General features: G+C 47.4%; 9 protein-coding genes across 9 annotated transcripts in view; 4 read left to right on the top strand and 5 right to left on the bottom strand.

Moving 5' to 3' along the window:
- Positions 1 to 3,894, top strand: part of LOC130387269 (chromodomain-helicase-DNA-binding protein 7-like) — a 13,819-nt gene extending 9,925 nt beyond the window's left edge. Inside the window, exons 13-21 of the mRNA XM_056596288.1 lie at positions 1 to 91; positions 638 to 850; positions 1,219 to 1,359; positions 1,542 to 1,613; positions 1,812 to 1,992; positions 2,742 to 2,820; positions 2,853 to 3,129; positions 3,217 to 3,643; positions 3,887 to 3,894. The exon at positions 1 to 91 is cut by the window's left edge and continues 83 nt beyond it. Coding sequence (XP_056452263.1) covers positions 1 to 91; positions 638 to 850; positions 1,219 to 1,359; positions 1,542 to 1,613; positions 1,812 to 1,992; positions 2,742 to 2,820; positions 2,853 to 3,129; positions 3,217 to 3,643; positions 3,887 to 3,894 — 1,489 coding nt within the window. The remainder of the gene's footprint in view (positions 92 to 637; positions 851 to 1,218; positions 1,360 to 1,541; positions 1,614 to 1,811; positions 1,993 to 2,741; positions 2,821 to 2,852; positions 3,130 to 3,216; positions 3,644 to 3,886) is intronic.
- Positions 3,895 to 18,281: 14,387 nt separating this feature from the next.
- On the bottom strand, positions 18,282 to 35,755 carry LOC130387268 (fibrous sheath CABYR-binding protein-like). The gene is made up of 11 exons (XM_056596287.1): positions 34,939 to 35,755; positions 31,467 to 31,630; positions 30,780 to 30,912; positions 30,461 to 30,529; positions 24,873 to 24,968; positions 23,134 to 23,214; positions 22,948 to 23,045; positions 22,297 to 22,635; positions 21,499 to 22,188; positions 21,344 to 21,379; positions 18,282 to 20,848 (listed from the first exon to the last, which is right to left on the bottom strand). The coding sequence occupies exons 1-9, from the start codon at positions 35,075 to 35,077 to the stop codon at positions 21,736 to 21,738; spliced, it is 1,572 nt and encodes a 523-aa protein (XP_056452262.1). The 5' UTR covers positions 35,078 to 35,755; the 3' UTR covers positions 18,282 to 20,848; positions 21,344 to 21,379; positions 21,499 to 21,735.
- A 5,462-nt stretch (positions 35,756 to 41,217) lies between these two features.
- LOC130387358 (alpha-tocopherol transfer protein-like) lies at positions 41,218 to 55,963 on the bottom strand. Its single transcript, XM_056596389.1, has 5 exons — positions 55,697 to 55,963; positions 54,193 to 54,346; positions 45,918 to 46,111; positions 42,795 to 42,905; positions 41,218 to 42,538 (listed from the first exon to the last, which is right to left on the bottom strand). The coding sequence occupies exons 1-5, from the start codon at positions 55,877 to 55,879 to the stop codon at positions 42,257 to 42,259; spliced, it is 924 nt and encodes a 307-aa protein (XP_056452364.1). The 5' UTR covers positions 55,880 to 55,963; the 3' UTR covers positions 41,218 to 42,256.
- A 2,168-nt stretch (positions 55,964 to 58,131) lies between these two features.
- Positions 58,132 to 77,660, bottom strand: LOC130387609 (xenotropic and polytropic retrovirus receptor 1 homolog). The gene is made up of 16 exons (XM_056596786.1): positions 77,270 to 77,660; positions 71,226 to 71,277; positions 69,385 to 69,486; positions 68,480 to 68,703; positions 67,801 to 67,950; positions 66,874 to 66,957; positions 66,644 to 66,725; positions 65,400 to 65,489; positions 65,104 to 65,201; positions 64,673 to 64,852; positions 64,403 to 64,565; positions 63,147 to 63,350; positions 62,106 to 62,272; positions 61,830 to 61,969; positions 60,700 to 60,921; positions 58,132 to 60,363 (listed from the first exon to the last, which is right to left on the bottom strand). Exons 1-16 carry the CDS (start codon positions 77,336 to 77,338, stop codon positions 60,309 to 60,311), a joined length of 2,082 nt encoding a protein of 693 aa, XP_056452761.1. The 5' UTR covers positions 77,339 to 77,660; the 3' UTR covers positions 58,132 to 60,308.
- Positions 77,661 to 83,340: 5,680 nt separating this feature from the next.
- On the top strand, positions 83,341 to 101,278 carry cdc14aa (cell division cycle 14Aa). Its single transcript, XM_056596286.1, has 14 exons — positions 83,341 to 83,386; positions 83,749 to 83,839; positions 84,805 to 84,880; positions 85,161 to 85,253; positions 85,413 to 85,489; positions 90,636 to 90,702; positions 91,397 to 91,459; positions 92,462 to 92,549; positions 93,282 to 93,512; positions 93,912 to 94,050; positions 94,754 to 94,964; positions 95,249 to 95,319; positions 95,408 to 95,433; positions 101,256 to 101,278. Exons 1-14 carry the CDS (start codon positions 83,341 to 83,343, stop codon positions 101,276 to 101,278), a joined length of 1,302 nt encoding a protein of 433 aa, XP_056452261.1.
- Positions 101,279 to 103,641: 2,363 nt separating this feature from the next.
- Positions 103,642 to 109,408, top strand: LOC130387266 (uncharacterized). The gene is given in 4 exon segments (XM_056596285.1): positions 103,642 to 104,540; positions 104,542 to 104,736; positions 105,085 to 105,163; positions 108,155 to 109,408. Coding segments are annotated over 4 exon segments (2,427 nt in total).
- A 6,982-nt stretch (positions 109,409 to 116,390) lies between these two features.
- LOC130387165 (tripartite motif-containing protein 16-like) lies at positions 116,391 to 119,855 on the top strand. Its single transcript, XM_056596161.1, has one exon. The coding sequence runs from the start codon at positions 116,573 to 116,575 to the stop codon at positions 118,109 to 118,111; it is 1,539 nt and encodes a 512-aa protein (XP_056452136.1). The 5' UTR covers positions 116,391 to 116,572; the 3' UTR covers positions 118,112 to 119,855.
- A 7,151-nt stretch (positions 119,856 to 127,006) lies between these two features.
- On the bottom strand, positions 127,007 to 139,737 carry LOC130387551 (solute carrier organic anion transporter family member 5A1-like). Its single transcript, XM_056596705.1, has 10 exons — positions 139,475 to 139,737; positions 137,823 to 139,058; positions 134,452 to 134,584; positions 133,856 to 134,058; positions 133,459 to 133,623; positions 132,827 to 133,025; positions 131,828 to 131,987; positions 131,305 to 131,549; positions 131,023 to 131,087; positions 127,007 to 130,873 (listed from the first exon to the last, which is right to left on the bottom strand). Exons 2-10 carry the CDS (start codon positions 138,718 to 138,720, stop codon positions 130,401 to 130,403), a joined length of 2,541 nt encoding a protein of 846 aa, XP_056452680.1. The 5' UTR covers positions 138,721 to 139,058; positions 139,475 to 139,737; the 3' UTR covers positions 127,007 to 130,400.
- Positions 139,738 to 139,835: 98 nt separating this feature from the next.
- LOC130387261 (nuclear receptor coactivator 2-like) overlaps positions 139,836 to 143,020 on the bottom strand; it is a 20,722-nt gene continuing 17,537 nt past the window's right edge. The window contains exons 22-24 of the mRNA XM_056596280.1: positions 142,923 to 143,020; positions 142,753 to 142,830; positions 139,836 to 142,491 (exon numbers count right to left, since the gene is read on the bottom strand). The exon at positions 142,923 to 143,020 is cut by the window's right edge and continues 50 nt beyond it. Of these exons, the coding sequence (XP_056452255.1) occupies positions 142,753 to 142,830; positions 142,923 to 143,020 (176 nt within the window). The 3' untranslated portion in view covers positions 139,836 to 142,491. The remainder of the gene's footprint in view (positions 142,492 to 142,752; positions 142,831 to 142,922) is intronic.

Genomic DNA, 143,020 nt, shown 5'->3' with positions numbered 1-143,020 from the left:
GCAGCAGATCCCGCCCTCCGGCCACAGGGCCAACGGCTCATTGGACGCCGACCTGCCCATAATGCGAAGGAGGCGTGGCCGCAGGAAAAATGTAGAGGGACTGGAAATGCTGTTCATGGGCAACAAGAAAGGAGGAGCAGCAGCGGGAGGAGCAGCAGCAGAAGGAGGAGCAGAAGGGGTGAGGCGGCGGGCTGAAATAAATGGATCTAAACAATATGATGTAGTAAAATGTACATCACGCGACATTACAATATACTCAAAGCCATAAATGTAAAAACTACAATGTTAAAAGAACAAATGGAGCAGTGAAAGACGGAGAACACAAACAATTACAATTACAATTAGGGCATTTGGCAGACGCTTTTATCCAAAGCGACTTACATCAGTTAATACACACATTGACACACCGACGGAAGAGTCAACCATGCAAGGCGACAGCCAGCTCGTCAGGAGCAGTTAGGGTTAAGTGTCTTGCTCAGGGACACATCAACACTCGGCTAGGAGGAGCTGGCGATCGAACTAGCAACCTTTCAGTTACAAAACAACTGCTCTACCTCCTGAGCTAAGAGACTCCCAACCACCCAACATGGCTGACGTCCTGCTCTGGGGCTGACTTCCTGTTGTGTGCTTGTTGCAGGACGAATCGGAGGGGACCAAGGCTTCGGCGGGTGAGGGGGTCCGCGAGGCATCCCGGGGCGGGCGAGGGGCGGGGGGTTCCGGGCGGAGTCCGGGCCGACGCCCCCCCGCCGCGCCGGAGGACGGAGAGACGGCCACCGCGTCCAATCAGGAGCTCAGAGACTGGCTGCAGCAACACCCCTCCTACACCATGGACATGACCAGCTTCACACCAGTAAGACCAGTAACATGACCAGCTTCACACCAGTAAGACCAGTAACATGACCAGCTTCACACCAGTAAGACCAGTAACATGACAAGCTTCACACCAGTAAGACCAGTAACATGACCAACTTCACACCACTCAGACCAGTAACATGACCAACTTCACACCAGTAAGACCATTAACATGAATGAAGACCATGACAAGCTTCACACCAGTAAGACCGGTAACATGAATGAAGACCATGACAAGCTTCACACCAGCAAGGCCAGTAACATGACCAACTTCACACCACTAAGACCAGTAACATGACCAACTTCAGACCAGTAAGACGTGTCAGCATGTGATGTCATAATGACACCCTCCCCCCCCCCCCCCAGAAGAGCGAGGACCTGATGATGTCCCAGCTGTCCAAGCCCAAGCAGAAGCGCCACCGCTGCAGGAACCCCAACAAGATCGACATCAACACGCTGACCGGGGAGGAGAGGGTCCCCGTGGTGAACCGCCGCAACGGACGCAAGGTAGCGCCCCGCAGCACGCACAACAGCCTGTCACATGGTCTATCACACAGTCTAGCACACGCACACAGTCTAACACATTCACAATCGGAAAATTAATAGTAGGACTGTATGAATAAAGTGGAGTTGAGATTGACATGTTGTTCTTCTCAAGATGGGCGGGGCCATGGCTCCACCAATGAAAGAGCTCCCGGTGGCTGCTGGAAAACCCAGAGTTTGCCATCGCTCCCGATTGGACAGACATCGTCAAGCAGTCGGTGAGTGACAGCTGATGCCGGCCAATCAGATGGAGCCTAGTTTTCACTGTATTCATTATCACTGCCTTGTGAGGACACTGTTGTTCAGCTCCATGTGAGGACACTGTTGTTCAGATCCATGTGAGGACACTGTTGTTCAGCTCCTTGTGAGGACTGTTTCTCAGCTCCTTCCTAACCACTGCTCCTTCCTCCCTGCAGGGTTTCCTCCCAGAAGCCATGTTCGACCGCCTGCTGACCGGCCCGGTCGTCCGCGAGGAGGGGGTCCGTCGTCGTGGGCGAAGACCAAAGTCTGAGATAGCGAAGGCTGCGGCGGCCGCCCAGGCAGCGGCTGCAGCCCAGGCCGCCCAGGCTACACTGGCCTCCGCTGCCTCCTCCAGCGGTACGTTAGCTCGCTAGCATTATTAACGCTCTGTGCTTCACCAATGGAACTAGGAATGGTTGTACAATGATCAGTAACGTAGTAGGCCTCTGTGTCACAAGAAAACACATTGTTCGATTTCCTATCTTTGTGGGGACTTCGGAGGTCAAAGGTGGGAGGTCTCTTAACAAGATGGGAGGTCTCTTAACAAGATGGGAGGTCTCTTAACAAGATGGGAGGTCTCTTAACAAGATGGGAGGTCTCTTAACAAGATGGGAGGTCTCTTAACAAGATGGGAGGTCTCTTAACAAGATGGGAGGATCCTTTACAAGGTGGGAGGACCCTTTACAAGGTCAAGGTGGGAGGACCCTTTACAAGGTGGGAGGACCCTTTACAAGGTGGGAGGACCCTTTACAAGGTGGGAGGACCCTTTACAACGTGGGAGGACCCTTTACAAGGTGGGAGGACCCTTTACAAGGTGGGAGGACCCTTTACAAGGTGGGAGGACCCTTTACAAGGTGGGAGGACCCTTTACAAGGTGGGAGGACCCTTTACAAGGTGGGAGCTCTCTTTACAAGATGGGAGCTCTCTTAACAAGATGGGAGCTCTCTTAACAAGATGGGAGCTCTCTTAACAAGGTGGGAGCTCTCTTAACAAGGTGGGAGCTCTCTTAACAAGGTGGGAGCTCTCTTAACAAGATGGGAGCTCTCTTAACAAGGTGGGAGGTCCCTTAGCAAAGTGGGAGGCTGTAATCTGTGTTGTCTATGCAGGAGGTCTGAACCCGCTGCTGCTCAGCAGTCTCCTGGGGGGGATGGACCTGTCGTCGCTGCAGAGCCTCCAGTCTCTCCAGCGGGGGGGATGGACCTGTCGTCCCTCCAGAGCCTGCAGTCCCTGCAGCTGGCTGCCGGCCTCATGGCTTTCCCGCCCTCCTCGGACCCCAAGCAGGCGGCCGCCAACGCGGCAGCGGCCTCCATGCTGCCCCTCATGCTGCCCGGCATGGGGGGGCTTGGGGGCATGGGGGGGCTGTCCAACATGTTCAGCCTGGGCGGTCTGGGCGGTCTGTTCGGAGGGAACTTAGCCGCCGCCTCGTCACAGTCGCCATTCGGCGCCATGGTAACGGGGACGGCCGGCAACGGAACCCTGGAGGAGGAAGAGGAGGTGGAGGAAGAGGAGGCAGAGGAGGAAGGGAGCAGCAAGAGGAGGAGAGACGAGGAGGAGGGGAGAGAGGGAAGAGCTGCGGAGGAGGGAGAAGCAGAAGGGAAGAAGGCGAAGAGAAGGAAGAGGAAGGCGGAGCGCGAGGAGAAGGCCAGCGGCAGCGTGGCCGCGCCCCTGGCGGCGGACCCGCCCTCGGAGGCGGCGGTGCTGAACGGAGACGCGGCGGCGCTGCTGGCCGGCCTGTCGGCCAACTCTCTGGGCTTCAACCCCTTCCTGCTGTCCAGCATGGCCCCGGGGCTCTTTTACCCCTCGGTGTTCCTGCCCCCCGGCCTGGCCGCCCTCGGCCTGCAGGGCTTCCCCTCGGCCTCCGCCAGCACGCTGGCTCAGCTGCAGAGCGCAATGGCCACCGCCTCCGCCGTTGCCACGGCCACCAGCAGCCCCACCCCCAGGAAGGAGGGAGGAGCGGCAGGAGAGGAGCAGGGCGGCGCGGCGGCCCAGGAGGGCGGAGGAGCGGACAGTGACTTGGGCGGAGAGAGAAAGAGGAGGAGGAGGAGGAGACGGGAGAGAGGGGGATGACTCACCGATTGAGGAGGAGGAGAGGGAAGGGGAGGGCGAGCAGGAGGGCTCCTCAGAGAAGGACAAGAGTGACTGAAGGTAAAAAAGGAAAAGAGGACACGACAGGAAACACAAACTTGACCGACCTCGGGGTATAACGAAGGCCCGGTCTCTCCGTCTGTCTCTCTCCCCCCTCCCCCCTCAGATATCTAAGCGGGATGAGTTCTCATCTTTCTGTTGTGTGTCCTGGTTCTGCCAGCTATATCTACTGTGTGTGGGAGCGCGGTCTCTCTCGGTAGTCTAGTCAGGATCCTCTACTGGGAGGGGGCGGGGCCCCTCCTCCACCTAGTTTGACCTTCAACCTGTCGGCACTGTGCAGTGCTTCAGAAGTGATAAAGTATAAAGAGCAAGCGGTCTGCTGGCCGCCTCAGGAGTCGGTGTTTCCAGAACTTTCTCTGGACTCTTGATATTGACTGAAGTTACACTTTGATTTTCTTTTTTTCTTCCTTAACATTCTAAAAACGGCATTATGAGGTCGCCCGCCTGTCTGACGACGCTGCTGCAAAGGAATTGTGGGTAATGGAGTTTATCTGCTGCATCGTCTCAGAGCAGATTTTGTTTTGTAATTTTATTACTTTTTTTTGTAGTTCTCACATATCAGACCAGGTCGACTTTAAAGCGTTTCTACATGTCTGTCACACACTGCAATACCCACGCGCACACGCAGAGGACCAGCCCACATCCAGGTCCAACTCTGACCCAGGTCAAACTTACATCCAGGTCAAACTCGCATTCGGGTGGTCTAGCTCACATCCGGGCGGTCTAGCTCACATCCAGGTCTAGCTCGCGCTGGGTCCTGTGTGTGGTGTGTTGGAACGGCCCGGTGACTGAACCCCCTCTCAAGGGTCTTACTACTGTCTTCATCTCTCTCTGGGATCGTCTGCTCTGCCTGGCATGGGCGGGCGGGGGTTGGGGACCTCTGATTGGCTGGTGTCTCTCAGGCAGGAGCGGTCTCTCCCAGGGGAGGGAGCCGGGGGAACGTGGTCTCTCCCGGTCCGGGTTGGAACTCCGCCCACCCGACCTGTTGTCCGTTGTTGTCCTGCTCCGTAGCCATGGCAGCGGCTGATCTAGTCTCACACTGTGGAACGCCGTGGAACACTGAACACGCGGCGCTCACTAAAAAATAGGTTCTATATCATATATCTATGAATTATGGGCTGGTGTATTGTCGTGGAAACACAGGTTGACATCGCTGCCTTTTAAACGCTGTGGGCGTCTCGAACGCATCCCCCCCCCCTGCTGACACAGCAATAATCAAGGCAGCTTTTGAATGTTCAGACATAACATACACACACAGACACGCACACACACAAACACACAAACACAAACAGTACATGACTAACCAGATGTGTGGTATGAAATAAAAATGAACCTAAACTGTAAATGATGAATAATACTGCAATCATGTCTCACTCTGTTCCTGTTGATGCACTGGTGTTGAGAGTTCAATATAATCAGGTACCTTTATTACTTAGCTACTTTCTTGAAATGGACTTTTAGTTACTTTTAGCCAGCAAGCTGAAGAGCATTACCTCAAAATTATCTAGCCTTGAAGTTTACAGACTTACCGTGTACATGTTCTTTATTTTGGTGTGTCTTTTTGTTTTATTTTGTTTTTTGAGACATCATTATGATGAATTGTAGCTATGATGCTTTTAATAAAAGTGAATCACAATATTCGCCTAGGAAACCACATCCTCTCCGTCTCCATTATTTTGTGGGTGGGTGGGTGGGTGGGTGACTGGGTGTTGGTGAGTGTAGTCAAGCATCAGCAATGGCCTGCCTCCGTCTGCAGCCGCTGACGAAACCCGAACTGACAGCCAGACGTGTGTGTGTAGTGGGTGAATGTCTGACCGTCGCGCTAACAAAGGAATGCAGCCAGACCTTTGGTCGGCTCTCTGGCGTAGACTTAGCCCGGTCCGAAAAGCTAACAGTCTTCAGACCAAAGCTTGAGCTCTGAACCCCAATGTGTAATCTTGTAAATATGAAGACTGGACTGACGCAGATAATAAATAATAACATGCTGCAAGATACACATTCAGTTCAAATGGATAGCTTTCATGCTAAGAAGGTAGGGCTAAAACTAAAGAATAAAGGCCTAAAATATGGTTATTTGGTTGTACTTTGGGTTAGGGTGTGGTTGGCTACAGCGAGGGTGGGTTGGCTACAGCAAGGGTTATTCAACCCTTGTTATTGTAGTTGATGAATTAATATCAACTACAATAGAGATCCATGTTTATCATGCTACCTCACCAACTCTGTCTCTCGAAACGTCCCCACAAATATGAGAGTGGGTGTATGTGTTTGAGAGACGTCTGGCCTAATCGTCTTGCTGGAGGAAGTGGGACGTGAAATCCACCAGCCCTCCTGGGTACACACACCAACCCAGCATGCACTCTGTCTCTCAGACATCGTCTTTCTCTCTCTCTAACCCAACCCTAACCTAACCATTAAACCATGACCTAACCATAAAGCCCTAACATGTTGGGTTTAATGGTTTGGTTAGTGCCAAACCTAACCATTAAACTTAGCCCTAACCATTAAGCCCTAACCTAACCATTAAGCCCTGACCTAACAATTAGACCTATCCATCAAACCCAGCCCTAACCATTAAACCCTAACCTTACCATTAAACCCTAACCCAACCATTAAACCCAGCCCTAACCATTAAACCCTAACCCAACCATTAAACCCAGCCCTTACCATTCTTTTTCCTTTTTTCTTTGAATGTTAAGCCCACCAACATGTTATGTTGGTGCGTTTCAAGCAGCCAGTGATTGATCGGCAGGTGTTATTCAACGCTGGGCCTAGCTTCTTGTCATGGGAGGATCTCTCCCAAACAAGACACGCATACTCTGCAGAGGTGTAGAACAGGGCCAAACCAGTAGAACTTATGCCGCGTTTCCACTGCAGGGTGCGGAACGGATCGGTTCGCAAAGGTGCGGTACGGGTTACGTTTCCACCCCCAAAAGTGGGCGTGACCCGGACTTAGCTGTACCCGTTTTGGCCTCGTTTTCAGTACTCCTCCGTTGGGGTACTGAAAACGAGACAAGACGCCTGAAAGGGTCCCGGGAAATTCTAGCTACACACCCCCTCCGTTGATTGGTCGAAAGAATCATCACTTCCGGGCGACGTGGGGATAAAAACAAACAAACAGTAGCCTCGAGGTATTATTCTTTACAATTAACATGTCGCGTAAAACGCTTGCTTGGGCGAACAAGGAGGTGGAGACGTTCGTCTGCATTTTTGGGGAGGAAGACGTTGTTTACGATGTTTACGTAGCTGCCGCGGCGATCAACATCCGGCCTACCTAAAAGGGTACTGTCGGCGGTGGAAACGCAACCTCGGATCTGAGCTGGTCTATACCGCTCCCTATGCCTTTTTATAAGGCTCTATGCCTTTTTTAATTTTTTTGCCATATTAGTTGTCTCCAGTAGAGTTTGCCATTTCCACTGGCGGCATTCTGACAGGGAGGTCATGAGTCTCTCACCTACTTCGATGATGCTTTCAGCAAAGGGGTCAGATTCGTAGAGCTGTTGCTATTGCTCATATAGTTCGCTACTTGCAGCGTCAAGGCCAGGGATGTATTGAGTGTGACAGCCTCTTGGGATGTTCTTCTGGGCTGCCTGATGAACTAGCTTGGTGAAGAAAATATTTTTGGGGTCCGCTTGATGGTGGGGGTCTTTAAGATATTCTTGGAAGCCAGGCCAGTTCGCTTTCTCAAAGTTGAATCTTCTCCGGAAAGGAACTGTGGCTGGGGTAACTGCAGCATTGACTGTAAGGCCAATTGGGCCGTGTCAGTCCCAGCTTCTTGCTCAATCCAGAGATGTTATGCCTGACAAACGTGATATCAGGGTTGTAGCCGGCTTTCCATCGCCCCCTATCAAAGGAATTTGGTAGTTTGGCATCATGGATCAGGTAGAGCTGGTTGGTTTCGGCTACTGCTTCCAATTCATCTTCATCGTCAGTTTCCGGCGTATCCCCATTGTGAACTGTGGCTGTTGAAGTCTCCAAACACACTATCCTTTGATGGTATTTCTGCCATCAGGAAAGTTGTAGAGGTGGCTTGTAGACGGAGCTGATGGTAATTTCTCTGAGCTCAGGGGTTTGCTGTTTTCATCGCTCTTTGATGTTTATGCGATGATTGTCCTGTTTTTTGCAAGCTTGACGCTTCCATGTTTTCCATGTGTTCTTTCAATGAGGGTGGTCATGCCTTCCACTCGAGGGCGGGGATGTTTGGGTCCGCAGTGAGTTTTTTGAAGGCAGAGAGTATCACACTGATGCTCTCTGCAGAGTTAGGAAGCAAGTTCTTCTCAGCTGCAGACAGTCCTTCAACATTTAGAGATATGATGGTCAAAGATGGCCTTGGTGGCAGGCGTTGGCCTCTCTTCCGCTCTACTTGGCAGGGATCGCGACGTGAACTCTTCTACCTTGATCCCCCTAACCATTAAACCCTGACCTAACCATTAAACCCTGACCTAACCATCAAACCCTAACCTAACCATTAAACCCTCACCTAACCAATAAACCTTAACCTAACCATTAAACCCTAACCTAACCATCAAACCCTGACCTAACCTAACCAATAAACCCTAACCTAACCATCAAACCCTAGCCTAACCATCAAACCCTAGCCTAACCATCAAACCCTAACCTAACCATCAAACCCTGACCTAACCTAACCAATAAACCCTAACCTAAACAGTTCTTCTTTAGTCAGGTTTTTGCATGTGACACACACTGCATGCATGCGTGCGCGCGTGTGTGTGTCTTTGGCTGGACGTGTCACTTCCTGCTCCCTGTGGTTGTCATGGCAATAAAGAGCCATCTGCTGTCGGCATGACGACCTGCGGCCTGCTGGCTGTCAGCCAACTGTGATTGATCGCCCCGAGAGAGAGAAGAGAGAGGGGGAGATAGGGGGGGGAGAGAGAGAGAGAGAGAGAGAGAGAGAGAGAGAGAGAGAGAGAGAGAGAGAGAGAGAGAGAGAGAGAGAGAGAGAGAGAGAGAGAGAGAGGAAACAGGAGAGGAGAGTAAATAATAGATGAGGCATAGAAGTGATGACAGAAGAACGAGTGGAGAAGTGGACATCCAGATGTAACATCTCTCTCTCTCCCTCTCTCTCTAGAGGGAGAGAGATAGTTATCTCTCCACTCATAAATCCATCTCTCAGCCAATCGATACAGGGTGTCAGGATGAGGTAATTGATGACCTCACAGTCAATAAGCGATATGATAGGCCGACACACAGCACAGGCCGCTGCTGCAAACACAGGGTCACATTTCACCGGCCGTCTTTATGTGTGTGAGTATATGTGTGTTTGTGTATCTGTTAGTATGTGTGTGTGTGTGTGTGTGTGTGTGTGTGTGTGTGTGTGTGTGTGTGTGTGTTTCAGTCAGATCCAGAAAGGTTTTCAATCGTGCATTCGACGGGAAAACTAAGCTTGGCTTACGGCGACCTCTGGTGGTTATTTTGTTGGTTTTTGTGAAATAATGATGACATCATAGTTTGTTATTTTATACGTGTAAATAAAAGTTATATTTGTTTACAATTCTGATGCACAGAACAGTTTCAAAATAATTACGCACTCAAATATACAGCAGTGTTCCCGGGAGAGGACGCGAGAGCGCTGCCTTCACCGGCAAGTGACTGAAAAGAAAACCCCAACAGTGTTACAGGGAGAGGGCGAGAGAGCGCTGCCTTCACCGGTAAGTGACTGACTGGAAAAACTTTTACCAAATAAATTTGGTAACCCAGAACACAGCCGAGCTGTTTCTATAAGGGAGCTCCACAACAGCAGGTGGCGGTGTTGAGTCAGTTTAAGGCCGCCAGGACGATCTTTTTTCTCCCCAAAATCTTTATTTGATGCCGGCCAAACGTGTCTGGATTCAACTCCATACTATGCGACTTGCCGCCCCAAAATGAGCGGCCAACAGGTGAGTCCAATGGAAGTGTCGCCACTCTGTTTTGGCATCAAATAAAGATTTTACTTGTAGAATTGTTTTGTGTACTTGAAGGATTTTTTTTTGTACTTTGTGTAAAACATACTGTATTTGTTTCTGAAGCAAAATGCTTTAGTTTGTGAATGATGTTTTGTATTTGCAAACCACACTGAGCGTGTGTGTGAATCATTTTGCGTGAGTAAAACACGTTTTGTGTGCGTGTGAATCGTTATGCGTGAGCAAAACACGTTTTGCGTGTGTGCGGGGTTTTGGCATGAATCTAACTCCATACATTTCCAATATCGTCCCACTGCAGACGCAAATGGGCGTTCTCGTGTGGTGGGGGTTCCCGTTTACGCAGACTGGAACGCCCCCTTCTTATTCTTCGTCGCCTTTCTCGCTGAACTGTATTAAAATGTCAAAGTGTACTACTCCGAAACCATGTAAATAGTGTTGTAAATAAACTTCCAAAGCTTTTCAAATCTTATTTGGAAAATAACTTCACATGGTGTGTCTTTTTACAATTTATTCGTTACCAGCATTCGTAGTGTTGATCAGCAGTGAAATAGTCCGCTATAAGACGTGGACGTCGCTTAGCAACCGAAGACGCTGGGGTTGACAAGATACCGGACTACTACCCATGCAAGTGAACGGAGCGTTCCACGGCATTGAGAAGACCCGTGTAATAAAGGCCTATAAAATGTCTGTTTATGGCATAGATTTCTCCTCAAATTAGGCCAATAAAGCAATGATAACAAAAACAAAAAGAACACAAACGATCGATCAAAGGCCCGACCCGACAATCAAAACCCTCATTGTTTAACATTAATTGGCTAAACAAATGACCACTGTAGCATATTTAAACACAATTCAAATTGTGCAGAGAATTATTTCCATTGGTCATTCTCAGTGGCGGCTGGCGATCAAACATGTTGGTGGGGCACAGTAATAGACAGGGGTCTGAGGTTCTCGCCCCCCCCCCCCATATTTTTTTGGAATTTAATAGATTTGATTTCCTGTATTCTGGTGCATTTTGGGGATGGCCACTACCTATTTACCTGCTTTTCATTCAGATTCATAGCCTACATCCTGACTTGCAGGGCCTGGACAAGCTTACACTGCATATACAGACCTACTTCAAAGCCATTCCACCAGCCATTGCTATTTGACCCATTGTTGTTATTCTGATATTGAGACAAATCATGATCACTGTCCTATAGCGTCCATTGTTTGTGAGTCTCAATGTCTACTTCAAATGCAGTTAGAAATATGGGACAGTTGCTTCATTTTGTTTATATGCTACAGGCCGAAAGTCAAGACTAAATTAATATGTAACTTACTTGCTCCTTTTAAGTATAACATTGCTTGGGGAGTCCAATTTCTCCACTGAAAAGGGTGGAAAGTGCTTACAACTCTCTGCTAGTTAGCGATCTATGAAACTGTTGTTTTTTATTGGTAGTCATGAAAAAAAACATAAGGGGTAACACTGTTTTATTTGATTGGTCGTCATGAAAAGAAACACCAGGGGCAACACTGTTGTTTTTTATTGGTCGTCTTGAAGAAAAACATAAGGGGTAACACTGTTGTCTTTGTCAAATAAAATATAAGGGGTAACACTGTCGTTTTTTATCAGTCGTCATGAAAAAAACATAAGGGGTAGCACTGTCGTTTTTTATTGGTCGTCATGAAAAAAAACATACGGGAAATAATAGAAATACACACATACATTTTAATGTCATGTAGATCCTCTTTATTGATGATTGATTATTGTGTATTGTCAACGCCTCAGTGGTGCAGTGGAGTGTACTCTGCCTAACCCACTGGCGACCGCGGCTCAATTTCTGTGGAAAACACAATATCTTTAATTTGAAACGTAATGCCATCATGTCTATTGCATATATATTGTCATATATAACCACAGACATATTTAAATTATAAATCTCGGTGGGAAGTGGAGAGAGCTGTGAGCTAACCCCCTGGAGACCGGGGTTCAAGTCTGGTTGATGAATTATAAATATATAAAGTCAAGTATAACCATTGTGTTGAGTTATTCGGTGTCTTGATGGTACATTGATAAGTTCGGAGGTTAATACTTTAAACAGCTCAGGTTCGGATCCACGCAAAAACGTAGACAGGGGTACCACTGTCTGTTTTTATTGGTCAAAATGGAAAAAACATGAGGGGTAACTGTCGTTTTTTATCGGCCGTCATGAAATAAACATAAGGGGTAACACTGTTGTTTTTTATTGGTCGTCATGAAAAAAAACATAAGGGGTAACACTGTTGTTTTTTATTGGTCTTCATGAAAAAAAACGTAAGGGGTAACACTGTCGTTTTTATCAAATGAAACATAAAGGGTAACACTGTCGTCTTTTATCTGTCGTCATGAAAAACCCATAAGGGGTAACACTGTCGAAATGTATCGAATAAAACATAGGGGGTAACACTGTCGTTTTTTATCAAATGAAACATGAGGGTTGACACTGTTGTTTTTTATTGGTCGTCAAGAAAAAAAACGTAAGGGGTAACTGTCGTTTTTTATCGGCCGTCATAAGATAAACATAAGGGGTAACACTGTTGTTTTTTATTAGTCGTCAGGAAAATAACACAAGGGGTAACACTGTTGTTTTTTATTGGTCGTCATGAAAGAAAACATAAGGGGTAACACTGTTGTTTTTTATTGGTCGTCATGAAAAAAAACATAAAGGGTAACACTGTTGTCTTTGTCAAATAAAATATAAGGGGTAACACTGTCGTATTTATTGGTCGTCATGAAAAAGAACCTGAGGGAAATAATAGAAACACACACATACATTCTAATGTCAAGTATATCCTCTTTATTGATGATTGATTATTGTGTTTTGTCATCACCTCAGTGGTGCAGTGGAGTGCACTCTGCCTAACCCCCTGGGGTCCAAGTCCGGTTGATGTCCTCTGTTGGAAGACACTTATTTCTATTTCATGCGAATTATAAAGTCAAGTATAACCATTGTGATGAATTTATTCGATGCATTGATAAGTTCGGAGGTTAACACTCTAAACAGCTCAGGTTCGGACCCCCGCACTTTTGCTTTTTATTGGTCGTCATGAAAAAAAAAGATATTTGAAAAAAAAAAAAATTGTCCTTGTCAAAAAAATATAAGGGGTAACACTGTTGTTTTTCATCAGTCATGTCAAAAAAACATAAGGGGTAACACTGTCGTTTTTATCAAATGAAACGTAAAGGGTAACACTGTCGTTTTTATCTGTCGTCATGAAAAACCCATAAGGGGTAACACTGTCGAAATGTATCGAATAAAACAGGGGGTAACACTGTCGTTTTCACCAAATGAAACATGAGGGGTGACACTGTTGTTTTTCTTTGGTCGTCATGAAAAAAAACATAAGGGGTAACACTGATGTTTTTTATTGGTCGTTATGAAAAAAAACCTAAGGGGTAACAGTGTCGTTTTTTTTGGTCGTCATGAAAAAAACATAAGGGGTAACACTGTAGTTTTTTATTGGTTGTCATGAAAAAAAACACAGGGGGTAACACTGTTGTTTTTTATTAGTCGTCAGGAAAAAAACACAAGGGGTAACACTGTTGTTTTTTATTGGTCGTTATGAAAAAAAACATAAGGGGTAACACTGTTGTTTTTGTCAAATAAAATATAAGGGGTAACAGTGTCGTATTTTATTGGTCATCATGAAAAAAAACTTGAGGGAAATAATAGAAACACACACATACATTCTAATGTCATGTATATCCTCTTTATTGATGATTGATTGGTGTGTATTGTCATCGCCTCAGTGGTGCAGTGGAGTGCACTCTGCCTAACCCCCTGGAGACCGGGGTTCAAGTCCGGTTGATGTCCTCTGTTGGAAGTCTATTCTATTTCATGCGAATTATAAAGTCAAGTATAACCATTGTGATGAATTTATTCGATGCATTGATAAGTTCGGAGGTTAACACTCTAAACAGCTCAGGTTCGGACCCCCGCACTGTTGCTTTTTATTGGTCGTCATGAAAAAAAAAGATATTTGAAAAAAAAAGAAAGATTGTCCATGAAAAACGGATAAGGGGTAACACTGTCGAAATGTATTGAATAAAACATAGGGGGTAACACTGTCGTTTTCCCCAAATGAAACATGAGTGGTGACACTCGTTTTTCTTTGGTCGTCATGAAAAAAAACATAAGGGGTAACACTGTTGTTTTTTATTGGTCGTCATGAAAAAAAAAGATGTTTGAAAAAAAAAAGAAATTGTCCTTGTCAAATAAAGTATAAGGGGTAACACTGTTGTTTTTCATCAGTCATCATGTCAAAAAAACATAAGGGGTAACACTGTCGTTTTATCAAATGAAACGTAAAGGGTAACACTGTCGTTTTTTATCTGTCGTCATGAAAAACCCATAAGGGGTAACACTGTCGAAATGTATCGAATAAAACAGGGGGTAACACTGTCGTTTTCACCAAATGAAACATGAGGGGTGACACTGTTGTTTTTCTTTGGTCGTCATGAAAAAACCATAAGGGGTAACACTGATGTTTTTTATTGGTCGTCATGAAAAAAAACCTAAGGGGTAACAGTGTCGTTTTTTATTGGTCGTCATGAAAAAAACATAAGGGGTAACACTGTTGTTTTATATTGGTCGTCATTAAAAAAAACACAGGGGGTAACACTGTTGTTTTTTTTTTGGTCGTCATGAAAAAAACATAAGGGGTAACACTGTTGTTTTTCATCAGTCATCATGGGAAAATAACATAAGGGGTAACACTGTCGTTTTTATCAAATGAAACATGAGGGGTGACACTGTTGTTTTTTATTGGTCTAAATTAAAAAAAACATAAGGGGTGACCCTATCGTTTTTTATTGGTCTTCATGAAAAAAAACATAAGGGGTAACACTGTCGAAATGTATTGAATAAAACAGGGGGTAACACTGTCGTTTTGACCAAATGAAACATGAGGGGTGACACTGTTGTTTTTCTTTGGTCGTCATGAAAAAAACCATAAGGGGTAACACTGATGTTTTTTATTGGTCGTCATGAAAAAAAACCTAAGGGGTAACAGTGTCGTTTTTTATTGGTCGTCAAAAAAACATAAGGGGTAACACTGTTGTTTTTTATTGGTCGTTATTAAAAAAAAAAGACGGGGGTTACACTGTTGTTGTTTTTGGTCGTCATGAAAAAAACATAAGGGGTAACACTGTTGTTTTTCATCAGTCATCATGGGAAAATAACATAAGGGGTAACACTGTCGTTTTCATCAAATGAAACACGAGGGGTGACACTGTTGTTTATTATTGGTCTAAAAGAAAAAAAACATAAGGGGTGACCCTGTCGTTTTTTATTGGTCTTCATGAAAAAAACATAAGGGGTAACACTGTTGTTTTTTATTGTTCGTCATGAAAAAAAACACAAGGGGTAACACTGTTGTTTTTTATTGGTCGTCATGAAAAAAACATAAGGGGTAACACTGTTGAAATAATAGAAATACACACACTTTAAAGTAATGTATATCCTCTTTATTGATGATTGATTATGCGTATTTTCATCGCCTCAGTGGTGCAGTGGTGTGCACTCTGCCTAACCCAAATTTCTGAGGAAAACGCAATATCTTTAATCTTAAACGTAATACTATCATGTCTATTGCACTATTGTCATTTATAACCTCAGGCATAATTAAATTAAAAATCTCAGTGGGAAGTGGAGATAGCTGTGAGCTAACCCCCTGGAGACCGGGGTTCAAGTCTGGTTGATGTACTCTGTTGGAAGTCTCATATTTCTATTTCATGCGAATTATAAAGTCAAGTATAACCATTGTGATGAATTTATTCGATGCATTGATAAGTTCGGAGGTTAACACTCTAAACAGCTCAGGTTCGGACCCCCGCACTGTTGCTTTTTATTGGTCGTCATGAAAAAAAAAGATATTTGAAAAAAAAAAAAAATTGTCCTTGTCAAATAAATATAAGGGGTAACACTGTTGTTTTGTATTGATTGCATTGATAAGTTCGGAGGTTAACACTCTAAACAGCTCAGGTTCAGACCCCCGCACTGTTGCTTTTTATTGGTCGTCATGAAAAAAAAACATTAAAAAAAAAAAAAAATGCCCTTGTCAATAAAGTATAAGGGGTAACATTGTGGTTTTTCATCAGTCATCATGGGAAAAAACATAAGGGCTAACACTGTCGTTTTTATCAAATGAAACCTAAAGGGTAACACTGTATAGAATAGAATAGAATAGAAACACACACGCACACACGATACGGCCAAATCTTGTGCCGCCTTCTGAAGGCGCCCCCCCCCCCCCTTTCAGAGGGCTTCTTTGTATTTAATGAATCAATATAGCATATATATATATCATACATATATCATATATATATATCATACACAATATGTTACATTCAGATCTTGCATTTACTATTAAACTTCCATAACAATTCACCCTGTTTTAGTAAGGTCCTAAATCCATATAAGGGGAGGGGGGATTATAGCACCACGATAAAGTGTAACACATAACACATGCAACGCGAAAAGGTGAGAGACAAACAACATACGACAGAGGAAAAAGATACAGGACGACATCAGAACTGACAAAATGTGACTTGGCAAACACACCGGGAAGGTATTAAAGATTGGGTGGAGTGATGTGATTCACATTAAGTGGTCACGGTTAGGGTGTAGAAACGGGTTGGTCATGTTATGCATGAGTTTGGAGGGTGTGTGCCTATGTGTAAAGTGGTAGTTGCAGGGACAAATGAAAAGGAAGAGAGGAAAAAAAAGGGAAGAATAAATAAATAAGCTTTGCATAACGGAAGAGGGAGGTATGCAGGTGGTAATACACGGCTTGTAATTATGTTTTTGTTGTATTTATAAACCTTTAAAATGAGGACCAGGGCCCCGTTTCCCGAAAGCGTCGTTAGCCTAAGTGGATCGTGAAGTGCGTCGAAAGGGCATCGTAGAGTTTTCACCGCGTTTCCCGAAAGCATCGTGGGGAACGAACGTCTTGAAAACGCTCGTAGCTAACGAGTACTCCAGGGGTGCTCGTAGGTACTCGTAGGACGCTAAGAGCATCGTCAGCTATAGCCTCAGTGGCGACACCATCGGACATTCCGTCTATTGGATGCGTTTTATTAAAACGCATTGCGCCTTTATGTTCTTAGTTTGGTAATTAATAAAGATTATTAATTAATTAAAAAAATTAATTAAAATAAATTAAATAAAATAAATTAAAAAAAATAAGAAAATAAAGAAATACAATTTTTTATAAAAACAAGCAAAGGAGCAGGCAAAAGGCTGGGATATGGTGGGGATTGGTCACGTTGACGGGAATGTTTAGTGACATGAGGGAGGGTGGAGGGGGTAAAAAAAAAGTCTCAATCACTATTCGACGCGCATGAAAACCAGCCGCGTAGCTATGAGGGAGGCCGTCCTCACACCGATCTTCCTCATCGTCATCGTCCTCAACGTCCTCCGGTTCAAGCAATGCCACCCCAGCCTTAGCTGCAATGTTGTGCAACATAGCCGTCACACATATCACGGCGCATGACTTGGCCGGAGAAAGCTGGAGCCCTCCGCCTGACTTGTGAAGGCATCTAAAGCGCCACTTCCACCTCCCGATCGTGCGCTCAACGATGCACCGGGCCAGACGGTGGGCTTCGTTGTATTCCTCATCATGGACGTCTCCCGGGTTATTCACAGGTGTGAAGAGGAATTATTTAAGGGGGGAAAATGCCGTGAAACGCAGTGCATTCAGGATTAGGACTGATATATGTCGGTTTAAGCCTAATCAATTGTGTTTTAATGTCTTTAGCATTCATATAATTGCAGTCTATTTTTTTCGTAGGATACTCTGCTGTTGTCCTTGATGGGGATATATTTTAACCCTTTTTAACACAATTTTCCTGCGACATTCCTGCGTCTCCCCCTCCTACGGAGCCCATTTCAGCACCGTGTCAGTAGACAGTTACAATCCTACGACGTCGTGAGTGCAGCGAATGCGCGTTCACGTTAAGAGGAGTTTCGGGAAACGCTCCAAAGAAATTGACGATGGATCGCAAGATCCATCGTGAGAATGATCGTACGAGCGTGGATCCATCGTTATCGGGAAACGGGGCCCAGGTGTCTTCAAAGGTTGATATTTGCTTGTGTGCATTGTATTTTTTCCAGTGAGATGTATTCTGAGATTAGATTTGTCCAGTTATTGATGTGGCAAGATTTCTTTGATTTCCAGTTTTGAAGGACTACTTTTTTAGCGACAACTAGGGAGATAAGCAACGGATTCCTATGTTTTTGCGGGATGTGGATTTCAGAAATGTCACCAAGGAGACATAGTGTAGGGGATGAAGGGATTATGTTGCTCAAGATGGTGGATAGAGTCTCAGTGACTGTAATCCAGAAAGCGTGAACCGGTTTAAAGAGTCATATGGCGTGCAAATAGGCGCCTGTGCTACCTAAAGTGCATTGTGAACAGATACCTGTGTTGGCGAGGTCCATTTACACCATTTTACTTTGGGTGATGAGAGTTCTGTTAATGACGTTAAACTGTATAAATTGCAGGTTTGTGTTATCGGTCATGGTAAATGTATTTACCACGGCACAGCGGTACCTAGGGACACGATGGTAGACCAGATTATATTAGTGAAGTCCGTAATGGCTCATCGTTTGAGGGAGAAAGATGTGTTAAATTTGCGATTTAAGTGAGTCTGGGCTTTATTAAACTCTGGAGAATAAAGACAAAGAAAGGAGTCAGGCGCTATTTGTCCCAAACCGTTTTATTTTGTACTCCCAGAACAGAATTTTGACACAAGTCCTTCTTTACAACCTTCGATTGTATCATCAATTATTAATAATTTAATCCCCATCCTAGCATTCGTAGTGTTCTGTTTGTAGACCATAACTCCTCAGATCCTATTGGTCAGTATAATTAAAGGACACATCCTCGGTTCCTATTGGTCAGCATAATCACATGTCTTCAGTTGCAATTGGAACTTTCTTCATCGTTGGGTATCCTTAACGCATTTCAACCAGGTGAACCAGCGACATTTGGTCTCAACTAGGCCGGGCTCAACTAGCTCGGTCTCTTTTGTATTGCTTGTATCAAATGTAACCCTCCCAACCCCGAAAATAGTTTCATTCCATAATATCTGATTTGAAAAGTATGTACTGCCAGAAATTCAAAGAAATTGTATCCGTATATCTGTATTTACCGTTCTGTTCACTTTGAAAACCTAGAATATTTCATACTTTGAAAAAAAATTCTATTTCATTATTAAAAAACAACCAGAAAACTTCACATCGACTCACAAACAGGAAGTAGAAATGAGGACCTAAGTGGAAACACCCTGAAACAACCAACAACCAACAGGTGAAAAGCTGCAGGCTGTCAAAATAAAAGTTCTCTGGTATTTGGAGTCCAACAAGCATAGGTCTAGTGAAGAAAAACCCAGCAGGACTTTTACTATGAAGGTCTGGAGTTGTCCACAGCTGAGGGTCACTCAACACGCGATTACCAACTGATGGGTGTTAAGCCCTGCCTCCCTGCTCAGAACATGCCAGAAGTCGACACTCGGTTGAATCCACTCCGTCTAACCTGTGGCGGTCAGGTGACCTCTGCTTGATGTCACAGTGATGTCACGAGTAGCACATCTGTACAGTTACAAACAAAATTACAAAAAATCAATCTAAAAACACAAAGCTCACTTCCCCGGAAACCATACTGGAATCTTCATCATCATCGCAGGCGGAGCCACTGGGACTCGAAAAAGGGCCAATCACAGTCCAGTTTGGACAGAGCGTAGACATGTGACCCCAGGATGGTTCCAGGAAGTGAGCCCATATCCTACAACTTATTAAACTAACAAACATTATGAAAAAATTAAGAAAACAAAAAACTGAAAACCAAGTAGAGGGCTGACGTCATGAAATACACGCTTCAAACAAATGACAAAAAAAACAAAACAACATCCACCGTTTTGTCTTATGAGCAGAATGTGGCGGAGACCCGAACTAAGACAGAACATAATCACACCCAAGAAGAGTTTAACACACGTTGGCTTTGCTAGGCTGAGAGCTAGCTAGGCTAAGTAAGAAGGGCTAGGTGAGGTGAGCTAGGCTAGCTAACACGCAGGAGAGTTTCGCTGCATGATTAGTATATTGTGGTTCAAATCACAGCACAAGGTAAACTAAAAACGTGACATTTACATCTGAATCGTATAAAAAAAACACGTTCTACATTAAATTTTATCCAGAGTGTTAGTTATGTTGTCAAAATAGAAAACAGCATCTAGAGGCACACACACACACACACACACACACACACACACACACACACACACACACACACACACACACACACACACACACACACACACACACACACACACACACACACACACACACACACACCTCCCTGTAACCCCATGCATGTATGGCTCAACAGATACTGAGTGGTATATGAGACTGGGCGAGCTAGGAGGGACAGAGAGAGAGAGGTAAAGAGCACCGTAGCGTTGCATAGAGCCCTCCTCCTGCCCCCCACAGAGCCAGCTCCTCCGGGTGTGGCCTAGCAAGTTCTGTAGAGAGGTGCTAGGCTAGGAGCAGAGCTACGTAGGCTGGGCTGGGAAACTTCTGGAAGTCTCTAGCGCCCTCTGTGGGAGGAGCTAAGATGTCTGGATCTATAGAGCTGGAGTTCCAGAGCAGTCTCTAGTTCTGGCTCAAACAGTTCTGGAGACACTCCTAACTCCGCTTTCAATTTCCAGAACAGAAAGTGTGGTGGACCTAGAATAGAAAGAACTGGAATGATCTGATCTGGAAAAGATCGATCGGGAATGAACTGGTCTAGAATAGACCGACCAGTTGACAGGAAACAGAACATGTCCCGTTTTCCAGATCTGACTGTGGGAATTAAAAGATAAAGAGGGATCAAACAAAGGTGTCAAAGTAACTGACAAAGGACAGACATGAGAGAGAGCAAGAGAGCCAGAGAGACAGAGAGAGAGAGAAAGAGAGAAAGAGAGAACGAGAGCAAGAGAGAGGTTAGTGACGAACGTTGCCGCGGCCACGCTTCTCGTCTTCCAGAGGTGGAGAGAGCAGCGTCGTTTTGAGCACGCTCAGACAGAATGACGACGGAACTTCAGTGGGTCCCTTGCTCCGTTGCCGTGCCGACAGCCGACTCTTACGTTTCTAGGGAAACCACAAAACAAAAACCCATTCAGTCCATGAGTGAGGATGAGCAGCGTCGCCCCTGGTGACAGGGACCAGGAAGTACAACTGCAATAACAACAACATGTGGTTGACGCCGCTACCCCTCAAAGCATTACTTGGCCCATTCTGGGTACGTTCTAGAACAGGGAGAACCTGCTGTTCCTCTAGTGGCCGCTTGGGGGCACCCTGCCGTCACCACAGAGCGTCCTGAAGCCATAGTCCTCAAAGGCCCCTTACCACTCCCCTTATTCAGCTTATCTTTAACATTTCATTGATGCTCTCATGAGAAAATAAGAGCCTCTATAACCTCAAGAGACACTTCTATCCCCAAACCTCCTGATCTGCGGCGGCTCCTGAAGCCTCTTCATAAGTGAGGCTCTCACCATGCAGCGACCCTGCAGAGCCAGAGCGTCCACTAGCCCTGCTAAGCTACGTGCCCCCCCCCCCCCCCCCCCGAGGTGAGCGTAGATTTACCTGTGGGTGTTGCCTCGCTCTGTTCCGTTGTAAACTCTGTGGAGACAAAGAACAAGACGTGCCTCTGAAGCATCACTCTGGACAAAGAGCCCTCTGATTGGTTAAAGACCGCTGTGACGCCACACAGAGTTCATCAGTACCAAGAACCTTCTTACCTCTGGGCTCATCCCCTGCCACCTCCTCCTCCTCTAGGTCTTCTACCGTTTCCTCCGCCATCTGATCTTCTCCTTCCAGCTCCTCCTCAATCTGATCTTCTGCCACCTCCTCCTCAATCTGTTCTTCTGCCACCTCCTCCTCCATCTGTTCTTCTGCCACCTCCTCCTCAATCTGTTCTTCTGCCACCTCCTCCTCAATCTGTTCTTCTGCCACCTCCTCCTCAATCTGTTCTTCTGTCACCTCCTCCTCAATCTGTTCTTCTGCCACCTCCTCCTCAATCGTTCTTCCGTAGCAGCCACCTCCTCAACCGCCTCCTCAGCTTCTTCTGGCGTTTCTTCTTCTTCAGTGGTCTCCAGTTGCTCCTCAGCTGCTGGCTCCTGCTCCTCCTCTTCTGGCATCACCTCTTCTGCAGCTGCTACTTCTTCCTCCGCCTCCTCCTCCTCCTCCTCCTCCTCGGGCTGGTCGGCTACGGCTTCTTCTTCCTCGACAGCATCGTCAGAAGGAGCCACCTCCTCCTCCTCCACTTCAGCTACCTGCACCTCCTCAACTTCAGCTGCCTGCACCTCTTCCACTTCAGCTGCCAGCACCTCCTCTACGTGTGAAGCCAGCACCACCTCCTCTACGTGTGAAGCCAGCACCACCTCCTCTACGTGTGAAGCCAGCACCTCCTCCTCTACAACTGGCAGGGTCTGCAAGGGTCAAAGGGTCATGGTTACACTCTGATCACTCTGTGACCAGAAGGAGAACCAGAAGGAGAACCAGAAGGAGAGCCAGAAGGCGAACCAGAATCAACCAACCTGTTCCATGATGTCTTCAGCAGCAGGCTCCTCCACCTCCTCCTCAACCTCAGGGGCCACCTCCTCTTCTGCTGGGGCCTCCTCCTCATACTCCTCCTCTACTGGAGCAGCTTCCTCCTCAGGGGCCTCCTCTATGGGAGCAGCTTCCTCCTCAGGGGCCTCCTCTATGGGAGCAGCTTCCTCCTCAGGGGCCTCCTCTATGGGAGCAGCCTCTTCAGGGGCCTCATCTATGGCAGCAGCTTCCTCCTCCTCTTGGACCTCCTCCTCAATGGCAGCAGCTTCCTCCTCCTCCTCTGTGGGAACCTCCTCCTCCAGCACCTCTGGGTCTTCCTCGAACACCTGGAGAGAGAGGAGGAGATTGATCAGAGTCCCTGCTTCTCCCAATAGAAACCCTCTCCTGGTCCTCCCAATGGACCAATAGAAACCCTCTCCTGGTACTCCAATATAAACCCTCTCCTGCTCCTCCCAATGGACCAATAGGAACCCTTTGCTGTACCTCCAAATAGAACCCAACTCCCTCTGCCAACCAATAGTAACCGAGCTGGTCAGTGAGAGGCAGGCTAGAAGGGGTCCAGCAGACGTAGAGCCTGCTTCTCACTGGCACACCCGTCCTCTTATGGACAGCTGATAACACCTGACTGGGGGGACTACCTCAGGCTCATCTTCCACTTCCTGGGCTGGGGCCTCCACTTCCTGTTCTGGGGCCTCCACTTCCTGCTGAGGTTCCTCTTCCGCTTCCTGCTCAGGCACTGGGGAACAAAGAGAGAACGTTTTAGGAAAAAATTAAGAAAATTAAAGCACAAGGACAGACACACCCACTCCGAGACCGACACCCACCTGGTGGGGGGGCGAGCACCTCCTCTGCAGCCTCCGCCTGGATCTCCTCCTCCACCTCCACGGGGTCCGGCTCAATCACAGCTGGAAGGAGCATAGCGTTACTCTGATGGCTCTGGACAGGCCTGCCTACAGTGGTCCTCTATCCAGGCCGGTTCACCCCCTCTAGACCGTGAAACCTGATCACTAATCAACTGGGATATAGAACCGACTGGTGCTCAGAGGCCCCCCACATGGTGGGATCCTGAGCTCACAGCTGGATGATAAAAAACCACTACACACTGCTGTACTACACCCTAATACACACTGCTGTACTACACACCGCTGTACTACACCCTAATACACACTGCTGTACTACACACCGCTGCACTACACCCTAATACACACTGCTGTACTACACACCGCTACACTACACCCTAATACACACTGCTGGTCTACACACCGCTACACTACACCCTAATACACACTGCTGGTCTACACACCACTACACTACACACTGCTGTACTACACACCGCTGTACTACACACCGCTGTACTACACACCGCTGTACTACACACCGCTGTACTACACACCGCTGTACTACACACCGCTGTACTACACACCGCTGTACTACACACCGCTGTACTACACACCGCTGTACTACACACCGCTGTACTACACACCGCTGTACTACACACCGCTGTACTACACACCACTACACCGCTGTACTACACACCACTACACACTGCTGTACTACACACCACTACACACTGCTGTACTACACACCACTACACACTGCTGTACTACACACCACTACACACTGCTGTACTACACACCACTACACACTGCTGTACTACACACCACTACACACTGCTGTACTACACACCACTACACACTGCTGTACTACACACCACTACACACTGCTGTACTACACACCACTACACACTGCTGTACTACACACCACGGTACTACACCCTGATACACGCTGCTGTACTACACCCTGATACACGCTGCTGTACTACACCCTGATACACGCTGCTGTACTACACCCTGATACACGCTGCTGTACTACACCCTGATACACACTGCTGTACTACACCCTGATACACGCTGCTGTACTACACCCTGATACACGCTGCTGTACTACACCCTGATACACGCTGCTGTACTACAGCCTGAAACACGCTGCTGTACTACACCCTGATACACACTGCCTCACGACCACTGGTACAGTACGGGTCAGGAGCCCAGTTTCAACCCTGCCAGGAGGGACCTCACCGGGTCTTTTTATGGCACCAAACAGTTGGAGGGGATTTGCCTGCAGTTAGCCAATGTATTAGCTTACTGCAGGCTAATCAATTAGCTAAAGTGTTAGCTTACTGCAGGCTAATCAGTTAGCTAAGTTAGCTAAAGTGTTAGCTTACTGCAGGCTAATCAGTTAGCTAAGTTAGCTAAAGTGTTAGCTTACTGCAGGCTAATCAGCTAGTAAAGCTTACCTGTTAGCTTTGCGTCTACATTATATTAGGCAGAATAATTAGCAGTAATAGTACAGTACCGGGTCTACAATGAGCAGTACTAGTACTACTAAAGTAACAGTATTGTTGTATGATGGGGAGTCTACCTTTTATGAGCAGTACTAGTCCAGTAGTACTACAGTAACAGTACTACAGTGACAGTACCAGGTACCTTGGTTTGACGGAGTCTACAGTATATGAGCAGTACTAGTACTAGTGCAGTACTACTACAGTGACAGTACCAGGTACCTTGGTCTGACGGAGCGGGGGCGTCCACAGCGGGCTGCTCCACCGGAGCGGCAGCCTCCATCTTCGTTGCCGGGGCGACGGCACTCTCCTTCAGGCCTACACGGGACGACGCACACAGTTGTTGGCATGGCAACACAGAACAGGTGGGGAGGCTCCCCACCGTGCGCCCACTCACACACCCACAGGAAGCGCTCCACGCAGAGGCACCCCCCAGAGTTCCCCCTGCCGGGCGGACCATGGACCGGTTGAAACCAGAAGGAACCAGATCAAACACGTCCGTTACCATGAAGATACTGGTCTGATGGACAGACGTCAGGGGAGAAGTCATCCTATTCGACCCTCTTTAGTCTTCACACAGGACACAGAACATCAAATCCAAACTTTATTGACAAATAAGAAAAACTTGCGACAGTGCTACAATCTCAAACCTCACCGGGTTCAACACAACAAAGGAAAGTCACAAAACAAAGTCAGCGAAGAAGTCAGAACTCGGAACATTACCGGCCAACGTGCTCATAAAGACTATAACAGGGGGTTTCCCGCCCCTTAGCCCAGGGGCTCACCCTCGGTTGGACCAATCATAGGCTTGACCCCTAACCTCACTTCCTGTTGCCTTCTCCGATTTCTGAACCTTTGCTTTTTAACCCTCTTATTTGTCCCCTCACTTTCTTCTTTTCCTTCACTTCCTTAACCTCCTCCTTATCATCCTCCGTGTCGTCGTCTCCTATTCTTTCTCCTCCCCCCTCCTCCTTCCCTTTAATCTCCTTTCCTGCCTCAGCATTCTCCCTCCTCCTTCCATCTGCTGCTCTCCTTTCCCGCTTCAGCATTCTCCCCTCCTCCTTCCATCTGCTGCTTCTCCTTTCCTGCTTCGGTATTCTCCCCTCCTCCCTCTTCCTGCTGCGGATGCTGATCTTTCCTCTCCTCACCTGTTTCTCCTACCTCCTTATCCCCCTTGTCAGCCGCAGCCTCCCTTTTCTCCTTCCCTCCCTTCAGTTCCTCCACAGCCCTCTCCATCTCCTCCCTCTCGATGGTCTCCTGCTGCTCCTGCAGGCGGGCCGCCACCCTCTCCCTCACCCGGGCCGCCACCTCCACTCTCCTCAGACCCAGAAGGCTGTCCCTCTGCGCCTCCTCCTGCTCCTCCTCCTTGGCAAGGAGCAGCCGTACCTCGGCCAACGCCAGCTTGGCGATCTTTTTGGCGTCCAGGCGCTGGTGGATGAGGGTCAGCTGCTTCAGCAGAGCCGCACGGAGCTTAAGTCCCGCCTCCCGGGACCCCGCCTCCTGGGGTCCCGCCGTCTCTGGAGCAGGACAACCCCGCCATTTAGCGTTACCAGGACATCCTCCACTGGTTACGAGTTACTGGGTTTGACATCATCGACTGGTTATGAGTTACTGGGTTAACCAGAACATCCTCCACTGGTAATGAGTTACTGGGTTAACCAGAACATCCTCCACTGGTTATGAGTTACTGGGTTAACCAGAACATCCTCCACTGGTTATGAGTTACTGGGTTAACCAGATAATCCTCCACTGGTTAAGGATTTATGGGTTAACCAGGAAACCCTCCACTGGTTAGTGTGGGGGGGTTAGTGGGTAGGCGGCCATGTGTGGATGGGATGTCCTTGAGTCCGTTACGATGATTCGATGGCCAACGCCCTCAAGCGGGTAAGTCTCAACCAATCAGGACGCAGTTCAACTTTGTTGGGGTAATCTGCAGTGGGGGACGGCCATGCTAGCCCTCGTCTTTATAATGTTATAAGGTCTGGGTTGTCTTTCAGTCCTTGAGCACTGCTCAAGATCCTGAGGAAGCATCTTTTAATGAGTTATAAAAAGGACCCATCAAGCAGTCCTCAAATGAGTCGTATTAGTAGATCCAAACTGTAAGAAGATCAGTGGAACCACTTTAACGGACCACTTTCTCTCCTTAAGGCTGTGGTAGTGGAGTGAGGCCTGGACCAGTCCAAACCAGTCTCCATGCAGTAGACCAAACCAAACGAGTGTCCATGCAATAGACCAGACCAGTTAGCACCAGTACCTGTTTTAACTGCTCTCTCCGTCACACTCTCCGGTTTCTCATCTGAGGTTAAACGGAACAGAAGAAGACAGACAGTTGACACCAGGGGTCACGGACAGAGGTCATGGTCGAGGGGTCGTGAGGTCAAGCTCATCAGCTAACTTCGCTACGTAGCTTAGGAATCAAATCACTCTTGTGCACATCAGGTGGGCGTGGCTGGTAGGGCGTGACGCGGGCGTGGCATGAGTGCCAGGTGCTCCATGGGTCATGGAGAGGCCCCTCCCTCAGCAGAGCAGGACCAACCAGAAAATCAGATCCTTAAATAAATCATTAACCACGACACAACCCTGGCACTGCCTCACCCCTGGCATTGACTCACCCCTGGCACTAACAGTTTGGGGGAGGTAGATCACAATCTTTAAGATTCGACAAGCTCCAGTCGCTGCTTGTCGCTTGCTTTCTCTTCAAACTCCTAAAATCTGGAGGAACCTGAGCTTCGGTTTTTGTTTCTTTTCGCTAGTTGTCAGCTCCATGACCAAATGGAGTTGAAAGCTCGCCAACATTTCAGGGAGTTGTGTTTATAATCTAGAAGACTTAAATATTAAACACTGGGCGTCACACAGCGACCTGAGACACGAGAGCTGCTTCTGGTAAAGGCAGTCACCCTTTCATCCTGTCAATGGGATTCAAACGGTAACCACTGGTAGTAGAATGGTAGAGAAACGTTTAAAAAGGCAAGAGGAGCTCTCAACGTGAGGTACGCCTGCAGAATGGACAGTACGGAAGAACATGAAGTCGAACTAAACAGAAGTAAAAATAAAATCAATGCCTGTTTGATGTGAATATGGGATGTAAAACGTACTGTGAAAGAGCAGCACCATGATCAGATCAAAGTGGAGGAGAACCTCCACCAACGAGGGACTAACTGAACCGTTGGAAACACACGATGCATGGGAAGTCATGGCATACAACGGTCTTGTTCAAATCAATCTAAAACACCAATAGCATGCCAGCAATTCATCAGTCTTCCCAGTGACAGCCAATCGTCCACAGCCCAGTGATCTGCTGATAGTTCTGGACCAGCAGTCTTTGACCGGTCAGATCCGGTTGGATAGAGAATAAAAAACAATCGAAGAGGACCGAAGGCTTGAATGCGAGGGAGTCAAAGTGTCTACTGAGTGGACCGTCCCAGCCGGTCCTGGTCGACGACTTCAGGACCCTAGAGACCAGCTAGGGTTCCTCCCAGCACAGACCCACATCCTCCACTGGGAGGAGGGGAGCAGAACCCAGGCTTTAAGAAGCAATGCATGATGGGACGCCAGCCTGGCTTATTGGTTATGAAGGCCAACGATGACAACCTTCTGACCAGGGGTCCCATTGCCCCCCCTGGCTCTCATCGAGTCCTCCTTCTCCTCCTCCTCTTCATCCTCCTCCTCTTGTGAGGTGCTCAAGCTCTGAAGGTCTTCCTCCTCTCCCTCCCCCCCCGGGTCCATCAGCCCCAACAGGGAAGTGAAGACGTTGTTTAGCCAATCAGGGCCTTCTTCGCCCTGCTCCGCCTCCTGCTCCGTGGCCAACCAGCGGCCGGGCGTGGCACCCCCCCGCAGGCCTGCGTGGCGGGGGGGGGATGAGGGAGGATGTACATGAATGAACAGGAGGTAGGAAAGAGGAAGGGAGGAGAGAAGGACTACGAGAAAGGGAAGGAGGTGGGGGGGTGCGGGAGTTGCGGATGGGAGGAGGGACAAGAGAGGAGGAGAAGCAAAAGGTCAAAGGTTAGGCTCTGAGGGCGCGACTGAAGATCTATACTTAGTGGCATTTAACTTTAGACTGACAGACAAGGAGAGATAGAGACAGACACACAGACAGGGATAGATAGAGACAGATAGACACACAGACAAGGATAGACAGACAGAGAGACGTAGAGGGATAGACAGACAGAGAGACGTAGAGGGATAGACAGACAGAGACGTAGAGGGATAGACAGACAGAGAGACGTAGAGGGATAGACAGACAGAGAGACGTAGAGGGATAGACACAGAGACGTAGGGATAGACAGACAGACGTAGAGGGATAGAGATGGACAGATAGGGGGATACAGACAGAAACAGAGGGATATGGAGACAGACAGACTGAGGGTTAGAGACAAACTGATGGACATATAGAGAGGAATGAACCTTTGAAAGTCATCCAAACATAATAGACTAAAAGTAAAAGTCTCAAAGCTTTCAGTGTGCGATACTTGAGGGAGAGACAGAGAGAGAGACAGAGAGACAGAGAGACAGAGAGACAGAGAGAGAGAGAGAGAGGTAGAGGGGGCGAGAGGGTAACAGAGGGAGGGATTGAAAAAGGGGAAAGGAGGAAAAGATGGAGGGGAGACGAAGATGTAAATAAGGAAGGGGCCGTCACAATGGAAGGAGGAATGGGAGCAGTGGAAACAGAGAGGGAGGGATGACGAAGGAGTGGAACTATGGCCTGTAGCCACTATGGCAGCACGTAGCACGTAGCAGCAGCCAGCTAACAGAGGCCAGTGCAGTAGCCAGCTAGCTAACAGAGGCCAGTGGTCCCAGCGCTCCCAGTTGGTTCCTGATCCTGCAACTTGCTCCTTGTTCCAAAGTGTACTGAGCTCGAGGTTCGCTAGGACAATAATGTGGTCAGGGATAAGGGCACACTAGACTCCTGCTTTAAGTCGGGCTCAGGAGGTGTGCATGTTGAAACCTCTGCTCTGAAGCTCTTAAAGCAGGAATGGTGAGGTGATGAGGAGGTGAAATGGTTAATCTGGTTTCAGTCCACAGCCTCATGCAGAGGAAACCCAACAGACAGCCAGGTGTGTACACGCTAGAGCCCGACCGATATAGAATTTTTAAGGCCGATACCGATACAAATATTTTGTGATTTAAAAATCCGATATGCCGATATATCGGCCAATTTATTTATATATATATATATATATATATATATATATATATAATAAAAAAGGAATCAGAAACGCGCAACAAACAACCACATTTCCCTAACATTGGTTATTTGTAGTTATCCTTTAAATCCTTCACTCTCAGCACGTAACAGCAAAACTGGACATGGTAGTCATGAATTAAGTCATGCTTATCGACTTTAGAGAATTGATGAGGATGTTCTTTTAATTGTTATTCAAGCAATGTATGTCTCGTGTCAGTTGCCAACTTACCATGAACACACTTGCACACATGAACAACACCGATGATCTCCGTCGATCTCCTTCATTCACTCTGCCTAACTCTGGCTGAATCAGCGGGTTTGGGCGTTAGAGCGCCCTTGGTGGACCAATTTTTTTATTTATTTTAATATTCATTTATCGGCCATTATAAATGCCGATACCGAATAGTTTGAAAAATGCCTAATATCGGCCGATAATATCGGCCTGCCGATATATCGGTCGGGCTCTAGTACACGCACACCCACACACACACACACACACTAGTGGTGGTTAACTCAGCAGTCTCAACAAATCTTTCACTCCCAGTTGAAGTCCGTCTCAAAGGGTTTATACATTATGCACCTTGAGAGCCTTGATCAGATGGAGTTTAAATGAGGATCTACTTGCCGAGCAACACTTTGGCGTCCTCCACGTCGAAATCACCGTCTCCGTCCGCGTCGTAGGCCGACAGTTTACCTGCAGCCCCCAACACAGCATGGGTTAGAGAGACAGAGACAGACACATAGACAGTCTGCTCAAACCGGTTTAGAGGTGAGGCAGACGCTTACAGAAGATAGAACTCTCACAAATGGTAGTCATAGTAAGATTAGTATTAGTGCTAGTTTTAGAAGTAACAGTTGTAGTAGTACAAGTGCTAATAGTAGGAGTAACTGAAGTAGTGGTTGTAGAAGTAGAATTAGTGGAAGTATTTGCAGTAGTACTTTACCTTGCAAACTCTCGGATAGGTTAATTTGAATGTCTTTGGCTTTGTCTGCATGCAAGTCAGAGAGAGAGAGAGAGAGAGAGAGAGACAGATGAGAACACTGGAGTACACCAATAAGACATGCAGGCTGTCCAGGCTAGCATCCCACTGAGTAGAGACCCAATCTGTTCAGTGGCCAAGACCAGCATGCATAAAGCCAGAGGGACACTAGGGGTAAGTCGGGATACGGTTTGTTTTGTAGTCATCAGCCAAGTAGCTACATGGAGAGCTAACACACTATCGAGCTGTCTATCGCTAACCCCGACTCATATCTACCTCCACGTAGAATTAGAGCTGATGTCTATCTAACTCTAGGTAGAATGAGAGCTGATGTCTATCTACCACTAGATAGAATTGAGCTCTAATCTATCTAACTCTAGTAACGTTGGTACAACTTGGCTGCATTGTAACCTCATAATCTTCCATTGATGCAGGTAGACATGGCTGGGATAGGATGCGGCAGTGACGCAGACCCCTGTACTACAGTGAACCAATGTACGGGACATTTTATTTCAGAATAAAGCGGCCAGCAAGGTTCAGGCTTCACTTTTGATAATGATCGCGCCTACAGGCTCTAATCTTTATCAATTCACAAGGTCAATGACAGGAGCCACGTCAACGACAGTCAATCTGTCTGTGTGTGTACTGAACCCCATCACACCCTTGTAGTCCACCAGGTTCAAAGTAGACCACGGCCACTGAGGTCCAGACTCCCAGCAGGGCGATGACCATGAACCAGGAGAAGAGTCCGCCTCCGAGGCATCCTGAATCCGCCTTCTTCCCGTTCTTGTTGGCCAACGAAGATTTTCCTGCCTCTGAGGAGACACAGACATTGGTCAGTGATCTAGGTGACTAGCATCATCTAGATAGTATAGTAAAGTGTAAATAGAAACCAGACAGGGCGTATGGTAATAGTGTAAATTGAAACCAGAGGCCGATGGTTAGAGGCCGTCTAACCACAGTACCCACACAACCTGCAAACTCATGTTAGAATGAAAATAAGTTGCTGGAACATTCCGTGACAGGATAACGGTGTGGTTAAAGTTGTATTCATATAGAAGCATTATAGCTACACGTACCATATAGCACATATAGAATTAACACACACCTCAGCCTATATATCATTTATAGCACACGTAGTATATATAGCAAACGTAGCCTATAATCACATCGTCAACATGTTAAAAAGGCACAAAGCAGGCATACACATATGATCAACCAGACACTGAGCTACACTTTTATCTTCATAGACTTCATGTCTTTATTGACAAAGTGGGTGGTATATTGAAATATATCTATAGATACCGATGGCAAAAGTAGAGCCATTAGGACTTTCCCAAGGAACCAGCAGCTTGGAGGCGGAGCGTTTCCATGGCCTATCATTAACCCCCCCCCCCCCCCACCCAAGAGCACTTCAAAGGACAGGAAACTTTGGGGATGGGGCTTTAGGCCCTGAACATTTTTTAATCATACGATTAAGGGTAATCAGTGTCCTGATCTCCACAGGTCTCAGATCGCCATGGCAATGCTGACACGGACCGACGGTACTTTAGTTACTTGAAAATATTCCATGGACTGAATGCTCTGGGTGGAACGTATAAGACGGCAATGCACAACCGATTACATACACACATAACCCTGTTCACACTGGTAAAACAGACAGAAGGGGGCTGCTATTCTGGTTCTGTTGACAACCTGCAGTGCCTTGTGGGTAGGAACAGCACAATGTGAATAAACAGGTGCAGAGCGAGAGCTCAATTTCAGAGCTAGGTCAAAGGGACACGCACACACACACACTTTACAGCAATACTAAAACAATCCACTGATAGCTAGCCCCAATTAGCCACGATTAGCCTATTGCCACATGAACACCATAAAACATTTACAACTTACCCACCTCCACTTCCCAGATCACTCGTACGCTAGTCGGTTAGGCTACATTAGCTTGTTGGCTCGCTGAGCATGTCTTCAAGCTCCAACAGAATAGAGGACATAAGTAGCCGCTAGCTAGCCAATGGCCACACTCTAACCTCCGTCCAAGCTCTGCCTCAGATGATTCTATTCTGAAGGAATAGAATCATTGGTCTGTTGGTCTTCAAACTTGCAGAGCAGAAAACACCCTCTAGATGTTGACCAAGGGAGTGGATTCTCACTACGACATGTCCCCTGGCCTATAAACCCCCCGGTCCTCACCTTGGTCACCATCACCGCGGGCGCCGGTGCCGCCATGGAGACGGGGGTCGCACAGTCAGCCAGCGTTACTGGGTCAACCATCACTGCTCTCCCTACCGACAGACTGGCCAGCACCACATCCTCCCCCTCTCTGACACGGCCAGCAGCACGGCCCTCCCTCCCCTACTCTCCTCATCCCTCTGCTGGCCCTGATAGGTACAGGAGAACCATAAATTACCTCTTCACTTTGCTATTGGCCAATCTCCCCTTCTTTCCCTCCCTCCCCCTTTGGTCTTTGTCTCCTCTATCGAGGGAGGCTCTAGTGTCCAATGAGAGCTTTTTATAGCACTATAGGACAGCTGGGTCTGACAGACAGCAGAACCATTATAGGTGGAGGTGAGAAGAGGTGGTGGAGGTGGGTTACATTTAAAGAGGATTTCCTGACTGCCCATTCCTTCCACTCTGATTCAGTGGAACAGATGCCCTCAGAGCAGTGTTGACACACGCCCTAGAGGAATAACTGCATCGGGGCATCAATGTCCTCCGCTATGGCTGCTATTTCTATGGTCTATTCTCTTGCCAGGGCTCCTCAGAAAGGAGGGAGGGAGGGACTGAGATCCTGGGGGTGGAGGTGAAAGGGCTCCATTACCAATCCCCCGTTCCTGGTAGGGGTCAGGGATCACCTGGCTCTAGGAGGCCTACAGGTAGGGGTCAGGGGTCACCTGGCTCTAGGAGGCCTACAGGTAGGGGTCAGGGGTCATCTGGCTCTAGGAGGCCTACAGGTAGGCTGTGGACACTGGGGATTAGGGCTGCAACAACGAATCGCTAAAAATCAATTACTAAATGCGTTGGCAACGAATTTGGTCGTTGATTCGTTGTGTCGCGCAATTAATAAGTTACTCATAGGCGCAGCACTGTTTACAGCCAGCCACCGACAGGTTGGTTCATGGTTCATGCACGCCCACAGCGAGCTTTAGTGTGAGCGACCACAGCTTGTATTTTGGTCCTATCTTAAAACTGGACTGTAGGCCTACATAAAAGTGTTGTACCTTCACTGTCTTTGGGTTAAAAAAACTCCTTCAACTCAGTATCAGTCTAGTCCAACCGAAAACTCTGTCAGCTGCTGCAGACGTTCTGCAGACGGGCTCGGAGTCGGCACCGCGTGCATCAACAGTAATTCAAAGAAGCAGTAGTAATCACACAACCGGACGGTGTAGAAAGTCCCGTCAGTTAAAATAGTATTGCAGTTTTTAAATCCAGCTTTTAGATCCAGGAGTCTCGAAAATGGAATAGGTTTGACCGGTTAACCATGGACATCCCTTTTTTTTTTTTATCCGATACATCGATTAATCGAAAAAATAAATCGACAGATTAATCGGTTATTAAAATAATCGTTAGTTGCAGGCAGCCCTACTGGGGATTGAACCCGGTAGCTTTAGGTTGGGAGTCGAACACCACAGCCTAGACCCTGATGCCACCACATGGTTCTCCACAGGCTTAAGCTGCAGCTAGCGCAGTGCGCACCATGCTAAACGGTATCCTAGCTAGTTAAAGACAGCCAAGGATGAGGCCGTCACCCAAGACCATTCAATGACACAGCAATACTGGTTTGTCAGCGAACGAGAAGAACAGGTTTAGAGTCATTATAACACCATATTGGAATGCTAGGAGCCATGCATATGAATGGTTCACAAACGTATGCAGTTTGTCAAACATTAAAGAAAGTATATCCAAGACCAGTTTCGGAACGCTAATCCCCATGAATAACCATTCTAAACACAACCAGTATGATACTGAGGACGAGAACCCCGAGTAGAGAGGGTTTGCATCCCAGGGGGTCCGGACAGACACCCCAGCACATGGAGCCAATGACCACGACAACGCCACACAGTTAGCTTCAACACCCCCAACAAGCCCCTACTGTTAGACAGAGCTGTCTCATCACACGTACCGTCTGATAGAGCTGTGTGAGCCATGGCTGCAGGGGAACCGACACACTCAGTCTGCCACGCAGTCAGGGATTGTGCTGAACAGTTTGTACTCAAAACAGAGACGCTCAGAGTCTTATATAAGGACTGACACACCCCCATACACCCCAACCACAGACCTTTTAGCTTTCAGTGCTCACATCAAACCTATGCATTGTTCTGTTGCCACCAAGGCTAACCCTACACAAGCTACATGCTAGCCTCTGGAGCTTATGCAAATGAACCGCCTAGCATTAGCATCAGAAGAATGCCCTCCATGAGAAAAGCTAGTGCAGTAACATATGTTAATGTTAGCCTAGCTCCATTACAAACACTGGTACAGCAGCAAAGAGACATGCTAATGTTACGGTAACTTCATTACAACCACTTGTACAGCAACACAGAGATAAAGTAATGTTACCCTAGCTCTATTAGAACAGCTTGAATTGTAACAGAACGTTTAGAAAGCTATATCGGAAGTGTCTGGGACAGATGCTGCATGTTCAATTGTGCGTCTGTAAACTAAACTGTCCCGAACCACAGATGCAGTAGATTAGGGGGTAGGACCTCCACCCCCGATACCCCTCCCATGGAGGGGCTCAAAGGACCCAACATTCTCTACATTGTTCAAATTGCGACGCGTGGACAGTGGAGTCCCCACCGGCTGCACTGACCAGGAAACAAATAGGACCTAGCTTACCCAGAAATTTAGCAAACATAGGACCTGGCTTACCCAGAAACTTAACCAAACAGGCATAAATTTCTTCTGTTTTGATCAATGTTAGCATCACACACACAACCTCATGCAGTGGAGCAATAAATATCAACACACACACACACACACGGCTGTTACCCTGGAGAGGTCAGAGTTCACCATTAAACCCTGAACAGGAAGGAGGAAGAGGAGGCCTGGAGAGAGGAAGAGGTAAAACTATCAGCGAGCGATTTTGTGATTATTATTGACTAGTAGAGAAAGTGATGTAGGGGAACCGGCATCACGGCTCCTGTGTGGACCTGTTCCTCAGGAAGAGAATCAGGTTCCTTATCCGCACGCATAACCACCTCCAGATACCTGGAGCTGATTTCAAACAACGAGCAGAACAACCTAACCAGCCTTCCGAGAGCCGAACTGATCGTCAATACTTGAGATCATTATGTTAATGTGGAGCTGTGTTGTTTAGGTTGCCCTGGTAGTGGAGGCACAACTGGTGAGGGGGGGGGGGGGTCGGAGGTCATCTTAGAGACGGACAATGATCACAGGCTTCTCAAATAATCAATCATCCAATACCTATCGATCACCGCTCTGATAACATCTCTGATAACCAGGTGTCTACCGTATGGTTAATCCCTCTGTGTAGTAACTATTCGTCGAGTCCATGTTCAGTACTTTTATTCATTATAATCAGGCCGTCATCATGAAAATTATGGGCTAGGAAGAATGAATACACACTCCTCGCAACACAACTCCGAGTGAGCGCGACATGTGATCACTTCTAGTCAACTTGATTGATTTTCCCATCGCCGTATTTTATCACGGAGACCATCGCCTAATAAAGAGTAAACTAAACAGTAAACTAACTCAGTAAACTAACAGTAACCTAACGCAGTAATCCAACTCAGACCCCAAAGTTCACACTATTGCTCTTCGTTGGCGCTCAATGTGCGCGTTTTTCAAAAAGTAAAACTAACGCCAGAACGCACTTTTACAATAATGATAATAATAATGATGATTGGGCATTATGAACATGAGTTCAGTGGTCTGCGGTCATGTACAGCGCCGTATTCCTCTGGGGCTGGAGGGGGCGGGGTCCAGCTCAACTGAACATTATGTTCCCAAGGAGAACCCAGCTACCCGCCTGGACTCGACACGGTCTCGCTACTCAGACTAGTCCGACAGTACCCGCGACTCATACTGGTCCCGCTAGTCCTACTGGTCTGTAGGAGCGGTTCCTGTTCGGACACGCGTCGACCCCCCCCCCCCCCCCCCCAGTCAGCTGACTATAGTCTTCAGAACAAAACGTTCACTAGAGTCTGCAGAACAAATTTCACTAGACAAAAAAGTTCACTAGAGTCTGCAGAACAAAAGGTTCACTAGAGTCTGCAGAATAAAAAGTTCACTAGAGTCTGCAGAACAAAAAGTTCACTGGAGTCTAAATTACAATAAATTCACTAGTCTGCGGAACAAAAAGTTCACTAGCCATAAGTTCATTAGAGTAGGGTAGGACTCGGGTCGTGACGGGGGGGGAACGGACGGGTCGGTGTCACCACGGGAGGTCGGTCCTGTGTTGCTTGCATTGAATGACGACGCGTTCCAGAGCTCTCACACACTGGCGCGCGCGCGCGCCCCCCCCCCCCATGGCCACGTGTACCCCAGCCCCCCTCTTAGTGACACGTGAACACTAGAATAGGGGCGCGCGCCGCTTGCTGAATGGGTTCTATATATCATGATATATATAATAATAGGCATGTATATAATGATATGCATGTATATAATGATATGCATGCACAGTCGCCCAAAGGGGGGTTTAAATCCCGCCGTGACCGTCGGGCATGGAGATGTAATCTCGAGCGTCTCAGTGAGCTCCGAGGCGCGTATCGGCCGCGCTCACGCTTTTCGGAGTCGCCAGGGGCAACCCTGGAGGACTGGTAATAACCAGCGAACCGTACACACACTCAGCCTGGAGGACACACAACCGCACAAATCCCATTATGTTATACTGTAACAGACTATGTCCTAAACAATCGTTAGATAATAAGGCGCGGATAACGACGGGAAAAGTCTTCGGGAGAAACGCAAAATCCTCAGAACGACGGTGGCCGGGAAGGATCGCCCCGCTTTGTTCACGAAGTGAAACGCCGTATTCACCGGTTCGTGCAGTGATGACGGGTCGGCGACGCTGTGTGTCAGTTTGTGTGTGTGTGTGTGTGTGTGTGTGTGTGTGTGTGTGCACAACAGACCGCGTAGGCCCATCGAACACACGTCCATCAAGCAGCAGAGGAACGGACCGAAGAGAGGCCTGCGGAGAGCGGGTTATAGAGAGAGACTTCAAGAACGGTCACCCACCTCGGGGTTTAGCGGGTCCCTTCGTGCTCCTTTTTGGCGCCATGTTGTCCGGTTCGCAGGAGAGCAGGAGCAGGTCAGTGAGGGCAGGTCAGTGAGAACAGGTGAGAGAGTACAGGTAAGAGAGAGAAACAGGAGAAGCTCGGCGGCTGGAGTCGGAGTGAGTAAACCAGTTCTGACGGACCACTCACCACTACTAGACCGACCGCCGCCACGACCAATCCGCTGCGTCCGCCGCGTCAGGGGGCGGGCTTAAAGGAAAGGACCGGCCAATGGGAGCGAAGGCCCATATGGCTTATTCAATCGTGTGGACATATTGTGCTCGCGACCCTCCTCCCCCGCCCCGCCCCTCTGGAACGTGGCAATATGGTCGATTCCCAAGCATCGCGATGATAGGTTATCATCTGTACTGTTCCCGGTACAACTGCCCAGAGAGAGGCTTATAAAACATATTTTTTGATGACCAAAATACATTTAAAACATGTTGTGTGAAGATTTTAATGGAGAGGAGTATCGCTTTACCAGCTAGGCTGGAAAGGGGGAAAGTCCAGTATCGCGTGATGTTGGCGCGGGGGCATAATAGCTCGACTCTGTTGCATAACTTGATAATCTCGTTGAGTTGGGCGCTGCTCCATTTAGGATTAATTATTCCTCAAACTGCTCTCGATCCCATTTTATGTCCTCGGCCTTCTAATGCACCCCTCTCCCCTCGCAGCGAAACTTTAAGTGTTATGTGAAAAAAGTGAGTCGCTTTAACGCTTTAGCTGTCTCACACATCACGTCACGCACGTCCAATAAGCCTCGTTACGCGCATGCGCACTAGAGTGCACAGACGACGCTTTAAACCCACTTTACTGACTCAGCATGCAGCCAGCGAAACCTTTAGCCAAGTCACATCATTCATCCCCATAAGGGCTGACAGTCGAGTTATCAGTACAGACGGCTCTCTGTTCACTAAAGCACATTAAGTGAGTTAAGCTCTAGTGATGATTTACTAACCCTTATCTTGCCCTTAGCTCGTGGTTACCTGAGCTCCTAACTCATAACCTTCACTAAAACGAGGCTGCAGCTTTGTATGTGTAACCATATTCTAGCAGACTGTAGCTCACTGGATACAGTATGAAGGCAGTTGGAAGAATTTTGTGTTTGTGTGCGCGGGCGTGAGAACACACAGACACACACAGAGGGTGGCCATTTGCCTCTGGCCTTATGTAAACACTCCTTGGTGTCAGACAACACAGCCTCAGGGTGTGTGTGTGTGTGTGTGTGTGTGTGTGTGTGTGTGTGTGTGTGTGTGTGTGTGTGTTTGAGATAATTGAGTTGACAGGAGTCTCAAACAAAGGATGATAGCCCGAACCCGGCTCTGTGATCTAATCATCTGATTTGGATATGATTGATGATCACTGGATTCGGTTTAAGTGTTTAGAGATAAAATGTTTTGTTATTCTGATGTCATCAGTTCCTGAACCTCCCGGGTTATCAGTAGCGCTGAGAAAAACTGAAAGGATCAAGTTTGGCTGAATCTCGTCTCTCCCGAGAGGCCGCCGCTAGGTGGCAGAACTCGGACACCTTAGTTCTGATACTGCGCGCAGAAAGATTAATCGAACCTTACTTTTGTGCACATTTTCAAATCTCCATCTCTGATCGAGTGGACACGCACACTCCTTGGGAATTAAACCGGCAGTCCGTTTATCTATAGGATATAGGGCACCATGGAGGCGTTCGTCAACATTGGTGGAGCTTCGCCTTTGTTTGTTCTTCCAGCTCCGCAGATGATTGATCAAGAGTCCCTTTCGACATGACCCAGTTGGCTTCATAACGAGGAACATGAAGCAAGGGCCGAAGAGCAACCTCACTACCGTGTCCACACAGGAAACACACACAACCCACCACACTGGGAGAACACACTCATGGACGCAGAACCGACAGGTCACACAGATGATAGCTCTACAGTGAAGTAGACCCACTGTCGGTACCGTCTGTAGACCTACTGTTTGTCTGTAGACCTACTGTCTGTCAATTGACATACTGTCTGTTACTGTCTGTTGGCCCACTGTCTGTTACTGTCTGGGTCTATTCTCTGTAGTCCTGCTGTCTGGATCTGATCTTAGCGGGGTTAGCCCTACACCGGTCTAATGTTTATCATGCAATATTATATCTGCTTGCTTATTATGGGATAGAAAATGACTTCTGAGGTTAAAATAAGCAGATCGTTTATTAGCGCGTACAGGCCTACTACATTGAGTCCTTCACCTACAGAGTAAGACCAGCATCGCAGAGCCATTCAAGTTTACAGTAAGAGTTACCGCCTACTCTGTCGTCGTAACGATTGTCTTCAGTCTATCATCTTAAAGACTAAAGGTGCGAGAAGTATGATTTAAGTTATATTATTTATCCCTCAGCCCTCAGTGAAGTGACTGTCTCTGGTTATTCCACTTCCTCATCAACCTGAAGCATAGTCCGCAATCATTTTGGGACAATTGCTGAACTGCCTTTATCTGAATAAAAAATAATTAATGTCTTAAGATTTTGATTCGCTGCACGTATTTTTTAGCACTTCAGGGCTGCTGCAAGTGATGGAAGAGGTTGGACGTACTTAACCCTTTAGTTGATACAAATTTGAAGCACTCTGTACAAAATACCTGATACCTTAATTCGTCAGACACCTTGTACCAAAACATTTCAAAACAATGGAGCCATTTGTCGTCAGCTTACATGCAAACTCCTCGGCGCCGCGTTTGCTGGCGGACCCTATGTTTCGCGCCGTAGGGGATTTAAAAAAGTGACGTGGGGGGCCGGGTCGGGGCAGAGTGTTTGTGAGGCACAGCGGGAGAGAGATAAGCAGAGTTACGAAATAGCAGGCGGCAGTCGCGGTTAGTCGCGGTTTGAAACTGCTGTTATTTGTATCAAATGTGCTGTACCTTCAACGCAAATTAAACTATATTGATGTTGACGATACGTCTCGTTCGGAAAAATATCGATAATATTTCAAATGTCGATATATCGCCCAGCCCTACTGTCAATCACAGGATTGTGAATGCCACACGTACAAGAAACGTACAAGTTTACTTTTCTGCTCTCTCTCAACAGCTCTCAAGCCTACAGGACCTTCAAGTTGGCTAATTAAAATCATGCAACCTTCAGGTAGTAAAATACAAACATCAAATTCCAGCACACATGAATCCTTAATACACTGAAGAAATACAACATTACTTATTTATTAAATGCCAAAGTGACCTTTCTAAACTGTCTTCAATCATGTCCAATGGCACACACAACTGAACACTGAATATAGACTATTTAAAACAGACTATTATAAAAAAGTAGATCGCCCAGTAATATATTTCACAATTTTCCTTTGGTCAACAGTTAAAACACTAAAATCAAAGCTATAATACTGGCTGTTAAATACAGTTTAAATACCTTGAATTAAAAAAAACAAAAACGTTTAAATAACCCATGGCTCCAACTGTTCAGAATAAGAGAGGAGAGGAGAGAAGGAGAGGAGAGTGGAAGAGAAGAGAAGAGAAGAGAAGAGAAGAGAAGAGAAGAGAAGAGAAGAGAAGAGAAGAGAAGAGAAGAGAAGAGGAGAGGGACAGAGTAGAATGTTATAAGAATGATATTTAATATCACATTTAATATTGATAATATTATGAATAGGACGGATAGTACACTAGGTGACCATCACACACACACACACACACACACACACACACACACACACACACACACACACACACACACACACACACACACACAGACACAGACACAGACACACACACACACACACACACACACCTTAGAACAGATTCCCCTTAGCACAACATATATCTGTTCCAATGACAAACATCACATGCTACACTATGTGCTATGCTATGGGCTAAGGGCTATGTTAAGTGCTAGGTGCTACACCCCTCCCCTCTTATCTCAGGAATGAGTTGCTTCTACTGGGCAGTGATTGGGGAGAGAGGCGGGACCTCATGTCCAGAGCATCTGGGCGGGCAGTGGGCTCTGCAGGCTGTCTGAACTGGCTTCACTGGAGAAATACCAGTTAGTGAAGTTCAGCTCAGGGACACTGACAGTTACAAGAGGATGCACATTGTGTTTGGGTGGAGCCGCAATACCATAACTCATGACCTTCTTTCAGCCTCCTGCTCCTGCTCCTCCTTCTCCTGCTGAGGCTCCTCCTCCTCCTGCTGAGGCTCCTGCTCCTCCTGCTGAGGCTCCTCCTCCTCCTCCTGCTAGTGCACCTCCTCCTGATGGTGCACCTCCTGCTCCTCCTGCTGAGGCTCCTCCTCATCCTCCTCCTCCTCTCCTCCCGTGATCTGGTTGCCGGCGGTGACGTCGCCCGTGCGGTGGGCGGCGATCTGCTCGAGCAGCCGCTCGGACTGGAGCAGCCGATTGGCCCATTGCTGACACACCCCCTCCAGCCCAGGCCCCTCCCCCCCGTACTCCGGGGGGAGGAGGGAGGTGGGGAAGAAGTCCGTCAGCGAGTCGTGGTAGTTGAAGCCGTGCATGTGCACCTGGGGACACCAGGTCAACCAATCACAGGGCATATCACCATATATGGGCCAGAGGAAGGACACACGCAGCGGCTACGCTTTAAACCAATCAGGACAAGGCAGGGGGCGGAGACAGGAAGCAGGTCATAATAACCACATAATAATCACTAATAATTCATGTCCGACATAAGGCTACAATACCGTGAGCACAGCCCGGGGATCGTTGGTTACTGTATGAATATGTATAAAAAATGGTAATTATTGACAGGTAACTCACCCTCTTTTTTATCTTGTCTGGCAGGAAGGGGCGGAGCATCGCGAAGACCGGCCCGAAGAAGATCGGCTCGTTGATAAGGTGGATCGCCTTCACCTTCAGAGGGAATGAGTCCTACACACATTTTGTATACATGTTATACAACATTTTATACACATGTTATATAAAATCTTACACACATGTTACACACTCATGTTATTCAAATGTTACACACATGTTATATAACATGTTATACACATGTTGCATAAAATGTTCAGTGCCTGTTTTATTGTCACCTGACGTTTCGATCTCTGGATCTTCATCAGGCATTGAAAACAATGGGTGAGATGACTTCTATCACATCATATTTTATTACCATTTTGTTTTACCTTTCCTGTACAGTGTCCTTGGGTGACATGAAAGGCACTTGAAATAAAATGTATTATTATTATTACTATTGTTATTATTATTAATATTATTATTATTATATATATATATTAGTATTATGTTGTGTATATATATATTAGTATTATGTAGTATATATCTGTTAGTATTATGGTGTATATATATTATGTGGTATATATATATTAGTATTATGTAGTATATTAGTATTATGTAGTTATGTATATATATTATTATTATTTTGTGGTATACATATATATATATGTGTATTATGTAGTATATATTTGTATTATGTAGGATATATAAATCAGTATTATGTTGTATATATATTAGAATGTTGTATGTATATATTAGTATTATGTTGCGTGTATATATATATCTTAGTATTATGTAGTATATATCTATTAGTATTATGGGGTATATACACAATGTGGTATATATATTTGTATTATGTAGTGTATATATATATATACTAGTATTATGTAATATATATATATTAGTATTATGTGGTATATTTAAGCAATAGATCACGCCAGGCTGTGGTATGTGCTCATTATACCACTGTTAAGGGGCGTTGTCCGGCCCCGACACGCAGCGGAGGGCCGGCGACCCCCTTCAATTTACCCCCTTCATTATACCACTGTGAAGGGGGTCGCCGGCCCTCCGCTGCGCGTCGGGGCCGGACAACGCCCCTTAACAGTGGTATAATGAGCACATACCACAGCCTGGCGTGATCTATTGCTTAAGTAACCCTACATGCCCACTACCTCCGTCAGTCAACGAACGTGGGAAGGCGTTGCTGACTGATGGGGGAGTAGTCTTTGCAGATGCATCCGTCAGCCAATCAAATCGGTTCGCCGGGTTCTTCCCGCTTCTTCCTGCTTGTTGCGAGGCAAGATGACCCGCTTTCCCACTTTCCAGTATCGTCAGAGCCCGAGTCGCGTCACAGTGCTTCAATTTGCATACGTGATCTGATTGGATGACGGATCCGTCACTGCCGAAAAAGTTGAACGTTTTTCAACTTCTTGACTGAGCCGAAGGCTCCCACGGAACGGACGGATCCACTATGCATTGCTCGTCCGTCCCCATTCAAAGTCAATGGGGATCAGTCAACGGACGGAGGTAGTGGGCACGGGGCGTAATGCCCCGTGCCCACTACATGCGTCCGTTGACTGATGTGGGAAGGCGTGGCTGACTGATGTCGCTGCCGAAAAAGTTGAAATTTTTTCAACTTTTTGACTGAGCCATGACTGAGCCGACGGCTCCAACGGAACGGACGGATCCACAATGCATTGCGCGTCCGTCCACATTGAAAGTCAATGGGGATCAGTCGACGGACGCATGTAGTGGGCACAGGGCATAAGGGATAATGTATAGAACGCCGGTCATTATCGAGAAAATAAGCCCCGACAGGGCGAACTGGACACCGACGCGCAGCGGAGGTGTCTTGCTTCGCCATGAAGGGGCTTATTTTTCGATAATGACCGGCGAAGTTCTATACATTATCCCGCTTATTACACGGCTACTTCCCGAAACTAAACAATTTATTTACAATGTATTTGTTACCAGCATTCATAGTGTTGATCAGCAGAGAAATAGTCCGCCCAAGACGTTGACGTCATCGCTTAGCAACCGACAGCACTTGGGTTGATACATATCCCGCTTATTACATTGACAAGTTACCGGACTGCGTGCGGAGTGATACCAAGGCAAAAAGTCCTTTTGGTTATCTTGACAGCGGTCATTATTCATCCGTTGCCAATGAATTATCCAAAAATAATTGACCGCCGGAAGTTGTGAAGTGCCCATGCAAGTGAACGGAACGTTGTAATAATGGTATATATCTATTAGTATAATGTGGTAGATGTATATATATTATTATTATGCAGTATATATATATTAGTATTATGTAGTAAATATATATTAGTATTATGTGGTAGTGGTATATATATATATATTAGTATTATGTGGTATATGCATATTAATATTAAAATAATAATAAATGAAATGTATATAGCGCTTAATATGGTACTCTAAGACGCTTATATAAGTATTATATTATATATATATATAATATTATATTATTATTATATATTAGTATTATGTGGTATATATATATTAGTATTATGTAGTATATATATTAGTATTAGTTAGCATATATATTAGAATATATCTATTAGTATTATGTAGTATATTATATATATATATATATATATATATATATATATATATATATATATATATATACTGTATATATATATATATATATATATATGTATGATGTAGTAAATATATATTAGTATTATGTGGTGTATATATTTGTCTTTTTTAGTATAAATGTATATTCATATTATGTGGTATATATATTGCTATATATGGTAAATATGAACATTGGTATTATTTGGTATATATATTAGTATTATGTAGTATATATATATATATATATATTTGTATGATGTAGTAAATATATATTAGTATTATGTGGTGTATATATTAGTATTTTGTAGTATAAATGTATATTCATATTATGTGGTATATATATTGCTATATATGTGGTAAATATGTACATTGGTATTATTTGGTATATATATTAGTATTATGTAGTATATATATTTGTATTATGTGGTATATATATATTCGTATTATGTGGTATATTAATATTATGTAGTATATCTATTAGTATTATGTGGTATATATATTCGTATTATGTTGTATATATATATATATTCGTATATATCTACTGACCACGAGTACAGAGGAGATCTTGCGGGCGAGGGAGGGGTTAATCTGGAGGGCGTGACTGAAGCTCCAACCCTCCAGGTCAAAGATCACCTTGACCCCCCTCTGCTGGGTCTCCGTCTCCATGGCGATGACCTCTGATGTCATCAGGCTGACCCTGAACACCTGGATGGCCGTCCAGTCCTTAGGATTCCACCGACCTGCACACACACACACACACACACACACACACACACACACACACACACACACACACACACACACACACACACACACACACACACACACACACACACACACACACACACACACACACACTTGTATTGAAACAGAGAACATTTGTGTAATAGCTATGAGCTAATTTCCTTTTAATTCTCACAATGCAGATATGCAGATACACGCACATTTATGAGGGGCCGTATGGGACATTATTCAGATTGAGCATGCGCATACACATATGAAACCAAAGTCATCACATACTATACGGAAAAACGTTGCACGCATACAAGTGAAAAGCTTTTACATACACAACTGAAACACTCACAAACAACTGAACAATTATACGCTCACATACACAATTGAAAAGCTTGCATAAAAGCTAGTGAAAACTTTTACATTGACTACTGAAATGCTTTCACACATACTAGTAAAATGTTCTCATATACACAGCTGAAAAATTTCCTCTCAAACACAAATATGAAACCATTCACATACTATACTGAAAACTCATACACAAGTTAAGGCTTTTACATACACATCTGAAACAACTTCACTCAAACAACTGAAAAGCTCTCGTAACAACTAGTGGAACCTTTTACAGACTACTGAAATGCTTTCACATGTACTAGTAAAATGTGCTCATATACACAGTTGAAAAATTCTCTCTCACATACAAATATGAAACTATTCACATACTATACTGAAAACCTCAGACATGTATGTGAAAGTGTTTCACTCATATGTGTGTGAGGAATTCAGCGAAAACGGAAGGCGCTTCAGTTGAAACGGAAGGTGGTTGAAAAAAGAAAGCGCGCAATTCAGACAAAGAATAGACACAGACATATGCTACAGACACAGGCGCTACACTGATGTCTGATGGACAACAGCCTACAGGTAGCCGTCACTATGCGTTCCAACCAAACGCGACGGGGCGACACGACTCCATACAAAGTCAACGTAGAGACGCAAATTTCTCATCTCTCTTCATCCGCTTATCCGGGGTCGGGTCGCGGGGGGAGCAGCTCAAGCAGGGGGCCCCAGACTTCCCTTTCCCGGGCCACATTGACCAGCTCTGACGGGGGGATCCCGAGGCTTTCCCAGGCCAGTGTTGAGATATAATCTCTCCACCTAGTCCTGGGTCTTCCCCGAGGTCTCCTCCCCACTGGACGTGCCTGAAACACCTCCCAAGGGAGGCGCCCAGTGGGCATCCTTACCAGATGCACGAACCACCTCAGCTGACTCCTTTCTAAGTAATGGAGCAGCGGCTCTAATCCGAGTTCCTCACGGATGGCTGAGCTTCTCACCCTATCCCTAAGGGAGACGCCAGCCACCCTTCTGAGAAAACTCATCTCGGCCGCTTGTACCCGCAATCTCGTCCTTTCGGTCATCACCCAACCCTCATGACCATAGGTGAGGATAGGAACGAAGATCGACCGGTAAATTGAGAGCTTTGCCTTGCGGCTCAGCTCTCTTTTCATAACAACGGTGCGGTAAAGCGAACGCAATACCGCCCCCGCTGCTCTGATTCTCCGGCCAATCTCATGCTCCATCGTACCCTCACTCGCGAACAAGACCCTGAGGTACTTGAACTCCTTCACTTGGGCTAAGGACTCATTTCCTACCCGGAGTAAGCAATCCACCGGTTTCCTGCTAAGAGTCATGGCCTCAGATTTAGCGGTGCTGATCCTCATCCCAGCCGCTTCACACTCGGCCGCCAGCCGATCCAGTGAGTGCTGAAGGTCAGAGGCCGATGATCCAATGAGGACATTGGCCTCATTGGATCATCTGCAAAAAGCAGTGACGAGATCATCTGCAAAAAGCAGTGACGAGATCCTCAGACCACCGAACTGCAACCCCTCCCCACCACAGACGCAAATTGTGACGCTAGAAAAATCTGCGACATGACTTGAAAATGTTGCATGGACTGAACGCCCTGGTACGGGCAAGTTTGTTCAGAGAGATTTAGTAGTACGACACGACGTAACTATTTGAACTTTTGCCGTGACAGTGGTGTGATGAAAGCCAATCAGCGTTGACTCCCTGAGTGACGTCACGTAACAGCCAATCGGCGTTCCAACAGCCAACTGTTCCCTGCAGTGCAGTCCGGAGTGAACCGCAAAATGGAGGAGAAATTGATTGTGGCCGTTTGCGACTCCCGGAGCTCTATATATAAAAGTATATAGTATTATCTCCCCAATGTGTTGCTACCTTGCCATGGTGGGGAGGCTTGTGTGCCTCCGTGACCCTGAGGGCTATACCAGCGGGGGCTAGGCTCCTGGCAGCAGTGGCGGTTTTAGGTACGGGCGAACCAGGCAGCCGCCCGGGGCAGCATATTTGTGGGGGGCGCCAAGTCACATGGGGGGCGCCATGAGCAGTAAAAACCAGGGGTACGAGGAAATAATTGGAAAACAAGGCTTGGGGGAGATGAATGATGATGGGGATAGATTTGCCAACCTGTGTGCCGCTACGAGCCTCGTCATCGGCGGGAGCTTTTTCCAACACAAACGGATACATAAGGCCACCTGGGTGTCACCCGATCTGATGAAAGAAAATCAGATCGACCATGTCGGCATCGGGAATAAGTTAAGAAGATCTCTTGAAGATGGACGGGTTAGAAGGGAAGCGGATGATGCATCAGACCACCATCTCCTCGGTGCCCGCATGAAGCTCAGGCTGAGGCGGAACTTGACAGGGCAAACCAGTCAACGCCAGTGGTACAACACCACTGCTCTGAAAGAAACAGCAAGGCTAGAAGAGTTTAGAACCACACTCTCCAAAAAGGCCTGGATTATACAACAGCGGATTGAGGGAGAGACCATGGATGAAAAGTGGCAGAGCATTGAAGAGGCGGTAACATCATTGTCAGGAAGTGCTAGGTAACAAAAAGCAGGGGCAAAAAGAATGGATCTCAGCGGGAACCTTAGAAAAGATCCAGGAGAGGAAAAGGATGAAGGCAGAAATAAGCAGCAGCCGCACACATGCTAGAAAAGCCAAGGCCCAAGAGCAGTACTCGGAAGCAAATAGAATAGTTAAGAGGAGCATAAGGGCAGACAAGATCATTTACATAGAGGCATTGGCAGCAGAGGCAGAAGATGCGTCTCAAAAGGGTAACATGAGGTAGCTGCATACCAACATAAAGAGCATTCAGGTAAGTTCAGTCAACCAGAGAGGCCAGTGAGGGACAGAGAAGGGAACACTATTCCAGGCTAGAACAGCAAAAGCGTAGATGGGCAGAGCATTTTGAGGATCCCTTGAACAGACCTTCTCCATCGAACCCAGCAAATATCCAGCCAGCCAACTGTGACCTTCCTATCGATTGTGACGTTCCATCGAAGGAAGAAATGTATAAGGCCATCGAGCAACTGAGAAACGCAAAGTCAGCCGGTCCAGACACCATTCCTGCACAAGCTTTGAAAGTGGATGAAGTGACCACTGTGGAAATGCTCTATCCCTTATTCCAAAACATCTGGAAGGAGGAAGACATTTCAACAGAGGGTGGAAGGAGGGCTACCTCATCAAGCTCCCAAAGAAGGGTGACCTTAGTCCCTGCTCCAACTACAGGAGGATAACACTGCTGTCAACCCAAGGCAAGATTTTTAATAGAGTCCTCCTGAACAGGATGAAAGATGCAGTCGACCCACATCTCCGAGATCAACAAGCTGGTTTCAGGAAGAGTAGATCCTGCACAGACCAGAAAACAACCCTGCAGATTAGCCTGGAACAGTCCTTGGAGTCTAACTCAGCTCTCAATTGTATGACTATGAGAAGGCGTTTGACAGTGTGGATAGGCAGACCAGCTGGAGACTGTTGAGACACTAAGGCGTACCACCAAGATTGCTAACATCATCAGGAACTCATATGAAGGAATGACCTGCAGAATGGTTCATGGCCAGCAGCTTACCGATACCTTCAAAGTGTGAATAGGGGTGAGGCAAGGATGCCTGTATACTGTCACCCTTCCTTTTCCTGTTGGCGATGGATTGGGTAATGAAGACATCAAATGCCCAGAAGAGGAATGGCATCCAATGGACACCTTGGACACAATTGGATGACCTCGACTTTGCTGATGACCTGGCACTTCTTCCCCACACCCAGCAACAAATGCAGAAGACCACTATCATCGCAACTCACTCAGCATGCCTCGGCCTCACTATACACAAAGGGAAGAGCAAGATCCTCAAAGTAAACAATAACAACACAACCCCCATCATGGTAGAGGGAGAAGCACTGGAGGAAGTGGAAAGCTTTGCCTATCTTGGCAGTGTAGTCGACAAGCTGGGAGGGACAGATGCTGACATGAAGGTTCGGATTAGAAAGGCAAAGGCAGCTTTCCACCAGCTGAAGAAAGTCTCGGGATTCTCTGAGCTGCCTAGGAACACCAAGATCAGGATCTTTAACTCCATGCTAAAGCCTGTTCTTCTGTACAGTGCAGAGACCTGGAGTACAACGGTCACCACCATGAAGAAAATCCAGTCCTTTATCAACAACCGTCTCAGACGAATCCTAAGAGTACGCTGGCCGAACACCATCAGTACCCTGGAGCTGTGGCAGCAAACAGGACAGCAGCCTGTGGAGGAAGAGATCCTCCGAAGATGCTGGAGATGGGTTGGCCATACCCTTCAAAAGGCTGCATCCAGCAGTGCAAGACACGCCCTCTTTTGGAATCCGCAAGGGAAATAAAAGAGAAGCAGGCCAAGAAACAGCTGGCGCCGTGACCTGGATGCAGATGTGAAGAAGTATGGCCATACATGGGGACAGTTGGCGTAAGAAGAAGAAAGAGGAATATAATATTATAGTATATAAATATCAATATAATATTAGATATAATATCACGGCCAGAGCTTTGTGCGCCTCCGGATGATATTGTAGAGTCATTGGGTTTGGGAGATTGGGGCGGGCCTTAGCGGGGTGAGTTCTCGTGCGGTTTCGACTTTGGGGTGTTTGTTGTGGTTACCGGCGTTGTCGTGGTTACAGGGCTTGTTTGGGTTCCAATGGATTATTAGCGGTGGTATCTAATAAATAGCTGTCTAATCAATTCTTCATTCACCGAAAATCCCTGAAATTTGGGGTTGCTAACTCTCTAACTAATTCTGCTAAGAGCTCTAGTGCCACAAACAGGTCAAAGTTGGACATGCATTCATGTTTATAACTTTTAACCCATTCATCAAATTTTCACAAACAAGGACGCACCTTATGTTGTCATTTTCTGCCATCTTGGTTTTTATCAAAAACCTTCAAAATGCATCTCCTATCACAAATTTTCCCATCCAATCTTCTCAAAACTTGGCATAGATGCTCTACAGAACATGCTTCACACAAGTTATTTACTAGATTTCTCAAATTCAAAACTGTTTGGCCGCGACAGTCAATCAAATTCATCTGCAAAGCCGCCAAACAGGAAGTAAGCCAATTTCTCAGCAGCCCTTTGACATGTCCAAACTTGGTAAAAAGACCAATGACATCATCATGGGGACACTCATTAAATTTGGTGACCCTTGACCTCTAGGGGGCGCTGTAATTAATGAAGATGTGTTATAACTCCTCTCTATAATGAGTAAATTAAAAACTTATTGTCAATGTCTGGTGATACTGTCAGTCCAACCCATATAGCTAATAAATTATTTCTCATGGAAACATCGGAATTTGACCGTGACAGTCAATCAAACTTGACGGCATAGCCGCCTAACAGGAAGTAAGCCCATTTCTCAGCAACTCTTTAACATATCATAGCCAAACTTGGTACATAGACTCATGACATCATTTACATTTACGGCATTCAGCAGACGCTTTTATCCAAAGCGACTTACAATAAGTACATTTGTCATAAGAAGTGAAACAATATATCGCTGTCGGTACAGATCATCATCCTGGGCACACCCAAACAATTTGGGTGCCAATCAAAAAATCAAAAACAGGAAATAAGCCAATTTCTCAGCAGCCCTTTGACCTATCATAACCAAACTAGGGGGCGCTTTAATTAATGAAGATGTGTTTTAACTCCTTTCTCTTCACATGATTATATTTCCAACTTGTTGTCAATGTCTGGTGATACTATCAGACCATTCCATTTAGATATTAAATTATTTCTCATGGAAACATCAGAATTTGGCCGCCATGTTGAAAGTTGTCAAACTCAATAGTACATAACCACAGGCCACAAACTCTGTCCAATCTTCATGAAACTTGTCCGATAAGATATTCAGTCCAAGCTGAACAAATTAAATGAACAGTTTTTCAAATTCAAAACCGATTTGCCATGACAGACAATCAAACTTAACGACGAAGCTGCCAAACAAGAAGTAAGCCCATTTCTCAGCCACTCTTTAACATATCATAGCCAAACTTGTTAAACAGGAAGTAAGCCCATTTCTCAGCAGCCCTTTGACGTATCATAACCAAACATGGTAAAAAGACAAATGACATCACCATGGGGACACTCATTAAATTTGGTGACCCTTGACCTATAGGGGGCGCTGTAATTAATGAAGATGTGTTTTAACTCCTCTCTCTACACATGATTATATTAAAAACGTATTGTCAATGTCTGGTGATACTGTCAGACCAACCCATATAGCTAATAAATTATTTCTCATGGTAGATTTGTCATAAGAAGTGAAACAATATATTGCTCACGGTACAGATCATCATCCTGGGGACACCCAAACAATTTGGTGACCTTTAAAGGAGACATATTATGGTGTTTTCTCAACAAGTAAACATAGTATTTGAGTTCCAGAAAACATGTTTTGAAGCTGTTTGCTGGAAATAGCTTTTAGGAAAAAATCTTGCCTACCGCTATGCCCCTGTTTCAGTCCCTTCAGAATGCGTTGTTTCTGTTGTCTGTAGATTTAATGCAAATGAGCTGCTGCCCATTGACCAATGAGCAGTCAGACTGAACCACAGCATGGAGGAGAAGGGATTGTTGCCGTTTGCGGACTCCTAGAGCTCTGTATCTATATAATATAATATAATAATAATAATATTATATATGGGTATTTATTTAATATTAGATCTAATATCACGGCCAAAAGCAATGTGCGCCTCGGATGATATAATGAATCATAAAGACTACGTCTGACGTCTCTGGTACTTACACAACAAGTATAGACTCGTAGTGGGGGATATCTCGTTATATCCATGGTTGAGAAGAATTGGGGGAAAGGTTTTATGGCCTTGACTCTCTGAAGTCCGTGAACCGATACATGGAGGAGAAAGGGATTGTACTCCGGGAGCTGAGCTGCCGGACTGCCGCCGAGCTCCCCCCGCCGGACCTGCCAGCTTTGGCGGCAGTTCAGCTCCCGGAGTACACCGACGGAGCTGCCGGACTGCCGCCGAGCCTTCAGTGGCGGCTGGCGGGGCTAGCTCGGCGGCAGTCCGGCAGTTCAGCTCAGTGAGTGCAATCCCTTTCTCCTCCATGTCTCCTCCTTAAACAAGTTTCACATCAAACTTGTTTTGATGTGAAACTTGTTTAAATTGTTGAAGGCCGTGTGTCTGACGTAGATCTATCTTGTTACTGTGGGTAAATTCTGCTTGCGGACACATCGTGTTACCTTGCGACGACGTGGACGGTCAACGCACCAAACGATCGCAGTATGACATACGTATGACAGCCCCGATCCGTATGCAGATGTTGTTAGCAGCAAGTCGATTCCAGCCCTTAGACAGCAACTTCAATGTATTTTCATTGTGATAACCATTTGCCTATAGCCTTCATTGTAAGTGAAATTACTGAGACGGCCATCATGTAGCCACCTAACAAATTATGTTTGTCCACCAAAATTAGTTTATTAAGTCATATTCTGCTTGGCCCCCTAATTGCTGCCCGCAGCTATATTAAATTTAGTTGATTCCTCCCAGGTTTTTTCGTCATTGTGTTTTCAGAGCCTTTGTGTTATGTTAAGGATTAAACATGCCATTATGGCTTTTCCACCCAAAGTTGTGTCATGTTTGGGAGGAGGTGGTTCGCTCACCGTGCCGGGTTACAACAGTATGCGCATGCTCATTCTGAAAAATGTCCCATACGGCCCCTCCTACACATGCACAAAAACGCACACACACTTACATATCCTGTAGACCAGCACCCTGCAGCCACTGTGGTCTCTGAGCGGCAGGACGCCATGGTAACCGTTGTCGAGCAGCGCGGAGACGGAGCGCGGCGACAGACAGCCGCTGATCTCAGGGCTCTCCCTCCTCCAGCGCTGGTAGTTCAGCATCAGCTGGAACACAACCGTGTTAGACAGTCACCGCAGACAGGGAGGGGTTAGACAGTCACCGCAGACAGGGAGGGGTTAGACAGTCACCGCAGACAGGGAGGGGTTAGACATTCTCCGCAGACAGGGGGGGTTAGACAGTCACCGCAGACAGGGAGGGGTTAGACAGTCACCGAAGGCAGGGAGGGGTTAGACAGTCACCGCAGAGAGGGAGGAATTAGACAGCAAAGTGCCAGGTCATTAAGGAGCAGGTAGGGGTTAGACAGTACAGAGACAGGTCATTAAGGAGCAGGTAGGGTTTAGACAGTACAGAGACAGGTCATTAAGGGGCAGGTAGGGGTTAGACAGTACAGAGACAGGTCATTAAGGGGCAGGTAGGGGTTAGACAGTACAGAGACAGGTCATTAAGGGGCAGGTTGGGGTTAGACAGTACAGAGGCAGGTCATTAAGGATCAGGTAGGGGTTAGACAGTACAGAGACGGCCTTTAAGGTGCAGGTAAGGGTCTATCACGTTATCCGAATCCAAGTTCATAAGGACCTCTTTCTCTTTCCTCTTCCTCTGTTGCTGAAGGCAACAGAGTATAGCATCCAACTTCCAACAACCCCAAACACACAGGTGCGGTCTAGCCTACTCGATTTGGTCTTGAAATTCCCAGAAGTCATTGCCTCATTCAATTTTTCGCAAACAAATAATCAAATAAAGGAAATACAGGTAGATTGTTTTATTTCAAACCATGCAAATTTTTTAAAATCTATATAAGATATTTGGCTACAAAACAATATAGATCGATGTAAAAGTTGAGGGTAGCCATGACTGTGATATACAGGGACCCATATCTCTGGTATTAATATATTTTCTCACGGAAAACAGTGGTGAGGAGCTTGGAGAAATTTGGCCATAGAAAATGATTGACGGTCGAGAGTGGGCCGAGATATTATGGGGCCGCCTTTTGCATGAAGGGGCCGCGCGGCTGTGACAGTCATGCCGCTCTCTGATTGGCAGGCCGGCTCAAACGGCCCACTAGAGCCCGAGGCCCGCGAATGCCATGGGACCAGTCTGTCACTGCTCGTGTGTGTATAACAGCTGATTAGTTGAATTTCCAAGAATCAGAGTGGGGGTTATTGACCCCCCGCGGGTCAGACTGTAGGAGGACAAGCGGTATTAGCGTGTTATTATTACTGACTGTAGGTGAGGTGTCTTCGAGATGACGAATTATCTGTTTAACGCCAAAGAATCGATATCCTAAATCAATCAATGAATCAATATCCTAGTAATCACCCGTCTCAAGTGAAGACGACTAAATGAAAGGCTCCACGTGTCGCTTCTCTTTCTCTCACCGGGGAGGGGGGTCTCACCTTCAGGGACAGCTCCACGTCCATGTCCCGGGCCCGGAGGAACTTGATGAGGAACCCGTCCGAGAAGTCCAGTATGTGCAGCGGGTCTAGTTCCGCCTGCGCCCGGAGCCTGAGCCGGACCACGGAGGACCGGACCAGGAACGAGTCGTCCGGGGAGAGTAGGTCCACCGACCCGGAGTTCATGGCTCCGACCCGGGCTGTATGGGCTCGGCGGGGGGCTGACGGAGAAACGCTGGAACCGACGGACGCAGAAGGCACTGGTAGTTGGGGAAGTTGGGACGAACTTTGACTGCAGAGTAGACCGGGGGGGGCGGAGCGTGGAGTGGGCGGGGTCAGATTCCTATAGATAGAAGCTGGATCCTAGAGCGTGTCCCTGAGTCTGGCTACTCTCCCTAACCAGACTTCAGGGTCATATCTAGAAGGGGCGTTTCACCTTCTGACGCCAGAGTGATGGTTAGTGATGGTTAGTAGAGTGATGGTTAGTGATGGTTGGTAGAGTGATGGTTAGCGATGGTTTGTAGAGTGATGGTTAGTGATAGTTTGTAGAGTGATAGTGATGGTTATTGATCGTTAGCATAGTGATGGTTAGTAGAGTTATAGTTAATGGTGGTTAGTGATGGTTAGTAAAGTGATGGCCCTGGTATGCTAGGATCTGGTAACATAGGGTCCTGCTAACATAGGGTCCTGGTAACATAGGGTCTAGTAACATAGGGTCAGGGCTGGATAGTGCATATCAGTAGACTGATGGTCAGTGTATTTGGATGGATAGTACAGTGATGTTAGTAGAGTGATGGTCAGTGTATAGGGATGGATAGTATAGTGATATCAGTAGAGTGATGGTTAGTGTAAAGGGATGGGTTAGTCTGGTTCCTAGTCATTACAGTGTGTGAGTTAGTGTTGTGTTAAGGCAGGGTCGGGTGTGTTGTCCGGTTGGGTAAGTTGAGGTGATGTTGTTGTAATGTTGTTGCAACCTTGTTGAAATGTTGTCACCTCGTCGCAACAGGAAGGAAGGCATCGAGGCTACAGGGGGACCTTCTCATGATACGTCCAGGAAAAGACCAGCTCAGCCACACAAACACTGGAACTCATTTATTATCACATCACGTTACACCTGCTCCTCTCTCCTCCTCTCTCCTCCTCTCTGCTCCTCCCTGTCCCCCTCCTCTTTCCTCCACTCTGCCCCCCTGCTCCTCCTTTCTACTCCTGCTCCTCGTAATCTATACGCCACAGAGTTCTAAGTAATGAACAAAGCGTTCTTCTTCTTTTACGGACATTAAAGATTAAAGCTTTCTGATTAGCCGCTGACGAACCCCAGGACCAGATATCTCCGTTGACAGACCGTTCCACATGTCCTGAAGATGGACAAACATTCTTACTCACCAAACACACCGTCACCTCCTCACAACGTGACACACACACACACCCCCACACACCACCATCTGGTCTTTATGAGCAGGAACTGTTTACCTCCTGGAAGACGTGACGTAATGTGAGGCTCCCCGATCACATCCCATAGCTCATCAATACATTGGATATAGGCCTGTACTCAAGGACCCCTGACCCTCTATAGACCTGGACCCCCTGTAGACCCTAACCCTCTGTAGACCCTGACCCTGTAGACCCAGTGGAGCTGGTCCTGGTCCTGCCATGGTGGTCCAGGAGGGGGGCCCAGAGTTCGGTCTACAAGTGTCTCAGTGCAGGGTCAGCAACACACACCCAGCAGGGAGTTATTTTATCTTTAACCTGCTCCTGGTACAGTGAGACCAGACGATCTGACACACCGGTCCTGGACTCTGAGGACGGCTCTCACTTTGACCTTTAACCTCTCAGCTAGGGTCTGTTTTAACAAGTGCTTCAACCCCGAGTGTCTTTCAGTGGGTTCAGATCCAGGTCATTGAGGAGCAGGTAGGGGTCAGAGGTCATCTGGCTCTAGGAGGCCTACAGGTAGACTGAGGAAATTTGGGATCGAACCCAGAACTGGATGGAGGAGAGAAGAGGAGTAGGAAGCAGCTTCAGGGTGGAGGAGAGAAGAGGAGTAGGAAGCAGCTTCACGGTGGAGGAGAGAAGAGGAGTAGGAAGCAGCTTCAGGGTGGAGGGAAGAGACTTAGGAAGCAGCTTCAGGGCGGAGGAGGGAAGAGGCTTAGGAAGCAGCTTCAGGGTGGAGGAGAGAAGAGGCTTAGGAAGCGGCTTCAGGGTGGAGGAGAGAGGAGGCTTAGGAAGCGGTTTTAGGCTGGAGGAGAGAGGAGGCTAAGGAAGCGATTTCAGGGTGAAGGAGAGAAGAGGATTAGGAAGCAGCTTCAGGGTGGAGGAGAGAGGAGGCTTAGGAAGCGGCTTCAGGGTGGAGGAGAGAAGAGGCTTAGGAAGCAGCTTCAGGGTGGAGGAGAGAGGAGGCTTAGGAAGCGGTTTCAGGGTGGAGGAGGGGGCGGATTCCGCAGTAAGGAGCCGAGGCATGGGGTCAGAGGTGTATATTGGTATGCAGGCTGTACAGGGTAATGCAATCACCGTCTCTCACCAATCGGAGAGCGCGGTAGAGTTGCTAGTGCTCATGGTTAGCCCAGAGAACCCTGAGGGAGTTACCAGACAGACAGGACCTCATTAAACACTCTGGTCCTCTGAGTCACTTTAACAGAGTGCCTTATGTAACATCTGGGGCCTTAACATTATCTAGGCTTTCCTAGCGGAAAATACGACATTAGTGCAGACTTTTGTCGCAAGACTTAAACGTTTTTAGTTAACATCTTTATATGTAACGGTCATTTAACAGCATAATGTTCTCCTCCATCAGACGAGGTCAGCGACCCCAATAACCCCAGCAGACAAAACATCACCGCTCACAGGAACCAATCACAGGGGAGAGGCGGGGCCTGCTGGCCGGGTTCATCCAATCCGAATCTCCTAGTAGCAGTTTTTTTTATTAGTCGTCATTAGTGGCGTCGGTTGGTCACCGACTGCAGACATGAGGAACAGACAACAGAAACGTTTGAGCGACTCAACATAAGGAACCGAGACAACATCTCAACACGGTGAGCTCCCAGCTAGCCTGGCGCTAGCTCATGACGCTAACACACGAGCTAACTCATGAGCAGCTCTCCAAAGTAAGAAAATATAAAGAAATAAGTAGGAGGCGTGTGTGTGTGTGTGTTTGTGTCATGGAATGTCTTCAGTGATGCTTCATGGAGATGCCAGGAGCTTGCTACAGCAGCGCTAAGGAAAGCTATGCTGGTGTGTGTGCGTGTGTGTACACATAGCTTGAGGAGTATAAACTTGATTGGTCGACTCCAACCACACTTGGCGACCCAGTGTAAGGCTGGAAGCCCTGCCAACCACACCAGTCGGGCCGTGAGATTGGTGGAATGCATGAGAGTATTGATCCTAGCCAGTCAGAGCGAGCCTTACATATATAAATAAAAGAAGCTCATTAACTCTATCTTATACACACACAATGACCTGGTACATTCAACACTTTGACCTTTGACCTCTCCGGGCAAGGTCTTCATCATCATCTTCACCCCAGGCCTTCAACTTAGGAGCAGAGTTCAGTTCAGAGAGTTTGTGTACAAGCCGGAATATTGGAGTCACTACTGGGGCTCTCCTGATTGGTTTGTTTATTTACAACATTTCTACCCAAGGTTCCTGAAAGCAGAACCGCAAGTTCTGATGCAGAGCCACTGTGTGTGTGTGTGTGTGTGTGTGTGTGTGTGTGTGTGTGTGTGTGTGTGTGTGTGTGTGTGTGTGTGTGTGTGTGTGTGTGTGTGTGTGTGTGTCAAAGTTTGTGTGTGTGTGTGTGTGTGTGTGTGTGTGTGTGTGTGTGTGCGTGCGTGCGTGTGTGTCTATAGCGTGTGCTGTGCAGGTAGGCAGCTATGTGACACCCGTGGACCGGCCAATCAGGTTAGTTAGGGTGGAAAGAGGGGGCGTGTCTTTCAGGGTCCTGGCCCACCAATGGGAGGAGCCCGATTGAATGTGAAGCCTGGAGAAGAGCCAGACCCCAGGGGAGGGGATTGGAACGGGGGTGGGGGGTCCCCTGTTGATGGTTGGCGAGGGGAGGTCATCAGCTTGGCGGTTCGGGACCGCCTGGTCTGAAGGGAACAGGAAGAGGAGGAGGAGGAGGAAGAAGGACATGACGGGGTCAACTGCCCATGCAGGGGGTGTGGTCTCGGTTTGGCCCCACCAAGGGGCTGTGGTCTCAGTCCCCCCTCCAGGGGGGTGTGGTCTCAGTTTGACGCCCCACCAAGGGGGGTGTGGTCTCAGGTTGCCCCCCAAAAGGGGTGTGTGGTCTCAGGGGGTGAGGTCTCAGTTTGCCCCCCAAAAGGGGTGTGGTCTCAGTTCCCCCCCCCCAAAGGGGGGTGTGGTCTCAGTTTGCCCCCCCAACAAGGGTGTGTGGTCTCAGGGGGGTGTGGTCTCAGTTTGCCCCCAAAGGGGTGTGTGGTCTCAGGGGGTGTGTTCTCAGCTTGGCCCACCCCCAGGGGGGTGTGGTCTCGTTCTCTAGAGGGTAGGGGGGGATAGAGCCCCCGCTAGAGTCTGTTGGAGCCGCTCCAACACGCCGCTCGTCTGCTCTTCAGGAGGCGGAGCTCTTGAAGAGGTTGTGGACCCAGACGAGGGGCGTGGCCTGATGTCAGGAGTCCTCGTCTGTGTCCTCGATGAGGACCTTGGTGTCCCGGGTCTTGGACCTGGAGGAGAGGGGGGAGGGGAGAAGCGTTAGCATGTTAGCTTGCTAGCTCACGACGTGAAGCTAGGAAACACAACCTGGGATGGACAGTGGTCGGACCAGCGTTGGGCTCAGAAACAGAGAGACAGGCAGATAGACAGGCAGACACAGACTGACAGACATTATTCTATCCCTCCACCCTCCTCTCCCCACTGATTGAGTGAGTGAGTGCGTTCAGTGACTTGGTGGTTGAGTGTGTGGTTGAGTCAGTGACTGGGCGGGTGAGTGTGTGACAGTGAGTAAGTGAGTGTGTGAGTGACTGTGTGACTGGGTGCGTGGGTGCGTGCGTGCGTCTCACTGGGAGGCGAGGCGGGGCCGGCGCAGGCTGACGCTGTAGCTCCTCTTCCAGTTCCTCTTGCCCTGCCGGTTGCGGACGCCGTCCTCCTGGTCCATCATCTGCTCCAGCAGCGTCTGGTCGTCGGCGTTGAGCGGGGCCACGCTGATGTCACGCACCGCGCGGAACTCACCGCAGTTGTTCAGGTGCTCGTTCTCCAGCCGGAAGAAGTTCCATACGAACCGCCTGCAGCGAGAGAACCGGTGATTTAAGATATATATTAGATCTGTTATTATACAGAGATCTGTTATTATATACAGAGATCTGTTATTATATACAGAGATCTGTTATTATACAGAGATCTGTTATTATATACAGAGATCTGTTACTATACAGAGATCTGTTATTATACAGAGATCTGTTATTATACAGAGATCTGTTATTATACAGAGATCTGTTATTATATACAGAGATCTGTTACTATACAGAGATCTGTTACTATACAGAGATCTGTTATTATATACAGAGATCTGTTACTATACAGAGATCTGTTATTATACAGAGATCTGTTATTATACAGAGATCTGTTATTATATACAGAGATCTGTTACTATACAGAGATCTGTTATTATACAGAGAGATCGGTTTTTCTACAGAGAGATCTGTTTTACAGAGATCTGTTTTTATACAGTGATTGGTTACTACACAAAGATCTGTTATTACATAGAAAGATCTGTTAATTTACAGAGATCTGTTATTATAAAGAGAGATCTGTTAGTGTAAAGAGATCTGTTATTATACAGAGATTTGCTACTATACAGAGAGATCTGTTTTAATAAAGAAATGTTATTATACAGAGATCTGTTATATACAGAGATCTGTTTTAATAAAGAAATCTATTATTATACAGAGATCTGTTACTATAAAGGGATCTGTTATCATACAGAGATCTGTTACTATAAAGAGATCTGTTGTTATAAAGAGATCTGTATACTGAGATCTATTATTATATACAGAGATCTATCATTAAATACAGAGATCTATTATTACACAGAGATCTGTTATGACACAGAGATCTGTTATTATACAGAGAGATCTGTTACAATACAGAGATTTATTATTATACAGAGAGATCTCTTAGATCCGTTGCGTACCGGAACACCTCCAGCGGCGCCAGGACTGTTGCTAGGATGTCAGAGAGACCTGGGAAGTCACAGAAGGTCGTCAAGGAGAGGGTGAGCGTCCAGGAGAACCTCAACAGCACATCCTCTACTATAGCACTGTAGTAGTAGGCCTGGGAGAGAGACACACAGACAAGGGAGGAATGGTTAGAGAGAGAGAGACAGAGAGAGAGAGAGAGAGACATCTAGTAGGAGGCCTGGGAGTATGGGAGAGAGAGAGAGAGCGAGCGAGAGAGAGAAAGAACAAACCTTCTGGGGGTAAACGATCTCCTCGCGTAGGAGGGGGTTCTCCCCTGCGCTGCGCTCCAGGAGGCCCCAGTCCATCTTCAGGTCCCAGATCAGCGTGTAGCAAGAGCTGACCACCGAGCAGCCAATCAGCAGGTAGAGGAACACCTGGGCCTCGGCCGGCTGCACGTCTGCAAGGAGGGAGGTTTAAGGAGCACATTTATGAGGCAATATTGATATGTAGTGTACTGGGTGTGAACATACCTTTGTGAGTGTGTGCCTTTGTGTTTGTGTTTGTACCTTGGTGTCTGCGTGCGTACCTTTTGTATGTGCGTGTTTGTGTACCTGTGTGTGTGAGTGTGAGTGCACGCCTTTGTGCATGTGTAACTTAGTGCGTTTGTGTGTGTATATGTGCCATTGTATGCCTTTGTGCGTGCATTCCCTTATGTGGGTACCTTTGTAGTGCTGCCGTGATTAGTTGACTTGGTCGACGTAAATGAAAATTAGCCAACGGCAACTGTTTTAGCCGACGAGTCGTTTCAGTGTTGACCGCCTATTTATTGTTGTTCACCCGTCTCAAAACGGCTCACTGTAATACAGCGGTCACCAACCACCGGGGAATCTGAAGTCCAGATTGACCGCAATACAGCATCTAGGATTTATGCTCTTCGTTGGGTCCGCGAATGTTAACACGGAATTTCATACATTGAATTTGGCATGTTGTATTTGGGGACGTTGAATTTTGCATCTGAATCTTGCACACTGATTATTTTATTGTTGAATGTTTGATTTTTAATTTTTGAACATTGAAAAACAAAAGGTGAAAATATTTGTTTTTCAATTTAAAGAGTTAAATTCAGTGGCAAACAAAACAGATACGTTATTTCAACGCATAAATATTCAGTGCTTAAAACCAATGGCCTGATTTACTTTCATAAACACCCCCTTGCAACAAATGGACACAATGAAGTAACAAACACTCGATTTTTTCATAAAGTCGACTAATCGGAAAATGTGTTGAAAGATTAGTCGTTAGAAAATTATTTGTTAGTGGCAGCACCATACCTTTGTGAGTGCTGTACAGGGCGGAGAAGATGACCACGAAGAAGGTGGTAGAGTACTTCCCTGCGTTGGCCAGGTGGGGGAAGGCCCGCTTGGTGTCTCTGTAGCGCCGCAGACACTGGATGAAGCGGAACCAGGCGGGCAGGCACTGGATGACCGCCCGCACCCCGTACGAGTACGAGTGGCAAGGCATGCGGTCCGTCTCCCCTGCACCACCACAGCAACAACAACAGGTCAACAACAACAAGTCCACATGTCAACAACAACAGTTCAACGCCAACAGGTCATTGACAACAGGTCAACTACAACAGTTCAAAACCAACAGGTCAACAACAACAACAGGTCATCAGTGTAGGGCTTGGAGGTGTATCCTCCATCTAGAGCAGCATGCGGCTCTAGGGGTTCACTGTGGAGGTCTATCCTCCATGTAGAGCAGCAAGCGGCCTTAGGGGTTCACCGTGGAGGTCTATCCTCCATGTAGAGCAGCATAAGGCTCTAGGGGTTCACTGTGGAGGTCTATCCTCCATCTAGAGCAGCATGCGGCTCTAGGGGTTCACTGTGGAGGTCTATCCTCCATGTAGAGCAGCATAAGGCTCTAGGGGTTCACTGTGGAGGTCTATCCTCCATGTAGAGCAGCAAGCGGCTCTAGGGGTTCACTGTGGAGGTCTATCCTCCATGTAGAGCAGCATAAGGCTCTAGGGGTTCACTGTGGAGGTCTATCCTCCATGTAGAGCAGCATAAGGCTCTAGGGGTTCACTGTGGAGGTCTATCCTCCATGTAGAGCAGCGTAAGGCTCTAGGGGTTCACTGTGGAGGTCTATCCTCCATGTAGAGCAGCATAAGGCTCTAGGGGTTCACTGTGGAGGTCTATCCTCCATGTAGAGCAGCGTAAGGCTCTAGGGGTTCACTGTGGAGGTCTATCCTCCATGTAGAGCAGCGTAAGGCTCTAGGGGTTCACTGTGGAGGTCTATCCTCCATGTAGAGCAGCATAAGGCTCTAGGGGTTCACTGTGGAGGTCTATCCTCCATGTAGAGCAGCATAAGGCTCTAGGGGTTCACTGTGGAGGTCTATCCTCCATGTAGAGCAGCAAGCGGCTCTAGGGGTTCACTGTGGAGGTCTATCCTCCATGTAGAGCAGCGTAAGGCTCTAGGGGTTCACTGTGGAGGTCTATCCTCCATGTAGAGCAGCATAAGGCTTTAGGGGTTCACTGTGGAGGTCTATCCTCCATGTAGAGCAGCAAGTGGCTCTAGGGTCTCTCACCGGGGCGGACCAGGCCGTCGGGGAGGTGCCAGTTGAGCTCGAAGCTGTAGAAGCAGACCATGTACTCCAGGTCCATCAGCACCACCACCAGGGAGTTGAGCTGGTCCGCCAGCCAGAAGTCTGCGAACTCCACCCGGTGGAACGGAGCCGTCACCACCCGGAACTGTGGACACACGAACACATGAGACCATGAACACATGGACACGTGAACACACCAATCAGGTGGTTGAGGTTGGTTGAGGTAATTTGAGGTTAGTGGGTTAACGTTACCAGTAGTTTGAGCAGCCAGAAGCGGGACTTGTAGTAGCAGGTCTTGAAGGGGTTGATGAGGAAGAGGAGGAAGAAGCCGTAGAGCGCCAGGGGGTTGAGCTGCATGGGCACCAGGATGCTGCTGCTGAACAGGCAGCACAGCAGGCTGACGCACCACAGAACCCCCAGCAGGCCCGCAATCTGACACACACACACACACACACACACACACACACACACACACACACACACACACACACACACACACACACACACACACACACACACACACACACACACACACACACACACACACACACACACACACACACAGTTATCTACTGCCTCCTCTATCGTCTGCTGCTGTTACACCTGACCCCCCCTACAGGGTTACAGACGTGTCCCAGGACTAGACCACCATGAGGAGGACTCTGTGATCCCCAGGTCTGTACCTCAAACAGGTGCTGGTGAGACAGGTTGTTCCTGGGGTTCAGCTCAAAGATAAGGACGTGATTGACCCCAGCCTGTCGCCAGCCGTAGGTGTTGATACCTGGAACACACACACACACACACACACACACACACACACACACACACACACACACACACACACACACACACACACACACACACACACACACACACACACACACACACACAGAGAGAGAAACATACAGACACACACAGAAATGTTATGAGAACATGCTGGTTGTGAAAGCGTGTGTGTGCGCGCATGTGTGTTTGTTACCTAACAGGAAGAGGAACTCTATTAACAGGAAGCCTCCTCTGTAGATCCTGACCAGCGGCCAGACGTTAGCGTCACGCATCACCACCGCGCCTAGACAGGTCAGAGAGACAGGTCAGAGACAGACAGACAGGTCAAGGGGACAGGTCAGATAGACAGGTCAGAGAGACAGGTCAAAGGGACAGTTCAGAGGGACAGACAGACAGGTCAGAGACAGACAGGTCAGAGGGACAGGTCAGAGACAGACAGGTCAAGGGGACAGGTCAGAGAGACAGGTCAAAGAGACAGGTCAGAGAGACAGGTCAGAGAGACAGGTCAGAGAGACAGGTCAGAGGGACAGGTCAGAGGGACAGGTCATATACAGACAGGTCAGAGGGCCCCGCTCAGCAGGAAGCAGCGAGATGTTTAAGATCAATACATCCATCAGATCAATTCATCTATCAGATCAATACGTCTATCAGATCAATACGTCATTCAGATCAATACGTCTATCAGATCAATACATCTATCAGATCAATACATTTATCAGATCAATACGTCTATCAGATCAATATGTCATTCAGATCAATATGTCATTCAGATCAATATGTCATTCATATCAATATGTCAATCAGATCAACCAGATCAATATGTCATTCAGATCAATACGTCTATCAGATCCATACGTCTATCAGATCAATATGTCTATCAGATCCATACGTCTATCAGATCAATATGTCATTCAGATCAAAACGTCATTCAGATCAATATGTCAATCAGATCAACCAGATCAAAACGTCTATCAGATCAATACATCTATCAGATCAATATGTCATTCAGATCAATATGTCATTCAGATCAATACGTCATTCAGATCAATACGTCAATCAGATCAACCAGATCCATATGTCATTCAGATCAATACGTCTATCAGATCAATACGTATATCAGATCAATTCGTCTATCAGATCCATACGTCTATCAGATCCATACGTCTATCAGATCAATACGTCTATCAGATCCATACGTCTATCAGATCCATACGTCTATCAGATCCATACGTCTATCAGATCCATACGTCTATCAGATCCATACGTCTATCAGATCCATACGTCTATCAGATCCATACGTCTATCATCCCAGACGGAGCATCCTGTAGCTCCTCCTCCAGGGACGGAGGACTTGTTACCATGACGACCAGGTGGTACACAGACAGAAGGAAGCTCCCATCCCAGGAGGAGAGAGACCTCCCCATCCCTCCCATGTACCTGTGATCACCACGGTAACCATGAGGACCAGGAAGACTCCGCAGTAGAGGCCCACTCTGAAGGTGGTCCAGGCAGGGGCGGGCTGCACACGCACACACACACACACACACACACACGTCAAAGGGAGAAGTCAACAAAATCCATATTTTATTATTTCATCGAAATACTATTCTGTTACAGAATATTTACGTAACTCTGAATTATGATTGTGTGTGTGTGTGTGTGTGTACCTGTGCAGCACCCAGAGGTGGGACCCTCAGCCTCTTCATGGCTTTCTGTCTGTCCCCCCCCTCCAGCTCCGTGGTTACCAGCGCCTAGCAACCAGGGACAGACAGACAGAATGTGTAATGACTGACTAGTGATATACATTAATACAAATAAATAAGCAACTAATGTGTTTGTTTGTACCTCCATCTCGGATATGAGTGAGTTGGTGTGTGAGTGGGTGAGTGGGTGAACCTCAGTGAGAGGGTGAGTGGTGAGGGGGTGAGTGGAGAAGGGTGATAGGTTGAGTGGTGAGTGAACCTCTGTCTCTGAGATGAGCTGGGTGAAAGGTGAGTGGTGAGAGGGTGAGTGGTGAGGGGGTGAGTGGTGAGGGGGTGAGTGGTGAGGGGGTGAGTGGTGAGAGGGTGAGTGGTGAGGGGGTGAGTGGAGAAGGGTGATAGGTTGAGTGGTGAGTGAACCTCTGTCTCTGAGATGAGCTGGGTGAAAGGTGAGTGGTGAGAGGGTGAGTGGTGAGGGGGTGAGTGGTGAGGGGGTGAGTGGTGAGGGGGTGAGTGGTGAGAGGGTGAGTGGTGAGGGGGTGAGTGGTGAGAGGGTGAGTGGTGAGGGGGTGAGTGGTGAGAGGGTGAGTGGTGAGAGGGTGAGTGGTGAGGGGGTGAGTGGTGAGGGGGTGAGTGGTGAGGGGGTGAGTGGTGAGGGGGTGAGTGGTGAGGGGGTGAGTGGTGAGGGGGTGAGTGGTGAGAGGGTGAGTGGTGAGGGGGTGAGTGGTGAGGGGGTGAGTGGTGAGGGGGTGAGTGGTGAGGGGGTGAGTGGTGAGAGGGTGAGTGGTGAGGGGGTGAGTGGTGAGAGGGTGAGTGGTGAGGGGATGAGTGGTGAGGGGGTGAGTGGTGAGGGGGTGAGTGGTGAGCGGTAAGAGGGTGAGGGGGTGGGTGTACCTCGGTCTCTGAGATGAGCTGGGTGATCTTCTTGCAGGTGTAGAAGGGGGCCACCTCCACGTGCGTGACCCTCCAGTCGGCCCCCCGCGACGTGTCCAGGATCTTGTCATGCTTCTTCAGGATCTTCCGGAAGCCTGTGAAGTTCAGGTTCTGCACACACACACAGTGTGAGTTTGTATAAATGTGTTTTTCCCGGGTTGGAGTGTTTCTGTGTGCATGTATCCCTGGTAGTTCTGCAGCAGGATGTTTCTGTGTATGCGTGTGTATTTCTGTGTGTATGTCCGTGTGTATGTTTCTGTGTGTATGTCTATGTGTTTCTGTGTGTATGTCTGTCTGTTTCTCTTTGTGTTTGTGGATGTTTCTCTGTGTGTTTCTTTGTGTGCGTGTGTGTGTGCGTGTGTTTCTGTGTGTACGTTTCTGTGTGTATGTGTGTGTTTTTGTGCTTGTGTTTGTGTGTATGTTTCTCTGTGTGTATGTTTCTGTGTGTGTGTGTGTGTGTGTCTGTGGATCTGTGCGTGTATGTGTGTGTGTGTGTGTGTGTGTGTGTGTGTGCGTGTGTGTGTGTGTGTGTGTTTCTGTGTGTGTTCGTCTGTGGTTCTCTGTGTGTGTGTGTGTCTGTGGTTCTGTGTGTGTGTGTGTCTCTGGTTCTGTGTGTCAGTGTGTGTGTGTGTGTGTGTACCTGGTAGTTCTGCAGCAGTATGAGGCTGAGGTAGAACTCGCTGAAGGCCAGCTGCAGGTCCTTGATGTTGCGGTGCTTACACCTCTCCTGCTGCGACAGGGCGAACACCGTCTTCCTCTGCCTAAGGCCACGCCCCTGGGCGGAGCTCTCCCGCAGGGCGTCCAATGAGGACTGCAGCTCATTCTGCAGCGTGGCGAAGCGGCGCTGGGCCTCAGCCAGCTTCTCTGGAGCGCGGGAGAAAGAGAGAGAGAGAGAGAGAGAGTGAGAGAGAGAGAGAGAGAGAGAGAGAGAGAGAGAGAGAGAGAGAGAGAGAGAGAGAGAGAGAGAAAGAGAAAGAGAAAGAGAAAGAGAAAGAGAAAGAGACAGAGACAGAGAGAGTGAATATAAATATACATAAAATAAGAGTGAGTGAGTGAGTGAGTGAGAGAGACAGATAGAGGTTTCGATACAGAGAAGTTTCGATATATAGAGATAGAGGTAGAGGGATATGGATGTTAAGCGGTACAGAGGTATAGATAGATAGATAGAGGTAGAGATATATATAGAGGTAAAGATATATAGAGGTATGGCAGTATAGATGTATAGCAGTAGAGAGGTATAGATATATAGATACATAGAAGTATAGATTATAGAGGTAGAGGTATATAGCGGCAGAGAGGTATAGATATATAGATGTATAGCAGTATAGATATATAGAGGTATAGATGTATAGTGGTAGAGGGGTATAGATATTAGATGTATAGCAGTATATATATAGAGGCATAGATGAATAGCGGTAGAGAGGTATAGATATATAGAAGTATAGATTATAGAGGTATAGATATATAGAGGTAGAGATATAGCGATATAGATGGATAGCGGCAGAGAGGTATAGATATATAGATGTATAGAGGTAGAGGGGTTACCAGAGTAGAAGGTGTTTATCTTGGCCAGCTCCTTCTCGCAGGTCTGGAAGAACTTCTCCTCAAACTTGGCGTAATACCGCTTCACCGTATCTTCATCAGTAACTAAACAGGAAGCACACACCATCACTAGTACTATAACTAGTGGACGTGATTGACGGGTGGTCCCCAAGTGTGTTAATGGATGCAGTGTTCTGCTCTGACCAGCAGGGGGGGCTATCTGACAGCTCCATTACAGCCAAGAGCCTCCAGCTCCTATTCTCATAGGAAGGCCCTAGCAGGCTTACAGGGTCGGTCACACAAGGACCCAGGGGGAGTCCACACCCAGGACCCAGGGGGAGTCCAGACCCAGGACCCAGGGGGAGTCCACACCCAGGACCCAGGGGGAGTCCACACCCAGGCCCCAGGGGGAGTCCACACCCAGGACCCAGGGGGAGTCCACACCCAGGCCCCAGGGGGAGTCCACACCCAGGACCCAGGGGGAGTCCACACCCAGGACCCAGGGGGAGTCCACACCCAGGACCCAGGGGGAGTCCACAACCAGGACCCAGGGGGAGTCCACACCCAGGACCCAGGGGGAGTCCACCACACCGGAGGAAGACAGGACCGCTCCGGTGTGGGTGAGTCAGGATCACACACACACACACACACACACACACACACACACACACACACACACACACACACACACACACACACACACACACACACACACACACACACACACACACACACACACACACCCACCCACCACCCACCCACCCTCCGCCTCCCTCCCTGATTCAGCACTTTCCTGTCTAGCCCTCATAACCATCATCATCATTATGAAGGTGTGTGTATAATCAGCCGCTGCCAATCCCACAAGAGCTGCTCTTAAGAGTACTGCAGAAACACCTGTCCGACTGGCTGAGGCGAGACCTGACCCCCTTGTCTACTGACCCCTTGGTCTACAGGCTGACCCTGGTCTGGTCTACTGACTGATGCTAGACCGGTCAGTCCGATCAGCAGTCTGATCAGCAGTCTGATCAGCAGTCTGATCCTACAGAAGTGAACCGTGGGTTCATCGTATGTAGGTAGGCTGTAGTGGAAACTATGAGCCTGTGGAACCACAGCAGCTCTCCCAGACGGTCGGCTGGTCCATCACTGAATCACACCTCCTTAAATAAACCCACCGGAACAGGAAGTACCAGGTCATGTGACGGGGATCAGTCTACTGGTCCTCAGAGTCCCAAGAGGCCTCCAGAGAGCTTCAGTCTACTTTAACTACTATAACTACATTATCTCTATATGTAGTTGATATAACTACAGTAGATATCTGTACACATAGTTTATATAACTACAGTAGATATCTCAGAATCAGAATCTCTTTTTGTCATTGCACAAAGTGCAATGAAATTGGGGTTGCGGCTTTCAAAATAAGTGCTTTTAAAAAAAAAAAAATCTCTACATATAGTTGATATAACTCATATATATATCTCACCATAATGTTGATGTATATATATATTTGATACAACTACTATATATATAGTTGATAAAACTACAGTAGATATCTCTACATATAGTTGATATAACTGCTATATATATATATATATATAGTTGATAAAACTACAGTAGATATCTCTACATATAGTTGATATAACTACTATATATATATATATATATTGTTGATAGAACTATAGTAGATATCTCTACAGATAGTTTATATAACTCCAGAGTTAGAGAGCAGGGGACAGACCATCCATTGATCTCTTTCACCAGTACAAACCCCCATGGACCCGAGCAACACACACTCTCTGCACGCTGTGGGATCGACTCAAAAGTCAATAGTGTGTGTGCGTGTGTACCTTCGATAGATGGCGCCTGGTCCTGGGCAGCGTACAGCATCTCTTTAAAAGCCTGAAACGCGGAGAGCAGAGTTAATATCACACTCACACACACACACACTAGAACAGTTCATTGTTAGTGGCTGGTCCCTAGAAGATGGAGAGTCCTGTATTGTCTAACACTGGGCTCTGTGAATGGGATGGCTGCTCTCTTTGTTCTGAGCTCTCTCTCTCTCTCTCTCTCTCTCTGAGACAGTGGCACTCTTATTCTATCCCTCCTCTTGTCTGCTGAGAGGGTGAGTAGCCGGCAGAGGGACAGGAGAGACAGTAGAGAGACAGCAGAGAGACAGGAGAGGTAAGGAGAGACCGTAGAGAGACAGCAGGGAGACAGTAGAGATAAAGAGAGAGGCAGTAGAGATACAGGAGAGAGACAGGAGAAAGCAGAACTACAGTAGAGAGCAGCCACACACCACTGTGACGTACATACTCTACTGTGTGAAATATAAGCAGTGTTCGAAATCGTTCCCTATCACGGATATAGTGCACTATATAGGGTGCTCGCCATTTTGTTGTGGTGTTCAAATTCTCAGTGGTTAATTTCATGCACAATATAGTGCACTTAAAATACCCAAAATTTGAGTGTACATACGATGTACCCTACATGTTACTCCCGTATACCACAATGCAATGCGGTCGTGTTTTTCCGGAGGAGAAGAAGCTGAATAACTGCGAAAACGAATACATTTAATGATGGAGTCTCCGGCTTTCGTTTAGAAAAGTCAAAAATGTATTTGGGATTTAAAATAGAAAATGTAACATTCTTAATTAATTAAAAAAAACTTCAACAAGGAAATGTAACATTCAACATCAATACAACCTCCAGCTTTCCTCATGAGTGTCCGGTTTGTTTACATGATGTGGGCACTGGGCACATCTGTCTGCGTCACACAAATACCCGGAAAGCAGAACTACAGTAGAGAGTAGTTGGGAGGGCAGCAACACACCACTGTGACGTACATACTGTACTGTGTGAAATATAAGCGGTGTTCGAAATCGTTCCCTATCACGGATATAGTGCACTATATAGGGTGCTCGCCATTTTGTAGTGGTGTTCGAATTCTCAGGGGTTAATTTCATGCACTATATAGTGCACTTAAAATACCCCAAATTTGAGTGTACATACGATGTACCCTACATGTTACTCCCGTATACCACAATGCAATGCGGTCGTGTTTTTCCGGAGGAGAAGAAGAAGCTGAATAACTGCGAAAACGAATACTTAATGATGGAGTCTTCGGCTTTCGTTTAGAAATGTAAAAAATTGATTTGGGATTTAAAATAGAAAATGTAACATTCTAAATTAATTAAAAAAAACGTCAACAAGGAAATGTAACAGTCAACATCAATACAACCTCCAGCTTTCCTCATGAGTGCCCGGTTTGTTTACATGATGTGGGCACATCTGTCTGCGTCACACAAATACCCGGCGCATTTACCGACGCAGATGACGATTAGAAATGTTCAGCGTGGTGTCCGAATTCTCGTTTGTTCGTTCCCTATATAGTGCAGTGCACTATATCATGAACACTATATAGGGAATAGTGAGTGTATAGGGAACGATTTCGAACACAGCTACAGAATGTACCACAGGCTGATTGGTTGACCTGGCACCGACTACCATCCTACACTGGCTCTGATTGGTCCACCAAGCCTGGACTTTAACCTGCCGGTAAATGATGAACACAGCTCTGACCCGAGGGTACAACAGCGTTCTCCTGTGTGTGTGTGTGTGTGTGTGTGTGTGTGTGTGTGTGTGTGTGTGTGTGTGTGTGCGCGCGCTCAGGCGTGTGCGTTCTCAGCATGTCCAGAGTTTCCAAAACAACCCCCACAGAGCCCCCCTCATCCTGTTACAGTAGAGTAGAGCACTAGTAGTCCTCTACCAACCTTATCTCTCCACTATTATCGCTCTCTCACAGTCTCCCCTATCTCCCTCCTTACATCCCTCTCTGTTCATCTTGCTTATTACCTCTCTCACTCTCTCCCCCCCCCCCCCCCCCTCTCCTTGAGATATGTTCTCATCTCGTCATCAGTCGGTTCAGCTCTCTGACTCTCTCCTCCTAAATGCTAATCCCTGCATTTTCTCTCACACACAAACACTTTTTAAGACTGTGTGTGTGCGTGCGTGCGTGCGTGTCTGTGTAATGACATGTTTTCGTCCAGGCGGTTAAGTTTCTCCTGAGTATCAAGTGGACCAGTGATACAGTATAATTAAGTATCTTATTATAATCACACTGCCGCCGCGAGGAAGTGAGCTCAGCGTCAACACTCCTGCTCCGTCCTGCTTCCATCTTATCCTCTTCGTCTGTACTTCTCTATGTCCTCTGGGTCTGCTCCTGGGGGCGGGGCTAAAGGGGCGGAGTCATGCCTCCTTTCCTGTTCCGTATGGAGCAGCGGGTCCTGTGATTGGCTGCTGCTCCTCCGGCGTCCACCCGCTGTGGATCTTAGACCTTTACAGCCACTTTACTGCTGCGCTGACAGAGCCCGCCTCCAGGGACATGAATATGCATCGTCTCCTAAACAACACATCTGCATAGGAAGTCGTACATCCCATAATATGCAGTAATACACGGTGGCTGAAGACCTAACAGCCCGAGACCGGTGAGAGCGGCTCTATGATAAACACCACACAGATCACACAGCCTTCAATTAGAGCTCTCTCTGCTGCCGGGGACAGAGGACAGTCTAACACCATGTAGCCTGCATGAAGAGGACTGTCTAACACCATGTAACCTGCATTAAGGACAGTCTAACACCATGTACCCTGCATGAAGAGGACTGTCTAACACCATGTAACCTGCATTAAGGACAGTCTAACACCATGTAGCCTGCATGAAGAGGACTGTCTAACACCATGTAACCTGCATTAAGGACATTCTAACACACCATTTGAGCCTGCATTAAGGACAGTCTAACACACCATGTGAGCCTGCATTAAGAGAACAGTCTAACACCATGTTACCAGCATTAAGAGGACAGTCTAACACCATGTAACCTGCTTTAAGGACAGTCTAACACCATGTGAGCCTGTTTCATTAGTCATATGAGCAGTAAAACAGGCTTGTTCCGAAGCAGCCAGACGGCACGCCCTCATGGTGCACCTATAGAAGAACCAGGCAGCCAGAGAGAACGCCTGAAGAACCAGTGTATCCTGTCTGAGGCTCGGTCTGTAGGGAGGGAGGAGTTGAAATGAGGAGGGAGGAGAAGGAGGAGGGAAGAGGAAGGAGGAGGGAGAAGGAGGAAGGAGGAGGGAGGAGGGTTCCACTCTGGTTTGTTATTCCGGCCCTTTCCCACTGGACAGAAACGCCACTAACACCCGCTTACTTCTGGCTTTCCTTTAGTGGGAAGTGGGAACGGTTACAATTGAAGTTCATTCCCAGGAAAAATGCCTCACGCAGATTCCCGGCGCCAACCTGCTCTTTAAAGACACGTATCTGAATCCACCCTGCACACCCTCTCTGACCTGTGGCACCAGGTCGGAACATGTGTTTGATAGAAAGGAGGGGATTTGAAGGTCAAACGAGAGAAGGCTGAACTAGAGGTGTGAGAAGGAGATCTGAGCGCCCCGGACAGAGGCAGGGAGCCTTCTCCTGCCAGCCCAGCTCCAACTCATCTAACAGGTCCTCTATCTTACTGATGGTCCAGTACACAGGCCGTACAAGGAGGGTAAATAAAGATACGCAATGAATGCATACATTTTGTATTGAAGCTGGAGAAAGGAGAGGTCTGACCATGTGTTGACCCTGATACCAGACGCCAACAGCACTCCCTGTTCCTACAGCCCCCCCCCCTTCATGGGCCCCCCCTCCCCTCCCCCCATTGGCCTCCCTTAACCCCCCCCCACCCATTGGTCTCCCTTAACCCCCCCTAGCTGGGAGGAATCGACGTGGCTGACCTTGTTTGTATAAATGTGATGTGTTCACACGGCGGCTAAGATGATACCCCGCACTCTGCATCGCCTCTCCTCTCTTCCTCCGGGATTATTTGTTCTGCTCAGAGTCTCGACCCCAGCGCTGGGGGTCGCGACCCGAGCACAGCTGCTGTAAGAAAATATGTCTGCAGTGAGCATGCTCGGTGGAACCGCCACAAAAGCAACATGTGTGCAGAAGGAGCGCAGAGGAGGAGAGGTGAGGAGAGGAGAGGAGAGGAGAGGAGAGGAGGAGAGGAGAGGAGAGGGAGGCGAGGAGGAGAGAGGAGGGCCGAGCTCTGACAGCTAAAGTAACCCTGGCTTCTGCGGTCGTCCTCTCTGCCGTTACTACGAGCACATCAGGGATCCAAAAGGTTCTTGAATGTCAGAGTCTGAAGTGATTTCTAGTGGTCAGGGGGGTGACTCCCAGCTGGATGATCCCCAGTGCCTGCAGTCTACCTTTAGGCCTCACAGAGAGGGATGTATCACATCTGGGAGTAGTGGTCAATAAAGCCTAATCTTATCTTAAGATCCCACAACCTGCTCCCTAATGAGCTGAATCTGAATTCACTGAGAGTCCCGTTAGATCAAAGCCACAAACGTCGAGAGACTTGATGAAGTATTAAGTGAGCGTGCAGGAGGCCGGGAGGTGAGGTGTTTGAACCCGCCCCAAGTCACATGACCACTTAGAGCCCAGCAGGCCGGTGGAGACCGTCAGCACCGCGGGGACAGCGTAGCGGAGGTTAGCGTAGCGGTGGTTAATGTAGTGGCGAGCTACAAGGAGCTGTGGTCGCAGACAAGCGGTGAATAAGAAGTGGTCGATGAATAATGGCTCTTTTTCCATCTTCCGGCCAACAGAACACAGCTTTTGTTTGAAAGCTTTAAAGACTTCCAGACCCCTCCAGGTCTCTTCCTGTGCGTGTGTGGGGGGGTGGGGGGTGGGGGAGACACGTCCAAACCCAGAGGAGCAGCACACCATGGGCCAGAGCCTGTATGAGCTGCCCCTACAGAACCATGGAGGCTCCCCCTAAACATATAGGCCCACCTCCTCCTCAGCATACCCCGGCCCCAGGGCTGACCTCTGAAGCCTGTCCCCTCCTTCAGCAGGGATGGAAAGAGGAAGAGGAGGCAGTACTCTGTTTCTAGTGTCCTCCACCTCGTATTATCGCTGTTTTATTTAAACACATGGTGACACACGTACTCCTCATGTTTACTGATTCATATGGAAACTCATATTACACACATTCATATGGAAACGTATTATATTTATAAACACTCAGTCACACACACAGCTTCTGTAATTTCTAAGTCTCTCTCTCTCTCTCTCTCTCTCTCTCTCTCTCTCTCTCTCCCTCCCTCTCTCTCTTTTTCTCTCTCTCTCTCAGTAGGGTCTACTTCTGTGGTAACTGGTTTCGTTTCCTCACCAGCTCAGCTAGGAATCCTAGTTTCAGGGACTTAACAATTCTGCTGAAGATGCATTAGATCCGTGTCAGTTCTGAGGTATCTGACGTCCACCCAGACTCAAACCAGAGTGTTGTGTTAGGGTTAGTCAGTTTACTACTGATCTCTCTAGGCTGCCCCTGATGACCTGACAGGACATCACGGAAAACAAGGAACATGTTGGAGCTCTGTCAGCAGTTTAGTACAGACAGGGGGCACGCACACAAACACACAACACACACACACACACACACACACACACACACACACACACACACACACACACACAGTGATGAGTCAGCCTTTACACTCCAACACACATTCCAAGCCGTCCTGGGGTAACAGATCCGTTCTAAGTTAGCCGGGTTCCGTGTTTCCACCCAACCGTATTTCAAAGGGATAAACGGCAACAAAAACAAGGCTGCCGTGGCTAGCTCGGTGAGCTAACGCGCCAGGTCTGGTTAGCTCCATGAATAATAATAACACAATAATAACAACCGGTGGAAAGAGGTTAGATGTGTCATACAAATGGGTTTTTGTTCCAAAGTACTCGTCTCAACCCGGGACAAGAACCCGCTCATAAGATTCGGACCCGGGTTAACAGAGGGTTGCGGGGGATGGAGCCGCTAGCATAGCGGCTAACAGAGCTACCCGTGCTAACCTCATACTGGATGTACTGCTTCCTCCACTCCGGCGTGATGTGCGCCGACAGATGCTCCGTGAACTTCATCCTGGGGCCCGCGTCGGGGGCCGCGGCGGTCCGGCGGGACGGTGGCGGGCTGTGTGGGGTCGATGAACAGCGGGGGGTCTTCTCCACCCGGCAGCCTCCAGCAGGTCGGCGGGTCTCGTCACGATGCCCGCTCGCACTAGCCTCCCCTGGGCGGAGGTCTCCGTTATAACCTGGTCCTGACAGCGGGGGTCACATGGCTCACACTAACCCCCCCTCCGCACCGTCTGGTCCCGAGGAACAACATGAAGACAGCAGCGGCTATGTGGCTAACGACTCCCTCTCTCTCCGTCTGCCTCCGCTGTCCAATGTCACACTCTCTCACTCTCTCTCTCTCTCTCTCTCTCTCTCTCTCTCTCTCTCTCTCTCTCTCTCTCGCTCTCTGGGGGATGGTGACGTAGAATGCGGCGTCTTGTTGATAAGGAGCAAAATAAAGACTAGGGTGAAAGTTTCCTCTTATATCATCCGTCGTCCTCATCTAGTAGTACCAGTAGATAAACCAGTAGAGACACAGTAACCAGTAGAGACACAGGGATCAGTAGAGACACACAGGAACCAGTTGAGACAGTAACCAGAAGAGAGACAGGGACCAGAAGAGACACAGGAACCAGTAGAGACACACAGGAACCCCACAGACAGCAGACCCATCGAGCGAGGTTCGGTTTTGTGTTACTAGCGGTTTATTACGTCTGTCGATGTATGTTCTTTACATTGCAGTGGATTATAAAAGTTGCAATACACGAATAATTACCAAAACACATCCAACACAGTATAATTTAATAGAGTAGGCCTACAATACACACAACACGAAACGGTACAATGCAACAAAAACCGAATCTAACGCAGTGCCAGACACCCACCAGCCCTCTGGTGGAAGAATGAGGGAGTGCAGGTCATCAGGACGGTGCAGGCGTATTATGCGTTGTTTCTTTACTCATACGGTTTCGTATGAGCCCAATGCACTATGAAACAACAAAAACTGGTTATTAGCGCCTCGGTGAGGCACCGGTTTTGTGGAGGGCTGCCTAGCACAGCAGGGGGGCAGTGTGTGTAGACCAGTGGGTGTAGCAGTGTGTTTATAGAGTAGTGTGTGTAGTAGTGTGTATATAGAGTAGTGTGCGTAGCAGTGTGTGTGTAGTAGAGCAATGTGTGTATAGCAGTGTGTGTAGACCAGTGTGTGTGTAGTGTATGTATAATGGTGAGTGTGTATCACTATGTAATTGTGATGTGTGAGTAGTAGTATGTGTAAAACTGTGTGTAGTAGTGTGTGTGTAGTACTGTGTAATAGTAATGCGTGTGTAGTAGTGTTTGTATTGCAGTGTGTGTGTAGTAGTGTGTATAGCAGTGTGTGTATAGCACTGTATGTGTAGTAGTGTGTATGTAGTACTGTTTGTAGCAGTGTGTGTGTAGTGTGTGTATAGCAGTGTGTTTATAGCACTGTATGTGTAGTAGTGTGTATGTAGTACTGTTTGTAGCAGTGTGTGTTTGTGTGTGTGTGTGTGTGTGTGTGTGTGTGTGTGTAGCGTGTGTTAAAGGTACCATGACATGTCACCAGGTGTGGTGTGATTAGCCGTTACAAGCCCGTTTTGGAAATCTGCACCTTTAAAGCTGCATAGTGTTTGAGATTTTTAAAGAGAAAGCAAAAGTACACGATTTACAAACTGAACAAATCATACCCTTGGGGTGATCACGCCCTCCTGCACGCATGTGATTTACAGGCTAGAGGGCTTCCCCTAACCAATAGGGAAAGAGATGCCCTGATTGGGTCAGAAATGACCCGGGAACAGAGGGCTAGATTCAGTCTGTGTTAGTTGATCCTGAGCTAATGTTTACCCACAAACCTAACACAACATCCAACCCCGTGACACACACATCCAACCCCAGGGCACACCATCCAACCCGAGACGACCTTGACCAGACATCTCTGCTGGGAGTACTGGAGACTTTATTAACACAACAATACAGAACATCTTTAACATCTGGTCAGGACGGGGTCAGGACGGGGTCTCGAGCCCGAGCTCTGCCATGGGGAGGAGGAGGGTGAGAGAGCGAGAGAGCGAGCAAGAGCGAGAGAAGTAACGGAGCTCCTCTCTTGGCATTCACCGCGTGCCTTAATTGACTGATCTTAAATCAAGGTCCACTGTGAACACTGAGAGAGAGAGCCTGGCCTCATCAGAATCAGAATCAGAAAAGGTTTATTGCCAAATACATTTACAAATATTAGGAATTTGTCTTGGTATCCGTTGCGCACGATCTTAACAAACAATAAACAGTAAACAATAAAAAAAAATATTGTACAGGGGGAGAGAGGGAGCGAGAGAGAGAGAGAGAGAGAGAGAGAGAGAGAGAGAGAGAGAGAGAGAGAGAGAGAGAGAGAGAGAGAGAGAGAGAGAGAGAGAGAGAGAGGTTCCGCGGTGTTATTTTGCCATTATGTCGCCGGTTCGAGGCAGGCGGTAGGCGGGACCGTCCCGGTGGTGTCGGCCCTTAACACGAACAGACCCGGGCTGTCATGGGGACCACGGACATCCGGTTTTACGACGTCAGGAGACGCTCCGTCGGCCCTTCGGTCATCCCTCAGCCGGAAGCAGAACGATGCGCGCGTGAAGGGAGGCCAGACCGTCCAGTCCCGAGCGGGTCCACCGGCCACAGGCAACCTTTCACCGGGCACCGGGCTGATCACAGCCCCGATGCGCAGCTTCCCTGGAGCCTTCCTCTCCTCCTCCTCTTCCTCTCCATCCCTCCCAGCTTCTCGCGCCGCATCCGCCAAAAACAGACCTCTCCCCGGGACGTCCGCAGCCGCCACCGTGAAACGGAAACCCGCCAACACACCGAGGAGGGCCCGTCCCGGTCCCGTCCGACCGCGGGAACCCTCCGTACAACCGGAGGGATCGCTCGGTGTAGAATCCTTCACAGGGCGCGAGGGCGGCGGTGGGATACGGCAGGTGACGTCACGATGCAGACAGACGCCGCCCCCCCCTCCGTGCCCTTGAGACCCCCCGGCGTGCGCCATCTCTCGCTTTTCATAAATCTCTCTCTCTCTCTCTCCTCTCTCTCTCTCTCTCTCTCTGCCCTTCGTCTCTCTCCATCATCCTCTCCTCTCTCCTCGTCTCTCTATCTCTCTCTCTCTCCTCATCTCTCTCTCTCTCTCTCTCTCTCTCTCTCTCTCTCTCTCTCTCTCTCTCTCTCTCTCTCTCTCCTTTAATAACCGCAGTACAGCGCTCTTCCACCAGGGGACGCCGCTGGCGCGGTGCACAGCGGTCGGCAGTACAGCGCAACGCAACCAGGGGTGCCGCTGGCCATGTAGACTGGCGGACCGCGGTCTGTGACCTCATCCCGCTACATTCAGATCACGTTATTAATAGACCATCAAAGATCACGTGATATGTCTGTCCAAATTAAGGCTTCCACCGGCGAGGCCATGGAATAATACACAAAGTAAAACATACTTATTATGATCGTTGCCACTTAATGTGATGAAATGCCGAGTGTTTGGCAGAGTGGGTCTGCTCAAGATAGAATAGAATAATACAAATATCAAATTAACTATTTGTAAAAATAGCTGGACAAAAATACAATAAGAAATAAACATAAACACAGAAAGGCCATCCGTAAAGTGGCCGTTTGGTTCATGGTGCCCAGTGGTCTGCCTTAAACTCTAATGAAAGCTGCCCTGGTGTCAACGTGACACATGAACTGGACTGAATCACAATACAGAGAGCAGTCATCAGTCCCGGTCGTCATCTGTGTGCATATGTCCATGGCTGCGATGGACTGCTCTCAGAGTTGGCTCCACCCACAGCCCGCTCCCACCCCCCCGTTGCCAGGGATTAAAGCAACCGGCCCACAGACGCAGCGCTGCCGGGGAACCATCAGGACTCGCTTGACGTGTGAGACTCGGTTAGAGATGGATAAGTTAAGACATTAGTAAGAGGTGGTTAAGTTAAGACATCAGTTAGAGTTGGTAAGGGAAGGGTATAACGTACAAACAAAGTCAGAGATGCCGCGGTAAGGGTTGGGAGTTTGACTGACCTGCTTTCCACTGTGCTCTGACGTGGCCCCGCCCACTTCTCCTTCCAGTCTCTAATCGCTTGTCTAATTGGCTAACTGGGGCGACCGGGGGTTAGAGCAGGAATAGGTGTGACCCGGTATGACTGCATTGTATGGAATGTATATTAGCCTTGATACTACAATATAATAATAACATACAGTAATAGCTGTATACACACTGCACTGTATGTACAGTTTATAGGCCTTGATACTACATTATGTATAACATACAGTAAATAACTCTATACACACTAAAATACACACAACACTATATGCTATATATAGGCCTTGATACTACATTATGTACACTAACATACAGTAAATACCTGTATACACACTATAATACACACAACACTATAGTAGGCCTTGATACTACATCATGTATACTAACATACAGTAAATACATATCCACACTATAATACACACTGTATACTGTATATAGGCCTTGATGCTACATTATACTAACACACAGTAAATACCTGTATACACACTATAATAAAGACTACACTGTATACAGGCCTTGATACTACATTATTTATACTAACATACAGTAAATACCTGTATACAGACTATAATACACACAACCATGTATATATTGTATATAATGTATCCCATCATACAGTAAATACCTGCATACACACTATAAAACAGACTACACTCTGTATACTCTATAGGCCTTGTTACTACATTATGTATAACATACAGTAAATACCTGTATACACAATATAATACACACACCACTTACACTACACATCTAAACTCAGTGTTTTAACAATATTTGTGTGAGGAGCTAGGGAGTGATAGTGTGTTTATGTTAGTGTGACTGTGTGTGTTTGTGAGAAAGAGAGACAGACAGAAAGAGAAAGAGAGAGAGAGAGAGAGAGAGAGAGAGAGAGAGAGAGAGAGAGAGAGAGAGAGAGAGAGAGAGAGAGAGAGAGAGAGAGAGAGACAGACCGAATGACAGACAGAGACAGAAAGACAGAAAGTCAGAGAGAGAGCAAGGAGGAAGGAGGGAGTGAGAGAGAGAGAGAGAGAGAGAGAGAGAGAGAGAGAGAGAGAGAGAGAGAGAGAGAGAGAGAGAGAGAGAGAGAGAGAGAGAGAGAGAGAGAGAGAGAGACAGAGACAGAGACAGAGACAGAGAGAGTGAATATAAATATACATAAAATAAGAGTGAGTGAGTGAGTGAGTGAGAGAGACAGATAGAGGTTTCGATACAGAGAAGTTTCGATATATAGAGATAGAGGTAGAGGGAGAGTGGTAGCAGTTAAGTGAGAGAAATTGACAGTTTGTGTGAGGGAGTCAACTTTTAAGAAAGTTATTAAAGTAATTAAAAGTTGACTGACAGGTTAAATTCAAATTGCCTCGTGATATAAAGGCTCTGGATCTGACGGGGAGGCGTTAAGCACACACACACACACGCGCACACACACACACACACACACACACACACACACACACACACACACACACACACACACACACACACACACACACACACACACACACACACACATGCGAGCGCACGCGCTCGTGCGCGTTAGAGATTAACAGATTACCGCCTCGTCGTTTCTGTGGCATTGGACAGTCGCTTTCTCCGGGGGGAAAGGAGCCACCAGTCTCCTGAGTCCGGTTCATTTACAAAGGCGTCAGGACCAAACTCTGACCTGCGGGCCCTGACCAGAGGAGAAGGGAACTAGTAGGTGCCACGGAGGGTCGGAGGTCGACCGCACCACCGCCGCTACAACGGAGCATCGATCGAAGGGAACCTGCGCCTTCTAACGGACATACCATGGAGAGCTAAAGGGGTCCTCGGCCACGTGGTCCTGTGAAACTAAAACTTTGAGCCACGGAATGAAGTCGAGATAACGTTTGGTTCGGAAGTCTGTTTGTCTGGGCGGGAAACTGCTGAAGGAATAAAACGAGTTTTAAACCGTTGGGGCGTGACGTCATTTGTCAGGATGGCGGAAGAGTACGAGCAGAGTGGCGCGTCTGAGCTGATCAGAGGTATTTCTGAACACACCTGCCCTCACACCTGCCCCCAGACCTGCCCCCACACCTCCACACCTCTACACCTACACCTGCCCACCTGCCTCTACACCTGTCGTCCTGCATCTCACCCTACATGCGGTTCACTGGCTGCTAGTCAACTTGTACAGACGTCAGTCTCATGGGACGTCCGTCTGTCTCCTCTCCCTGTCCTGAAGGGACCTTCTGGTCAGACCGGCACATGATATTATCCACCGTTAGATCAGACGTCTTTACGCTCTCTTTGTTTATCATGGATGATGCTATTTTAACCTATTGTCTGACGGCTGTCCGTGTGTGTGTGTGTGTGTTTGCGCTTGTGTGCGCATTTGTCCACACAGACCGTCTGTACTTCGCTACTCTTCTTGTGAAACCCAAGAACACGAGCAGGACTCACTACTTCAGTACAGACGAAGAGTTTGTCTATGAAAGGTAAGAGACAGTACAGAGGCAGATCATTAAGGAACAGGTAGGGGTTAGACAGTACAGAGGCAGGTCATTAAGGAGCAGGTAGGGGTTAGACACTACAGAGACAGGTCATTAAGGAGCAGGTAGGGGTCAGACAGTACAGAGGCAGGTCATTAAGGAGCAGGTAGGGGTTAGACACTACAGAGACAGGTCATTAAGGAGCAGGTAGGGGTCAGACAGTACAGAGGCAGGTCATTAAGGAGCAGGTAGGGGTTAGACACTACAGAGACAGGTCATTAAGGAGCAGGTAGGGGTCAGACAGTACAGAGGCAGGTCATTAAGGAACAGGTAGGGGTTAGACAGTACAGAGGCAGGTCATTAAGGAACAGGTAGGGGTTAGACAGTACAGAGACAGGTCATTAAGGAGCAGGTAGGGGTTAGACAGTACAGAGGCAGGTCATTAAGGAGCAGGTAGGGGTTAGACAGTACAGAGACAGGTCATTAAGGAGCAGGTAGGGGTTAGAAAGTACAGAGACAGGTCATTAAGGAGAAGGTAGGGGTCAGAGGTCATCTTTCTCAGGAGGCCTACAGGTAGACTGAGGACTTTGGGGAATCTAACCCTGACCTTTCAGCAGGGCGTCGATCCCCTGACCACTAGCCTGTGCGTGTTGATGATTACTGCTCCTGGGCTGTACCAGTAGAGACTTGTAGAGACCAGTAGAGACCAGTCTTAACTTCTTAGATAGTTACATTAACTTCTCAGATATCATATATGGCAAAAGGTTTAAGCTTTTAATGCTCTAAGAGCTGCATTGACAGAATTAATACCAGTAAGAGTTGACTTACTTAGTAGTCATCATTTCGTTGTGACTAGTATCAATTTCTTTCTTAGTAATGCAATTCTTCTCAAGTCCCTAATCATTCCTGGCTCATTGCATTGGGGTGTTAAGATTATTATTGTCCGCCTGGTCTGTTTGTTGACGTTTCAGTTTCTATGGCGACTTCGGTCCCCTGAACCTAGCCATGCTGTACAGGTACTGCTGCAAGCTAACACAGAAGCTCAAGGTAGGAGACGGCTCATGGTAATGCTACCACCACTGGCAGCACTACGGCTACTGCTCAGCATCTATTAAAGCCACAGCTGCTGCTGATGCTACAATTAAAGCTTCTGCTAAGCTCATGATAAATTACTGCAAATGCTACTGCTAATGCTAAGTATTTTGAATTACAGTTTGAATTCTGATGTGATTGATGGATCGATACTATAAATAATAACTCAGTGTAATGATAGGACTTCATAGCACACCTTAGTGTGATTTATGATACTGACTGAGTGTGTCCCCAGTGCCACTCGACGGCAAAGAAGACCCTGGTCCACTACACGGGCTGTGAGCAGAGGAAGAGGGCCAACGCCGCCGTGTTGATCGGTGCCTACGCTGTAAGACCTCTCTCACTTCCTGTCTGTAGGACCTCACTTCCTGACAATCTGACCTCATCGCTCTATAAAAAGACTTCCTGTCTGTGTGTGCTGACCTTCTATAGTCTGACTCCCCGTCTATGTGTTGACTTCTTGTATGTGTACTGACTTCCTGTGCAGGTGATCTATCTGAAGAGGAGTCCAGAGGAGGTTTACAGAAGTCTGACATCCAACAGCCAACCCTACCTCCCCTTCAGGTAACACACCCTACCTCAGTACCACACCCTACCTCCCCTTCAGGTAACACACCCTACCTCCCCTTCAGGTAACACACCCTACCTCCCCTTCAGGTAACACACCCTACCTCCCCTTCAGGTAACACACCCTACCTCAGTACCACACCCTACCTCCCCTTCAGGTAACACACCCTACCTCCCCTTCAGGTAACACACCCTACCTCAGTACCACACCCTACCTCCCCTTCAGGTAACACACCCTACCTCCCCTTCAGGTAACACACCCTACCTCCCCTTCAGGTAACACACCAGGCCCGGTTCCAGAACAGAATGCCTTGGGGTGCATCTGAGATTACCAGTACTATACTAAAACCAGCTACCCAGCTTCAGTTCAGACTTCGCTTTTTTACACACAGGCTTTTCCTACCATAGACAAGCACTTCTGCGTAGTTCTACTGACATGTTGATCTTTTTTATTATTTATTTATTTTTTTCAATTGAGGGTGCAAACATTTTTTTTGGGGGTGCAATGCATGCTTATGCACCCCCGTAGAACCGGGCCTGTAACACACCCTACCTCCCCTTCAGCTAACACACACTACCTCAGTACCACACCCTACCTCGCCTTCAGCTAACACACACTACCTCAGTACCACACCCTACCTCCCCTTCAGGTAACACACACTACCTCCCCTTCAGGTAATAATAATAATAATGCATTTAATTCATGAGCGCCTTTCTTGACACTCAAGGTCACCTTACGAAATCAAACATTCATAAGAGCAAACAAGAAACAACAACAACATAATAAAAGTGTACAAGAGAAGAAAAACAATGGGGTCATTCTAGTACCAAGTATTTAACTGACTTAAAGGGAGTCGGCTTGGCTGAATAGATACGTTTTCAGGTGAGATTTGAAAGTGATAATAGAACTGGAGTGTTGGATGTCATGAGGCAGAGAGTTCCAGAGGCAGGGTGGGTGTCTTGAAATGGAGGAGATTGGTAAGATACTGAGGGGTAAGATTGTTGATGGCCTTGAAAGTGAGAAGCAGGATCTAGTAAATGATGCGATATTTGATGGGGAGCCAATGGAGTTCAATTAAAATCAAATCAAATCAAATTTATTGTCATTTTGTTGATTGAACAACAAAACGAGAAGGCGTTTCTCAGGGATCAAGATCAAGAACACATACATTACAAACAAACGTCCCAATGATGAATAAATAAATAATAAATAAAGTCCAGTGGGAAGATTTAGGACGCTGGTGCATTGAGCATCCTGACAGCTTGAGGCAGGAAGCTGTTCCGCAGCCTGGTGGTGGAGCATCTTAAGCTGCGATAGCGCTTCTTAGAGGGTAGGAGCTTAAAGAAGTTGTTCAGAGGGTGAGAGGGGTCTCTCACTATTTTCTGGGCCCTATTCCTGCAGCGGCTTAGGAATATGTCCTGGACAGAGGGAAGTGAGGCTCCAATGACCTTTTCCGCTGATCTCACCACTCTTTGCAGGGCCTTTTTGTCCGCTGCACTGCAGCTGGAGAACCAGGTAGAGATGGCGTACGTCAGCACACTCTCCACTGCCCCCCTGTAGAATGTGGTGAGGAAACTGGGAGGTAGTGAGGCCTGATGGAGTTTCCTCAGGAAGTACAATCTCTGTTGGGCTCGCTTCACTAGCCCAGTGGTGTTTTTGGACCAGGAAAGGTTGTCAGAGATCTGTACTCCCAGGAACTTGATTTTCTCCACCTTTTCCACTTCACGATTACTGATGCAGAGGGGTGTGTGCTTAGGTTGTGATCTACGGAAGTCCACGATCATTTCCTTGGTCTTTTCCGCATTGAGCACCAGGTTGTTGTCTCTGCACCATCTCTCAAACAGATTGACCTCCTCTCTGTAACAGGATTCCTCATTCCCATGAATGAGACCCACGACTGTAGTGTCATCTGCAAACTTAACAATCATGTTGTTCTTGTGCCTTGGCACACGGTCATGGATCAGCAGCGTGTACAGCAGAGGACTGAGCACACATCCCTGGGGGGATCCTGTACTCAGTGTGATGGATTTGGAGATTTTTTTCCCAACACGAACTGACTGTGGTCGCTCCAACAGGAAATCCAGTATCCAGTGACAGAGGGTGGGGTTTAGGCCCCGGAGGAGAAGTTTATCCATCAGTCTCTGCGGCAAGATGGTGTTAAATGCAGAGCTGAAGGTAACATACAGAATTCTAGCATAGTTGCTGCAGGACAGGTGTTATGTGACTGATGGAGGGGGTTCTAGTAATGATACGGGCTGCAAGGTTTTGTACCAGTTGTAATTTATGTATGGACTTAGCAGGTAAACCAAAGAGGAGAGAGTTGCAGTAGTCCAGACGCGATGCGACCAGGGTGTGAACCAGAATTTCAGCACTGTTGGGGGAGAGAGATGGGCGCAGGCGAGAGGTGTTACGTAGATGGAAGTAAGCTGACCGAGTGACATTATTGATATGGGACTGAAATGATAGGTTGCTATCCAGGATGACATCCCGACTCTTAACCTGGGGAGAGGGGGAAACTGATGAATTGTCAATGGAGATGGAGAAGTCATTTATTTTAGAGAGGGTGGATTTGGTGCCAATAAGGAGGATTTCAGTTTTATCACAGTTGAGTTTGAGAAAGTTTTGGGGAAAACCAGGATCTGATTTCCTGGAGGCAATTGGAGAGGGAGGTGGGAGGGAGGGTCGTGGTAGGTTTGGTGGACAAGTAGAGCTTGGTATCATCTTCATAACAATGTAACTGAATATTATATTTATGGAAAAAATGGCCAAGAGGGAGGAGATAGATAATGAACAGGAGGGGTCCAAGGACAGAACATTGGGGTACACCAGAGGAGAGGGGGGAAGAATTGGATCTAAATGTTTTGAGTTGGACAAACTGAGTACATCCAGACAGATATGATTTAAACCAGTCCAGAGGTGTGTCAAATATTCCAAGAGAGGGTAATCGGTCGATGAGGATGGTGTGGGAAATGCTGTCAAAAGCTGCACTCAGGTCTAGGAGGATCAGGATAGTGAGTAGTCCAGCGTCCGCAGCCATGAGGAGGTCATTGGTTATTTTAACAAGAGCTGTTTCGGTGCTATAGAGTGTGCGAAAGCCTGATTGGAACTGTTCGTAAAGAGTATTTTGAGAGAGGTGATCATGAATCTGCGAGGCAATGAATCCAGAATTTTTGAAAGGAAGGGGAGGTTGGAGATTGGGCGGAGATTGTTGAAGTTGCTGGGGTCAGCACCGGGTTTCTTGAGAATAGGGGTTATTGCAGATGATTTGAGGGGTGACGGAACAGTACCAAAGATGAGAGAGGAATGGATAATTGCAGCTATAAGAGGGGTCAGGGATTGAATGCAACCTTTAACCAGTATTTTTGGGAGAGGATCAAGTTGGCAAGTGGATGGTTTAGATTTGCAGGCAAGGTCAGAAAGTTCAGCAGCAGAGGGGAGGTTAAAGTCAGAGAATGGACGGGAGAAAACTATTTGAAAGTCAGGGGAGGGTAGGATGGTTGAGATCAGGGGGGCTATCGGCTGATGAATTTTGTCAATTTTAGTATTAAAAAATGTCATAATGGAATTACAGGAGTCAGTGGAGTAAAAATGGAGGGAGAGAGTCCGGTGGGCGTAGCGTTTTGTGAGCCAGGGAGAATAGTGCTTGAGAGTTTCCAGTACCTAACCTGATTATTTCTGCATAATTGTTGGATTTTGCGTTGGTCAGAGAATCCTTATAGAAGAGGAAATGGGTAATGAACATTTCCTTGTGGATGGTAAGCCCAGTCTTCCTATAGAGGCGTTCCAGTTGGCGACCTCTGGCTTTCAGTTGGCGAAGTTCAAGAGTAAACCAAGGTGCAGATGGTGTAAATGAAACAGTCCGTGATTTTAAAGGGGCAAGGGTATCCAGGAGATTGTGAAGGCCACTGTTGTAGTGACTGAGCAGTTCATCAGGGGTGGAGGTAAAGTGGATGCTTGGAAGATTAGAAATGCCAGTGTCCAGTGCTGTTGAATCAATGTCCTTGATATTACGAAAATAGATTGTGCGGTGCAGTTTAGTTTTGAATAGTGTCAACTTTACATTAAATGAGATTAACATATGATCGGAGATGGGAAGATCAGATGCAGAATAATTAAAAGTAGTGATACCAGAGCAGCAGAGTAGATCCAGGATATGGCCTTACAGGTAACACACCCTAACTCCCCTTCAGGTAACACAACCTACCTCAGTAACACACTGCACCTCAGTAACACACCTTACCACAGTAACACACCCTACCTCAGTAACACACCGCACCTCAGTAACACTGAGAAAAGGTAGCCCTCCTTTTCACGAACATGAGCACCTGGGATTTAATCATTGCCTGATTGGGATGCAGTAACATGACTGGTTGTAAAGGGGGGGGACGTTATTTTTCTATGTTTAATTATTGTGCTATTTTGCATTTTTGCAACAGTGAACTTTATGATCAAGATGCAAACTGTTAAGATATGCAATGAAGTGTCTGGTTGATTATGATTTCGTTATAAAATATAAATGTATTGTGGTACTTGGGTCGGTGAACCCCCATGGCAGTTGGTATCTACCATTTTGTGTAATTGGTTGGCTTTATTTAAGCCCGGTATTTTCTATGTTCAAGGTTGGTGGAGGATAGAGAGACCGCTTGCTGTGAGGCTGGTTAATGTTCAGGTTAATGGAACTTTGCTTGTTTTGTTTTGTTTATCAAGTTTTTTTTTTGGCTTTGCCATTTCACTTTTCAAGCGTGGAAAATAAATCACAGTTTTTCAACTAATTTATGCTGCTGGCTGAATTTTTTTGCGGCCTACTCAAAGACCTTCATTGCGTCCTAAACCGCTACGTCCCGAAGTGGAAGTGAGTCGGGAGGCTCATTTTCACAAACACGCACTACCTCAGTAACACACCCTACCTCAGTTAAACACCCTGCCTCCGTAACACACCCTACCTCAGTAACACACACTACCTCAGTAACACACACTACCTCAGTAACACACCCTACCTCAGTAACACACCCTACCTCAGTAACACACCCGAAGAAGTTTATTCTAAATCGAGGTGCAAGTCCTTTTCTTCCAAGAGAGGGGGGGGTGATACCTCGACTAGATGGCCCCCGACCTGTTGTGTGTGTGTGTGTGTGTGTCCAGGGATGCAGCGTTAGGAGAGCAGCGTTACAACTTGACCATTCTAGACTGTCTGAAAGGATACAGCAAGGTAAACACCGTCTAGAATACTGTGACCTCATCAAGGTAAACACCTTCTAGAATACTGTGACCTCATCAAGGTAATCACCTTCTAGAATACTGTGACCTCATCGAGGTAAACACCTTCTAGAATACTATGACCTCATCGAGGTAAACACCTTCTAGAATACTGCGACCTCATCGAGGTAAACGCATCTAATATCTAAACTCATGTTATCATATCCAATCATCATCTAATCTGGTATAATGTCATCCAATATAATCATATTTTATTCTAATCTAATCTTTCATAATCCAACCAGTATAATTGATAAATAATAATAAATATACAGTGTGATATAATACAGTAATATAATAGTGTAATATAATACATTGTAATAATACAGTAACATAATATTATAATATAATACAGTATAATATAATACAGAATAATAAACTACAGAAATAGAATACAGTATAATATAATACAGTAATATTATACAGTATAATATAGTCATATAACACAGTAATATATCACAGTATAATATAATACAGTAATCTATTGCAGTATTTGATTACAGTACAATATAAGACAGTAATATACTACAGTATAATATAATATTATACAGTATAATATTATACTGCATAATATACAGTTATAAAATAAAGTATGATATAATACAGTAATATAATTCAGTAATATAACCCAGTCTTCTCTGTTCCAGGCGCTGCAGTTCGGCTTCCTTGACTTTGACCACTTTGATGTGGAGGAATACGAACATTATGAGGTAACAGCACTCAGTTACCATGGTGACAGGATGATAAACTACATGATGCCATGGTAAAAGGCTGATAAACTACATGATACCATGGTAACAGGCTGATCAACTACACGTTACCATGGTGACAGGATGATAAACTACATGATGCCATGGTCACAGGATGATAAACTTCCCTTTACCATGGCAACAGCATGATAAACTACACGTTGCCATGCTCAAATGCTGATAAACCACACAATGTTTCAATGGCGACAGCCCTGGTCCAACCTCCTGGTCTCTGATTTTGTTCTCTGGTGGTCCTGGTCTCTGGTGGTCCTGGTCTCTGTTGGTCCTGGTCTCTGGTGGTTCTGGTCCCTGGTGGTCCTGGTCTCTGGTGGTCCTGGTCTCTGGTGGTCCTGGTCCCTGATGGTCCTGGTCCCTGTTGGTCCTGGTCTCTGGTGGTCCTGGTCTCTGGTGGTCCTGGTCTCTGGTGATCCTGGTCTCTGGTGGTCTTTGGTGGTCCTGGTCTCTGGTGGTCCTGGTCCTGGTCTCTGGTGGTCCTGGTCCCTGGTGGTCTTTGTTGGTCCTGGTCTCACGTGGTCCTGGTCTCTGGTGTCCTGCTCTCTGGTGGTTCTGGTCTCTGGTTGTCTCTGGTGGTCCTGGTCTCTGGTGGTCCTGGTCTCTGGTGGTCCCTGGTTGGTCCTGGTCCCTGATGGTCCTGGTCCCTGTCTCTGGTGGTCCTGGTCCCTGATGGTCCTGGTCTCTGGTGGTCCCTGGTAGTCTCTGGTGGTCCTGGTCTCTGGTGGTCCTGGTCCCTGATGGTCCTAGTCTCTGGTGGTCCTTGTCCCTGATGGTCCTGGTCTCTGTTGGTCCTGGTCTCTGGTGGTCTCTGGTGGTCCCTGGTGGTCTCTGGTGGTCCTGGACCCTGATGGTCCTGGTACTGGTCCCTGGTGGTCCTGGTCCCTGATGGTCCTGGTCTCTGGTGGTCCCTGGTGGTCTCTGATGGTCCTGGTCTGGTGGTCTGTGCAGCGTGTGGAGAACGGAGACCTGAACTGGATCCTCCCGGGGAAGATCTTGGCCTTCAGCGGACCGCACCCCCGCAGCAAGATAGAGAACGGTGAGCACAAAGGCTACATCCAGTTAGCCTAGCTAGCTGAACAGTGTGTGTGTGTGTGCTAGGCTTCCCGTTAGCCTATCTAGCTGAACGGTGTGTGGGCTAGGCTATCTGCTAACCTGCTAGCCTCGCTGACCTGTGTGTGTGCCAGGCTACCTGCTAACATGTTAGCCTAGCTGACCTGTGCGTGTTTGTGTGCTAGGCTACCTGTTAGCCTAGATGAACTGTTTGTTTGCTAGCCTGCCTGTTAGCCTAGATGACCTGTGTGTGTGTGTGTACTAGGTTACCTGTTAGCCTCGCTGACCTGTGTGTGTGTGTGTGTGCGCTAGGCTACCCGTTAGCCTAGCTGACCTGTGTGTGTTTGCTAGGCTACCTGTTAGCCTAGCTGACCTGTATGTGTGTGTGTCTGTGCTACGCTACCTATTAGCCCAGCTGACCTGTTTGTGTACTGGGTTACCTGTTAGCCTAGCTGCCCTGTGTCTGTGTGGTAGGCTACCTTTTAGCTTAGTTGACCTGTGTGTTTGTGTGTGCTAGGCTACCTGTTAGTCACGTGATCTGTATGTATGCTAGGCTACCTGTTAGCCTAGCTGACCTGTGTGTGTGTGTGTGTGCTATACTACATGTTAGCCTAGCTGACCTGTGTGTACGGCTAGGCTACCTGTTAGCCTAGCTGACCTGTGTGTGTGCTAGGCTACCTGTTAGCCTAGCTAACCTGTGTGTGTGTGTGTGTGCTAGGCTACCCGCTGCACGCCCCGGAGGCCTACCTGCAGTACTTCCGGCGGCACCGTGTGACCGATGTGGTGCGCCTCAACAGGAAGCTCTACGACGGCCGGCGCTTCGAGGAGGCGGGGCTTCAGCACCACGACCTCTACTTTCTGGATGGGACCACGCCCTCTGACATCATCACCAGGCGCTTCCTGCACATCTGCGAGTCGGCGGAGGGAGCGGTCGCTGTGCACTGCAAGGGTGTGTGTGTGTGTGTGTGGGTGTGGGTGTGGGTGGGTGGGTGGGTGGGTGGGTGTATATGTTGTTCCAGTGATGATCATTCCAGTAAATATTCTAATAGCCTCACAAATCCAGATTGTGATTAGCCAGGGCCGGGCAAATCACAATCTGATGGATGCTGCTGACGTGTCACGTGATGCCTTGCTCTGATTGGCTGTAGGTTTATCCAGAGGCTGGTCGATAGCGCTCCATGGGGATGACCAATGAACAAGTTTGAGAATCTCTCAAAAGAGCCTAAAGTTTTGGAGCCTTTACTAGAGACTGCTGGAGAAACAGACTTGGGAGGCTTCAGTGAAACGATAACGTGTAGAGGGCAAATCTTGGAGGTCAACTCTCTCTTTTTCAACCGTCCAATTGCAGCCGGCCTGGGCCGTACGGGCACTCTGATTGGCTGCTACCTGATGAAGCACTACCGCTTCACGGCGGGGGAAACCCTGGGCTGGATCCGGACCTGCAGGCCCGGCTCAGTGATCGGCCCGCAGCAGAGCTACCTGGAGGAGTTAATACATAGCATTTATACACACATATACATTATGATATATATATATATATATACAGATATACATTATGATATATATATATATATATACAGATATACATTATGATATATACACACACACATACATTATGATATGTATACACACATATACATTATGATATATACATACAGATATACATTATGATATATACACACACATATACATTATGATATATACACACACATATACATTATATGTATACACACATATACATTATGATATATACATACAGATATACATTATGATATATACACACACATATACATTATGATATATACACACACATATACATTATGATGTATACACACACACATATACATTATGATGTATACACACACATATACATTATGATGTATACACACACATATACATTATGATATATACACACACAAATACATTATAATATATAAACCAACATATATATTATGATATATACACACACTATACATTATGATATATATATATATACTGGGCTAGATGGCCCCCGACCTGTTTGTCTGAGGGGGGGGTCATAAGGTCAAGTAAAGTGAGGTCAGAGACAGGATCTGTGGTGGGCTGTGAGTCAACAGGAGGAACATATTACCTTATGTTAATAATAATAATATGTGTGTGTATTTGTGTGTGTGCGCGTGCGTGCATGTCCGTGTGCTTGTGTGTGTACAGGAAGCAGAGCAGCATGTGGGTTCAGGGCGACGTCCATCACTCCAAGCAGAAGGCTCTCCAACAGCGACTCCATCGTCGACGGCAACTACAACTACAACCACAGAGCCCCGCCCCCTCTCCCTCCAGTCAGGAGGTTGTGTCCCGCCTCCTCTCCAGCATGGACCACCTTTCAGTCAAACCCACCCTCTGCAAGTCCTACTCCCTGGACGAGGTAAGGGGGCGGAGTCCTTCAGCACCTCCCTCCACCAATCAAATGGCCGAGTCCCAACCGGAAGTAACCCTCTACCTTCAACACCTGATACGTTTAAACACCAACACATGTGGTCCTGTGGGTGTGCATGTGTGTCTGTGCATGTGTGTCTGTGCATGTCTCTGCGTGTGCGTGTGTCGTGTCCGTCGACACACGCACACGCATGCACGTCTGTGCATGTGTGTGTGTCTTTGTGTGTGCGTGTGCATGTGTGTGCATGTGCTTGTGTATGTGCGTGTGTTTAGGATGAGTGCAGGGAGGCGGGTCGAACTCAGGGAGACAGACTGAGAGCACTGAAGAGCCAGCGCACAGCAAGGTACACCGTGTATGTGTATGTGTGTGTGCGTGTGCGTGCACGTGCGCGGACCAGACCCTGGCTAAGGCGGGCTCCGTGTCTCCTGCAGGTCAATCTTCTCCCCCCCCGCCCACGGCTCCCTGCCGCCCCCCCCCAGGGCCTCCAGAGCCCCGCCCCTCTCCTCCCCCAACAGGCTGGTCCGAAGCCTCTCTGCCTCCTCCTCTCCTCTCAAGAGGTGAGATCTCTCTCTCTCTCTCTCTCTCTCTCTCTCTCTCTCTCTCTCTCTCTCTCTCTCTCTCTCTCTCTCTCTCTCTCTCTCTCTCTCTCTCTCTCTCTCTCTCTCTCTCTCTCTCTCTCTCTCTCTCTCTCTCTCTCTCTCTCTCTCTCTCTCTCTCTCTCTCTCATTCATCATATAAGTTATTTTAGGTTTGATGAAAGCTGTTCTAAGAGCCACTAGTTGGTCTACCAGTGATAGCGTTATCACTGGTGATATATAACATTTATGGATGACACAGCATGGTGCTAGACACATAATATAATGTAAAAAAAAAAACATGTTCGTCATAGTGCCTACTGATAGCAAATGTCTAGTAAGAGTGAGCTTTTAAAATAATCCCTCTCTCTCTCTCAGCCTGTTCACCTAGCCGCCCGCTTTGATCCACTGTCGTCGTGGCGACGGCACCCTGATCCACCTCACCTGCCCCGCAGTTGTCTGCCCAAGATGTGGGAGGAGCCTGCAGTGGCCACACCCCTTCCACTCCTCAACTGCAGCTGCACTTTATTTACTGTTGCTATGCTGATGTTTTAAGCACCAAAAGTTTGCACCCCCATTGCATCCGCAGTGTTTAACTACTCATACTCACTGTCTCATACCGACTAACTAATACCATCAAAGACCTATATTTATCACTATATGTTCTCTTATTATAAATATCTGTTATATATATAGTCAGTGTGCGATTTGTCAAAACAACAGAAGGAGGGATGTTATTTTTTTGTTTCTTTATCGTTCCAAAATAAGCCATCAACAGGCCTAATTCTTTTTTTAAGTTAATGGTAGGCCCTATTAGCCTACCTTTCGAACAGTTGAACATTCATCTTAAATCTAAACTAAAAAGACAAAAAAACAAACAGATGTGTCCTCCCATCCCCCCCAACAAATCGCAACCTGTATATAGTGGAAAACTACCATCAAAGACCTATAATTATCTGTCTGTTATATGTATTGATCATAGTGGTAAACTACCATCATAGACCTATACTTAACACTATCTTTTACCTGTTATGTATTGAACGTCCATGGCGATAGTGGTCGGCACTATTTTCAAACATGGAGTCTAACTCCATCATAGTGGACACCTCTGAACACGAGGATTTCTTTACATTAACATTCAGAGCGTTTAACAGACACTCTTATCCAAGGAGACTTAAAATAAACCATTTGTCAGAAGAAGTAGAAACAACAATATATCTCTGTCGGTACAGTAAGGATGTTCATAGAACCAAGTGCTAAGCTCTAAAAATCACTATGTTAACCCATATCCAAAATGCTAAGTACTAAAGATATCTAGGATAAGATGCTACACAATGCTCAGTACTAAAGATAGCTAGGATAAGGTCTCGGTGGAAGGTCGGAGCTCATCCTCTCATGAGGTCTGTGTCATGTTTCATATACGACGAGGCTCATTGCACACTCGTACACAACAACGGTACTAAAGAACACACGCCCCTTCCTTCCTACAACTCAAACAATGCATTACTTCTGATGCGTCCTTTATAGAGCCGTCTGTCCGACCCACTCTAGATCCTCTGAACTCTCACACTGTCCCAGGAGGGACCGACGCAGCTAGGCTCTACGCTTACGCCTCGTTTCCACATACGTATATTTTTCGTATCCGTGCTTCCGTAAATTTACGGAAGGGGTCGCTAGTGTTTTACGTACGGACATGAATTTATTTACGGGCAGCCAAAAAGACGGGGGATCGTATGATAATGGCCGTTTTTAGGAGACCGGTACTTTGGAACATGAGAATCGACATATACAGAGATAAAAACAAAACCAATCAGGCTTGGAAAGAGATCGGCGAGGAGTTTGGCCTGCCAGGTACTTACATGTTTTTGAAAAACATAAAAACGTTCATACGGTATCTCCGTAAAACGACGGCGAAAGTTACAATTTTTGAACGTATATTACGGACATACCGGACAGAAATTTTACGGAGGGGAGGAGTCTCGGAGGAAAAACGGACATTACGGAGAATCACATAGGAATGAATGGACTTTCGGTCGGAGACGGTTGGATCGCATACGAGAATGTACGTATGTGGAAACGAGGCGTTAAGCTAACACTAGGGGAGGGTTAAAATAAAGACATGGCCATATATGGTAGCCCTTCTTCGAGTGATACGATTATCGATACACTGGCACCAAATATCAACATAATATTTTTATTTATTTTCATAATTTTTTACAAAGACGAGGAACTGAAAAACTCAGTTTGGACTGTGAAAAAAGACAGAAGTCCAGCACTTTACCTTTTAACGGTCATTTAGTATTCATAGTTAGGCAAACATCGTGATGCATCGTTGTAGGATTGTCTGACAATATATTGATATTGCTGTAGGTCGATATTATTGGTATCGTTGGCCATGTGTCGGGTATCGTATCGGGAGGTAACCTGTGGTTTCCCCCCCTACCGAACCCTGTCTCTGACCCCACCAATGCTAATAGCTTTTACTCTGCATAGAACAGAAGTGAGGTGGTCCACTGAAGTATGGGTAAGCTGAGGGGACCAGCACTGGGTCTCCTGTTCCCATGGAAACACAATCCAAGCTTGGCTCTCCGCCATCTCCGTGTTGAAGGGAAATACTTTTAAACTTGCTTGAGAGATACGTATTATATTGGAATAAAGAATATGTTTTTCTCTAAACAAGCTTTTTGAAGGCGTTATTATTACACAATAGATGTGTTGTGTTTTTTGTCATTACTTTATTATTGTACTGCAAGCTAGTTGTGTTATGCTTATTGTGTTTGTAATTACATAATTTGGCCACTGGGTGAATGATCATATATGCAAGACACAGAGTTTAACCGAACCACAACATTAATATATGTACAGAACAATAGACAAATAGGATAACAAAGGATGAGTGTGATGAGGAGCCATCAGTACAACTGGCAGGAGAACGGGAGGGGGGGAGTTATCAAACTCATTCGAGGCAATGCATTGTGAAATGACGCTAGGCTAATTCAGCTACAATGCCTCAAAGCTGCTCTACACATTGGTGGTTGCGAGTGAGGTCCCCCCCTTCAGTGTAAAGCATCTGAGTGAGAGAAAAGCACTATATAATAATAGATCAAATGTATATAGCGCTTTTCCCAGTGCTCAAAGACGCTTCACATCGCTTCATAAGCTAAATCATAAGAATAAAAAAAAAGCTAAACAAAACAAAAGATGAAAGGTTAAAAGCAAGGGTGTAAAGGTGTGTTTTAAGGGGAGTTTTGAAAGATGAAAGAGTGTTGGCATTGCAGATGTCGTTGGGGAGGGCATTCCTGAGGGCAGGGGCGGCTGCAGCAAAGGCTCTGTCTCCCCAGGACCGGAGGTTGGTCCTGATTGGGTGTAGGAGGTTGGCATCGGAGGACCTGAGACAACGGGTAGGGGTATGGCGGTGGAGAAGGTCAGAGAGGTAGGGGGGCGCCAGGTGGTTCAGGGCTTTGAAGGTGATGAGTAGTATTTTGAAATCAATCCAGTATTTGAGGGGAAGCCAGTGGGGGTCTTGGAGGACAGGGGTGATGTGGTCTGAGCGGCGGGTGGATGTGAGTATACGGGCTGCAGAGTTTTGAACATATTGCAGTTTATTAAGTAAGTGTTTTGATGAGCCGTATAGGATGGAGTTACATTAATCAAGACAATCTAGTTTTCATTGTCTGGTTTTGTGGAATCGTGTCTGATTCGTGCAGCTGGTGAGGTGCGCACAAGCGCTTGAGTAAAGACATCACTTGTTGCGCAATCGCTAGAAGGATGACGTCACTAGTTCAAAAGTTTGTTGAACAACCCTCCAGGGCTGTCTTTAATGCGTTAACCAAGGACCAGTTAATACAGTTGGCTGCCCATTATGGAATCGAACTTCCTTCCACTCGACTTAAAAGTTATGTCAAACTTTCGGTGAAGTTGGCATTGTGAGCGAAAGGTCTGATTACCGCAGCTGACTATAGGCCTACGTCTGACGAAGAGGATGAGGAAGAACCTCTCGATGATTCAGTTGAGGAGGACCTTAGAAACCCCTCGGTTGCAGACGAAGAGGAAGATCCTCCGCCTCCTAAACCTGCGGCGATGCTGTCTTTTGAGCAGCAGAAAGAGTTGCTTCAAATGCAGCTGGATAACAGTAGAATTCGGCATCAGTTGCAGTTAGAAAGGCTCCGCTCCAGTGAGGAGAATGAACGCGCACAGAGTTCATTAGAACACCAAAAGCTAGAGCTTGGTAGAGCAGGTCCTAAGCTCGATATAGCAACTAGTCTACGCTTGCTTCCTCACTTTAATGAGAAAGACGTTGATAACTTTTTTGTTCTGTTTGAGCGAGTGGCTGATACACAAGACATGCCTGATACACACCGTGCGCTTATGCTTCAGAGCCGTCTCACAGGAAAGGCACAGCGAGCTTTCTCTGCCTTAACTGTTGAAGAGGCCTGTGATTATGACATTGTGAAAGCTTCTGTGTTAATTCCAGAGGCTTATCGTCAACGCTTTAGGAATATGCGGAAACGGTTGGACCAAAGAAACGTTGAGTTTGCAATTGCACCTGCAATGTCGGCGTTTGGACACAAGCGGCGTTGTAACGACAGAAAAAGTAATTAGTTAGATTACCCCGTTACTGAAAAAATAACGGAGTTACCTAACGGCGTTACTTTAAACTGCGTTATTCCAAACACTGCTCTCCTTACATGTTCCCCTGTTTTGGCAGCACCAGCCCCTACCTGGCTAGCGTCCACATGCAGTTTGAACCGGCCGTTCAAACTGCATGTGGACACTAGCCAGGTAGGGGCTGGTGCTGTTTTGCTCCAGGAGGACGAGCAAGGCATCGATCGCCCAATTCGTTTTTTTTCTAGAAAGCTTCTCTCCTATCAGTCTAGCTACTCTGTGATTGAAAAAGAAGCATTGGGGTTTATTTGGGCACTTCAACACTTTTACGTTTATGTGGGGGGGTGCTGTTTCTCTGGTGGTGTATTCTGACCATAATCCTTTGACTTTTTTACAGTCACTTCAGAACCCCAACCAGCGGTTAATGCGCTGGGCTCTTTTTCTTCAGCCATTTAATTTAGATATACTTCGTATTAAGGGCTTGCATAATGTGATTGCTGATGCCCTATCCGGTGCTCTCACAGACTAATATTTGGTCATGTGTGTTTCTCCATGTTTTCGTTCGTCTGCTTTGTTTTCCAGGGTCCGGATGACAAAGCTTTTGGACACAATGGAAAACGCCTTCAGCGAAAAAGGGGGTTTAGTTGGGGATAGTTTCGTGATTTAGTTATTGTTTTGTAATTTTTGTGTGCACCACCTATTACGCACATTTAGTGAATTGGTGTAATGGTTGTGGGGTTGGTGTCTTTTGATACTTTGCAAGCCTCTTCTTAAGGGGGGGGGGGGGGGGGGGTGTTACAGCCACATTGGCCTTTCAGTTGTCATTGTGTGTGTGCTACCCGTTTTGTCTGCCTTGCTCTCATAGGCCTGGTCCCACATGTTCCAGGATGGGGGTTTCCCCGTGTACGGGGCGTGTCCCTGTGAACCGGATAAAAGTGGGCCAGGCCTCCAAGAGACGCGGCGCGAGATATGGTTTGTGTTTTGCTCTGATTGTCAAGACCAGTTTTGTTTCATGCTTTTCGCGCAATTAAAACAAAAAACGTGGATTGTCACGTTGTCTCCTGCCACGTTTCTTTGTTACGTCTGATCCGCGTAACAGTGGACCAGAGTTTCGGCGGCTGAGGGTGATAGGGAGGGACGGAGACGAGTGATGTTCCTGAGGTGGAAGAAGGCTGTTTTTGTAATCTGATTTACATCAGGGAAGAATGAGAGGGTGGGGTCAAGGATGATACCTAAGTTGCGGATGTGAGTGGAGGGGGTGACATGGGAACCATCAATATTAAGTGAGAAGTCCTGGGTGGAGTGGGTGAGGCAGATTGGGCCAATGATGAGGATTTCGGATTTTTTGCAATTTAGTTTGAGGACGTTTTGTTGCATCCAAGTTTTGACATCAGTGAGGCAGGTGGTGAGGGTACAAAGGGTGGCTGCAGAGATGGTGTTGGTGGAGAGGTAGATCTGGAGAGGTAGATCATCCTCCCACTCGGTCTGATTTGACCGAGTGGGAGGATGTAGATATAATTTCAATCCTTCTTCTTAAATTGTTAAATGTTATTCAGAAATTATAATTGCTTTCACGTAAATTTTTGTTATATTATTACAAGTGTGCAACATACGTTTGGTGTGTATGACGTCACTTCACTGCTACTTGAATGTTGTTCTGCACTCAAACCGATGCTGCGCACTTTGTCGATGTCCCACAGGACACTCAACCTTTAGCATTTTATTCAGGGTTAACCCTAACCCTAACCCTTTTCCCCTCAAATGCTCTAAAAGTCATACTGCAACCTAGCCTGGCTAGGCTCCACAAAACCCTATATTGTGGAGGTAGAGCTTTAGACTGATGGGGGCCTGGTGGAAGTCCCTGAGGTAGTCAAACAACTCCATAGTGATAAAGCCCGAGGGATATTGAGATCCAGCCAGAAATGCTGAAAGCTCTGGGTGAATAGGGGATGTCTTGGTTGACACGCCTATTCAACATTGTGTTGGAGTCTGGGAAAGTGCCAAAGGAGTGATAAACCGGGGTGATGGTTCCCCTGTTCAAAAAGGAGGACCAGAGAGTGTGTGTTAATTACACTTGCCCAGGTAAAGTCTACTCCAAGGTACTGGAAAGGAGGGTTCGGCCCCGGACGTGGAACCATGGTCCAGATCATCACTCTCGCAAGGATCCTGGAGGGGGGCTAGGAGTATGGCCATCCGATCTACATGTGTTTTGTGGATCTGGAGAAGGCATATGACGGGGTCCCCCGGAAGATCCAATCTCTGTACTCCCAAAGCGAGATTTGTGTCCGCGTTCTTGGCAGCAAGTCTGTTTTGTTCCCGTTGGGTGTTGGCCTCCGCCAGGGCTGCGCTTGTCACCAATCCTGTTTGTGATATTATTATTACAGAAAATCAGCGTAGTCACGGTAGGAAGGGGTTGCAGTTTGGTGGTCTGAGGACCCTATCACTGCATTTTTGAAGATTATGTGGTCCTGATGGCATCATCAGCCTGTGACCTTCAGCACTCACTTGATCGGCTCTCAGCCAAATGTGAAACGGCTGGGACGAGGATCAGCACCACTAAATCCAGTGGTTTGCATACTCCGGGTAGGGAATGAGTCCTTAGCTCAAGTGAAGGAGTTGAAGTACCTTGGGGTCTTGTTCCTGAGTGAGGGAACGAAGGAGCGCAAGATTGGCCAGAGAAGCAGCGGAGGTGGTGTTGTAGTAGTTTACAACACCAACGAAAAGGAAGCTGAGCCACAGGGCACAGCTCTCGATTTACCGGTCGATCATCATTCCTATCCCCCCTATGGTCATGAGGGATGGGTGATAACTGAAAGGACGAGATAGCGGGTATAAGTGACAAAATATTGGTTTTCTCAGGAGGGTGGCTAACGTCTCCCTTAGAGTAAGGGTGAGAAGCTCAGCCATCCATGAGGAACTCTGAGTAGAGCTGCTGCTCCTCTGCGTAGAAAGGAGTCAGTTGAGGTCATTCGGGCATCTGGTAAAGATGCCAACTGGGCGTCTCCCTAGGGAGGTGTTCCAGGCACGACCAGTGGGGAGGGGACTTCAGGAAAGACCCAGGACTAGGTGGAGAGATTATATCTAAACACTTGCCTGGGAACGCCTCGGCATCCCCCTGTTAGAGCTAATCAATGGTGCCCGGGAAAGGGAAGTCCAGGGCCCCCTGGTAGAGCTGCTGCCCCTCAAACCGACCCCGGATAAGCGGATGCGAGACGGGTGAGGAGTGTCTGATAATATTCTATGTCTAATTAAAATCTAAGATATTTTACATCATCCTATACCCAAATGCACAGATGACAGGAGCATTCTTTGGAACACAGTATAATCTACTTCTTTGTTCTACAATAGCTCTGTACCAAACTCTGGGTTTGGTTAAACAGCTGGCAGCTGGGTGTGACATGGAATGTGAAGTCGATGAGCTGGAATTATAGGGGAGTCAAAACACGCCAGTCAACAGTCAGAGTTTAGCCACTGTTGGAAGTGAAATGGCGCAGCAAAACCCTCCACTGGACAGGGACAGATACTGCTGTTCAATCTGTCTGGATCTGCTGCGTAATCCAGGGACTCTCGCTTGTGGCCACAGCTACTGTTTGGACTGTATCACGAAACACTGGGAAAATGAGGCTAAGAGGGGAGTCTACAGCTGTCCCCAGTGCAGACAGACCTTCAAAAGAAGACCAGCTCTGGTAAAGAACACCATTCTATCCGATGTCATGGAGGATCTCAAGAGAACACGACTGAGAGACGCTCCCCCTGACCACTGCTATGCTGGACTTGAAGACGTGGGCTGTGATGTCTGTACGGGGAGGAAGATGAAGGCCATCAAGACCTGTCTGGTGTGTCTGGTTTCTTACTGTGAGGAGCACCTCCAGAGTCACTATGAAGTTCCAGGGTTGAAGAGACACAAGCTGGTGGAACCAGCAGCCGACCTTCAGGACAACATCTGCCCCCGTCACAACGAGCTTATGAAGATTTTCTGCCGTCAGGATCAACAAGTTATCTGTCATTTGTGTTCCCTTGATGAACACAGAAGACACGACACAGTTTCGACCGAAGCTGAAAGAAATGAACGTCAGAAGGAGCTCAGCGGGCATCAGAGGGCTACACGGGCGAGAGTCAAGGAGGTTGAACAAGACCTTGAGGCTCTTCCACTGGAGATGGACTCCATCATCAAGTCTGCTGATGAAGCAGGGAAACGTGCTGATGAGATCTTTGCTGACTTTATCCATTCCGTTGAGGGACGATGCTCTGAGGTTAAAGAAGAGACCAGGACCGAGAAGGAAGCTGGACTCAGGCGGGTCCAGGACCTGAGGAACAGCCTGGAGCAGGAGCTGATCCAGATGAAGGCGAGTGGAGATGACCTGGATCGTCTCTCCCAGACACAGTCATGTCACCTTTCTACAGAAATATCCCTGGAACTATTCTATCAGGAGGTCCACAGGCCAACCAACCAGAGACGTTCGTACAACACAGCACTTCAACAACTTGGCTGTGTATCTGGCAGAGATGAAGGATAAACTGGAGCTATTTCTCAAAGACAACAGCGCCCACCTTTCACTAGCAGAGGCTCTGGTGGAAGTGTTACCCCCAGAACAGCCGCACACCAGAGAACAATTCTTAACATATTCATGTGAAATGAGCATCGACCCAAGTACAACTCGCCTGCTTCTGACTCAGAGCAACAGAGTTGTAAAACAAGTCTGGGCAGCAGGGGGGTGTAGGAGTAAAGAGAGTCTGACTGGACGCCATTACTGGGAGGTGAAGCGGACAGGGTTCGTCACTATCGCCGTGGGATATAAGGACAGCTCATGGGATCATCAAGGGTTTGGAAAAGACACCCAATCTTGGGCTCTGATTATTCGGCCGAATTCTATTCAATTTCAACATAACACATTCACCATTCATATCCCAGGCTATTGTTCCTCCAGAGTGGGCGTGTACCTGGACTACAGGGCCGGTACTCTCCGTTTCTACAGCATCTCTGACAGCATGACTCTGCTCCACGAGGTCAAGACCACATTCACAGAGCCCCTCTATGCTGGACTTCGGCTGGATGGGCTAAAAACTGGAGGCACTGCTGAGTTCTGCTATCTTCTGCAGCTATAGGTTAACACGTGATGCAGTGTTATAAACAGTGTTACCCTCTACAGCTATAGGTGAACACATGATACAGTGCCAGAGCATTATCAATACTATTTTTTGGGGAATCAGGTTAGTCAACAATTGTGACTATTGAATCAATTATATACGGGTTTCCTTAGTCCAATAATTAGTTATTGAATACACACAGGGCCGTATATTATAAAATGGGTACTGTCTTTTAGTCTGTGGGATGATAAAGTCCTTGGCCCAGGCTGAAGTGTCTTTGGGTGACTCATGAATGAGTCTCTGCTACGAATTGTATACGTCACCGCTGGTCTCTCGAGCATAGGGCCGGTAAATCAATAAATTCCTCGTGTCTTATGATGGCTGCACATGTTAACGCTAGCAGCTCTACTCCCATCAAACCATTCTGGACTAATACAACTGCCATCATTCAGGCCTTTTAAGGTTTATCAGTTATGTTTTCAGGTTTGGTTCTCGTGCTTACTGTGAAAGAGTGCTGCCTTAGCTTGGATCCTAATTAATTATTACATTTAATGACATGATTAGACATTATAAAAATTGAAAGATTTGAAAATGATATTACAAAATCAAAACAAATACGAGCCATACAATGTTTATTTGGTTGGATGAAGATTGTAATTATTATAACTTAGCATTTGCTAAGTTAATTTGTGTTAATAGTGCCACTAAAGATTAAAACCTAAAAATGTAAGGCTTAAATTCTTAAATTCATCTCATTATTTTAAATGATGCTACTATACCGTTTGAGACCTATAACATCAGTTAACAGAGTATTGTAATGCTGTAATTATGATATCGGACAATAAAATGTGTTTGGGTCGGCTTAGCTCAGGATGTTGAGCAGTTGTCTTGTAACCGAAAGGTTTGTAGTTCGGTCCCCAGCTCTTCCTAGCTGAGTGTTGATGTGTCCCTGAGCAAGACACTTAACCCTAACTGCTCCTGACGAGCTGGCTGTCGCCTTACATGGTTGACTCTGCCGTCGGTGTGTCAATGTGTGTATTAACCGATTTAAGTCGCTTTGGATAAAACCGTCTGCTAAATGGCCTAATTGTAATCATCTGCACAGTGAGTCTAAAGGTTGAGATGTGGCAGTGCTGTCTGAGCGTTCGTTGAGGCTCTCCTGGTGGTTTGAAATTTAGCTTCAGGCAGTCCTCTGCTAGAGGCTCCACGAGGAGTTCACCAGTCGACCATTGTCAGCTCAATGCCTTTACATACAAGAAATGTCTTGTTTTCCTTGCAGCGATAAGTCCCAAATGCTTCCTAGCGGGTCCGGTCCAAACCCAAAATCTGTTAAAAGGCAATGGCGCCCCCTGGTCGCTCCACCAGATGGTGCTCTAACTGACCAGACGCCTCCCCAGCCGTCTTCAATCTAGTGCCTCATGAAGGGAAGGCACCACAACATGTAGTTCTCCCCCGCAGATGAGAACATACAGGGCCCTCATTACCGACATAATCAGAAAGTCCAGAACGACCACCATACACCTCGCTCCCTAATAGGCCACATGGAGTGTTGTTACCTCACCTTTATGTGCTGATATGTCCTGTTGCCATTTCCCCTGTAAACTTCAGCACCGGTACTTTGCCTAGCTCACTAACCTATTAATTAGTTCAAATGGTTCAACGTAATCCTAAAAGGTGGCTACATTGTACACCAGCGCCGCAGAGCCGGGGTGCGCAGTTTACGTGCGTTAAGTTCCGCCCCTAGCACCAATAGGAAGCGTCGCTCTGCAGCACCGTTGTGATTATGTCTTGAAAGCAGCAGATCAACAAACATAGTCGGTATAGGCTACGATAACGGTATGCCAGTTGTTTTATGTCTACATGTCTATGATGCAGATGATCCTCTGTTTGTGCTTACAATGAAAGTCACATTAATTAATAGTTAGGCCTACTGTATCTACTGTCGGGTACTTTGTTTACGGTTTATTCACTTTACACACTTTATTTATTCATTGCTCATTATTTTTGCATTTTGGAATAATTCATCTGGTGGCATCATCAGCCTGTGACCTTCAGCACTCACTTGATCGGCTCTCAGCCAATATGAAGTGGCTGGGATGAAGATCAGCACCACTGAATCCAGTGGTTTGCCTACTCCGGGTAGGGAATGAGTCCTTAGCTTAAGTGAAGGAGTTCAAGTACTTTGGGGTCTTGTTCGTAATTGAGGGGACGTGAGATTGGCCAGAGAAGCAGCGGAGGCAGCGTTGTAGTAGTTTACCACACCGTTGTGACAAAAAGAGAGCTGAGCCGCAAGGCAAAGCTCTCGATCTACTGGTCAATCTTCGTCGCTATCCTCACCTATGGTCATGAGGGATGGGTGATGACTGAAAGGACGAGATTGCGGATATAAGTGGCAAAAATTGGTGGGGGGCTAACATCTCCCTTAGAACTTTGAGTAGAGCCGCTGCTCCTGTGTTTAGAAAGTCAGTTGAGTTGATTCAGGCATCTGGTAACGATGCCCACTAGGGAAGTGTTCCAGGCACGTCCAGTGGGGAGCTGATCTTGGGGAGACCCAGGACTAGGTGGAGAGATTATGTCTCAACACTTGCCTGGGAACAACTCGCGATCCCCCCGTCAGAGCTGACCAATGTGGCCTGGGAAAGGGAAGTCCGGGCACCCGGGTAGAGCTGCTGCCCTCGCAACCCGATAAGCGGATGCAAGAAGAGTGATGGGTGTCTGATATTATTCTATATCTAATTAAAATATAATATATTTTATATCATCCTATAACGAAATGCAAAGATGACCAGAGCTTTCTTTCGAACAACGTATAATCTAATTCTTTGTTCTTCAACAATAGCTCTGGGTGGGGTTAACCAGCTGGTAGCTGGGTGTGATATGGCGTGTGAAGTCGATGAGCTGGATTTATAGGGGAGTCAAAACACATCAGTCAACAATCAGACTTTAGCTGCTGTTGGAAGCGAAATGGCGCAGCAAAACCCTCCGCTGGACCGGAACAGATACAGCTGTTCAATCTGTCTGGATCTGCTGTGTAATCCAGGGACCCTCACTTGTGGCCACAGTTTCTGTTTGGACTGTATCACAAAAAACTGGGACAATCAGGCTGAGAGGGGAGTCTACAGCTGTCCCCAGTGCAGACAGACCTTCGAAAGAAGACCAGCTCTGGTAAAGAACACCGTTCTAGCCGATGTCATGGAGGATCTCAAGAGAACACAACTGCGAGATGCTCCCCCTGACCACTGCTATGCTGGACCCGAAGACGTGGGCTGTGATGTCTGTACGGGGAGGAAGATGAAGGCCATCAAGACCTGTCTGGTGTGTCTGGTTTCTTACTGTGAGGATCACCTCCAGAGTCACTATGAAGTTCCAGGGTTGAAGAGACACAAGCTGGTGGAACCAGCAGACGACCTTCAGGACAACATCTGCCCCCGTCACAACAAGCTCATGAAGATTTTCTGCCGTCAGGATCGACAAGCTATCTGTCATTTGTGTTCCCTTGATGAACACAGAAGACACGACACAGTTTCAGCCGATGCCGAGAGAAATGAACGTCAGAAGGAGCTCAGCGGGCATCAGAGGGCTACACGGGCGAGAGTCAAGGAAGTTGAACAAGAACTTGAGGCTCTTCCACTGGAGATGGACTCCATCATCCGGTCAGCTGATGAAGCAGTGAAACGTGCTGATGAGATCTTTGCTGACTTTATCCGTTCCGTTGAGAGACGATGGTCTGAGATAACAGAAGAGACCAGGACCGAGCAGGAAGCTGGACTGAAGTGGGTCCGGGACCTGAGGAAGAGCCTGGAGCAGGAGCTGGTCCAGATGAAGGGGAGTGGAGATGACCTGGAACGTCTCTCCCAGACACAGAGTCACGTCACCTTTCTGCAGAAATATCCCAGGAACTATTCTATCAGGAGGTCCACAGCCCGACCCACCAGAGACGTCCGTACAACCCAGCGCTTCAACAACTGGGCTTTGGCTCTAACCGAGATGAAGGATAAACTAGAGCTATTTCTCAAAGACAACAGCGCCCACCTTTCACTAGCAGAGGCTCCGGTGGAAGTCTTACCCCCAGAACAGCCGCACACCAGAGCACAATTCTTAACATATTCATGTGAAATGAGCATCGACAACTCGCACAACTCGCCTGCTTCTGACTCAGAGTAACAGAGGAGTTGTAAAACAAGTCGGGACAGCAGGGTGGTGTCGGAGTAAAGAGAGTCTGACTGGCGACATTACTGGGAGGTGAAGTAGACAGGGTTTGTTAAATGTGTATTGTCTTTTAGTCTGTGGGATGATTAAGTCCTTCATGCAGGTTGGAGTGTCTTTAGGTGACTCATTAATGAGTCTCTGCTACGAGTTTTGTACCGCTGGTCTCTTGAGCATAGGGCTGGTAAATCAATGGATTCCTCCTGTGTCTTACGATAGCTTCAGGAGGAATACAGCTGCCATCATTCAGGCCTTTTAAATATGATTCATTCAAAATGGGAGGTTTATCAGTTATGTTGTCAGGTTTGGTTCTCGAGGTTACCATGAAAGAATGCTGCCTTAGCTTGGATCCTAATTAATTATTGCATTCAATGACAGGATTATAAAAATGGAAATATTTGAAAAATATATTACAAAATCGTATCAAATGAGCTATCATTGTTTATTTGGTTGGATGGAGATTGTTTTTTTTGTGTTAAAAGTGCCACTAAAGATTAAAACCTAAAAATCAATAATTGTATGTTCTTAAATTCATTTCATTATTTTAAATGATGCTACTATACAGTTTGTGACCTTTCATATCCGTTAACACCAATAGGAAGCGTTGCATTGCAGCACCGCTTTGACAACTCTTGAAAACAGCAGATCAACAAACATAACGCTACCATAATGTTATACCAGTTGCTCTTTGACTACATATTTTGCCCTGATGCCCATGAATCTCTGTATGGTAAATCCCGGCTTGAGTCCTGTACAAATGGAGATTGTTGATGCAGTAGATGAATAATTCCACAATGCAAAAAGAATGAGCACTGACAATAAAAAATGTAAATAAAGTGACTAAACCGTCAATTAAGTGCCCAACAGTACTGAGGTTGTTGATCTGCTTCTTTCAAAACATATCACAACGGTGCAGCAGCGCGCCGCTTCCTATTGGTGCCAGGGGCGGCTTTTGACCCGCGTGAATTGTGCACCGCTGCGCTTCGGCGCCGGTGTGTGGCCGGCTTTAGTGTTACCATGATTGAATCCAAACTGGTACGGCCTCCTTTAGCGGCGGCTTACTTCCAGACCTCCGTCACGTCAAACCCTCCTATATAAACGCAGATGACTAACTAATACACATACTTCACATTTCATATTCAAACACACACACACACACGTCAGCTCCGCCCTGTGAAGGCTCCTGGGAGGAGCTCTCTCTCTCTCTCTCTAGCGCTGGTCTCCAAGCCACCTGGACCTGTAGACGCTAAAGTCGGCCACACACCGTTGCGAAGCGCCGCGGTGCGCATTTAACGCGCGTCCAATGCCGCCCCGAGCACCAATAGGAAGCGTCGCGCTGCAGCACCTATCTGATTATGTTTTGAAAGCAGCAGATCAACAAACATAGTCGGTATAGGCTACCATAACTTTATACCAGTTGTTTTATGACTAAATATATTGCCCTGATGCCCACGATCCTCTGTTTGTGCTTACAATGATCACATTCACAACGTGACATTTGTTGCCCGTTCGCGTTGTCGCCGAAGTTTTGTCGCGCCACAAATCATAATCTGTCGCTGTGCAAGTTTTGTCGAATTTGTCGCGCCATCACAAGATAACCACCATTGCATGTCTTTACCTTTTATGGAAAAGGGAGAGACGTCGGAGGACCCGACGCGTTTTATTCATAATATTGTAATGACCACGGAAGAGGCAGTGAATGAAGTATTGATTAGACAGAGATTTATTAGATAGGCCTACCTAATAAACCGTTGGAACACACAAGACCGGAAACCATAGCAACGCCGGTAAACAAACCCAGAGCAGCCCAATCCCTATGAGAGCTCCCCGCCCTACGGCCATTCGGAGGCGCACAGAGCTTTTGGCCGTGATATTATGTATACAATTATATTATATTATATACTTAAGCAATAGATCACGCCAGGCTGTGGTATGTGCTCATTATACCACTGTTAAGGGGCGTTGTCCGGCCCCGACGCGCAGCGGAGGGCCGGCGACACACAGTGGCATAACAGTAACCGTTTATACAACGGTTACTGTTATGGCGAAACGAAAGTCATAGACACACTACATTTGAAAAGAAACCAAGAAAGTCAAAGTAGCCGTTTCATTCAAGAATACAAAAAAGTAGTCCCTCCTGGCTAGCGCTATTCATCGACGGTCGCTATGCAACACACTTTAGCGTCCCTCCGAGAGAAGGCTCCGATAGAGAGGTTCGCCGGCAATTTATCCTATAGAGCAGTTCACTCGCCGTGTGCCTAAGCTTTCGTTAGTCTCTCCATCGCCTTGCTCACTCCCGGAGTAACAACATTTACACCCTCTCCATCATCCAACATATGTTTTACTTTGTAACTGTTTCTACCTCCAGGCGCGGAGTGATATGCAAACTTTCACAAAATGATCGGGCGTCATAGCAGTTATGTATACGCTCATTATACAACAGTTGGGAACCAATCAGATCGCTGGATTTAGGTCCCCCGTTGTATAATTAAGCAATAGATCACGACAGGCTGTGGTATGTGCTCATTATACCACTGTTAAGGGGCGTTGTTCGGCCCCGACGCACAGCGGAGGGGGTGAGGGAGAAGGGGTGGGGGAGGGGCGTGTGAGGGCAAGATGGCGGATTGTACATCGGCAACTGTAGGCTTCTGCTGCCTGTCTTGGCCAGGACACTTGAAAAGGAGATTTTTAATCGCATTGAGGTATTTGTGTTCAGGCACGGCGTTATGGGTGGGCCTGACGGACCCAGGCCCACCCACTGTTCAACAGGCCCACCCAAAACTTTTCTCAAAAAAATAAAAAATAAAATAATATATTATATATTTAATTTATTGCACGGTTCTTTTCAATGCTGTGGAATGAAAGCGTCAAGGGAAGTGTTTTTGCCTCTGAATCACGTCTTTGATATCACTCCACATGTCAGGTATTCATAAACCCCAGCGTATTCGGTTGCTAAGCAACGTAAACGTCTTATGCAGACTATTTCTTTGCTAATCAACGCTACGAATAGTAATTATAAAAAGACAGACCTTGTGAAGTTCTTTTTTTGCATTGGCAATATAGCCTTTAACTTCACGTCTAATAGCCTCCAGTCCATCACCGCATCAGTGACAGACACGATTGATTTGATCGAGAACCTCAAACAAGAACTGACAAACATGCGCTCAGGTGACTGTGCGTTCTTAAACATGTTGGCAACAACAAATAAGATTATGGAGGATCATGATGTCAACAACTGGGATGTACCCAGTTTGCCCTCCCGCTCAAGAAATCTCCCAGGCCGATTTGAGGGAAGTATCTTCACATGCACGTTGGGGAAATCGACAAGAGTGAGGAGTGACAGTGACCTGCGCAACATTTCCAACGCGCTAATAGACTGCCAGGTTAATGAACTGAACAACCGATTCCACAGTGACACCTATGGGCTCATGTCATCTGCAGCAATCCTGATGTCCCCATCCTCGATATAAATGACACCACTTTGGCTACTAAAGCGAACTCTCTCAATGATACAGGAAAGCGCTCGATAACCATATCAGAGTCGGAGCTCGCAGTGTTTGTGCAACTCAGAGAGAAATAAAAACAGAGGAGAACATCTCAAAAGTATTCTTGAAGTGATGGACATATGCAATGAGGACGTTTTCCCGAATATCCATGCTTTCAAGCTCTGATTACACAATGACATCCTGTTTAGTTGAACGCGTCTTTTCCAGTGTCAACCGAATTAAAACAGCAAATAGGAGCACCATGCTTACAACTCGCCTTATGTCCCTCTGTCTGTTGACATTTGAGAGACAGCTTACAGTAACTCTCGACTTCGATGAAATCATTGACATTTTCAAGAGCAAACCCCGCCGATTACTCCTGTAAATGAATTAATACATTTTCTTCTCATGCTCTCTCTTCTTCCCATGCCTATCTATTTTCATGTTTGGCAATCTTTTAAGCCTGCCTGTTGGCGCAAAACTACCCAGTTGTTATTTTGATGTTCTGCCCTTAAGGATATTGTTAGTTTGCCTGATAAGTTAAAGGCTTCTGAAAGGCTTTGTTTTTTAAATGCAGCAAAATAAATGTTGATATTGATGCCTGCTCTGATTTGCGTTAAAGGGCTTGTTACGAGAGTGGCGTATGTGTGTGCGCGAGAATGTCTGTGTGTGTGTGTGTGTGAGTGACGTCAGCGAATGAGTCGACGAATGAGTGAACGAGCGATTGAGCGAGTGTCAGTCTAGGAGGAATTAAACAAGACCGGTTGTGTTTCCGAGTTACGTGTACTGTTGAATAAAGTACCAAACGCCGAGAATCCGTGCCCGTGTCTTCCGACCTATAAACAGACCCACTGCCGGTTATAGTGAAGGGTGTTACCCCCGAAAGGACATCGGCCCTGGAGGGTACGTCTCCCCTGTGCTCCCGGACTACGGTCTGAGAGCCAAGAAACAGGAAAGGTGTAACAGGCTGTTAACCTTCTGACTTCGGATGACCGTGAATTGGCGGTAGACTATTGTATTAGTTATTATCTCGTAGTAGCCTAAATTTGAATGCATGTTCCGTATAATAAGCCAAGCTCAGTCAGTCTGTTGCGATGTCGAAATATTGTTGAAAACTTAAACAATTCAACAGAATGACGAAATAGTCGGCCTCATGTTATACGAGCAGAACTAAACTACGAGGGAAATATTCGATTCCTGACTACTTTTACAGTCTATCTATAGGCCTTATGTCTATAAAGTGACGCGCTAAAGCATGATGCGTAATTGAGATTCCAAAAGCGCTCTTCTTTGTTCAGATCCAAGGAGAGCGATCGCGGATGGGTCCGTCCTATCCAACGAAATATTAAAGAGCATCAAGCTATTAAAATCTCTAATATGCACAGATAATATAACAGTAGGCCTATATTAGTCATTTTTATTAGGTAAACAGGGATTTGATAACGTTTTTAATTTAAGGACCACCCACAATTGGTCGGGCCCACCCACAACTGGAATCCTGACGCCGTGCCTGTTTGTGTTACCGTTGGGCCTCAGTAACACTAGCCACCACGGCCCAACGGTAACACAAGCCACCACGGCCCAACGGTAACACAAGCCACCACGGCCCAACGGTGACACAAGCCACCACGGCCCAACGTTAACACAAGCCACCGCAGCCCAACGTTAACACAAACCACCACAGCCCAACGGTAACACAAACCACCGCGGCCCAACGGTAACACAAACCACCGCGGCCCAACGGTAACACAAACCACCGCGGCCCAACGGTAACACAAACCACCGCGGCCCAACGGTGACACAAACCACCGCGGCCCAACGGTGACACAAACCACCGCGGCCCAACGGTAACACAAACCACCGCGGCCCAACGGTAACACAAACCACCGCGGCCCAACGGTAACACAAACCACCGCGGCCCAACGGTAACACAAGCCACCGCGGCCCAACGGTGACACAAACCACCGCGGCCCAACGGTAACACAAACCAATACGGGCCAACGGTAACACAAACCACCGCAGCGAGTAATATTTTAAAATAAATAACGTTTAGCAACAAAGTGTAGCCTAATCTACAGACTAAACGTCTCACCTGGGAGAGTTTGTCGACGGCGTGGCCGTTATCTTGATCCTGCTGTTGTCTTGCAACTTCCGCGTCTGCACGCGTGTGTGTGCGTGCGCGTGTGCGCGGTTTGTGTGTATGCGGTGTGTGCGTGCTTGTGCACGTGTGTGCGTGCGTGCTGTGTGTTTGTGAGCTTCAGGCTGCTTTGCACATGCACAGTGGACCAAGTGCGGAGCTACATGTCCAACAGGCCAGCTATTATAGTAGTAAGATTAAGTTGTAGTGCTTTCATGGGTTATTTACCGGATCCTTTTCGACTCTTTATACTGGTAAACTTTAATTTAACTGATTTTTTTCAAGAGTTTAATGGCAAGCTTTAGTTCTGAATGAAAATAATCGTAGAAAATGAATTTTAGTTTTGTTTTGTATTCCAAAAAATTTAACAAAAAGTGAACTTTAAAAGAAAATAGCCTCCTTTGTACTCAGACTCGCTAAAACTTGGTATTTGCAGCCACCATTGATATGGCTCTGTGAAATACTATTTTAGCATATATTCTTCTATATCTATACCTCTCTGGAAACCCTCACCTTATTGTGGTGGAGAGGTTTGCTTGTCCCTGTGAACCGGAGGTCTGTGTTGTCTGGAGCCTTGTGCTCCTGGTAGGGTCTCCCATGGCGGAGTTGTCTCAGGTGAGGGGCCAGACGTAGAATTGTTCAAAACACCCCATGGAAAATCGGGAGAGGAGCAGAGGCCGTGCCCGGAGGAAGCCCTGTGCCCCCGTCTGAAGGTGGTTCCCCTGTTCAAATAGGGGGACCAGAGAGTGTGTGCCAATTACAATTGCCCTGGTAAAGTCTGCTCCAAGGTACGTGAAAGGAGGGTTTGGCCGATCGTTGGACCTCAGATTGAAGAGGAACAATGCGGTTAAGCGATCCAATCTCTGTACTCCCAAAGCTAGAGCTGTGTCCGCATTCTTGCACTCACTGGATCGGCTCGCAGCCAAGTGTGAAGCGGCTGGGATGAGGATCAGCTGCGCTAAATCTGAGGCCATGACTCTCAGCAGGAATCCGGTGGTTTGCCTACTCCGGGTAGGAAATGAGTGCTTAGCTCAAGTGAAGGAGTTCAAGTACCTCGGGGTCTTCTTCGTGAGTGAGGGGACGACGGAGCGCGAGATTGGCCAGAGAATTGGAGCAGCCTCGGGATCCCCCCAACAGAGCTTGTCAATGGGGCCCAGGAAAGGGAAGTCTGAGGCCCCCAGCTGGAGCTACTGCCCCCGCGACCCGACCCCGGATAAGCGGTTTGAAGATGAGTGATGAGTGTGGGATATTATTCTATATCTAATCAAAACAAGTTATTTGACGTTATCCTATAACCAGATGCACAGATGACAGGAGCATTCTTTAGCACACAGTATAATCTACTTCCTTGTTCTAGAACAATAGCTCTGTACCAAACTCTAGGTTAAGTTAACCTGCTGGGAGCTGGGTGCGTCAGAAAAGGAATGTGAAGTAGATGAGCAGGAATATCAGGGGACTCACAACTTTAACAGTCAGAGTTTAGCTGCTGTTGGTAGCGAAATGGCGCAGCAAAACTCTCCGCTGGACCGGGACAGATACTGCTGTTCAATCTGTCTGGAGCAGCTGTGTAATCCAGGGACTCTCACTTGTGGCCACAGCTACTGTTTGGACTGTATCAGACAACACTGGGACAATCAGGCTTTGAGGGGAGTCTACAGCTGTCCCCAGTGCAGACAGACCTTCGAAAGAAGACCAGCTCTGGTAAAGAACACCATTCTAGCCGATGTCATGGAGGATCTCAAGAGGACACGACTGCGAGACACTCCCCCTGACCACTGCTATGCTGGACCCGAAGACGTGGGCTGTGATGTCTGTACGGGGAGGAAGATGAAGGCCACCAAGACCTGTCTGGTGTGTCTGGTTTCTTACTGTGAGGAGCACCTCCAGAGTCACTATCTAGTCGCTGGGTTGAAGAGACACAAGCTGGTGGAACCTACAGCAGACCTTCAGAACAACATCTGCCCCCGTCACAACGAGGTCATGAATGTTTTCTGCCGTCAGGATCAACAAGCTATCTGTCATTTGTGTTCCATTGAAGAACACAGAAGCCACGACACAGTTTCAGCCGAAGCTGAAAGAAATGAACGTCAGAAGGAGCTCAGCGGGCATCAGAGAGCTACACAGGCAAGAGTCAAGGAGGTTGAACAAGAACTTGAGGTTCTTCAACAGGAGATGGACTCCATCAACCGGTCTGCTGATGAAGCAGTGAAACGTGCTGATGAGATCTCTGCTGATCATATCCGTTCCATTGAGAGACGAAGGTCTGAAGTCATAGAAGAGACCAGGACCGAGCAGAAAGCTGGACTGAAGTGGGTCCAGGACCTGAGGAAGAACCTGGAGCAGGAGCTGGTCCAGATGAAGAGGAGTGGAGATGACCTGGCTCGTCTCTCCCAGACCCAGAGTCACGTCACCTTTCTACAGAAATACCCCTGGAACAATTCTATCAGGAGGTCCACACGCCGACCCACCAAAGACAACAGCACCCACATTTCACTAGCAGAGGAAGTGTTACCCCCAGAACAGCCGCACACCAGAGCACAATTCTTAACATATTCATGTGAAATGGGCATCGACCCAAGCACAACTCGCCTGCTTCTGACTCAGAGTAACAGAGGAGTGTTTAAACAAGCTGGGACAGCAGGGGGGTGTCGGAGTAAAGAGATTCTGACTGGACGTCACTACTGGGAGGTGAAGTGGAGAGCAGGGTTTGTCGCTATCACTGTGGGATACAAGGACAGCTCATGGATTCATCAAGGGTTTGGAAAAGACAGCCAATCTTGGGCTCTGATTATTCGGCTGAATGCTGTTCAATTTCAACATAACGGAATCACCACTCTTATCCCAGGCCCTCCTCCCTCCAGAGTGGGGGTGTACCTGGACTACAGGGCCGGTACTCTCTGTTTCTACAGCATCTCTGACACCATGACTCTGCTCCAAGGGGTCCAGACCACATTCACACAGCCCCTCTACGCTGGACTTCGGCTGGATGGACTAACAGCTGTAGGCACTGCAGAGTTCTGCTATCCTCTGCACACATGATGCAGCGTTATAAACATAGTGTTACCCTCTCCAGCTATAGGTTAACAGATGATGCAGTGTTGTATACAAAGTGTTACCCTCTACAGCTATAGGTTAAAAGTGTTACCCTCTACTATAGGTTAACAGTGTTAGGTTAACCCCCAATTAAGATCAAATTTAGCTATGCTCCTAAGGCCAGGGTGTCATTTGTTGGACCAAGGAAGGCAAGGGGCGGGATATGGGTAAGAGTGTGTGTTCATATTCAGCCATTGTGGGCCAGGAACAGGTTTCCATGTCAGAAAAGAATAAAGAATAAGAATAAATGTCCCCCTACTCTTTATTAACCTGCGTGCCTGGTGCTGTGCCTTGACTGCGGTAAATGGGACCATGTTGGTGTGTGGACAGGACGCTTATTCATATCTGCCTCCTAATTGGAGGGATCATGTTAAGTTGCCTATGTAGTGCCGGCTTTTGATATTATGTCAGAGAAACATTTGAAGGTTAATGCTACCATTAGATCTAAGCGTGATTTATTCCATCAGAATTTTCCAGTTGCTACTCCAACTCAGAGTTTTTTCTGCTATCATTCCACACTATGGTGTCACAGTTGCTCTTGATGAGATTAAAGATTTTGTCCATATTATTGACGCTATAGCGAACGCTTCCAGGCATGGCCTGACTGACTTTAATCGTGGCTTAGAACAATGATTTAACAACATCAGTATCTATCGGACTTCCTTGCTGAGCATCTTGGAGGGTACTGTTTCTTTATCGAGCGCAATTTACACCAGAGATGTGGCACATACGTCCCCGATGCGTCTACGAATGTGTCTAATTATGTACATGACATTGTTGATAATCTGGCTAGGCTGAAGTCGGAAACGCTGGTTGGTCTTTGGGATAATTGCTAAGTGGGTTGGGTGGGTCTATGTTTTCTCAGATAGTCCAAATCTGTTTTGGTTTAATCATGAGCAACCTAATGAGTTTGTTATTTTGTTTATTATAGTAGCCTACACCTGGTTTACTTGTGTATGATGAGTATACCTTTATGTTTACTATTGCCTTTTATGCTTTCTTATTGATTTAGTTAATTGTTTACCAGTAGATACACTGAATTCTCATTTTAAGGGTGATCTTTAGACTACCTTTAATATAATCACGTGGGAAGAATGTAGAATGTTGGTGTATTTTAGTGTCTCTCTGTGTTCACGTTTCTAGTCTAGAAACAGGCCAGTGCCTCTCACACTGATACAAGGTGTTATTTCCAACATTTCGCCATTTGATACGTCTCAACAAGGATGAACCAACCTGGTCGTCTGGGACATACCCAGGGCCATATACCTTATCAAGGGTGGGAGTGCTTCTGTTCTCTTGTTATTCAAGTTTCTTTATTACAATACTCGCCCTAACCCTTTGGTTCGGTGAGAAGATGGATCGACAGCCAAGGAACACGGCTCGAAACTGCTCCTCAACCGCGAAAACTATCGATTATTCAACCTAAGTCTGTATCTCGCTGTATTACATCCTGGAATAAACCATTTATTCAACCCTCTTATCCAACCTGTCAAGTTGCTTTGATTACGACTTCAAGAATTACTACTACGACGGAAAATACACAACGCAGAGTCTATACGAAAAGTTTAGAAATAAGCTGAAATCGAACACCCTCAGCAGCTATAGGTTAACACATGATGCAGTTATAAACACAGTGTTACCCTCTACAGCTATAGGTTAACACATCACACCGATTTTTTGGGGAATCAGGTCAGAGAGTCAACAATTCTGACTATTGAATAATTCATGTACAGGTTTGAGTCCAGTAGTCAGTTAATGAATACACACAGGACCGTATATTATTAAATGTGTATTGTCTTTTAGTCTGTGGGATGATAAAGGCCTTGGTGCATGTTGGAGTGTCTTTGGGTGACTCTTAAATGAGTTTCTGGTACGAGTTGTACACGTCACCGCGGGTCTCTCGAGCTGAGCATAGGGCTGTTAAATCGATAGATTCCTCCTGTGTCTTATGATGGCTGCACATGTTAAAGCTAACAGCTCTACTCCCGACAACCATTTAGGATGAATACAGCTGCCATCATTCCAGCCACAATGGTTTCCTGGTGAGATGACTTTAAATATGGTTCATATCACAACGGGAGGTTTATCAGTTATGTCATCTGGTTTTGCTGTATAGGAAACATAGGCCATCGATGAAACCCCTCCATCCTCTTTGGTCTTGTGCCTTCTGATGCCATGTCTGCCCTTTCGTCTTCATCTCCTGCCCTGTGGTTCTTCTCCAGGTGGCTCTAGGTCTTCCCCTCTTTCTCTTGCCTTGTGGGTTCCATGTCAGGGCCTGCTTTGTAATTGATTTGCTTTTTCTTCTGAGTGTGTGGAAAGCATGAATGCTACTCCCTCTTTATGTGGTGCAGAGTCATCTGGGTTCCCGGGGGAACAGTATGGACTCTCTGCTTGCCAGCTTGACCTGCCCTGTCTGAAGCCATCTGGTTTCACCCAGACCAAGGATAGATTGTACCTCCTCATCTCCTCTGCTATCACTGCTGTCTTTCCTCCTGCATACATGGTCCTCACGTTCCATGTTGCCATGGTGGTGGGTTGTCTAGGGGTCAGAAGAAGCTTCGGACGCACTGTCTCCTTGCGGTTTTCCACATGCGTCGTCATTGTTTCTTTAGCTTGGGACGCTGAAGAGTCTTCCTCTCCAAGACTTTGGGATTTTTTTAGTTTTCATCCACGTTTCTGTAGCATGTAGGATTTTGCAAGTTGGGGTTGCTAGCCCCAAGCCCAACCTTCCACCATTTCTGGTTTCTGGAGTTTTGGAGTTGGTTTGTTAGTCCTCTCCCCTATCCTATCGTCTTCCAGGTAATGGGTTACAGGCTCATACCACATGAGTCCAGACAGGGTTTGGGTTGTGTACAAGCTTTCTCGGCACTTGAAGCCCAACCAACTCCTGCTGCTGTGTAGTGAAAGCTGCAACCAGGGCAAGCATTTCATACCAGCAGCGCGAGCCAGGAGCCTGCCTTAGCTTGGATCCTAATGAATTATTACATTGAATGACTTGATAATAGAAATGGAAATATTTTTAAATGATAATACGAAAACAAAGCAAATTGAGCCATTCATTGTATATTGGTTTGGATGAGGATTGTCATTATTTCCCTAGCATTTGATAAGTTAAATTGCATAAATAGCAGCAATAAAGATTAAATCCTAAACATCTGTAATTTCATTTTCTTAAATTCATCTCATGCTTTAAAATGATGCTACTTTACAGTTTGTGACCGTTCATATCAGTTAACAGAGTATTGTATTAATTAGGATATTGGACAATAAAATGTTTTGATCATCTGCAGTGAGTCTAAAGGTTGAGATGCAGCAGTGCAATCTAAGCGTTGGCTCAGCCTCTCCTGGTTGTTTGTACTTTGGCTTCAGCCAGTCCTCTGCTAGAGGCTCCAGGAGGAGTTCTAACGGGTCTGTTCAGTAGCCACTAACCCTGTTAGCAGCTATTGAACGGAGATGTTAGCAGCTGAACGTGTGGGTGAGCGTCATTCGTTCTTGTGATACTGAAGGACGCTCACAGACTGTTTACCAGCTGCCAGCATGTCTGCTTAAAACAATAACAACAACGTAGCCAACACTGAACGGTAAAAAACACTTGTTTTTATTCAAATTGTGCCCGCCGGGTCTGAGGAAATGACTCAGACCGTCAGTCATATCGGCAACGGATCTAAAAAGACATTGAAGCCAAGCATCCGACCAGTCTGGTGAAATAATCACGACTTAATGACGATCATTACAAGAAAGTTGAGTAAGAAGGGTAAGAAGGGTGAGAAGGGTGAAGAGGGTAAGGAGGGGGAGAAGGGTGAGATAGGTTAGAAGGGTGAGTAGGGTAAGAAGGGTGAGTAGGGTAAGAAGGGTGAGTAGGGTAAGAAGGGTGAGTAGGGTAAGAAGGGTGAGTAGGTTAAGAAGGGAAAATAATATAAAAGAATAAGAAATTAACACGAACGTTCGTTTTCTGGGACTGTGAACTTAGTTCAAATTCCAAATGTTGAACTATGAACATGAACTATTTCATGTTTAATCTCTCTGAACTTTGAGCTAGCTATGAGTCTGAACTTCCACAACACTCAGACTCTGGGGTTGGTTTACAAGCTGGGAGCTGGGTGTTTCAGATAAGGAAGTGAAGTTTATGAGCAGGAATTACAGGGGAGTCAAAACTTACAGTCAGTCAACATTCAGTCATTGGCTGCTGATGGAAGTGCAATGGCGCAGCAAAAGTCTCTCCTGGACCGGGACAGATACTGCTGTTCAATATGTCTGGATCTGCTGTGTAATCCAGGGACTCTCGCTTGTGGCCACAGCTACTGTTTGGACTGTATCAGACAACACTGGGACAATCAGGCTTTGAAGGGAGTCTACAGCTGTCCCCAGTGCAGACAGACCTTCAAAACAAGACCAGCTGTGGTAAAGAACACCGTTCTAGCCGATGTCATGGAGGATCTCAAGAGAACACAACTGCAAGACACTCCCCCTGACCACTGCTATGATGGACCTGAAGACGTGGGCTGTGATGTCTGTACGGGGAGGAAGATGAAGGCCATCAAGACCTGTCTGGTGTGTCTGGTTTCTTACTGTGAGGATCACCTCCAGAGTCACTATCTAGTCGCTGGGTTGAAGAGACACAAGCTGGTGGAACCAGCAGCCGACCTTCAGGACAACATCTGCCCCCGTCACAACGAGGTCATGAATATTTTTTGCCGCCAAGACCGACAAGCTATCTGTCATTTGTGTTTCCTTGATGAACACAGAAGCCACGACACAGTTTCAGCCGAAGCTGAGAGAAATGAACGTCAGAAGGAGCTCAGCGGATATCAGAGAGCTACACAGGCAAGAGTCAAGGAGGTTGAACAAGACCTTGAGGTTCTTCAACAGGAGATGGTCTCCATCAACCGGTTTGCTGATGAAGCAGTTGGACGTGCTGATGAGATGTTTGTTGACCTTATCCGTTCCGTTGAGAGACGGAGGTCTGAAGTCACAGCAGAGACTAGGACTGAGCAGGAAGCTGGACTCAAGCGGGTCCGGGACCTGAGGAAGAGCCTGGAGCAGGAGCTGGTCCAGATGAAGGGGAGTGGAGCTGACCTGGATCGTCTCTCCCAGACACAGAGTCACATCACCTTTCTACAGAAATACCCCTGGAACTATTCTATCAGGAGGTCCACAGCCCGACCCACCAGAGACGTCCGTACAACACAGCGCTTCAACAACGGAACTGTGGCTCTCGCAGAGATGAAGGATAAACTGGCACTATTTCTCAAAGACAACAGCGCCCAGCTTTCACTAACAGAGGCTCCGGTGGAAGTCTTACCCTCTGAACAGCTGCACACCAGAGCACAATTATTAACATATTCATGTGAATTGAGCATTGACCCAAGCACCACTCGCCTACTTCTGACTTCAGGTGAACGAGGAGTAACACAACGAGGCGGGACAGCAGGGGGGTGTCGGAGTAAAGAGAGTCTGACTGGACGGCATTACTGGGAGGTGAAGTGGAAAGGGTTTGTCACTATCAACGTGGGATACAAGGACAGCTCATGGGATCATCAAGGGTTTGGAAAAGACAGCCAATCTTGGGCTTTGATTATTCAGCCGAATACTGTACAATTTCAACATGACAGAATCCCCATTCGTATCCTAGGCCCTCCTCCCTCCAGAGTAGGGGTGTATCTGGACTACAGCTCCGGCACTCTCTGTTTCTACAGCATCTCTGACACCATGACTCTGCTCCACAAGGTCAAGACCACATTCACAAAGCCCCTCTATGCTGGACTTTGGCTGGATGGACTCTGGCTGGTTGGTCTAAGAACTGGAGGCACTGCAGAGTTCTGCTACCTACGAAACTTGTAGGTCAACACATGATGCAGTGTTATAAACACAGTGTTAACCTCTAGAGCTAAAGGGTTAACACATGATGCAGTGTTATTAACACTGTGTTGCCTTCTACAGCTATAGTTTAACACATGATGCAGTGTTATAAATACAGTGTTACCTTCTACAGCAGGGGTCGGCAACTGGCGGCCCGTGGGCCATAACTGGCCCGCAAGAAGTTATATATTCGATATTCTAAAAAAGTTATATTTTTAGAATATCGAATATCCATATCTGTTAGCTTAAAGGTAAAGGGCCGGATACAGTGAACTTTTTTTTCTTTCACAACCGTTTTTGAATTTAAATGCATCAAATCCTGCTACTACTCCCGGAAGACACACTCATCACGGTCAAGCGTAAGCTGCGAGGGGCTGAGCGGGAGTTATTGTAAACTATGCAAAATTAAATGAAACCCGCCCCCCTATGGCCTGGCTATATACAATAACCATGGCGACCACACGTATTTTTGTGTGATACTGCGCGCAGAGAAAGGCAGGAGCTGTTGACAAAAGTCCACAAAAGATTTAAGACGCGAAGCTCTGAGACTTTGCTGTTTAACGCAAGTAGAGTCTCTGATGAGGCTACTTCGCCTACAGCTAGCTTCTAACGCTGAGTAGGCTAGGAACCGATGTTTGTGTGTGTGCGCACTGCGCAGTCAGCACCCGCCATGGTGTGCGTGTAGATGTGCGTGTGTGGGCGCGCAGTCAATCAGCACCCGGTGTGTGTGTGTGTGTGTGTGTGTGTGTGTGTGTGTGTGTGTGTGTGTGTGTGTGTGTGTGTGTGTGTGTGTGTGTGTGTGTAGTCAGTCAGCACCCGCCGTGGTGTGTGTGTGTGTGTGTTGTGTTGGTTGGCTGCTTTTTTTTAGGTGCGCACTACTGCCATCTCTCCAGCATAAGGCCCTTCCACACTGCCAAGCCGGTTCGGTCGAAGCTTGGCATGCCCGGCGATTTCACCGTCTTATCTCAAGTTTCCTGTGTAAAACGGAGGGGTAAAAGACCTCCGAGTCTAGACCTCTTTAGAATAATTCTTTATTTTTTTTTATGAATGAAGACACCCGCATGCAAGAATGAGTTCAGTCTGAGTGTAGGCTACAAACGCGAGTATTTACAAGTGCAAAAACGCCAACACATTCTTTATTTTGCTGACCACTTGTTTTTTATCCTTTGTTTAATACGACATCACCTTCTCTTACATGATCAGCAGCTCGCGGATTTCACTTTCTCTCCAGTTAGAACTGCTCATGATGCGATGCGTTGTCTCTGTGGAAACAGTGCAGCAACATCTCTACCCAAGCCCCCACCCGCAGCGAGAAAGGCGTTCATACGGCATATTCACTGCCAATATGCCGACAGGAAAGGAGGAGCGGCTTTACGCGTAGCCTTTGCATTACGAGTCCCTTTCTACGGACACTTTTACGTGGCTGCAGAACCAGGCTGACAACTGTCTAACTTTTTCACTTTATCTTCATATTTAGGGTTAAGACTAAGAGTTATTGGGGGACAAGATCAGTAAATAAAGTCACAGATAGGTTAACACATAACACAGTGTTGCCCTCTGCAGCTATAGGTTAACACATGATTGAGTGCCAGAGCATTATAAATAGAGTAATTATTTTTTGGGGAATCGGGTCAGTCAACAATTGTGACTATTGAATCATTCATATATGGGTATGTATATGAATACACACAGGACATTATTAAATGTGTATTGTCTTTTAGTCTGTTGGATGATAAAGTCATTGGTGCAGGTTAGTGTCTTTAGCTGACTCATGAATGAGTCTCTGACACGTGTTGTATACGTCACTGCTGGTCTCTCGAGAATAGGGCCGAGAGACACAGGAGAATGGATTCCTCCTGTGCCTTATGATGACTGCACCTGTTAACGCTCACAGCTCTACTCCTATGAAACCATTCAGGACGAATGGTTTCCTTCTGAGATGGACTTTAAATATTATTCACATATCAACAGGTTTATCAGTTATGTATTCAGTTGTTGTTTCTGTGATTACCACTAAAGAATGCTGCCTTAGCATGGATCCTAATTAATTATTACATTTCATGACTTGATTATAAATTTATATATTTGAAAATGATACTTTAAAGTCAAATCAAATGAGGCATTCATTGTATCTTTGATTGGATGAAGATTGTTATTTTCTTAGCATTTGACAAGTTAATTTGTGTTAATAGTGCCACTAAAGATTAAATCCCAAAAATCTGTCATTTTGTGTTCTTAAATGCATCTCCTTATTTTAAATGATTCAACTATACAGTTTGTGACCTTTCATATCAGTTAACAGAGTATTTTAATGCTATAATTATGATATTGGACAATAAAATGTGTTGATCATCTGCAGTGAGTCTAAAGGTTGAGCTGTAGCAGTGCCGTCTATTGCGTTGGCTCAGCCTCTCCTGGTGGTTTGTACTTTAGCTTCAGCCAGTCCTCTTCTAGAGGCTCCACGAGGAGTTCACCAGTAGACCAATGTCAGCTCAACGCCTTTACATATAAAACATGTCGTCAATTCCATGCAGCGATACTTAAGGTCCCAATGCTTCCCAGCAAGTCCGATTAAAATCAAGAATTTGTTAACGCTCAATGGCGCCCCCTGGTGGCTCCACCAGCTAGTGCTCTAACCGACCAGAAGACTCCCCAGCCGGTTAAATTCTAGCGTCTCATGGGAGGGAAGGCACCCCAACATGTAGTTCTCCCCCGCAGATAAGAATATATATAGGACCCTCATTGCGGGCATTATCAGTAAGTTCTGAACGACCACCGTACACCTCTCCTCCCTTCCCGTCCAACTCTCCCAGATACGCATACGATGAAATGATTACACATACTTCACATGCAAAATTCACACACCAGCTCCGACCTCTGAAGGCTCCTTGGAGAAGCTCCCTCTCACACCCCCCCCCCCCTCTTGCATTTAAAAGCAAGGAAAAACATCGCTTCATGAGAGCAGTCATTTTTGTTGTCGAGTCGCACGGTCAGTTACACTAAACTCGGTCTACTCTCAGAATACCAGGTGGTACTGACCAAAAGGGGGAGTGGCTCTGTGAAATGCCGCAAGAAAGCTGGGAGATTTCCCACTTTACAACTCATGCTTGTGGTGTACGAGGCATCTGGAACACACAATAAGTCTCACGTTATTTATGATGATATCCATTTGTATGGTACGCTGGTAGGTTTGACCTGCTCTAGCGAGAACGTGACGTAAATTTTCAGCTTCACTGAACTCAGTCTACTCAGAATCCCGAGTGGGACCGACCAAAAGGGGGCGTTCCTCTGTGGAATGCCGCAAGAAAGCTGGGAGAATAACACCTTACGACTCGTACTGGTGGGCGTACCATACAAATGGATAGCGACATCAGCTCAGAGACCAAAGGAACCACACAGATCGGTAACACTGCTTTATTTATTTTCCGAGGCCGCTTAACAGTGTGTCCACAAATTATCGACATTAACCCCTCGATGTGTTTGTTCCAAACCCAACCCTGTTTTTCTGAGAGCACTGATCACCAAAACAAGAAAAGAATAGGAGGTGAAAGTGAGGCTTCACGTTACATTCGGCCTGAGAAGGCGAACCAAATGGCCGCCTCTGGTCTCACCTGCAGAAAGGTAACTCGGGTTTGGGGCAAATAGTGTATAAAGTTAAACAATGCTTCAGGTTAGCAGGGGAACAGAGCCGTTTAAAAGCACATTTACAACAGTGTACTAAATATTGGGCCCAGGTTTCATTATCAGTTACACAGTATATATATTTCACTGTATATATGTGTCACTGTTAACCAGGTCATCTAGACCTATCCTGGACCTGTCAGCTAGCATATTGGACTATGTTGTAGACTGGTGTGCTGTGTGGCTCAAGAATAACTAACCTGGGTTCAAAATAATAAAACGTGGATAGTTCGCACCAGTGAGCTCAGTAGTTTGTTCCAGTGGGCGCAGTAGTTTGTTCCAGTGGGCGCAGTAGTTTGTACCAGTGGGCGCAGTAGTTTGTACCAGTGGGCGCAGTAGTTTGTACCAGTGGGCGCAGTAGTTTGTACCAGTGGGCGCAGTAGTTTGTACCAGTGGGCGCAGTAGTTTGTACCAGTGGGCGCAGTAGTTTGTACCAGTGGTGCAGTAGTTTGTACCAGTGGGTGCAGTAGTTTGTACTGGGGTATTCAGCAGGTGGTATTTATTGGTTAGTAGGTGGTGACGTGAGTTAGAGCGGAACTTGTTTTTTCTTTGTTCTCTGCAGTTGAACACATGATGATGAGGTGATGAGGTCTCCTCTACTACTGTCCTATTCAGCACTAGCCATGCCATTGAAACCATAATTATTATTTTCCACCATTATGGTTGGCAGATATTTTGCGAAACCATAGACCATAAACACCGTTCCTTAAAATGACCATGTGTACGATCTGCCCTTCTAACCCTATTTTTCTACAGGTCACTTACATCTACGTCAACACGCTAAAGTCATGAAGACAACACTCTAGTCTTGTCAACACACTAGAGTCATGTCAACACGCTATAGTCATGAAGACAACATTCTAGAGTCATGAAGACAACACGCTAGAGTCATGAAGACAACACACTAGAGTCATGAAGACAACACGCTAGAATCATGAAGACACGGTAGTCTTGTCAACACACTAGTCATGAAGACACGGTAGTCATGAAGACACGGTAGTCATGAAGACACGGTAGTCATGAAGACACGCTAGAATCATGAAGACACGGTAGTCATGTCAACACACTAGTCTTGAAGACACGGTAGTCATGAAGACACGCTAGAGTCATGAAGACACGCTAGAGTCATGAAGACACGCTAGAGTCATGTCCATTTAAGCGTAACTAGTGCTGTGTGGGACGCTAGTGTCAGGTCTAACGAGAATTGATGGATTGTTGCCATGTTATGAGCTACAGATGAGTAAATCTTACGCATATCTCCTTAGCCTTCCGTAGCTCAACAGTTTTAGTTTGTTTATTTTGAACAGTGAACATTCAAGCAGAGTAAATTGAGTGAGTGTAATTAATCACACATGAGCTTCTACTAAACACATTTCTACATTACATGGTCTCACCCTGAATATGATCTGTTCCAAACGTCCACTTCAACCTCCACACCTTCTCATCCAACACGTCTGGGAGCGAGGTGAAATCCATCTCCTTCGTGTACTTTGAAAAAACGGGCTTGCAAAATAAGCACACTTTAAATCGCGTCTAAAACGGTTTGTTCAGGTTCACAACATTTCTACAGAACTAATCACACCTGAATGGATGAGGCCTCCTCCCTTTCTCCACGGGCCTCTGATGTTTAGATCAAGATGGATGCGTCATGACACAGGATGACCTGCCCTTATTTACATGTTGTACCAAACCCACCAGCAGGCGGCGCCAGAGCACACCAATATTGCCTTTATACAGAGATTTCCTCCAAGGAGGAATCAGTCACCCCAATGCCCGGAGCGGGGGAGCTCATTTATCTCTCGAGCCGGTCAGTTTCTTTATCGTTTTTACAAAAAGTATTTACCAGCAAGGGAGAAATTCAGATAAAACAAAGGGAATTGGACAACCTCTATCCTAACACACAGGCGAGAACCCTCTCTTTAATATCCTCCATGTTTCCTCGTCCAGTCTGCAGATTCCAGCGCCCCCTAGTGGACAGGCGGGTCTACTCTAGGTACTGACCTGATCCATCCAATAATAATCGGACAGGGATTTCTGAGCCCCTATTGGCCGCAGGCCGGTCTGAGGGGTGTGGAGGCCGTGCTGCGGTCACGTGACGGCGTGGTTCTGTCTCAACGCGGGAGGTCCCTCAGGGTGTAGCCGCGGGCAGATGACAGCATTACCAAGAACCGGGCGGCAGGCTGTGATTGGTGGATGAAAAGGGGGTAGAAAGGAGATGCCCTGGCAGGAAGTCCTCTCGTTTAGCCTCCTTTCCCAGAATCCATGCGGTACAAAGTCCCAAGTTGGCGCTTTGGCAAGTGGGCAGTTTGAAGACCGCATTGGCACGGAGGTCCACGGTCCCGGGTCCTGGTAGTCCTCCCCGGGTCCCGGTAATCCACCCGGGGAGCTGGACCAGGTACCGGGTCCTGCTGCCTAGTTCAGGGTCCACTCAGACAAATGTACACCCAATCGTAACCGCGGCGAGAAAAAAGCTGGATGCTGACATGATTCTTCTGGGCCCCGAGGTAACCATAGTAACACTGAGGCCTGTGTCTGTGTGTGAGTGTGTGGGTGTGAGTGTGGGTGTGTGTGTGTGTGCGTGTGTGTTAAAAGGCACACCTTACATGGGGGGGTGTGGCCACCAATCAGAGCAGGGGGGCCGAGCGGTCGTCGGCCAATCCCGGGGGCCGTGCGGTCAGGAATTTGGCGGGGCCCCTCACACCCGGACCGAGACCCCCTCCAGGGAGCGGGCGGCGCCGGGCGGGCCTGCTGGGGGCGCTGCCTTCAGCTCGTTGCCGGGGCAACTCTGGGTGCTGACGCCGCGGTTGAGGGTGGCGGCGGGCGGGGGCGGGGCCAGGGCGCGGGCCGGCATGTTGACGGGGCAGGAGCGTGTGCGGGCGTGGCCCTTCAGACCCCCAGGGTGGCACACCCCCCCAACGGCATGGGAGGGGGGCAGGTGGCGCTTCAGCCAGCGCTCCACGCGCTCCTCGCGGTACTTGATGGAGTACCAGGTGAGCACGATGAACAGGAAGGCCAGACACTTGAGGCTGGCGGCCAGGCCGAAGTACACGAAGCGCAGCGAGGTCACGTCGTACTCCCAGCAGGAGCCGTGCACGCCGCAGTCCTGCTGCCACAGCATGCACGTGGTGTCGATGACGGCGCCGAAGTAGATGGGGGTGGGGATGTAGGCTGGGGATAAAGGGGGTTAGACTGGTTACACTGGTTCTACTGGGTCACACTCATACACTGGTTCTACTGGTCTAGACTAGTTACACTGGTTAGTTAAATTGGTTAACAGGACCCTGATCATCCCCCCCCCCCCGTGGGTCTGGTCTTACCGAGGGTCCGTAGCAGAACAAACTGCATCCCCAGAGCGAACGGTCTCTCCTGCTCCGCCACCGACCTGCATACACACACACACAATTAACACACAACTACCATGCACGTGAGCTGATTCAATGACCCGGTCCAGTGACCCGGTCCAGTGACCCGGTCCAGTGGGCCGGTCCAGTGGGCCGGTCCAGTGGGCCGGTCCAGTGGGCCGGTCCAGTGGGCCGGTCCAGTGAGCCGGTCCAGTGAGCCGGTCCAGTGAGCCGGTCCAGTGAGCGGTGCGTCCTCACCTGAGCGTGACGATAATGGCGGAGGGCTGGGCGCAGGCCGTGATGAGCGTGACGATGAAGAGGAAGATGAGGAAGGGGATGAGGGTGCTGCAGGCGCGCTCACACTTCCCGGCGAGCGCGAATCCGTTCTCGTTGAGGTAGGTCTTGACGATGACTAGCTGCAGCTGGTTGGTGCCTTGCCCGTGGGTCGAAGGCGTGATAACCTGGCGGCTCTGAACGCACGCACAGTCTGAGTAATTCCGGATCTGGGGGAGGACGATGTCAACACACGAAGAACACGTTAATACACGTTATACTGTGAGGAACACGTTAATACACGTTACACTGTGAGGAACACGTTAATACACGTTACACTGTGAGGAACACGTTAATACACGTTACACTGTGAGGAACACGTTAATACACGTTATACTGTGAGGAACACGTTAATAAATGTTTTACTGTGAAGAACACGTTATACCTTTTAAGGAGGGTCATGTATATAGATGTAACACTGTTAAGATATGTTAGAATATGGCCATACCCCTGTGCTGTCATTGGCCACGGCGCTGCAGCCGGCCAGGCAGGGGTTGAAGTAGGTGATGCCGTCCGAGCCGCAGACAGGGGCGTATTCATGGATCTTACAGCCGCAGTTCACGTTGCAGCCCCCGGTCAGGTTCCTCTGGGCCATAGCCATGGTGGGCCTGCAGGGAGACGGGTAGGGGGGTGAGACGGGTAGGGGGGTGAGATGGGTAGGGGCGTGAGACGGGTAGGGGGGTGAGACGGGTAGGGGGGTGAGACGGGTAGGGGGTGAGACGGGTAGGAGGGTGAGACGGGTAGGGGCGTGAGACGGGTAGGGGGTGAGACGGGTAGGGGGGTGAAACGGGTAGGGGGTGAGACGGGTAGGAGGGTGAGACGGGTAGGAGGGTGAGACGGGTAGGAGGGTGAGACGGGTAGGAGGGTGAGACGGGTAGGAGGGTGAGACGGGGAGGTGGTGAGATGGGTAGGGGGGTGAAACGGAAAGGGGGTGAGACGGGTAGGAGGGTGAGACGGCATAAATGTGTACCTCACTCACCCGGTGGTGTGGGTGGAGGTATGTTGTGGGTGGTGTAGGGGTATGGGTTGAGGTGGGTGGTGGAGGTGTGCTCAATCCGGTTGTGAAGAGGTGTTGGTGTAGGTGTAGCTTTGTGGGTGGTGTAGGCCTGCTCACCCGTAGGTGGTGTAGGGGTGTGGGTGGTGTAGGTGTGCTCAGCCGGTGGTCTAGAGGTGTGGGTGTAGGTGTGCTCACCCTGTGGTGTAGGGATGGAGATGGGTGTGTGGGTGGTGTCGGGCTGCTCACCCGGTGGTGTAGGGGTTAGGGTGTAGGTGTGTGGGTGGTGTTGGGCTGCTCACCCGGTGGTGTAGGGGTTAGGGTGTAGGTGTGTGGGTGGTGTTGGGCTGCTCACCCGGTGGTGTAGGGGTTAGGGTGTAGGTGTGTGGGTGGTGTCGGGCTGCTCACCCGGTGGTGTAGGGGTTAGGGTGTAGGTGGTGTTGGGCTGCTCACCCGGTGGTGTAGGGGATGTTGATGCCCCCCAGGTTGATGCTCTCACAGCCCACGATGAAGAGCGTGGAGAAGCAGAGCAGTGACACGCCGCTGCAGATCATGGCCAGCTTAGCCGACTCGCGGGCGCCCAGCTTCAGCTTCTTGATGATGTAGCCGCCTAGCACGATGCCCACGCCCGCACTGGGCACGATGATCACCCCTGGGGACAGCACCGTGTTAGCACTCATCTCACCAGTTAGAGATATCAGCCGTATACATGATGCTAGCAGTATAGCTATTGGCGGTATAGGTGATGCTAGCAGTAAGTCAATAGCGCTATAGATGATGCTAGCAGTATAGCTAATAGCCATATAGATGATGCTAGCCGTACAGCTAATAGCCATATAGATGATGCTAGCCGTACAGCTAATAGCCATATAGATGATGCTAGCCGTACAGCTAATAGCCATATAGATGATGCTAGCCGTACAGCTAATAGCCATATAGATGATGCTAGCCGTACAGCTAATAGCCATATAGATGATGCTAGCAGTATAGCTAAAAGCTGTATAGATGAGGCTAGCAGTATAGATAATAGTGCTCCACGTAGCAGCGGTACCAGCGCTCCAGGTACCAGCGGTACCAGTGCTCACCGGTGTAGATGCTGGCGCTGGACGCTGGGATGCCGAACTGTGACTCGATGAACTTGGGGATGAAGGTGATGAAGGCGGTGACAATGGCGCTCTCTGCCGTGTAGGACAGGCTGACGAAGAGGAAGGTGACGTTACTCAGGATGCGCATGGCAGCCTTCGGCAGGTCTGAGGGGAGAGGACGGGCGACCGTTATCAACCAGACGGACACACAGACAGGCTGCAGACTGACTCACATCAACATGGGAAACGATGACATCCTCAGTGAAAGGATGACATCACGGGTGAGAGGATGACATCACGAGTGAGAGGATGGCATCACGAGTGGGAGGATGACATCACGAGTGGGAGGATGACATCACGAGTGAGAGGATGACATCACGAGTGCACCCAGGCCTACCTTTGATGTCGCGGCCGAAGCCCATGGCGGAGGAGACGGGCGGACTCTTCTTCAGGACCTCCTCCTCCCCCGACAGCTCGTCCAGACTCACCTTCACCCTCTTCCTCTTCTTCTTGTGGCGGGGGGGCAGCTTCTTGGGGAAGCTGAACATGGGGAAGATGACCAGCAGCATGGCCACGGAGCACAGCAGGAAGCCACTCCACCTGGAGGGAGGGGGAGGCGGCGTCAGCACACACACACAGTGTGTGTCTCTCTCACACACACAGTGCCTCTCACACACACACACACACACACAGTGTGTGTCTCTCTCACACACACAGTGCCTCTCACACACACACACACACACACACACAGTGTGTGTCTCTCTCACACACACACAGTGCCTCTCACACACACACACACACACACACAGTGTGTGTGTCTCTCACACACACACACACACACACACACACACACACACACACACACACACACACACACACACACACACACACACACACACACACACACACACACACACACACACACACACACACACACAGTGTGTGTCTCTCTCACACACACGGTGCCTCACACCCACACACACACACACACACCAGTTGCCTATGAAGTGGGGGTCGCTCTGGTCGATGGTGAGCTCGGTGTTGGGGTCCACGTAGAAGCCGATCAGGACCCCCCCCAGCAGGTAGCCGGCCGCCGGGCCCAGAGCCCCCATCACGTACATGATGGCTGGGGGGCACAACACAACACACATACAACTTTAACACAACGTACAGCCCAAGACCCCTTCATATATATATATACACATACATACATACATACATAAATAAACATACATAGACACATATATATATACATACATACATATATATATATATATATTAGTGCTGTCAGTTAAACGCGTTATTAACGGCGTTAACACAAACCAATTTTAACGGCGTTAATTTTTTTATCGCGCGATTAACGCAATTATTATATTTAAAAAAAATAAAAATTAAATATATATATTTATTTTTTCTTTGGCTCAAAACAAAGAAGCAGTAGCCTGACTGCTATGTTCAAATTACATTTGTTCAAAGCAGTCGTTTAATTGCACTATAGGCTCTTTTTTTGTATCGTCCTGTTTTGATCAGTATATGCCGATGTTATCAATAAAAAATCATTTGCACAAGGCAAGCCGATGCACTTCACCATGTTGATAAGAGAATTAAAATGAGAAGAATTATGGGACAAAACAATCAAGGGATATTTAGCATAGAAAAATAATTTGTGATTAATTGCGATTAATCGTGAGTTAACTATGACATTAATGCGATTAATCACGATTAAATATTTTAATCGCTTGACAGCTCTAATATATATACGCACACACAGTAAAGTGGTAAGACAGTATAGTAGAGGTACTATAGTATAGTAGTAATAATACAGAATTGTAGTGGTACTACAGTACAGTAGTACTATAGTACAGTAGTACTGTACTACAGTAGTACAGTAGTACTGTACTACAGTACTGTACTACAGTAGTACAGTACTGTAGTACAGTACTGTAGTACTACTGTAGTACTGTACTGTAGTACAGTACTACACTACTGTACTGTAGTACTACAATACTACTGTACTGTACTACAGTACTATAGTACAGTACTACACTACTGTTGTAGTAGTACAGTACAGTATTCCCTCAGCGTGTGGGTGTGAGCCTGTGTGGCTCTGGCGGCCCAGGGGTCCGTGATGAGACCAGGACCCCAGTCGATGGATCACATCCTATGTAGGTCATATGTTCATATCCCACAAAGGAGCGCTGACAGGCAGACAGACAGGCAGACAGGCAGACAGAGGGCATGGGGGGGTGGATGACACAATGAAGTGCTATGGGATGTCAGCATCGCCATGGCAAACTGCTGAATCAGGCTTTTCTCTATGCAACACGACGACCATCTGTTAGCCCTAAATCCAGACCATAATACTACTAGTACCACCTCAACTACACCATAATACTACCAGCACCCCCTCAAATACAACATAATACTACCAGTAGCTCCTCAACTACTCCTTAATACTACCAGTACCTAGGGCTGCTAGATTATAGAAAAAAATCAAAATCATGATTATTTTGGTCAATATTTGAAATCACGATTATTCAAACAATTATTTTTGAGTTTGAAAACATTATGTATTTATTCAGCATGTCTCTCCCAAAAACCCTTAGTAACTGAGAATTTTTAAATTTCGCCTTAACAAAATTGTCAAAAATAAAATGTTAAAATCTAAAATAATATACTGATATGTATCCAGCTATCCAAAAAGAAGTAAAAAAAACAATAAAAGAAATAGAAAACTTGATTAAATTAGTTTCATGATCGTTTGACGCTAAAATTGAAATTCGATTAATCGCCCAGCCCTACCAGTACCTAAACTACACCATAATACTACCAGTACCTCAACTACACCATAATACTATCAGTACCTCAACTACACCATAATACTATCAGTACCACCTCAGCTACACCCTAATACTACCAGTACCTCCTCAACTACACCACAATACTACCAGTACCACCTCAGCTAAACCATAATACTACTAGTACCACCTCAACTACACCATAATGCAACAAGTCCTACCAGCACAACGGGTCATAGGGTTCTGTCCTACCGACCTACTCCACCAGTCTCCAGCAGCGTTCTGCTCATGGGTCGGATGGACTTTGGCTCGGGGTGAAGCCGGCCTTTGTGGCCGGGTGTTACGACTGACCCCTGATCCACAGCAGAACACAGAGTGTACTGCATTGCCCCCGACCCAGGACACATGAGGGCCAATCGGGTGAGCGCTGGCAGGAATGCGGAGCTGAGGTCTTATCCCAGATAGACCGGGGGACGTCTGGAGACCTGGACCAGATTACTGAACAGGACCGGGTCAGCGGGGTAACAGAACCACGGCGAGGGACCCACTGATCTGCCCCACCCTGATCTGCACGCTGATCTGCCCCACGCTGATCTACACCACCCTGATCTGCCCCACCCCGATCTGCCCCACCCCGATCTGCCCCACCCCGATCTGCCCCACTCTGATCTACACCACCCAGATCCTGCTGGGATCAACCTGGATCATGCACATATGGTCGCTCAGTTAAAGCTCAGGACAACAGACACCTCTGGAGGTGTGATAGTGATCAGCCTCAGAGGGTCCGGACTGCAGACGTTACCGTCCTCCCATCCACAACCAGTGCTGTTGTTGTTGCCTCCAGCCCTCCCTCTACGTCTGATCAGTCTGAGGCCTCAGCGACCGACAGACACCACCACCCACCTCCTCTCCTACAGCTGCTCTACCAGTGAGCAACGAGCAGGATGCTGGTTTGAGGCCAACCGAGATGCCTACAGAGACCTAATCCCAATAGGAACGCTTTGTTTAGTTGGTGTGATTAGTGAATAGCTCCCAGTCTGAACGGTTTAATATGCTTAAAATAAGTCTGTTTTAAAACTGACTGTTCCTCATTTAAGAACAGCGATGGGAGCTATTGGACCATTTTGTCATCAGGTAGATGCTTTTACCGTCATTAAGGAGCAGGTAGGCGGGGGTTAGTTATCTAGACATGAATCTGTAGTCACCCCCCTTTTATTTCCGTGTTTATTTTCGAATAACAACGTCGCAAAGATGAGTATAGATCAAAGTTTCAAGACTATCCTGATCCCTGCCCTTGAATCCCTCCCCCAACAGGTAAACCACCAGGTAACCCCACCCCCTACAGGTTGACCACCAGGTAACCTCACGCCCTACAGGTAGACCACCAGGTATCACCACCCCCAACAGGTAAACCACCAGGTAACCCCACCCCCTACAGGTTGACCTCCTCCAGGTAACCCCACCCCCTACAGGTTGACCCCCGGGTGACTCCTCCCCCTGCAGGTAACCCCCCCCCCTCCACTACAGGTAACCCCGCCCCCCGTGTTGCAGAACAGAGGGTCTCACCGAGGTAGAGCGAGGCGTTCTCCTTCTTGCAGTTGTCATCCAGGTAGGTGGGCCCCAGGGTGTAGATGGGCGTGGACCCCATGCCGACCAGGATCTGGGCCACGATGAACAGCCCCACATACAGGTTGTGCTCGTTGCCCTCCTGGTCGCGGGGGCAGGAGGACGCATCGGTGCGGCCCCGCCCGCTGGCGTTGTTGACTGAGCACAGCCCCTCGTTTCCCAGCGACGAGTTCACCGCCTGGATCTGATAGGCCGGCGAGATGAAGTGGGGCAGGGAGAAGAGGGCGGCGCCCACTGCGATGAAGACGCCTCCCACCGCCAGCCAGCGAGGCCTCTGGCCCCGCCCCCCGAAGTAGGAGATGAAGACGACGACCAGCAGGCTGCCGATGTCGAAGCAGCTGACCAGCAGGCCCGACTCAGAGCTCCGGAGGCTGTAGCGCTTCTCGATGGTGGTGATGACGCTGCTCAGGTAGCCCGACACCATCAGAGACTGGATGAACGTCAGGTAGCTCATGCAGAACAGGAAGCAGCGCGAGTCCTCCAGCATGGCCGCCACGCGCCCGCGCAGGGGGAGGCGGAGCCACGCGAGCTGGGTGGCAACCCTAACCCTAACCCCCAGCCCCGCCCGCTGCACCACGCCCCCCCGCCGTGGAGCGGGCGTGGCTGGGGGGGCGGAGGAGCCAGTCCTGGCGGACGGGGGGTCCGGGTCAGCAGGGGTCTCGTGCTGGGAGGGGGGCAGGGGGGGCGCGGCGGTGCCGTCCTGCTCCGTGCTGACCTGGACCGACCCGCACAGCAGGGTCTCCTCTAGGGGCGCCACCTCCGTCAGGGAGGTCCGGTTGGAGTTTGCCGCCTGCTCCTCCATCTCCTCCCCGTCATCCTGTCCCGACACGACTTTCATTTCCACTTTGGTTTTTCCAACAAATTACTACACGATTAAACCGTTGCGTTTCTCTCGAGCCAAAACTTCACGATACAATGAACAATCAAACCGCTCCCGAGTCCGGTTGGAACCTCATCTATGTTCTCAGTGAAGCCGTCTGAGGACGTTTCTTTATCTGGGTGAGATGGAGTAACAACATGCGGTTTGTTTTATCTTCGCTTGTTTTATCTTCTGGGCCACACTCTTGTTCTGCCGACACCATCTGATCTCACGGCTGACCAGCATGCGCTCTTCAGGGCAGAGATGACGGCCCCGTCGGTCCCCCTGGGAGGAGAAACCACCTCGTCCCGACGGCCCTGCATCATCGACACAACACAACACAACCAAGAGGTCATTGGACTGCGATGAGAGGATGCGCTCCCCGTGTCAAGGGCACAAAGCACCGAGCCTTGTGGCTGGACCGCCACATCCATCAGTACTTAATGTTCTAATTGCCGTGAAAGACTTTACATAATGAACAGACGTGGAACATTGATACAGTCTGAGCCTTGAGACGTGGAGCGCCGGCCGGGAGCCTGCGGTGGTGAAGTGCCGCAGTGCCGCTGGTCCACACCGTGTTGACAGCCCCCAGCTAGCCGGGCTGTTAGCCGCGGAGCTAGCCGGGGTGCTAGCCGCGGAGCTAGCCGTGGTGCTAGCAGCCTCCCCGGCTAGCAAGCCGAGCCAACTCCGCACACGAAAATAACGGAATCACTGATATAAGAGATTCACAAACCTTGCATTGATGTGAGACGCTTCGTCTTTTCTATCTCGATGGGATGAGAGCATTCGACAGCAACAGCGCTACCGCGTCGTGTCCTCCGCAGCGGACACACGGAACACCGGGGTGTTGTTTATCCTGTAGCCGGCTGGAGGGTCTCAAATCCCCGCAGTGACCGTCCGGCCGCCGCGGAGGGTCGGTGCTTTAACTCCTCTGGGCGGGGCTTAGCGGAAGAGCCTGCTCCCATTGGTCCATGTCGCTCTCCTCCGCCGGCCTTGTTTTCATTCGTTTAGTTGGTCAAACTGACAGATAGTGTCTGTCTGTCAGATCGTCGTGTAGGAACATGTAGGCCTCATGTAGGCTGGCTGCACCCGTCCTAGTCTCTCCACCCTGCTGCTCATCTCCTCGTTATTCATACGGGCGTCTCCCTCTGTCTCCCTCGTGTATTCATCTCCCCCCTCCTTATGCTGCTTTTCACTCCTCATCCTTGTGTCCTATGCTCCGATTCTTCTCTAAATATGGGAAATCAATTACAATCTTTGTAAATAAGGTCACGTTGATCTGAACAAAAGCACCCACAACGTGAAGTATTCAATAAGATGCCCCCTCTGATAACCTCTGTGCAGGTCCCACTGCTCTGACCTGAGGGGTGGGAGACCCTTGTCTGACCTGAGGAAGGGTTGCGTGAGATTGCTGAATATAAGATGTCAATATGTGATGATACATTTTTTAATCGTACAAATTAAAGTTCTAAAGAAGGCCCTATGTATACAGATTTACTTCTAATCACTGAACTTCCACTACTCACCTACTGAAGTTCTAGTAATCACTTAGGGGAACTACTACTAATCACTAAGGAAACTACTACTGATCACAAAGGGAACTACTACTTATCACTTAATTAGGCATTGATTGGGTTGAAACAATGTGGAAATAGACAAACAACAAGGTAAACACCAACACCCCTCTCCCTGTTTACCTTTACAGGCATGAAAACAAAGGCTCTTCCATTCAATAAAAATTAGATTTATTTACAGTGGCATGGATCACAAGTCAGCTAGCATAATCTGATACCCGGGCCGGTCGTCAGGCTAACTGGTGCTGATGCCCCGCCCACTGTAACCATGACTGTGATTAAGTACACTCGATAAAATCTCTGGGCAAACCAGAAAAAATAAAATGCTAATGTACAAAACAAGAAACGTGTTCGCTAGCTAGTCACATTCCCATAACAAGACTGAAGTAAAGAAAACTATCAAAACATAACAAGCTGGCATTAGTGATGGGGCTAAACATAACAGGCTGGCCTTTTCGAGTCATTAGTGATGAGGTTAAACGGTGGTTTTATAATACAAATATCCAATCCTCAACACTTACATCTCAGGTGTGCACAAAATGTGTACCTTCAACTCTCAACCTACCACTCGTGAGCTCTAAAGAGCTGATGCAGCCATGCTAAGGTTTGGGACCGGAATGTGGTCGTTAGCGAGCTAGGAAAAGCTAAGCTAGGACAAGCTAAGCTAATACTGTCAGAGGCCAGTCCAAAGAATGTATACATCACAATGTAAGCTTGGTTGATTGATAAACCAATAGTTAGTAGGAGTGGTCAATGCAGGAGGCAAGTGTCCCCCCAGGCTCCCTAGCGGGTGCGGCCCTGGGCCAGAGGGTTCAGACCAACAGAGGAAACAATCGCTTTCTGCCCTAGTGAACCACACCGCTAATGAGGGCAAAGCTAAGGCATGGGTCTAACTAGGTAGAGAGGTACTAGCGTGGGTTATTGATCAGGTCAACATACCATCTATAAGTTAATAAAAATCTGTACTTATATATTATTTAAGTAAAAAATGTAAATCGGAAACAATCATTATCTGAACGTATTACGTATTTTACACACGCGTAATTGAAATGTTGTGCATAGGTTTGGTCATGAATACTCTGCTGAGAGATTTAAAACATTCAAAAGTCTGCTTCTCGTTTCACTCTGCACACCAGACAGAAAGAAACAACCCAATAACAATAAGATGAACGGAATGGACTTCACTGCTTGACCAACAACAGGTGAACCCTGAGTGAGCCGTCGGTCGGCCTGGTTCAATGCCCAACTCACAAATAGGGAGGGAGAAGGAAACGAAGAGAGAGAGAGGGAAGCACCCTGGGTTGGAAGGTGTGTCTAACGACACACTGTGGCTTGAGGCTCTGGCTTTTGTGTTTCCTGACGGGTTTAGTTCCAGGGTGGTCCCTACCCCGGTTACAGCACCAGAATCAATGGAGTTATCAACCACCTAATCAGTAGAGTCAAGTCGTTAGCACCAGGACAATCAGTGGCTTTCTCCTGGACCCAGAGTCAGCAGGGGGGGGGTGGGGGGGGCTCTATGTGTCCGAGGCCCCGCCCTGTGTGGGGGTGGGGGGGCTGTATGTGTCTGAGGCCCCGCCCTGTGTGTGTGTGTGTGTGTGTGGGGGGGGGGTTCTGTATGTGTCCAAGCTCTTCTGTAGCAACACAATTCCAAGGAAATCCAATCAATTAAACTCTGAACATCCAGAAGGCCTGAAGCTACCACACTATAAAATATGCACTTTATAACGGATATATTATCCGGAAATAATCTATACATATACTTCTAACTGTCTTCAACAAATCAGTTCATACGACCACTAAAATCAGACTCTGCGATGCTAACCACGGTTATGTGGCGAGTTAGCTCTGCAATGCTATCCACGGTTCTATAGCGGGTTAGCACTGCGATGCTAACCATGGTTCTATAGCGAGTTAGCTCTGCGATGCTAACCACGGTTCTATAGTGAGTTAGCTCTGCGATGCTAACCACGATTCTGTAGTGGGTTAGCTCTGTGATGATAACCCAGGTACCAGTCATTTAGTTATTCCCCGCACCTTCTCCCGATTGCCTGAGGTGGTGGAGAGAACAGTGTTTATTGGTTTGCAATAGCTCTTGTTGATCGGTGCGCTGTGAAGACTCCCATGCCCGATATTGGCTGCTGGCACCTCAGTGGCTCAGATGACGTCAGCAGACTTTCTGAAAGAAGAAAAACAGCTTAAGCAGAGATGAAATCGACACGATGTACAACAAAGAGCGACGCTAAGCCAAGCAGAACGCAGAGAGACAAGCATGCTCCTTCAGCCAATCAGAACACGGAGAGACAAACATTCTCCTTCAGCCAATCAGAACACAGGGAGACAATCATGCTCCTTCAGCCAATCAGAAACGCAGAGAAAACATGCTACTTCAGCCAATCAGAAGGCAGTATAAACTATGCTTAACAACAGTTTCACTCACTCAGCTCTCCTGCGCTAGCATGGTCGCTCCAGCTAGCCTGCTAGCCTTAGGTAGCCGCTCCAGATTCCCACCGCTGGCCTGTAGGGGGCGGTAGAAACACGCTCAATACGGTTGACAACCACCAACCATCTGCTCTGATGAGATGACTTGCCGTGGGGTCACATGGTCACCTGCTCGCTGGCAATGCATGTCACGTGACCCGACATTTGGCCGGGGCCGCCCCCTGCCCCCGTTTCCATGGTTACGCCCTGGCTGAGGATGCTGCTGT

This window comes from Gadus chalcogrammus, chromosome 8, assembly GCF_026213295.1.
Source record: "Gadus chalcogrammus isolate NIFS_2021 chromosome 8, NIFS_Gcha_1.0, whole genome shotgun sequence".
In the NCBI taxonomy this organism is placed as follows: Eukaryota; Metazoa; Chordata; class Actinopteri; order Gadiformes; family Gadidae; genus Gadus; species Gadus chalcogrammus.
Note: the sequence above shows the minus strand (reverse complement) of the source record. Positions and strands in the feature narration are given on the sequence as shown.

Bases quoted from the DNA above. Each gene is read 5' to 3' on its own strand.
- LOC130387268 (XM_056596287.1), bottom strand. From the start codon at position 35,077: ATGGGGGTGTGTCAGTCCTTATATAAGACTCTGAGCGTCTCTGTTTTG. The intron at 31,631-34,938 runs GTACGTGTGATG...GTGTCTCCTCAG, and splicing joins TCACACAGCTCTATCAGACG to AGGCAGGAAAATCTTCGTTG. The intron at 23,046-23,133 runs GTGGGTGTCGGT...TTTGTTCCCCAG, and splicing joins GGTGCTCGCCCCCCCACCAG to TGCCTGAGCAGGAAGCGGAA.
- LOC130387358 (XM_056596389.1), bottom strand. From the start codon at position 55,879: ATGAACTCCGGGTCGGTGGACCTACTCTCCCCGGACGACTCGTTCCTG. The intron at 42,906-45,917 runs GTCAGTAGATAT...AAATGTGTGTAG, and splicing joins AGATCTCCTCTGTACTCGTG to GACTCATTCCCTCTGAAGGT. The intron at 42,539-42,794 runs GTGAGTTACCTG...TGGTGTCCCCAG, and splicing joins CAGACAAGATAAAAAAGAGG to GTGCACATGCACGGCTTCAA.
- LOC130387609 (XM_056596786.1), bottom strand. From the start codon at position 77,338: ATGAAGTTCACGGAGCATCTGTCGGCGCACATCACGCCGGAGTGGAGG. The intron at 69,487-71,225 runs GTACACACGCAC...CTTCCTGTTTAG, and splicing joins CCAGGCGCCATCTATCGAAG to TTACTGATGAAGATACGGTG. The intron at 61,970-62,105 runs GTTTGTTCTTTC...TCTCTCTCCCAG, and splicing joins AGATCGTTTACCCCCAGAAG to GCCTACTACTACAGTGCTAT.
- cdc14aa (XM_056596286.1), top strand. From the start codon at position 83,341: ATGGCGGAAGAGTACGAGCAGAGTGGCGCGTCTGAGCTGATCAGAG. The intron at 91,460-92,461 runs GTAACAGCACTC...TGGTCTGTGCAG, and splicing joins AGGAATACGAACATTATGAG to CGTGTGGAGAACGGAGACCT. The intron at 95,320-95,407 runs GTACACCGTGTA...TGTCTCCTGCAG, and splicing joins AAGAGCCAGCGCACAGCAAG to GTCAATCTTCTCCCCCCCCG.
- LOC130387165 (XM_056596161.1), top strand. From the start codon at position 116,573: ATGGCGCAGCAAAACTCTCCGCTGGACCGGGACAGATACTGCTGTTCA.
- LOC130387551 (XM_056596705.1), bottom strand. From the start codon at position 138,720: ATGAAAGTCGTGTCGGGACAGGATGACGGGGAGGAGATGGAGGAGCAG. The intron at 133,624-133,855 runs GTAGGCCTGGGT...CTCTCCCCTCAG, and splicing joins CTTCGGCCGCGACATCAAAG to ACCTGCCGAAGGCTGCCATG. The intron at 131,988-132,826 runs GTGAGCAGCCCA...GTCTCCCTGCAG, and splicing joins AACATCCCCTACACCACCGG to GCCCACCATGGCTATGGCCC.